This window comes from Helicoverpa zea, chromosome 24 (assembly GCF_022581195.2).
Source record: "Helicoverpa zea isolate HzStark_Cry1AcR chromosome 24, ilHelZeax1.1, whole genome shotgun sequence".
Taxonomy (NCBI): domain Eukaryota; kingdom Metazoa; phylum Arthropoda; class Insecta; order Lepidoptera; family Noctuidae; genus Helicoverpa; species Helicoverpa zea.
Window position 1 is genome coordinate 9,370,772 of NC_061475.1, and position 105,015 is coordinate 9,475,786.

A 105,015-nucleotide genomic window follows, 5' to 3' on the forward strand; every position below is an offset into this window, starting at 1 on the left:
TTTGCCTTTCTTGTGTTTGGAAGCTGAATGAGTCATTGGGACTAATTGATCATATCCTCCTAGCCGATTTTCGGCTACGGTGGCTGTTTTCATGTAAGGAGATCAGCCAACTGCGCAGGACATATTATATTTCTAGACCTCTCATAGCCTGTTGTTAAGAAAATATTCACAAAAATATGACTCAGAGCGTTGACTTCAGTAGAATGCGATTTCAGTAGGCACTTAATTAAAATTTTAAATAATTCTATCGTCTCGCTATTTTGAACTGGGGAATTACCTGATGATCTCACTGTGGTAGCAGCAGTCAGTGAGTATTAAAATTTTACTGAGTAAATCAACGCTTTTTTCTTTCTGAAGCCCTTTCTGTGCTAGGGCCGCAGTAACTCTTTCACGAGCACCGGTAGGTTCGGTGTCTGCCTAGCTTTTACTAAACTACACACAGGTCAGCATTAACAGTTTCAGTTTCAGTCAAATCAGATGCCTTCTTCTTATCCAGTGAGTTGAAGGTTTAATCAAGCAAGCTCTGGTGTCAGAATTTTCTCAAATTTTCCTGATGGCGTTGAACTGGACGTGGAATCGTAGCAACGACTGCTACTGAGTGCATTCGGGGTCTTACGTGTCCTCTCAGGCACGGGGGTGCAACTTTGTGTAAGTATCTAAAGCCCACTAAGCGATTTCGGCCCCGAAACCTCGTGCACAGCAGCAGCGCTTGGGACAGCTAGACCAACAAGGCAGTTTTACCTGACTACACACATGTCAGTAGAAATAATAAAGTACGCATAATAAAGGTACATATTTCCAAACCGTTTTGTGCTATTGGGTAGTATGTCCACTTCTAGACTTGCTGATCGAAGCGAAGGCCGGCTCCAATATTGTAGTAATAATATATTTACAAAGATAGATCCCACAGAAAAATTCTTCACTATCCCGTGCGTAGCCGAACCGAGAATATACACGCGACTCATTCTGAACGCCAAAAATCTGCGTCACGATTTTAAACGTCATCTGTGACCCACCGACACTATACGCGCGACACATGCGCCAAATGGGTGTGTCACGGCTATAAACGTCATTTCTGTAGGAGATCGTTGTCAGGAAGTAGTCAATTGTTTGCTTTTGCGCATATACGTCACGCCAATACGAGACCAGCACCACCGCTTATAAAATAAAGAGCGGAAAACCAAGAACAAACGTATCAATTTGAACGCTTGTCAATGTTACACCATAGTGAATTTAGACCTTTAGGTAATTGGTAGCATAACTTCATGCTATCGCTTTCTGTATAGACGTACCTTTACCGATGTCCTGTGACTGTCGGATGGGCTTCATATTATGTTCGATGAGTTCCGTAACAAAGGTAAATAAACGTACATAAACTTTATGCAGGTAAGTTTACCTTCCTCACTTTCCATTTGTCCGGCTGTCACCAGGCTGTCACGAAAACCGTGCTAGCTAGACAGTTGAAATATTCACAGAAGATGTTGTCACTGTTGTCTCTGTAACAATTATTGTACCCATACATCGAAATGGAACTCTTCATGCTTCTACTTCGCATTTTTTTATTGGATTCAGGAAACCCTATATGAGTCATACAAGGTTATCAGATAGATAGTCTGGATAGTCATACAGTTTGATTCCTTACTTACACTCTTTGAACAGAACGGCCGGCGACGCATCGGCAACGCTCGGCGGACTCAGCGGAGCATAATATGCTGTTCTGTGCTGTGTATATTACCAACTATTATATAATCTACGGCTGCGGCTGGAGCTGCGGCTGCATATCAGAAGCATCATTCATCTAAAAGAAAAAAAACTAAAACCTCAGAGTCTAGAATCTATTTAATTCTAATCTATGCCTACAAAGTTTGAAAGAGCCGTGAGCACAATTTCGTATACTATGTCTATTTAATATTTTTTGTCTGATCACTTATAAATCAATCGGGCAATGATTCCAGTTATTTAAATACATTGCTTTACAAATCAAAATACGTGCTTATTGAATTAAACGAGAATGCCATCTAGTGTGGAATAGTAAAACTAAACAAGGTGAGTTAGCAGATAGTACCGCAATGATCGGATAGATGTCGCTCTATACAACTTTCAAACAAGCATTTTTTTGTTCTATTTCCTATTAGGTATGATACGATGATACAAATAGTAGCCTGTAGCTGCATCACAATCTGAAATTGCGCAGGTCAGTAATAAAACTCATGATACTTCTATTTTTTCAAAAAGTGACGTAGACTAATAGCGTCAGTGACCTTGAGTCAAGGTCACAATTATTTTTTATCAATTTTTCAGTAACTCCTTCAATTAAAGCTCTGAAATACAAACTGAAATTTTGAAAATTACTGTAAAAGCTTGATTTTTGCAAATTGACCTTGGCCAAGGCCGCGTCCTCGACGCAAGGTCAGTTCGCAACGCAAGGTTGGTAGAAGGTCGACCTTGGCAGGATCGCCATTGAACTTGGCAAGGAACCTTGATGGCAAGGTTATTTGCCTGTGCGAATGATTTTAGCGGAAGCATCACATAATATTATATAAGTAGGTATATAACAAAGTAGGTAGGTATAGCTATTGATTTTAATTATTAACGTTGTTACATGACGGGATTTGTCTGTGACGGTAAAACTACGTAGGTAGGTATGTAATTGTTATATAGGTATATAGTAACCAATCAACGTTTGTCATTTTCAATAAGTTAAATATGTAATAATTACATAGTAATTACGCGCTTGCTATTTTATTGAGCTAATTATTTGAATCCACCATATCAGATGTTCAAATCTAAGAGAAGAACAAAACACACAAATAATAATGTTATACAAAGCTGCAGAGTTGTGTTCACGCTCTCTAGATGGCGTTGGGATCGAGTTAGAACGCGCTATGGTTTCGTTACACGCAATCACTCTTGTACTATCATGCCGCTGACAAGGTTTGTTCCTTAGTTGACGTAACATACTACGTTGCATTACGTAAATCATTTTTTGGCAAAGTCGCGCATTAAGTGTTGCGGCTTTGAATCATTCGTTAAAAGATTGTTTGATGCTGATAAATGATACCTGATACCTACGTAGGTAATTCCAATGATACGTAGTTACATATGCGTAATGTTAGGTACAAACTAATGATTAAAAACTATTTGTTAAATGAAAATGTCAGACTGATTTAAACCTCAGATAATATTGCACTATTTTCACAGAGCGATGCCGTCGGATATTCGTTACAGCAGGTATTATTCCAACCGAAGTAAAAATTGTCTCACTAATTATTAATTCTCTTAAAGAGAAAAACAAAACACAGCGAATGAGATTTCATGAAAATACTTTTTTCACAGGGAATTACGTTAGTTATATAGTTAGGTATATGGTAACAATTAATGTTACTTGTGAGATGACGGCAGATAGAAGAGTATGGAAGAAAAAAACATGCTGCGCCGAACCCAAATAAAATTGGGATATGGGCAGGAGGATGATGATGATGATGATGACTTTTTATAGTTACAAAACTACAGAGTTGTCTGCACACTCTACAGAGCTCTCTAGATGGCGTTGGGATCGAGTTAGAACGCGCTACGGTTTCGTTACACGCAATCATTCTTATTCTATCACGCCACTGTTTGTCGTATCATACCTAGAGGGATTATGAATGCTGGTTTAAATGGAATGGATATTTTTGGCTAAGTCGTGAAACAAGTTTTGCGACTTTCGATACTTACTTACAGTAGATGCTGATATGATACCTAAATCAATTGATTCGAAATAAGAAGGCATGTATTTGCATCTAGCAGGCAGGTCGCTACCTAATTGAAATAATCCGTAAGGTACATATTATGTAGTGCAAACTAATGATTAAAAAACAATTTAGTTGATCAAGAAAATTGTCAAGCTGCTCAATAATGTTGTTCTAAAAGCTGTCGAATATTACTAGGTACCTATTATTCCAACTAAATTAAAATGTTTAATAAATCCCCAAATAAGTTAAAAATGAAATAAACAGGACAACAGGTATGTCCTTAAGTTAATGACAACATATGTAAATATTTAAGTGTATTTTCATAACATAGAATAGAAGGGATTTCCTATAGTTTAGTTATTGTCAGCCATTAAATTCATTGTTGTATCTAACAAAATCGAAATAGATAAAAATTAAAATTAAAAGACCGGGAAGTGTGTCAAATTAAGATTCCAAGATTTTCTTACATACACAGTTACAAGTGAAGCTAAAGCGAGTTAAAAATAGGCATTAAAAATTTCACAATTCGTCGCCCCTTTTTGAATTTATAATTTATCAGAGCAAGAAAATTATTTATCAAATTTTTCCCAACCTGGCGCCCCTGGTGAAAATTGCCCGCTTTCTTGCAGGGGAATTATATCAATTAATTCGTCTTCTAGTTTATCTATTTTTTTTCAATTCAATCAGTAGGTGTACTTACAAAGATTACCAGAGCGCTTACAAGCATACATACTACACACAAGTATACAAACAAGTCTCAGCGTAGTATTTTCTACTACTTAAATAGAAGTTCTAATTTCATTACCTATAGTTCTTATAGTTGTTAGTATCTTCAATCAGGGTACTACATTATTCAATGGTTTCAATTAATTTAACAGCCGACGACTAGGGCTACCACCTCGAATTTCGCCGAACCCGGACAAACATTTAATAAAACCCGGACATTTGGCGTAAATCCCATTTTCTCCCTCAAAAAAGACCTCATCTTTAATCCATTTAATAATACTATTACCATATATGTAGGTACTTAAATCCAATGAGGTGCTTCCTTACATGAAAAGGGTCCGGGTTTTCCCGGACACTTCTTGAAACCCCGCCCGGACTGCCCCGGACGGCCTCCAAACGAGGACAAATCCGGGGAAACCCGGCCGGATGGCAGCCCTGCCGACGACTCAACCGTCACAAACCTAAAACAATAACGATGTTAAGTCATAATTCCGTCAATAAAATATTTTAATGAACTTTTGACAGTTTTAGTACAGTGTCGAATGTTAGACCACTTGTATTTCATTCAAAATTACTTACTAGTATAGCAATTAAAACAATGAATATGAACCAAGAGTTTGCTCCAGTTTTTACTGTGGATAAAGATGTTCAAACAATGCTGATGCCTTTAAATCTTATGCAAAATGTGTTCTTCAATAAAAAATATCGTATCAAAAACAACATAATACTGCCAAATAGTTTAACATCCAACGTTCTGTCATTCGTCGCTAGTCTAATATGCACATTTCCCTATAAATAAAAAGTAAATAAACAGATAAGAAAACAGATTATATAGTAAATGGGAGCCACCCATAAAAGACAGAAAGGAGATGGATGTAAGAAAGATACAGTATGAGGAATGGAAGTGCGAGAGGCATAAAAGCGAGAACTGGTATGAACGAGAACTAGATTCTAATAGGCGCCATCGACTGTAGATAGCGCGGAGCTAGAGCATTAAAAAAAAAAAAAAATCACATTGATATTCCTATATCGTGTGTACCTAATGAGTTCATTAGAAGATATTCGGTTTACATCTATCTTGTACTTGTCTTCATTCTTTGATTGCGTCTACTATTGTGTGGGATACGTAATCAACTTTGTAAGTGGGGTCATTTACACGAAGAAATCAATCGAGTTTGTGTTCATTTTCCAAAAAGTTCACAGGTTTATTGACAAGGAGACTGATTTTAGAACATTTGTTGCCAGTGGTTATGTGTTAATATTAATTTTTTCCTTGGGTTGGGTTTCCTTGCTTATTTTTGTGTATCTTTGATTTTAATATAGTTTATGCGATGCGACTAATCCAACTGTTAGGCGTCGCTCCCAATTAGGACGACGCCTTAAGGAGTAAACTAGTGCTATGGAACTTAGGGTAGGTTTTCCTATGATGAGAATTATCTTGAAAGACTGTTCCAGGCATATTTAGGCATATTGGACTGTTACGATATACTTGGAAAATGTTTTCAGCAATATGTGAGTATCAAGTTTGTAAGAAAGTTGCTATAGGTATGGAAACAAGGCAAGAAAATAAATGTTTTTAACCGACTTCCCAAAAAGGAGGAGGTTCTCAATTCGGCCGGTATGTTTTTTTTTTTTTTTTTTCTATGTATGTACATCGATTACGCCGAGGTTTATTGACCGATTTACGTGATTCTTTTTTTGTTCGACGCGGAATAGCTGCCAGATGGTCCCATAGTCATCAGGTCAGGATCTGATGATGGAAACCCTGAGAAATCGAGAGCAACCTTCCAAAGTCGTAGGCAAACATGGGGTCAAAAGTTGACACTCAGATGTATGCCTGAAAGCACTATTCAACAGTGAAGGTTTGAAGCTGACCTGATGATGGAGACCAGAGAGGGTCGAGGGAACTCGACAACTGAATATGTAAACTACCTCGTGTTTGGGCTTATAATATTTGTATTGACGAGATCTTTGCAACAGTGAAGGTTTGGAGCTGACCTGATGATGAAGACCAGAGAAGGTCGAGGGAACTCGACAACTGAATATGTAAAATACCTCGTATTTGGGCTTAAAATATTTGTATTGATGAGAACTTTTTACTTATACGGATAGTGACAGCTATTTGTATCACTGAAAAGCTGTAAATAAAAAACTTTTTTACAAAAAAAAATAACCGACTTCCCAAAACACTAAAAAGGCAAAAAATAACTAATTTTAGGTGCATCGGCCTAGAAGTCGGTGGCAAAATTAACTTTTAGGCACATCCTTGATTAGACACCGACTTCTAGGCCGATGCACCTAAAATTAGTTATTTTTTGCCTTTTTAGTGTTTTGGGAAGTCGGTTAATTTTTTTTGTAAAAAAGTTTTTTTTTTCTATGGTTTTAGGGATTGTTCACACCAAACGTATTGTCCGCCGCTTACTGTGAGTATACTCACTGTCTGCCCCAGTGTGAACGTCGACTCAATCTGCAGTAAGCGTACTCACCAAACCGATAATAAGCTATAGCGTACGATGCGCTACATGTATGAACAAAAGAATAGGCTCGTGTAGGTTCACACTAGATGCGTACGCTGAGCGGCTGACTATTCTACACATATATATAAGAGCTCAGTATTTGAACCCCCCAATCTTCATACATAACAGATGCTATGTCTTCCCAAGCGCATCTTCGTAAGTTTCTATCACTAGATTCTTCTGAATTCGCATTCCAAATACAGTCTCTAGAATGTACTTCTGCAATAAACTTTTCGGTGTCGAACATCGCGAGGTGTCACGTGTCACGTCTGTCCTCATTGAAGTTTGTTTCTCGAGCGGCGGAGCGGCGCTATTCGGCAACTGCGTCCGCGTAGCCAATCCGCGTCCGCCGTGCATAGTCGCGTAGTAAAATAATCGGCCACTGAGAGTCAGCGACAACAGACGACGTAATAGCGTATAGTCGGTTCGGTGTGAACGACAATTTCAATATATATGGAAAAGCAATAAACTGCGTAACGCGCGCTCACAGTCAGCGGCCGACAATACGTTTGGTCTGAACGATGCCTTATAGATACTGTACTACGTGGTAGAGACATTTATTCATTCGATGGTTTATATTCAAGTGATTATAGTATTATCCAGGGAGACAGACTTAGTAAGTTTATTAATTGTGCTAATTTATTTTGTTTTTGACTAAGCATGACATTTTTGTAACTTTTTTTGCAAGTTCTGTTGAACTTCCCACTCTGGCGCCCCATAGTTATTTTTTATTTTTAGCGCTCTATTTCATTTGTCTAACCTTTTTGCCTTTTGTTGCCCGGGTAACTGAGTTGAAGATCAGTCGCTCCTTGTAGAGCACTGGTACTCAGCTGCATAAGGTTAGACTGGAAGCCGACCACAAAATAGTTGTCTCAAGGAAAGTCTCAGAAAATGATGATGATGCTTTATTCTATTTGTGACTTGATTTCTTTTTAACCGACTTCCCAAAAAGGAGGAGTTTCTCAAATCAAATCAAATCAAATCATTTATTTCATGTAGGCCTTTACAAGCACTTATGAACGTCAAAATTATAAATAAGCTTGCTTCTAGTTGCCCATTCCAAAAGGCATCTCAATTCGGCCGGTATGTTTTTTTTTTTTTCTATGTATGTACATCGATTACTCCGAGGTTTATAGACCGATTTACTTGATTCTTTTTTTGTTCGACGTGGAATAGCTGCCAGTTGGTCCCATAGTCATCAGGTCACGGATCTGATGATGGAAACCCTGAGAAATCGAGGGCAAACTTCGAAAGTTGTAGGCATACATAGGGTAAAAACTTAACACTCAGGTGTATGCTTGAAAGCACTATTCAACAGTAAAGGTTTGGAGCTGACCTAATGATGGAGACCAGAGAGGGTCGAGGAAACTCGACAACTGAATATGTAAACTACCTCGTGTTTGAGCTTACATTATTTGTATTGACGAGACCTTTGCAACAGTGAAGGTTTGGAGCTGATCTGATGATGGAGACCAAAGAAGGTCGAGGAAACTCGACAACTGAATATGTAAAATACCTCGTATTTGGGCTTATATTCTTTGTATTGATGAGAACTTTCGACTTATATGGATAGTGACAACTATTCGTATCACTGAAAAGCTGTAAATAAAAAACTTTTTTACAAAAAAATTAAACCGACTTCCAAAAACACTAAAAATAAAATAAAAAACTAATTTTAGGTGCATCGGCCTAGAAGTCGGTGGCAAAATTAACTTAGCAACATCCATTAGACACCGACTTCTAGGCCGATGCACCTAAAATTAGTTCCAACACAAAAATAGGAGTGTTACTTTGACCGCTATGTGTGTTTGTTTATGATACCGTTGCTCTTAAACTGAAGACCGTTGTCCAGCAGTAGGTACTTCAAATTCAAAAGTTAAAGTCTAATCATTCATTTCATTTGGACCTTTACAAGCATTTAATCACTTATGAATGTAGAAAGTTGTTGGACATATTATTTCATCAAAATCGTCTCAGGTATTTTAAAATCACAAGCTTACACTTTCAGACAGGGATCTTAGACACTTTCATTTCTTTTCAATACATTTTTTTGAATACATTGAATATATTTTTTTGACAGAAGCAGAGACGCGTCTCTGCAAGAACGTGTGCCGCGTACACCGCGCTGGGTTCAGTAAGCTGCGTGTGTGCGGTTTGTTCTACGCAGGCGCGGCGCTGCAACTCAGTCTAATGGCGCTAGCTGACTATACCATCGTGTTACTGCAATTCGCTTATTTGTAAACCATGCTTCCATTAAGATGTCAGTTGTTCCCATGTAAGCAGATAAAGCCCAGAACAACTTATATTGCACAAGCATTTGCGCAGACACTCACTATTCCTCCATTCTCATAGCCTGATGGGACGGCAATCCGACCCGACCGGAGAGGTTTACGGGCTCTTCAGTCGGGTCGGATTGCACGAGTGTATCAATCACCAACTTCCAGGCTCGACTACTAGACCAACGAGGCAGTGGTTGACTGATTTCGATTTAAGTAAATAAAGATGACTCCAATAATTATGTCAGCTTGTGCCAATATTGCTCGCTGGTTGCTTGTTTGTGGTCGTCATGGTAACGTGACGTGACAACGTCGTCGATGGAACTAATCTTTAAAGAGTCTTGAAGATAAACCAAGTTCAAGTGGTGAGATGTTGCAAAATGTATTCCGTTTCCACTCGATTGATTGTAACCAATGTGATTATTGAAGTTCTGAAACGATAATAGACAATGAGAATGATCACTGTGGTATTATTTCAATTTCTGACAAGATGCAAGTGTATCAAAAGATTCTAACCACATCTGGTACTTTGTTAAATGTATTTTATTTTATTAGGGAAAACAAACAGTAGTATATCATTGGTACACAAAATGTTCTTAAAACTAAACTTAAAAAATATACTACCCACTACATTTTCCACAAATTACAAAAAAAAAGTGATACTAAATCTGTACGCAGACATTTGCTGTCAAATCGTTATAATCCTACTTATATCCTACTTCCTACTTATATTATCCTATTTCCTACTTATATTATCCTACTTCCTACTTATATTATAAATGTGAAAGTTTGTGAGAATGTATGGATGTATGTTTGTTATTCCATCACGCAAAAACGGCTAGACCGATTTGATTAAAATTTGGTATGTAGATAGGTGATACCCTGGATTAACACATAGGCTACTTTTTATCAACACACCACGCGGGCGAAGCCGCTGGCGGAAGCTAGTATAAAATATATATGTCGGAGACTGTCATTAGTACGGATACTAAACGTCAAGCAAGCGCGCCCTCTGGTGGCGTTTCCGGTGAAACAACATTTTGGCGCGCTTGGCAGAGTCGTGGTGGTCAGCGTGGCGTCCGCAGAGCTCAGTCTTGGTTCAGTCTTGATCGAGTCTTGGTCGAGGCTTCGTCGAGTCTTCGTGGAGCTGTCGCGTTACTGCCTTTCGTTACGTATAGTGTACCTAGTGTTATTGCCTAGCGTTGTAGTACCGTTGTAGATCCATATTGTAAAGGTTATTGTAATGGTTCTTCTAACCTAACAGACAGACATGTGTTGCTGGGGAGTTTGTTCCGCCACTTCTTCTCCCCAGCCAAAACACATAGGAAGTGGCGAAGGGCGGGCGTTTTGGGGGTTGTCTTTTGTTCTGACTAATTTGAATAAACGTTTGAGTTTTTGAGTTTGTTTGAGTTTTGAGTTTCTTTGAGTTATCTCTTTGCTTGATTACCCTAACTGATGTCGGACGATAGTGCCATCCTGATGACGCCTCCGACATCAGAAGTGGGATGTAATCCGAATGCCCACAGTGTCACGTGTTCAAAATGTGAACGTGTAAAAATTGTAGTGGTGAAAATTGTAACGCCTGATACGTTACTGCTATCACATTGAATCGATCTAGGCAAGCACTAGGAAGAATCCTGGGAGGTTATTCGGTGGAATGGTTATTTGGGTGTGCCTGTCAGACGCCGGATAGAGGTTGTCTTGAAGGGCAAGTCGACTATCAGACTCCGGATAGAGGATGTCTTGAGTCGTTGTTGTCAGACGCCAGATAAAGTTTGTCTTGAAATGGTGACTATCAGACTCCGGATAGAGGATGTCTTGAGTCATCGCTATCAGACGCCGGAGGGAGGTTGTCTTGAAGGAAATTGTTGAACTGAGCTTAGTTTTGGACTTTTGTTAGTAAGGTTTGCTATGTGAATTTTGCTAGTGTGTATTTAACGACGTAAGTGGACTTTGAATCATTTGGATAAAAAAAAAATGGAACGTTGATAATTTCAAATGGAGTTTGTAGTAGAAGATTTATTAAGAATTTCAGCGAAGGTAGAAGTATGGTGACCACGGTTATGGTAATGGTATCGGTTTCCATTGTTACATGTCAAGCTAGTTATTGAGGGTATGCTAGAAAATTAACCGAATCTGTCTTTTTTTTCATGTTTCAACAATGACGGTCGTTATTGTCCAATATGGCGACAAAATTACTGCGGAGCATCCCAGCTGCCAGTAGCCCAACGCACATCGTGAGGTCGGAGTGTTGGTGCTCGTGCATCTCCGTGGTGTGAAGCCTTGCTGTACTGCGTGCCATAGCGATGTGCGCATCGTCACGCACGTTGAATGGAAACCCGGTGAGACCGATCCATTTTTGGTTTATTTTTGTGGTTATTTCTCATGACATTTATAAACTTGAGAGGTAGTCTCGCTGATTAGTGTTGGTTATGAACTGCCTGGGTTCAAGGAGCATTCATTGCCACAAGCTTCCTTATAAAGCTGCTGTTAGGTTTGTTTTGATCCGAATGTGTCCAGGAGCTGACATAATGTTGACGTGACCTTCATGAATTGCATGGTTGGGAAAATCGACAATCAGTGAAATTAGATTTATGCCATGATAGTCATATTGTCATATTGTTATGAAAATGTTGTGATAAAATTAACCGATTTCCGATTTCTTTTGCATGTGATAATCCCGTGAGCCTCTCCTGCTTCGAGTGAAAGGAGTCTAGTCTGCTAGTTCGTCGCTGTGGCGTCCGCGAGCGCGACGCCTGGATTCTACTGCGCGCCGGATTTCAGCTTGAACATACACGAGACGCTATGCACAGAGATGTTACGACGCCTGAATGATAAACCTGGTGAGATCAATCCAATTTTATTGTGGCTTGTCATTGTACATTGTACTGTTTGACTGACTCGTTGGCCTAGTGGTCGCAAGCGTGACTGCTCTATACACGAGGTCTTGGGTTCGATTCCCGGGTCGGGACGAAATCGCTTTGAGTTTTAGAAACTTTCACAAAACAGTCTGGATGTTGATGAGGATGTTAGACCTTAAATTGAGAGATTAAAGATGCAAACGTAGTATGCAAGTGGCTCAGATCGCGTACATTTCGATGCTGTTCATGGTTATTGGCCTGAGTTTTGCCTAGCCAACGTCCAGCATGGTGATGTCGCCTACATCGCCAAAGGAAGAAGGTAGATTGGGTACCGGATGGAGGTCCCATAGTTGCCGGACAGAGGCAATGTGATATGTTGTGTGTGTTGAATTCGGGTACCGGATGGAGGTCCCGTTGGTTTTGCCGGATTGAGGCAATGAGTTGTTAGACGAGGTGGAGTTACGAACAGAGTACTGCATACTAAATTTGATCAAACGATTTTTAAGTTGGTTCGAATGTTGATTTTGTAATTTAAATGCTGAGATTCTTGTGTTATGACAATGTAAATGTGAATGAGAATAAATTTTGTTGTTTTCATTTTACGATTTCATTTCCCAACGTTTGGTCAGGAAGGCCGAACAAAGGACGTCTTACTTTCCGTGAATTCTTGTTCCAGATACCTATCTCACACGAGGACGTGTGAGTTGTCAAGATGGCCGTGTCGGAGACTGTCATTAGTACGGATACTAAACGTCAAGCAAGCGCGCCCTCTGGTGGCGTTTCCGGTGAAACAACATTTTGGCGCGCTTGGCAGAGTCGTGGTGGTCAGCGTGGCGTCCGCAGAGCTCAGTCTTGGTTCAGTCTTGATCGAGTCTTGGTCGAGGCTTCGTCGAGTCTTCGTGGAGCTGTCGCGTTACTGCCTTTCGTTACGTATAGTGTACCTAGTGTTATTGCCTAGCGTTGTAGTACCGTTGTAGATCCATATTGTAAAGGTTATTGTAATGGTTCTTCTAACCTAACAGACAGACATGTGTTGCTGGGGAGTTTGTTCCGCCACTTCTTCTCCCCAGCCAAAACACATAGGAAGTGGCGAAGGGCGGGCGTTTTGGGGGTTGTCTTTTGTTCTGACTAATTTGAATAAACGTTTGAGTTTTTGAGTTTGTTTGAGTTTTGAGTTTCTTTGAGTTATCTCTTTGCTTGATTACCCTAACTGATGTCGGACGATAGTGCCATCCTGATGACGCCTCCGACATATATTATACAATTAGGTATTAACTGTAGCTGCGTAAATATTAATGAAACGAAAGTAACAAATATCTTAATAGTAAAAAGAGCACTGCATCTAGACACACGGCAGTGTGTCCGCCAAGTTCGAGCAAAAAAGGCGACACACCGGCCGTGGGTTATATTACACGAACCATTTCGGGCCAAATTCGACCCCCCTGTAACTCAAAATCTATTTTATTTACGCATATCAAATTTCTAGTATCTGCTGAGACCCCCTCACTTATCTAAAATACAAAATTTCATTAATGTACCTATTGTAGGTTTTGAGATATTGACATCAGAAAATCGCTATTTTTACTATACACTCACTGACTGACTCACTCATCAAAAACCTAGACCACTTCCAATGGTCGTATTGACTTGAAATTTGGCATGGAGGTAGGTCTTTATGTCAAGGTAAAGGGAAAAATCTGAAAATGGCCAAGTGTGAGTCGGTTTCAAAATTATTCAGATTATACCCCTAAGAAACTAACTAAATGTATCTATATTTATATAATATATCTTCGAATGGTCGTACCGATCTGAAATTCGTTACAAAGGTTTGTATTTAGTCAAAGTAAAGTAAAAATCTGAAAACGGCCAAGTGTGAGTCGAAAATAACGAATGTGTAACTTTGATCCACTATAAGTATGGAGCGAAAATGAATAAATAATAAGTAATCTAGACACACGGCAGTGTGTCCGCCAAGTTCGAGCAAAAAAGGCGACACACCGGCCGTGGGTTATATTACACGAACCATTTCGGGCCAAATTCGACCCCCCTGTAACTCAAAATCTATTTTATTTACGCATATCAAATTTCTAGTATCTGTTGAGACCCCCTCACTTATCTAAAATACAAAATTTCATTAATATACCTATTGTAGGTCTTGAGATATTGACGTCAGAAAATCGCTATTTTTACTATACACTGATTCACTTATTCACTGACTCACTCATCAAAAACCTAGACCACTTCCAATGGTCGTATTGACTTGAAATTTGGCATGGAGGTAGGTCTTTATGTCAAGGTAAAGGGAAAAATCTGAAAATGGCCAAGTGTGAGTCGGTTTCAAAATAATGAAGGTGTTTTATACCCGGTGTAAATTTATACCCCTAAGGAACTAAAACGAACTAAATTTATCTATATTTATATAATATATCTTCGAATGGTACAAAGGTTTGTATTTAGTCAAAGTAACGTAAAAATCTGAAAACGGCCAAGTGTGAATCACTTTCGAAAATAACAAATGTGTAACTTTGATCCACGAACATAATATATGATAACATGTCATGTCAGTCAGTTGGTAAATCTAGTCATAGTTAATCTAGTTCATTTCTTTGTAAGAAACATAGTGCATATTAAAAAATCTAAAAAATAGTATAAATGAGACATTTCTTTAACTAACTTCATCATAAGAAAAAAATAAAATAAACAACCTTACAAAAATAAATGAAATCCCACCCAAAACAAAAATGTGAAAGACTGCCAAGTTCGATAATATGGGAATGCTTCGCCTATAAAAGAAGTGAGATCTGAATAAGTACCAAGTTCCATACACATACCTCAGTTAAAAATAGTTACTTTTTAATGATGATTACTTGGCAAGTTTTAATAGAAAATTAAATACTTGATTCATTGCGTTTAGTAGGTTTATAACAAGGTGTATGAAAACTTGCCAAGTAACATCATTAAAAAGTAACTATTTTTAACTGAGGTATGTGTATGGAACTTGGTACTTATTCAGATCTCACTTCTTTTATAGGCGAAGCATTCCCATATTATCGAACTTGGCAGTCTTTCACATTTTTGTTTTGGGTGGGATTATCTATACTAAAAGGAAAACTTTGTTTGTTTGTTTGGTTGTAATGGATAAACTCAAAAACTACTGGACCGATTTTAAATATTCTTTAACCATTAGAAAGCTATACATATTATCTGCGAGTAACATAGGCTATATTTTATGTGCGGTGCGGGCAGTAGCTCCCACGGGACGCGGGTGAAACCGCGGGAAAACGGCTACTTATTAATATAATAAAATGCCACATTACTATGCCTGGTGAATTCATACAAAATGTTATCTTAGATTCAACTATTGTAAGAGAAAAAAAAAACAATATAATAAAATCGAATGCATCTAACGCAGTCTACTGCCGATCCTTCAAAACGTTGACTATGCTTTTTTTGAAACTGAATCTGTTAAGATGAAATAAATATGTCGATTGAGCCAAACTGTTTATTGTATATGTATATTTTCTAAAGGAGTAATTATTCAAAATGTCCTAATGTTCCATAACATGTTAGATGGTTTTGTTTAAGAGATACCATCGCCTGCCAAACATACATAATTACACCTAAATGCCCATAAAAGAATAAATTGTGTTGATAAGGTACCTTTAAGTTATTGGATCGACTGATTACTTTTTGACCTACTTAGTATTGTTAAATATGTTAAGTGCAGTTAATTTGTATACGTTCACCATCGATTATGGGGTCATTTATTTGTTTGGAATCCGTTGTTTGTGATACAATATGAAGTTTTTTACCTTTGGACGCATGCACCAAACATATGATGTGTCTATTTCAAAAAATGTAGATAAAGATGTGCAAGCGATGCTTTTTCCTTTAAATTTAATGCAAAATGTTCTCTTTTGTCCTAAGTATCGCATCAAAAATAATATCATATCTCCTAACAGTGTTTTATCCAATGTCATTTCTCTCATTGCAACTATTGGCTATATCATTTTGTTCAGATTACGAAACTACATAGTTCAAAACTACTACATTGATGGTTCTGGCGGTTTAACCGCCAACCTGTATTTCGATATCTGCTTCTATATTATTGGTTTTGTCATGAATTTCGTTGTTGGAGTCAGTCAAACCCACAAGAGTATCAGGTTTGTCTTGACATTTCAAAAAGTCCATAGATTCCTCAAAAATGATCCCCATTTTGACAATTTAATCATCTGGAATTGGATTGTCGTAATAATAGCAGCCACTTTCTACAATTCTGCTTTTGTTTATTTTACTTATTACCTGGGTCTCCCTATGTATTTTATATATGTGTCGGGCATTCTGAGCGCCTTTGATTTCAATATTGTTTATGCTTATCGTCTTATGACTTGTTTGAGCCATAAATTAGAAGTATGGAATATTAAACTGTTAAGTTCTGGAGAAACAAACCATGACATATACAGCAAGAATATGTTTCGAGCCTACCTTGACATACTAGAGTGTTATGATATAGTCGAAGCCTGTTTTCAGCATTATGTAAGTATGTTTGCTTGAAAAAGCATTTATTAGTTTTTTTTATTTATAATTTTAGTTTTCTTTTGTTTTTCAGATACTTTTCTATATAGGGGAAGTATTTATTCATTATCTGGTATACACTCAATCATCACTCGATGCAGTAAAAATGGCTTGTCTGTCTGGAGAAATTGTAAGGTTTTTTAAAGATGAATTCATTATTTCTAGTATTGTTTTTGTTTAGTGCTTATTTTCATATAAACATTGTTTTAGGATCTGATGAGCATAGCAGGTATGGCAATATTTTCTACGGCAGTCTGGTTAATGAAAAATTTGGCGTGGCAGATCATGTTGAGTCAGCAATGTGAGAAATTCTATTCAACTGTGCAGTGCGCTCAAGATAATTGCATATTTGTGTTGAATTCGAATTGTTCAGGTAAGATATTATTTCTGCATACAAAGCAATATTATATTGTAACAAAATATTTATTGAACTACTAGTATTTACACTATATTTATACAAGGTTAAAATCACACAATCTTCCAAGACTTTCCCCAGCTAGATATGTTGGGGTCGGCTTCCAGTCTTCCAGTCCAGATGCAGCTGAGTTCCAGTGTGCCACAAGGAGCGATTGCCTATCTGACCTCCTCAACCCAGTTACCCGGGCAACCCCGTACCCTTTGGTTAGACTGTTGTCAGACTTACTGGCTCCCGACGACCCGTAACGACTGCCAAGGACGTTCAAGGACTGCCAAGGAAGCCGGGACCTACAGTTTAACGTGCCATCCGAAACACATTGGTGTCCGAGATATACTTAGGAAGTACATACAAACTTAGAAATGTTGCATTGGCACTTGCCTGACCTGGAATCGAAACCACGTACTCGTACTTGCCCCTCAAGTACGAATAACGTTGCGAATAAAAGCCTGTAAAAAAAGTCTTTTTACAGAATCCGTGCATCGTCTCTGCAAAAACGTGCGTCGCGTGCACGGCGCGCGGTTCAGTAAGCTGCGCGTGTGCGCACTGTTCCGCGCGGACGCGGGGCTGCAGCTCAGTCTGATGGCGCTGCTCACTGATTATATTGTCGTTGTACTGCAGTTCGCTTTCTTGTAGACAAAAGTCTGTTGATTTTATGAAATAAAGTAAAAAATGTTATATTAAAAAATGAGTTTTATTAGTTGCAATTTAATAAAGACAAACTAAAGGAAACTGTCTTTCAACGTAGTTATGATTGTGAAGCACAGTTGGTTGTCAAGATAGGGCTTTTCATAACTATAGGTCCGTCTTTTCATACCGCTCGGTTGTCGAAACAATCTTTAAATATCCATATTTACGGGTGTTTGAAGAGCAATTACTAAAGGATAGGAAGGACAATAAAACGTCAATTCTGTCAGTCACTCCAAAGTCGGCGCCATTTTGCTGTCTATTTTTCTGGCGCCCAATATTTTCTGCACTGCGATGTTCCCAGTCTGGCGCCTTCGATTGTTTTAGACTTCAATTCAAATAACTTTTTATTTTTACTACTTTTTATTTTTTATAAAAATGCAGCACGTAGCGAGAAAATTATCGTGATACTGGTAATTGTTTCAAACCTGGAAGAAGAAAGAAGCCTTTACCAAACATACATAATTCATCATCATCAACTCGTCACGCCTGATTGTCAACAAGACGAACGGCAACAAACATCATTAATAAGTCCAACTTTTCCATATACAATCCTTTTAGTTAATTTAATTAAACCCTTTAAAGCCAATCAAATAAATGTACTCGATAGCTTGTTTTTGTGTACCAGTGTTTATATATTCACACGAACGTTCGGTTAACTCTTTCTAGAAGAAATTCCGACTGAACAAGAAAGCCAATTTTAGGGATGATATGACTATAATAAATGATTCAAAGCATGGAGATATTTGTAAATTCAAGACAAATTAATTCAAACAATATAGTGGATAGTGATGTGCAGTCGATGTTATTGCCTTTAAACCTTCTACAAAATGCTTTTTTCTGCCCCAAATATCGAATCAAAAATAATTACATAACTCCAACAAACTTAATTTCCAATTTAATCTCATCGATTGCAACACTAGTATTTATCTTGTTATACGAGTACCGAAATTATTTGGTTCGTCTGTTTAAAATATCGCAATTGTCCACAGCCTGGAAATATACTTCATATTTTAACGGCTTTTGCTATTCTTTAGGTTTCATCATGAATTTAGTGATCGGCATCATTCAAAGCAAAAATTCGGTACAATTTGTCCTCACTTTCCAAAATGTGCACAGGTTTCTAAAAAATGAGAATGGTTTTAGAAGTTTTATTGTATGGAACTGGGTAGCTGTATGTCTAACATTGGTCTCTTATGTATTTTTTTTTATTGACCAGTGCACGAGTGGTACTATCGGTAAGATTCATGCATGTATTGGCTTCCTTCTGAGCTCTTTCGATTTTAATGTTGTTTATGCGACTCGATTACTTCGATTATTGGAATATCAATTAGTTTTATGGAACAATCGAATCTTCAAACTGCGAGAAACAAGTGACATTCGCGATAAGGATATTATTCAAAAACTTTTCAATGCTTACGCGAATATATTGGAGTGTTACGATATTATTAAAATTAGTTTTCAGCATTATGTGAGTTTCACTTTACAATATGTTTAAGTTGCATTATTTTTAGCTTATAAGTAAGAAGCTTTAACTGTAACTTTTCAGATACTGTACTACATCATAGAAGTACTTATCCATTCCATACTTTACATTCAAGTGACTATTGACTTATTGAAATGCGCAGCCAACAACGACTGTCAGGTATAACTTTATACATACATGACTTACAGTCAGAAAAACGTAATCTGAAAACAATTATTTTTAAGGATGTTTTCGTTTCAGAAAATAGGGATTAATGCTATTCGGGTATCAATATCTGTACTGTTTTGGTTGATAAAGAATTTGATGTGGCAAATGACATTCAGCCATCAATGTGAGAGACTGTACTTGGCCAATGAAAGAACTCTAGACCACTGTGCTTTTATTTTGACGTCAAATTGTTCTGGTATGTCAAAAAGTATTTAACAACACGGGTTGAATGAAAATATCTTGTGGGTGAACTTAGGGTGTGCCTACACGGTGCATGTAGCGGGATCAAGTTGACGTGCGCAAGTGACAAGTGACGCGGGTGGGTATTTTGCTTCGGTACATGCGCGAGTCGCTAGACCCGCACGTTTTAAAGATGCATGTAACCTGCACATGTGCCTCAACATACGCAAGTTACTTGCACCGTGTAGATGTACTCTTATGTTTTCCTGGCGCCCTGAGAAGAATGAATCATTTTTCTTCCAGGAACGGAGAAGCGTCTCTGCAAGAACGTGCTTCGAATGTCCCGCGCTGGGTTCAGTAAGCTGCGTGTGTGCGGTTTGTTCTACGCAGGCGCGGCGCTGCAACTCAGTCTAATTGCGCTGCTAGCTGACTATACCATCGTGTTACTGCAATTAGCTTTTCTGTAAACCATGTATTTAGTGCCCATGTATTACTTTTGACAAATAAAAGGTGCAAAGATATACTATCAGTTCCTTTCATTTCTGCATTTCTATTTTTCTGGCGCCCTACCTCTACTGGCTGACTTATTCTGGCGCCCTTGATTTTTATGCATTAATTACTGTACAAATACAATATACTTATAAGCATATATAATGATAAAATAATATGCAGTTATCGTGATCAATGTATAATTATGCCTTGTTTGAGAATTAAGGTCGATACTCGATAGAGTTAATATCGAAGAGAAAACCAATTTATGTAAGTTGTAAGACCACTTTAAGTTTATGAATTCTATCTTTAGAAATTACCTTAATATTTTATTAATACGTCACAAATGTGTACTGTAGCGACAGCTTTTAAGTCCTCTAAATACGAAAAAAAGCTCTTGACATTGGACGCTTACAAATATTAACGTGATGCCAGTTCCAAGCAATGAAGTGGACAAAGATGTGCAATCAATACTTTTCCCTCTGAATCTATTGCAATTTCTAACGTTTTGTCCAAAATATATAATCAAAAACAATGTTATATACCCTAATAGTTTAATTGCCATCTCAATTATTGTAATTGCAACATCAATATTTGTACTATCGTTTGTATACCGCACCTATTATATTCTTTCAGCAAATGTTTTACCATGGTTCAGTGACTTCAGTGTGTATTTCGACGTGATTTTTTATTCCATTGGTTTCATTATGAATTGCTTTTTTATCATCGTTCAATCGAAACAAAATGTCGAGTTTGTCCTGATATTTCAAAGGCTACATAGTTTTCTTAAAGAGACTAATTTGAAAAACCTCGTCACCTGGAATTGGGTTTTCGTAATCTTAGTTTTGTTGGTCTTCCACATTATTTGTATATATTTATTGGTTATTCTCAAATTGCCTTTCCATTTTCTTTACTACAGCATTATTTTGAATAGTTTCGATTTCCACATTGTTTATGCTTCCCGACTCATGAAAATGTTGGAACATAAATTAATAGTATGGAATATCCAAGTCTTGAGTTCTCAAGGAAACATTGACGAAAGCTATGGGAAAAGACTGTTCCAGGCTTATATAGATATGTTACAATGTTATGATCTTGTAAAAGTTTTTTTTCAACAATTTGTAAGTATACTCCAGATATATATTTAAGTAATTTTGTTTTGTGAGATGGGGGCAAACGTGTGATAGTAAAGTTATTTTTTTTTCTCTTACCATATACATTTTCCAGATATTATTCTACGCTATTGAAGTGCTTGTTCACTCTCTATTCTATATAAAAGCATCGCTTGATCTATTCATTATGACAGTGAAATTGGGACAAATGGTGAGTACCGATTCTAAGTTCGAAATTACCTAAATCAGCCTTAAAGTTGTCTTATGTTCTGTGTATATTATTAGTGTTTTGACAAGAATAGAAGTTTTATAGAACGACTTTTATTAAAAGTAATAACACAATGTATTAAATGGATACATAGGCGGTTTGAAAATAGATTTACTATATTTTTATCCTGTTTTAGCATTGGATCGCCATGGCAGCTATATACATATTTTCTATAGTAATTTGGCTGGTAAAAAACTTGCTATGGCAAATACAGCTTACCGTACGATGCGAGAGATTTTACTCCGTCATACTGCATTCTCAGGATACATGTGCGATTGTTTTGAATTCCAATGGCTCTGGTAAGTAGGTACTGGCAAATATTAGACGCACATAACTCTGAGTTAGGGTACTTCTACACGGTGCATGTAGCTGGAGCAAGTTAACATGCGCAAGTGACAAGAGCACGCGGGTGGGTATTTTGCTTTGGTACATGCGTGAGTCGCTGGGCCCAAACGTTTTGCGTTTCACGTGCCTTAACAGGCACAAGCTACTTGCACCGTGTAAATATACCTTTATGACAGTAGGAAGAAGCTAAAAATATATAAAATGTCTTTGACAGAAGCTGAGAAACGTCTCTGCAAGAACGTGCGTCGAGTAACACGCGCACGTTTCAGTAAGCTGCGGGTGTGCGCACTGTTCTACATAGACGCGTCACTACAGCTGAGTCTAATGGCACTGCTTACAGACTACATCGTCGTGCTACTACAATTTGCATTCCTGAACCCCTAAAAGTACCACCAAATAAGAAGGAGTGAATACAACATGATTAACTGGAACATTGCCTTGAAAGTGTACCTACAAACTTTTAAATAAATCACTAGTTTTAATAGTATATTTTTAGAGACCCATATTCTGGTGACATGTCCTGGTACTTCCGATTTTTGGCATTGCTTTGGCCCCCATTCTGTAGTGCCCTTGACCAGGCGTAAGACTAAAAGTCTCCCCCAAGGGTCGCTACATCGTCCTGGTACTTCAGATGTTTGGCTTTGCATTTGGCCCTAATCTGTAGGTCCACCTTAGCTAAAGACTAAATATCTCCCCCAAGGGTCGCATTACTCTCTCTTCGGTAAACCGCATCCACTGCTTTCTGGCAACCTTGGCTACATCATCCATCCATCCTCTACCTACACGGTAATATTAACATATTTTCTGGTGGTAGTATACCCGAAGGCCAACTTTAGAGAATAAAATTAAAAGTTAATATAATTTTGTTGTCTCTCGTGATTCAACTAATTTATTATGGCATAATTATATTGAGTTACACGTGAACTCGAAAATCGATAGATATTACTTATGGATATGAATGTGTTCGCTTTGCTACTTATTATAAACTTGACATTCTTTGTCTGTGACAACTGTGTGAATTACAAATAATATAATTTTTAAGTATATTGCTATCATACATTACCGTAATTATTTTACAGTCTGCTGTTATTAATTTCATTTTTTGCTTATCGTATAAATTGTTAGTTTGATCGGATCTTATTGTACAAATAGATTCCTTTTACATTTATTAATTTCGTTTCATTATTTTGGATGCATTTAGCCAAAGTTATGAGTTACAACCTAATAGACAAAGTTGTGCAATCAATGCTGTTACCCTTAAATCTGATGCAGTATATAGCATTCTGTCCAAAATATTGCATTAAAAACAATTTCATAAGTAAAAACAGTTTATTTTCCAATTTCATCTCATTCTGTGGATTGTTGATATTCTTATCGTCTTTTGTATACCGTAATACTTTAATAGAAATGTCTCTCGGTAATTCTTTGACAGTATTTATGTATATAACTGCTTATTTCGATTTCGTCTACTATTGCTGTGGTTACGTTATGAACTTCATAGTTGGGATCATGCAAACCAAGAATTCCGTCAATTTCGTTCTTACTTTTCAAAATGTTCACCGGTTTCTCAACAATGAGACTTATTCTAGAAACTTTAAGGTCTGGAATTGGATAATTGTTATCCTGGCTGTTGTGGTACAGACGGTTTTATTTGCTTATTTTAACATAACCGTAGGTTTGTCTCACTACTTCATTTATATCAGTTTTATTATAACAGTTTTTGATTTCAACATAATATACGCTACCAGACTATTAGGCATTATAGAAAATAAATTATTGTTATGGAGTAACAACGTTTTGGACTTGCGAGAAATCGGAGAAATACACGATGAAAATTACTGTAGAAATATGTATCAAGCTAACGTTGATATACTAAGATGCTATGATCTACACAAACTATGTTTTCAAGAATATGTAAGTCTGTACATAATTATGTTTTGAAACTAAATTAAAGTAAAACAACATTACTATAGTGAACCAATTTCGCTTTCCTTCGCAGATATGTTTTTACATAACAGAAACATTTCTACACTCTTTGATTTGCATTCAAGTTTCAATAGAAACGTGCAAGATGGCCGCGAGCACGGGGAATATAGTGAGTTAACAGTAGTTCTTCACTTGGCGCTCTTATATTTTTCTAGCGCCCCTGTACTTTTCTGGCGCCCTAGAATTTCAATTGTTTTTGCTGTAATTTAAGTAAATAAAGTCACGTTTATTATGCCAAAAAATACAGCTTGATACAGAAATTTTAAACAGAAGGTTTATATGAATTTAAAAATGTTATTTAGTTACATAATAATATTGTTACCTTAATTGTTTACCACTTTAACATTACAGAGTGCCATAGGTACAGCTATATTATCAACGATGTCTGTATTGCTCTGGATATTGAAGGATTTGTTTTGGCAATTACTGTTCTGTCGGCAGTGTGAGAAATTTTACTCAAGCATGGAAAATGTTCCTGATTATTGTACACTTATTTTGAAAACATCTTGCTCCGGTAAATATTGATGAACGTCGCTTTAGTACTGAAACTGTGTATAACGGATTGTATAATTAATATTTTTAAACCTGATGTCCTGGGTTTTAATAAGCCGTATCTGGTTTAATGATCCTGACGCCCGGATTCTGGAAGTTACACGACGCGCGTAAAGCCGGCGTCCCCGAATGCTACCCAGTAGCAGTTGTTGTTACAAGTATACGTCAGAGGCCGTCAGGCGAAGTTGAGAAAATTCTGACACCAGGGCTTGCTAGGTGATTAAAACCTAAAGGCTAAACCTGCAGCTCACTCGATAAGAAGAACTTCAAATATTTTATTTTTGTTGTGAAATTGTGTTAATGTATTTTTTTCCAGAGTCAGTGAAGCGTCTCTGCAAGAACGTGCGTCGCGTACACCGCGCGCGTTTCAGTAAGCTGCGCGTGTGCGCACTGTTCTACGCAGGCGCGGCGCTGCAGCTCAGTCTGATGGTGCTGCTTGCTGACTATACTATAGTGTTATTGCAGTTTGCTTTCCTATGAACTTTTGTTTGATACAGTAAAGCATTCAAAAAAGTTGTTGTCCTTACCTCATCATCCTCCTGACCTTATCCCTTTTTCATTCTTAAGTTTGCGCAGCGTGTCTCTCATGTAACATCTTTTCTTTGCTAGGTGTTTAAAAGTACATAAATGTGGGGGCCAAATGCTTTTTTTATTCATTAATAATAACAACGAGTATCATACTTTACGAGTTACTGTGGGAAAAAGCTAACCAGATGACATAATTCAGATGTAAGTATATGGCGAAGTATATCGGGTCGGGCGCCCCGATATTCTTCGGCACTAAATAGGGCGCTAGACAGGGACGCTACGTTGGGACATCATGCTGCTACCCTGATCGTCCTGATTCGCATGATGCAGAGAACACGCAGTATGAAAGGGGTTTAGGGGAGAACATTAACCAATGTTCATATAGTTGTAATACAAACAAAATCATGGACTTCATAGTTTTATTGGAATTAACATTAAAAAATTCAAAACAAGGACTCACAAAGTGGTAACTATAGTCTATTCTTATCTAATTATATTAATGTATCCATCATATTTACTCCATATAAATCCTAAAGTACTTATTGTCTTAGAATTAAAATGTGCGTGGTTGCGGCACCGTCAAGTTGAGCAAGCATAATAATTAAATATAGAAAGGTCCAAAATAATTCAAAATCGCTAAATTATTAAATGAACTGGTCCTTAAAACATGAAATTATTATGCTGTAGGCAACAATAAGTAAATAAAAGATTTACAATTACATTAAAATATGGCATATTAACTAAATTCTAACCTGGACTCGTCATTGGTTGAAATGGTAACAAGAAGGTCACAAATAATATGGTAACGAATATAACCTCCTCCTTTTTGGGAAGTCGGTTAAAAATAATAAATGAGCAATATAAAATTATCAAAAACAACATTTACAAATAAATTACATATTTAAAACTTAACCCTAAACATAAAATAATATCATTACATACGTCATATACAATTACACTTATTTAGACAAAACAATAATCGATAATATTGGGCACTTAACTTATATTAGAGGCAAGAAATTTAAGAGTATTTTATAAATGGCCGTTTTTTCCTCTAATTCCTACAAACTACATATACATATATACTATGTCATAATCACAATATCTTTATAAGCCTATAATAATTAAACGAGCAATTAGTTTTAAAGTACAGTATATCTCGTGTAAGCTGAAATAACGCGACCCCGCTACCGCATTTACATACAAGAACGAAAAACTGTAAGTGAAATGAGACCAAAATCCGGTATTGGGACGCGTCATTTCAGTTTTTAAAGGAGTTCTATTATAAAAATTTCACGTTGTACTAAAAAACGCCTCCAACGATTTTGATGAAATAGTATTTCTTTTAAATATTTTACAATATCTTTTCCCAACTTTATTTAAAAAAAACAAAGCCACAATTATGTCTTAACTTTTTCTAAATGAAACAGTCCCAGTCCGAAAGCCATCTGTGACCATATGTTCTGCTCTTGTAGTTGCTTGAACACTGTGTCCCTTGGTCAAACTGGGTATTAGCAACCTAGGACCACACTCTACCTATAATCTACTAATTTTTTTGTGGTGTTTTTCTCTCGTCTCCGTTCTAGAACACCTCCTTCCTGAAGCCGAAGCCGAACTGGTCGCACTTGAGGCGCAGCACTCGCGCGAGCTGCGGCGGCCCGCAGTAGAACACCGTCACCTTGCCCTTGTTCTGCTCTTGTAGCTGCTTGAACACTTTGTCCCAGTTAGGGCGGCCGGCGTTCGTGCGAGTTTTTAGGCCGGTTATTAGGTCGCGTTTTTCCTGGAAATTGGACAATTTTATGTAGTAAATGTTTATGTCCAGGGCGGAATTTCTGCTTATACCCAAATGTCTATGTGGGACGAATGCATCATTCCAACAGTAAAAGAATCTTCGCAACAAATCGATTCAACAGTTTTGGAGTCTTCGCGGTAAACACACAGACAAAAAAACCACCACCAAGCTTATACATAGCTATATTTATCCCATCGTGGGCAGTAGTTGCCAGTGGACGCGAGTGAAACTACGGAGACACAGCTAGTATTATACCTCTGAAGTTCGTACCTTCTCATGCAGCAAGTCCAGCGCCAGCTGCAGCCCCACAGCCTTCATGTCGCACTTCTGCAGCGCGCTGGTGATGTACATGTGCATCGTGAGGAACCGCTCGCTGTCTCCTCTCTCCGCCTGCTCCATCTCCAGCTGCGAGAGGAGGGACACGAACCACTCGAACGAACGCTGCTCGCGGTTTATCCAGAAGAAGTCCACCTGGAGTTGTAAATGACAAGAAAATAGTAGGAACTATAATATCGGAACGTCAATCAATTATAAAGAACAGAAATATTGACATCTGAATAATTGAACGTCAAAAATTGCTCAATCATCCTAATAAATCCGTAAATGCAGAAAGACTATCAAGTTAACATTTGTGGCTAATGTCACCAGGTACCGATAAGTTTGGGATAAACTTTTACAGCAATCCGAAGTTGAGCGATTAACTGGGTTGAGGCACTCAAATAAGCAGTGTTAGGAACAAGCGAATGTTTCACCGTCTTTATATATGAAAGATCATCATATGACCTCTTCCCTTTTGGTATCAGCCTGAGGGAATGTCAGTCTTTTCCTGTCTAAAACCCACCATGTCCCTAAGTCCTCACCTTCTTCAAGTTCATGCCATGTCTGGGCATGTCAGCAGGCCAGTCATGTCCGCATTTGGGACAGGTGTGCCGGGCAGCGCTGTGTCTCCTCGCCAGTGCCTGCAGGATGGACGCGAAGGGAGTCACGCCTATACCGGCAGCTACCAGGGCAGCGTGCTGGGCGAGGAAGATGTGGGATGATGCTGCGCCGTAGGGACCGTCGAGGTAGATCTGGAAGTTATGAATAAAATCATTGTGAACAGCCACCAAAGAAACCCGAAAAATTTCAGCGTTGTACGATATTTAAATTAGCGCTCTTCATTTTTTCTTCTATAAAAACTAAATTTTGCTGTGCTCAACAAGGTCAAGGTTGTACATTATCGAATAAGAATATTTGAATACTGAGGAAAAAAAACTGGCCTAGTGTGGTTTCCGTAGGTACCATCATCTATAGGGCCTCTTTAATCATCAACAGCAACTTTAGATTAGCTCCGTGACTTGAATTTGATTGAAATCTCATAACTGGTTGAAAATACGTAGCATAAGGAAATACAGATCCTTACCTCCAAAGGCTTCCCAATAGGATAGTTGAGTTCAAAATCATCAGTAGCTTCGGAACCATCGTTGTCGTCAACTGACGTCGGCTGACACTCCACGTCGCGGTCCGGAGACAAGCTCTTTGATAGGCGACGACGTGCTGTCAAATATATTTGTAAAATTATTAAGCTGGCATTCATTGAACCAAATTCGGAAGAAGTCAGTTTTTAAAGTAATCACACTACGACTTGAATTAACCGATATCAAGAAAATGTAGCTATGTATGTATGTGTAGTTCTGCAATAAATAAGTGCGGCAGTAAGCTATTTTCGAACAGTAGTAGTTGTTGATAGGCTCATATTTTAAATGAGAACGATTAAATACCATCACAATAGAAGTCTTCATAAATGTTTCTACTCAAATCTATTTATGTCACCATCAAACTAAAACTAAAAGCCAACTCACCAATAGTCAAAATACTATCATTGCTCCTCCTCCTCTCCTCAAAGCTGGGCGTCTTGAAGGCGATGATAGTCGGCTTAGTCCTCATGTATCTGAAGCTGTGCACCAAGGACTTGTTCTGCGGGATCTTGCTCGCCAGGCCGAAGGATTTACGAGCTGATACCAGTGCTTCCTCGTTCAGCTTGCTCTCTGATTCTGAGCGCATGAAGTCGCGGAGACTGGGGAGGTAAAATTACAAAATAAATAAATAAATAGGTGACTACTAAGTACAGGTATGTTACCACTACAAAATTCAGTATGAAAATGTGACCTAATCCCAGAAATCTAAACGGATATTGATGGGAATCGAATTCCGGATAAGGAGCCTGTTAGTTGATAACATAGTTTAGATTCCAGTCAGAACTGAGCGTAAATACGATACAGCCCCAATTTACAATGCCGAAGAAAGTAGATAGTATGTAGTTAAAATTGGTGTTTCGTGATGAACTCTAATAGTTTTCTTTTATTTGCAATGAAAATGATTCCATAGCCACTTAAGTTTTAGAAGATAATCTGTTACCAAATCCTTTTACAAAACAAATAAAGCCAATACTAACGCCATAAGCCGCTGTCGTTTCTTGACGTTTTTCTGTACGTCGGGCATCGAGCGAGACTTCTCCAGCGTGCGAGGCGGAGCCAGCAGTGAGGGCGCGTATCTTATCTTTGTTGGGGATGGAGCTGAAAGAAATAGTCATAAATATACAATTATGGTTTATAATTATGATAATTCATTTAGGAATTACATAAATGATATTGAATTTATTGTAAAAGCAGGTTTCTGTGGAGAGTAACGTGCAAGAAAGTCCATTGTGAACATTTTTAAAACAGTTGTAACAATATTATATACATGGAAGAAATGCATGTAGAGATCATATAGAACCACAGAGAGGTAATAAGAATAAATAAAATGCAAGAACATGTATTGGGACGGTGGCTACATTGCAGATAAGTAGTTTAATATAGGTAGTTTATAAAGAGTATATAAAGAGTTTTGAGAAAGTTATGCATATAAATGATAATCTGGAGGCAGAAATAAGGATGCGGGCGAAGTTGCTGGTTAAGAAAGCAAATAAATAGTATAAATCCTACCTTCATTAAGCTTGACATCACCATTCTCATCCCCGACAAAGGCATCATTAGTGAAGCACTTGGGAGAGAAGTCTACTGAGCGCTTGTTGGTGCTCGCGATGGAACCCTTGCGACTCTTCTTGCTCTGACTTGATATGGAGCGCGCTAGCTTCCTGGAAATACGGAATAATGCATTTTAAATAGACTATCAACAAAGAAAACTATGAAATATAGACATGGGTGCAAATATATAGATTGATAAAGCTAAAAGAATAGAGAAGTTGAATTTAGGCCAGAAAATTAAATATGTACTTATGTTTCGTAAAGTCGTGGTGGCCTAGTGGGTAAAGAACCAACCTCTCAAGTATGAGGGCGTAGGTTCAATTCCAGGTCAGGCAAGTACCAATGCAACTTTTCTAAGTTTGTGTGTACTTTCTAAGTATATCTTAGACACCAATGGCTGATAAAAAGGTGAAGGAAAACATCTTGCGGAAAGTCTGAAATCACCAACCAGCATTGAGCAAGCGTGGTAATTAATGCTCAATCCTTCTCCGTGTGAGAGGAGGCCTGTGCCCAGCAGTGGGACGAAAAAAGGCTGTAACAGAACATGTTTCGTATAAATCTGGATAAAAACGATGTAGGTGATAGATAGCTAAAATACATAATATCATCTATAGAATCTCATTGGAGACTCAAGCATTGCGATTCTGCAGATTGCGTGATGAAAGTGCAAAATCATGATAGCTAGAGATCAATAAAACAATAAATGATGGCTTGGAAAGGCTTGGAAAGGCTTGGAAAGAAGCGCGAGTAGTACCAATTTTTAAGGCTGGTGACAAGTCCGCTGCGAACAACTATAGGCCAGTGTCTATTTTGTCTATTTTTGGAAAGGTGTTCGAAGCTTTAGTATTTCCTATACTATCGTGGCATGTAAAACAAATATTGATGCCTGAACAACACGGTTTCATGAAGGGCCGCTCGACTGGAACCAATCTTGCGTGCTTTATTTCAGATTTAGTGGACGCCGTAGATCGTGGATCACCTGTAGACGTAATCTACACTGATTTTAGCAAGGCGTTTGACAGGGTGGATCACAAATTGTTAATCAACAAGTTACAAGCGATCGGAATTGCAGGAAAGTTGTTGCAATGGTGTGAGTCGTACCTTGTTAAACGCACGGCTAAAGTTGTGGTTAATGGTTATTCGTCGAACACGTATCTCACTCCATCAGGTGTACCCCAAGGCTCCCATTTGGGCCCGTTATTTTTCAATATATTCATAAACGACGTGGCGTCTTGTTTTGTACACTCGAAAATATACCTATACGCGGACGATCTAAAAATCATTAAACGAATAGATGGCACTCAAGATCATCATAAACTTCAGGAAGACTTAGATCGTTTTTCCATATGGTGTTTAGATAATAATATGATACTTAATGCCGAAAAATGTAATCACGTACACTTTTCGAGGAAAAAAGGACCGTACTTTTGTAGTTACAATATCAATGGCCAAATTATATGCGAGAAAGAAGTTATCCGTGATTTGGGTGTTTATATTGACAACAAGCTTCGCTTTAACGTTCATGTTGATAAAATTGCTACTAAAGGTTTTAAAATGTTGGGTTTTATACTTCGCAACTGCAAAAATTTCAAACGCGCCTCAACTAAAATTGCAATATTTAACTCAATAGTCAGGTCAGGCTTGGAATATTGCAGTATAGCTTGGACTCCATTCTACGAGATACATAAACAACGTTTAGAATCAGTGCAAAAAAGATTTCTTTGGCACTTGTCATATCACTGCAATATAGGCAGAAACAAATCTAGCTACGGTTCACGTTTGAAACACTTCAAACTTCTGAGTCTAGAAAATCGCCGTATAATCCTAGATCATCTGTTCCTGTATAAAATAATAAATACTCACATTGATTGTCCACGGTTACTGGATCAAATAAATATTAACGTGCCTTACAAAATCGCTCGAAAGTCTCGATATCGGTTGTTTAGCGCTAAGAACTTTAAGACCAATCTGGGCCATTTTTCTACTGTAAATAGAATGCAGGTACAATTTAGTCGTCTGTCAAGCTCACCCAACGTAGATATCGACATGTCTTACTCTTTACATAAATTCAAGTCTACCCTGCACGGGGCATTATCATAACGGTAAAATTGGTAAATTATTGTTATTGTTTTTTTTTTATTATTATTGTTGTTTTTTTATATAAGACTTTTTTTATATAAGACTTTGAAACTTATAAAATGTTTAGGTTTTGTTTTTCCTTTCTGTGATTAATTGTTGGATGGCACAAGTCAGCACAATATTCTTAGCTAGTAACATGGCAAATGATTTTTTTTATTGTTTTTTTTCTTACTCCTATGTTTAATGCATGCCGTGGCAGCCTTTAATTAAGGCTACACTACAAAATGTAATTATTATGTAAGTGCTATAACATGTTCTTTTCTGGTGTATGCTTTGTTGGTTGTCCTTAAATAAATAAATAAATAAATAAATAAATAAATAAAATAGTTGAAAGAATGCAGATTAACTTACTCGTGTCCATTCTCAATAGCAGGTACTTCTCCAGCGTGTAGTCGCGCCTGTTCCCGCTCGAAATACGAGTACAGACGGTTGGTCCACTGACCAACACCACGGATGTGTAGCCATAGGTAGTCTGCAGTGTAAAAGAATTTTATAATTACAGTGGTAGAGATAAAACGTCAAATGACAAGGGAGTGTTAACAAATAAACCTGTGGTCTCATATTGTTATAGTCAGAAGTCAGAAAAATCGAGAACCAGTCTTATCCAGGGGTACCTTAATTACTACTCGTCAAAATTGACGAAGCCAAAGTCATATATATGGTATCGCCGTCGAGTCATGTGAAACATTGGTACTCATAGCATAGGTAGGTAGCATATCTTTGGCCTAAAAGTTAACCGTAGTAAATAGTAATATGTATTTAGTAATCCGTGCCTGTGCCTATGCCCCAACATATATAGATGGAAAGAAATTTAGACAGATGACCTACCTTCCTGCTCAGGCGCACTACTGATGGTGAAGGGATGCCACTCATAAGTCGCGATGTTGGGGATGTTGACGAACACGTAGTCTCCCGCGTGGAAGTGGAACAGCGGGGGTCGCTTCACCACCAGGTGTGTCACGCGGGATGGGAGCAGGATGCCTGACGATATGTAGGTCTTGCCGCGTTCCGTTCTGGGGAAGAGAAAAAAATATTTCTGTTAGATAAAATAATTGTCTTGTAAATAAAAAGAAGGAAACGTGCCTAGAGTCTTTAGCGATGGAAACGTGTACTTGTTGCTTTAAAATTAAAGGGAAGAATTCGTATCTAAGTCACAGTTGCATGCACATAAGACAAACGGTCTATGTATAGACCATAGCTTTCATCTGAAAAATAAGTGGCCAATTCAAGCAGAAAATATGATAATCTTTGCAAAAGACTTGCTTCGAAGGCAACTGGATTGTGAAGGTCATAAAAACAACTGGCACATAAAAAAAAAACTGGTGCTTAGCAATAGTCGTTTAGACTCAAAAACTGACCTCATCCAAGCAAGTCTCATGATCCTCTCGGAGAGGTAGACAGTGCCGGGCAGCACGAACCACTTCCAGAAGTTGGGCGCGTGCAGCAGCAGCAGGATCCAGAACGGCACGTATAGAAGGTGCGTCCAGTAGAATATCTGGAAGATTAGAGGTGAAGAGACATGAAAAAAAACATTGGAGCCATTTGGTAATAATTGTAATGTCGGCACATTGAACTGAGCAAGTGGCGATTAATAGAAGCAATATAGCAGAGACGGCAGGCGGATCTACGTATCGGTTTTTATAGTGCGGTCTTGATCCGTAATGTTATGGACCATAGAAAAACTATTGCTACAGCCTATTTTTCTTGCTTCGTCTGTTGTGCTGCATACAGAATTACGGACACTTATATGAGGATTATATCAACTGTCAAACCCAGCCCAGGCCGTCAGCTACTTTCACAGCAGTCATTGTCCCTATTCCATGACAGATGAGATCAAGATCTGACATAACTGCTCCTAAACCATGCCAGCTTCATGATTAAAAAGAGAGGCCTTATAGGTAAATAACTGACCTCAAAGCTCCCCCCTCGTCTGATGAAAGGCTGGCTGCACACGAACATGACGAGCAGTATGACGGCTAAAGCGACGCCGGTGGGGTTGGCACAGCCCGGCACCAGCCCGAACAGACCTGGCTTCTGCGTCAGCAGCCAGTCCGAGAGCGTGTAGTTGTTCTTGTTCAGGACTGGGTCGTGCATTACTATTAGACCTGGAAAGAAGAGCAGGATAAAGGATACATTTAATAATACACAATATACATAACATAAACCTTTTTTTTTAGAAGTCTTTTGTTTTTATTTTAAACTGGTGGAAGTTAAATTAAATACAATATTATTATCTCATGTTTTTCTTTCAGTTCCTACTGATATCTGAACCTAGGACAAAACATCATATAAGTACTAACTGAGTATTCTTCAATGAGGCACAGGTATTCTTGTTAAAACTTGTATTATAGGATTCAATAAATGGATTTACAAAAATTGTGTATAATGTGGCGACACGACGTCTTGTAGCGATGCGTTCGTAGCGTAAAAGGAAAGTGTCATGGCGGCGCACTCGCCGCTCGCTGTACTCCCCGGCGCGGACACCGGGCCTTTGGCACGGCACTTGCGTTAACAAGCTGGCCCCCTTGGAGCAGGAGCAGCATCCTGGTCCAACGTAATTGGTAGTGGGCAGAGTCTATTCCAAGCTCTGCGTAAAGTTCCTGAAGTTGTTGCTACATCTGCCACCCGGTTGACACCATCAGCGCCAGGGTAGACGGTGGTGACACGGCCCAGCAGCCATCTGTTGGGAGGCAGGCGGTCGTCCTTGATGAGGACCATATCTCCTGGCTGCGGTTGTCCCTTATCTGTGCGCCATTTATTTCGGATCTGCAATTCTGAAACGTACTCCTTGTAATATCTATTCCAGAAATGTGTTTTTAAATACTGTAGCCTTCTGTATCTGGTAAGCGTGTGAAGTGGAGCCTGGTCAACCTGGGGAGCAGGTGGCATAGTTAATGTCCGTCCAATTAAAAAATGCGCTGGTGTGAGTGGAATTAAATCTGATGGATCAGATGAAATTGGAGTGAGAGGTCTAGAATTCAGTATTGCCTCAATCTGAACCAATACAGTGTTCATTTCTTCGTAATCTAGATGAGCCATTGACAAGATGTGATTTAAATGTTTTTTAATTGACTTAACCGACCCTTCTGCTACGCCGTTAAAATGTGGGCTATAGGCCGGGCTAAATTTGAAACTGATTTCATTATCAGCAGCATATGAAGTAATATCTTTAGATTGATTTTTTAGAAACTTAGCTATTTCGTTGCAAGCGCCCACAAAATTAGTTCCATTATCTGAATATATTGTCGCTGGCTTACCTCTGCGAGCAACAAACCGATTTAAGGCTGCAATAAAGCCTTCAGAACTCAAATCGGTTACGAGTTCTATGTGCACTGCTCTCACTGCTAGACAAACAAAAACAGCTATGTATGCTTTCTTTAACTGACAGCCACGACCCTTTCTGTTCGCTATCATGATGGGACCAGCATAATCGACAGCTGTATTACTGAAGGGATAGTCTGCTTGCAATCTTTGTATAGGTAGATTGCCCATGATAGGTTGGTAAGTTTTCCCTGCAAATCTAAGGCAAGATATGCAATCTCGAGTTGTTTTTCTACAAAGATTGCGACCATTAACTATCCAGTATTTATGACGTAATGTTGATAACAACAGCTGTGGTCCAGCATGTAATAGTATTTTGTGATAGTGTGCAACTAATATTTTAGTTATGTGATGTGATGCGTCAAGTAAGATAGGGTGCTTTGTGTTATAGTCGTAGTGTGAGTTTGATAATCTGCCTCCTACTCTTATAACATCTGCCTGATCAATAAATGGATTAAATTTTAAGAGTTTGTCCTTAGGAGACAATGGGCGTTTCTGAAGCAATTGTAAGTATTGTTTGCAATATGAATCACGTTGTACTTGCTTGCATAATACTTGTAAAGCTGAATTGAGCTCTTTGACGGTCAATGGACCTGTCATTTTATTGCTAGTATGTTGACAATTAAAAATGAATCTTTTGGCGTAAGCTACAGTTCTTTGTAATTTACCGAAATCAGAAAAATTCATGAAATAGTTAACGTCATGACCGTGTGATTCATCTGTGGACAAATGACATTGATGTTTAATTTCTGGCAAACTAGTGATGTTTAGATTTTTTGGTTGTGTAGGCAACTGCATGTTTGTTTGGTGTAGGAAGTGGGGACCTCCCCACCACAAAAGTGAAGATTGTAATTGTGATGCATTGAGCCCGCGTGAACCTATGTCCGCCGGGTTCATTTCTGTGGGAATATAATTCCATGAATTAGGATCAGAATTATTAGTAATCTCATGAATTCTATTATAGATAAATTGTTTTAAGTTTAATTTGCATGATTTAAGCCAGCCCAGCACAATAGTTGAGTCACACCAATAAAATTTTGAGTCAATTTTTAAACGTAATGAATTAACTACCTTATCCATTAACCTCGCAGCTAGAAGGGCGCCGCAAAGCTCTAACCTAGGCATAGTAAGCTTATGTTTTAGTGGCGCCACCCTGCTCTTTGAAAGTAGCAGTTGAACTTGTACATTCCCAGTATCGGAGACTGTACGTACATATACACAGGCAGAGTAGGCCTTAATGGAGGCATCGGAAAATGCGTGTAATTCGACCTTAATGTATGAATCACACAACACTCTACGAGGTATTTCAATTTTAGTAATTTCTGGTAAGTGTTCAATAAAATCATGCCATTGTGACTCAACTTCTGCGGGTAACTGGTCATCCCATGTGATGTTTTTAGCCCACAGTGTTTGTAGAATGAGTTTTGCCTGTAACATGCAAGGATTAATTAAACCAAGCGGATCGAACACTTGGGCAATAGTGGATAGAATTGTGCGTTTGTTTATGTGTTTATTTTTTGAAGTATTATTTACTGAGAATAGTAATGTGTCTTTCTTACAGGTCCAGAGTAAACCTAATGTTTTTGCACGATCAACCTTGTTTAGGTTTGCTACATCATCTGGTTTAGTGATTTCACTAGAGGTAATTTCATCAACAATAGACGGTTTATTAGACCGCCATTTGCGTAAATGGAAATGAGCGCCCTCTAACACTTGAATGACGCCTTTACATCTTTGTATTAATGTGTTTTCATCGTCATGGCCCGCGACATAGTCGTCTACGTAAAAGTCGTGTAAAATTGATTCACGTACATCTTTATCAGTGCATTCTTGGCCCAACTGAACTAGGCATCTAGTTGCTAAATACGGGGCTGACGCCATTCCGTATGTGATAGTATTTAACTTGTATTGTTTGATTGGCTGGCTAGAATCTGATCGCCAAAATATTTGTTGTAAACATCTTTGAGTATTATTTACATAGGCCTGCCGAAACATCTTCTCTATGTCTGACGTCACTACAAACTTATACTGTCGGAACCGAATTAATATGCTAAGTAAATCGTCTTGTACAGTTGGCCCAATATGCTGAATGTCGTTCAATGACTTGCCCGTGCTTGTCACGGCTGAACAGTCAAAGACGGTGCGTAATTTTGTGGTGGAACTATCCTCCCGCAGCACACCGTGGTGTGGCATGAAGTATGAAATGCTATCGCTATGTGGAGTTGTGTTTTCTGACATGTGACCTAGAGCTAAATATTCATCAAGAAATTGTGTGTATTTTTCTTTGAACTCTGGATTGCGTTTGAATTTACGTTCCAAAGCTTGAAACCGTATTAAAGCTTGCTGCTTGGAGTCGCCTAAAGATTCAGGTGATTCCTTGAATGGTATTGTGACAATGAATTTGCCATCTGGGTGGCGCTTCGTAGTTGTTTTAAATATTTGTTCACACTCACTCTCACCCTTAGTATGGACTTGTTGAGTAGTGGGAACTGATTCTGTTTCAAAAAACTTGTCTAATTTCTCTTCGATATTGTTTAAAAAGTGGCAATGGACTGTATGTGATTGGTTGATATTATTGTTAGATTTATTTGATTGTACTGAGCCTGTGACGAGCCACCCTAATGTTGTTTCAATCAAGGTTGGCTTGTTTTTACCCAGGGAAATGTGATTATTTAGGAGGACATCCCAAAAGATGTCCGCTCCAAGCAACATCTGCACCTCTGACGGGGTTGAGAAATTTGGATCCGCGAGGTGGATGCGAGGGGGAATGGTAAAGGAATTGCAATTAATTTGTGATGTAGGTATCAACTGGGTGATATGTGGCACAACGAAACAATTGATGTCAGTTGTGTAACCACTGGTTGTGAGTGACGATATAGTGACGTCACATCTTTGTGTAATTTCTGAGGATTGATTGTTCAATCCTTGTACTAATAGAGAAGTGGAATAACTGGGTATCCCTAATTGAACTCGCAATGTTTCTGTGATGAAACTAGATGTGCTTCCATTGTCAAGTAGCGCACGAACCTTGTATGTGTGACCATGCAAATCTTGTATATTAATCACTGCAGTGGATAAGAGTACTTGACAGTGGTGTATTGATGAGAGTGTGACACTGCTTGATTGTGTTTGTGTTTGTTCCTGTACTGTGGGTAAAACTACACAACCTTCTGATGAAGTTGAAGCCGTAGGAACAGTAGTATTATTGTGTAACATTGTGTTATGACGCTGCGTACAGAGCCTGCAGGAACTAAGCTTACAACGCTGCTCATCATGTCCTGAACGCAAGCAATTTGTGCATAAATTTAATTGTTTGACTTGTTCAATGCGTGTCTCAATCGGCATTGATTTGAACTTTGTACATTGGTAAATAGTGTGATGACCCTTGCACACAGGACACTTAAAGTGCGCTTGCCTTTGTGTTTGGCTAACTAGGAATGTCTTAGGACGATTGTGAGTGATATCGCCTTGTCTACGCTGTGTCTGTTGCTGTTTTTTGTGTGTAGTTGATTCTTCCACGGTTTCTAGTATGTCAGCACGATTTTTTAGAAATGTATTGAAATCATGTAAAGTGGGTAGGTGTGTAATGTTGTTACGTTCCTTTTCCCAATCACGTATTGTAGATGGATCTAACTTACTAGTCACCATGTGTATAATAATCATGTCCCAATGTTCAGTAGGTAACTTTAATGTTTTTAAAGCCCTCAAGTTTTTATTGACTGAATCTATTGTGTTTCTTAAGGCCCTTGAAGATTCTTCAACTACTGGTTGTATATTAAATAATTCTTGTATGTGATTGTTAATTAAAATTCGATCGTTGTGATATCTATTGCATAGTAATTCCCATGCAACATCATAGTTATCCGCAGAGAATTCTAATGATTTAATAATTAAAGCTGCATTATCCTTTAACGAATTTCGCAAATAATGAAATTTATGAATTTTGGGTATAGTTGTGTTGTCGTGTATAAGTGATTTGTAAGTGTCGTGGAATTCTAGCCACTCCTGATAGCGTCCAGAGAAGATCGGCAATTTGATAGTAGGTAATTTAATGTTTGGCCCACCCGGCTTTCCAGCGCTGTCACTAGAACCCGTCACCGATCCGGTCTCCTGCTCTGCAGAGGCAGCACTCAACAGCTCCTGTGCAACAGCCACGCAGCCGAAGTAGCTTGTTTCAAATATCTCCCGTTCCTTGTGCTCTTCACCTGGAATTTCCACAAGACTTTCAATGTCCGTTTGATTAGCATCAAACTCACTGTATAATTCCATTATTTTGTTTAGACGAGCTGTTGTTTCGAGAACTTGTACTTTATTTATAAGTTTATTAGGCAAAAATGATTCTATGTATGATTTAAATATGGTAAGCTTTGCTTTATGACTAGCTCTGGTTTTCTTTAACGATTTAAGATCCATTGTGCAAACAAGTCAATAAGTGCAATGAAACCAGTCTCAAACAGCCCAGCTGAAAGCAAATGATCATAACCCGCGATGAATTGAGTATAGTGAAAGAATAATGTTGTGCAATACTTAAATTTTTGATATAGCAGGCAAGAAAGTGTTTGCAGGCAAGCAGCGGCAGAAACTGTGCGAAGCAGAGAGGGTGGGTATGTATGACGCGTGCGTCGCGAGTCACGTAGGCCGCGCGCTGTGGACTTGACCGCCCTCCGATCCGCTGGAATGTTGAAAACTGTTAGAAATTTACAATGGCTTGCACTGCATTGGCACAAACTGACACAACACAGTAAATCAGACCTCTGAAAAGGAAATTCACTAGCACATGATTGCGATGTATGGAAATTGTCTACGTGAAATTTTTTGGAAATGAAATGTTCTTGGAAATAAGTCGGCACACTATTACAATTAAATCAGTGCATGTGCACCGTTTACATTCATCTAGGTTATACTAGATGACGCAATATTGGACGTGGATATTTCTCTGTTGAGAAAGTGGAAATGGTTTTTGCCAGTACCAGGCATTAATTGACAGCGCTATTTTAAATGATTGGAACGGACTCACTTATACCACACAGCAAACCCTTCCTGGCTTTTTTTTTCTCGATTCATCCTTGGAAACTCTTCAAGGGTTCTTAGTTGAATACAGCAGAACAGCACAGCGATTTTCTCAATTGTGTCCCAGCTAGCACCAGATGAGTCTCGCCTTGTTCGTGATGCGCCACGTGTCAACCTGTGCCCGTGGAACTCCTCGTTAACCCTCCGCCTTGTCTTGCAATGTCGTAATAATTTCCCAAAGCGGCAAGGATCCGGCTCGAAACTTGAGTATTCTTCAATGAGGCACAGGTATTCTTGTTAAAACTTGTATTATAGGATTCAATAAATGGATTTACAAAAATTGTGTATAATGTGGCGACACGACGTCTTGTAGCGATGCGTTCGTAGCGTAAAAGGAAAGTGTCATGGCGGCGCACTCGCCGCTCGCTGTACTCCCCGGCGCGGACACCGGGCCTTTGGCACGGCACTTGCGTTAACACTAACTCATATGTTCAATAGTTATATTCAATAGGTATCAATAGTTGATTGATGAAAAACAAGTATATCTGTGTTTTAGAAGACATATCACTTGTAAAACCTATAACATAGTCGAGATAAGGCTAGGCAGATGATAATACTCGTTGGTCATTTTGTTACAAGATAACCGACTGATAATTTCGCCTCGTCCCACACAGCCGAAATAGCTCAGTTGGGAGAGCGTTAGACTGAAGATCTAAAGGTCCCCGGTTCAATCCCGGGTTTCGGCAGGCCTTTCTTTTTGCATATTTTTTTTCATTTTATAACACAAGTATTCAAGAATATAGGAATTTTAATAACTTCTACGAAATTATTTACCCAAGTTGTACGAGTAACTCGTTTTAATTGAATCATTCGCCGTGAGTTGCAGAAAGATCCATCTTTTTTTTTATTTAAACTTTAACTTTAACTTTAATGGATCTTTCTACATCTGTCTGCGATTTTCACAGGAAGGTATTGTTGTTAAAGTCTCCACAAAACACACTTACTAAAATTACACAAATGCATGAGCGTGTGCACGACGCTATACAGCACAATGAGAACCCCAGTCAGCTTATGCAGATAGATGTGCTGGTCTAGAGGCAGCACGGAGCTGCACCCTCGCACGCGGAGCTCCGTGATGCACTGCCGCAGCATCAGGACCAGCACCCAGGCGCACGTGAAGTTTAGGCATTGACCTGGAAGAGTTGGTAGTTAGTTAAAGAGGGTTGAGTCACAGATTGTGAGGGTGAGGAATTCTTGCTAACTATCCAAAGAAAGTAAGAAAGACAAAATATTTTATTGGCACAGTGCAAAATCAAATTAAAATTACAACAAGAAAGGACACAGATAATAAAATAACTGACAAAATTTTGGTAACAAGGTCACAGTACTGTGTACAGCATATAGTCAAGTGACCAGATTGTACTGGCCTTCTGACGCTAGTTTTCAGCTACAACCCACGAGTGGCAAATTCGCTCAAAATTATAAAAAAATATTACTGCTACCGTTAGAAATAAACTTCTTTTACAAAGTGGTTATTATTTACCAAGGATATCGTCCATTTGGGTCCAAAATCAAAAATACCGGTCAACAAAAAAATGCCGTTTTCTGATAGAACACGTCCCCACGTCCAAAATTAAAAAACACATAAAATCCAACTCACCACAAGCCCTAGCGAAGATCACGAACCCATTAGCGTTTCTATACTCCACACATCTCGCGAGGAACAGCCCCACATTGACAAGAGTGAAGAGTGCCAGGTATGTGAGGAAGACATAGTTATTCCGCAGGTACGGGAGAGAGAGCTGGTAGGGCTTCAGCTTGCGGAGACGCTGGTGGAAGGAGAGGGGACGAGGGTCTTGCTTCGGAGGGACCAGCCAGCGGTCTATACTGTGGAAAGTAATAAGCATCGATTAAGATAATTGTGACTACCTATGACTTGAAAACAATTTTGTAAAAGAGGTAGATCAATAGATGTGCAATGAGAAATTATACAAATAGATATGTGTTAGATCTTCCATGTCATGTTTTTTGGTCTTCATTAGTTTATTATGACTGTTATCTGTCTCTTGAGGTTTTACAAACTTGTGATTTATCATACAACACATAGTGAAATGGTCTTGAACCTTAGCATGATGTTAACACAACACTAGAGCTATTTAAAACGTATTTAAGTAGGTACGTAAAATTGTGTTACTTCCCTTTGTTGATTGATGCTCCAACAACTCTCCATTTATGTCAAAATGTTTCTTAATAAAAAAATAAAAAAATAAAATAATCTGCGCCCGATACCGCGTCTTACCTTATCGACAAATTCTCAAGTAACCCCTCATGATTCTCCAGCTGCTTCTTCAGCGCCTCATAAGTGATGGCTCCTCGTTTCTCCGTGTCAGCGTCCTCGAACATGGCAGTGGTGAGGTCGAGGAGTTGGGAGTCGCTGAACTGCATGCCGTTCTCCTCCATGCAGGCGCGCATCACGTGCTGGAGTTCACGGTGCTGGATGAGGCCGTCACCTGGAGTGATGGAAGATTTCTTTTATGTACATTCGTTCGGTAAATAAATTAGGTGTATGATGTTGTATGTACAATTAGAAGAAATGTAGATTCTTTGCGTAACTTAGGGCTCTTATTGTTTTGTCGTATAAAAAAAAACAATGTAATTTTAACATTATTGTAATGACTGAATACTGTTTATATATCATGTTATGGTTAAATACTAAACAAATTCAAATTTTGTAATACCATTCATGTAACTGTATTCTTGTGCAATAAATTCTTTGGCCTTTGCGTCCTATTGACCTTGTTATATTCATCTTTATGAATTTAATTATCCACATAAGAGAACTATGTACCTGATAACTTGCTTTACTTAATTAAAGTTGCAGTAATTACATTCAACTGCAGTAACAGTGGTTTAGTGTTTTAAACACAAGCGTCTCAACGAGTATCCAGTAGTACGTACGAGTATCCAGATTCAATTCTAGGTCGGGAGAAAGGTGAAGGAAAAATCTTGATGAAACCTAGATTTAAATATAAAACCACTAATCCATATTGAGAAACGCGAAACATTAATTAAAATTCATTTCTTTATAAGAAGTCTTTACCCTGCAATGGCAGAACCAAGAGGCTATGCCTAAAGTAAAACGTACCATCCAAATCGTACACCTTGAACAAGAATCGTATCTTGTCCTCCGGCGTCTGCCCTGCGAAGCGATGCACGGCGGCGATGAACTCGTGCAGCGAGATGGCGCCCGAGTCATCCTCGTCAAAGATTTGGAATACCCGCTCTGTGAAGAATGGCTGGAAACCAGTAGTTACTTATTAGTAACATTTGATACAAAGGTGAAGGAATGAGCAGTTATAATGAAAGACAAAATAAATAAGTCTGAGTTTGATGATATCATGAGATATAAATAATGTGTTCAAATCGCGAAAGTTTAAAAACCTTGAAGAAAAATACTAGAAAATATATAAAAACTTATTGGCATAAAAAGTTAGTATACCTATTTAACTCATAGGCACAGGCAAGTTGGTTGAAAGATGACGAGGTAAATAAAAATCACTGCAGCAGAAAGCGAGTTAATATATCGCACAGTGGGTTACTTATCTCGGTCCTGACAGTTTTTAGCTTAATATAAAAAACATATCCTAACAAAGTTGAGAACCTCGTGTCTTTGAAGTCGGTTAAAGAACTGGCATCAGTTAACCCTTCATGTTACAATAATACTCACGTTCTTAGAGACAACAATCTTCTGGAACTGTTCCCTGGTGATCTCCTTCTCATTGCCGACTGTCTGACGGAACAACTCCTCTAGCCGGTCCACGCTGTGTTTGTCGAAGCCCACTCGTGGTCTGAAACGAAAATAAACATTTAAAATACACAAAGACCAGTAATATATGTACAAACTTCTTGGTCATATCACATTTCTTATTTTTAATGTCAAATAAAATCTGCCACGACGGGTTTCGGTTTTGTTTCTGTCTGTCAAAATATTCTTCTCGCACGCGGTCCTTCGCGCGATATAAAAAACTTAAAAAATCTCTCGCTCGTGCCGGCCGCTAGTGCCCGTATCACCCAAACCCGAGGAAAGGCTCTACCGAAGAAAGTGCGGAGGAAGTTTCCCGCTGTCCGGCAGATCCTTCCCCGTCCACTTCCCAGGTAAGTTTGTCTTTTTTACTCATTTAGAGAGATTGCAGCAACTTCTACAGCGAGAACTGTTTACTATAAGCTGTGCATTGACCGGGAAACTGGTTTGAGGAGGTCAGATAGGCAGTCGCTCCATATAAAACACTGGTACACAGCTGTATGCGGTAACACTAGAAGTCGACCCCAACATAGTTGGGAAAAGGCTCGGTAGATGATGATGTTGCATGGCTTGCCAATTAACTTAGGAAATCTTACAAACCAACGCATTAAGTCATAGAATAAAATAACGAAAGTTAGTAAAATAGATACCTGCTACTGGTAACTGTAGACAAGAACTCCATGATTTCGTCAGCAGTCGCGTACCCATCACCATCCGTGTCCACTACTTTGAATAACTTGTTCGTCACCTAAAAATATTATTTGTACAAACCACTTTATCACAAGACTTCAAGAATAATAACAGTGGAATATCGAGGGTGGATCATAGTTTCTTAATTCTCAAAATAAAAGTGGGTAACCTTATAGAACACATATTTATAAAACAACGCCCTCTTGTGAGGAGTTATGTAAATGTATTGAATGGTATGGGGACGCTAGTCGTTACTAGATGGCGCTGCAATCAACTTTGTTATACTTACAACTTTATTTTTCAAGATAATCTGAAATGTGTCTAATGTTATTACTCCATTGCCGCATAAAACATAAGCCACACTTTCCACTTGTTCCACGAAGTCTATCTGTTTGTCATCTCTGAAAAAATCAATACAACGTTAGTCATCAATGGCCTTTTCCATCTATAAAAAATGATTTAAGCTGCATTCGTGTCAAGTTCTTTGGTTTTAGCACTTATAGTAATACTATTCGACGCTAGATGGCGCTGAACACTGAATGCCATATTATTTTTTATTTTTTAATGCAATATTTATAACATCTTCAGTAATTCTAAAACTTTTAATAATAAACTTACGTGAGTCTTTCCTTCAAGTATTCGAGCCAGTCATCTTGTACTAAGTGATTCGTAGCATCCGCGTCGAACAGTCGAAATATTCGCTCCAACAGATCCTGTAACAAATGAACAATCCATTGTAGGTAGATTACATTTTAGAGTAAAGAATAAAACTCAAGGGTCACTGGAACTCGCAAGTAGAAATTATTCTTAAATTGTAAAGTTTTACAATAGCCTTGGCTATGTAATACATGCCTAACATGTTAACCTTTCATTATTTTGATAACAATACATTTTTATACAGAAACGCGTCTAATCATTTTATATTTTCGTGACGGAAAAATAAGTGAAATATCATCCGAATTCAGAACCTCCTCCTCCTTTTTGCAGGTCGGTTATAAAAACCTACTTATAAAATTTTAACAACCATTTCTTTTATTACTATTATCTATCTAGCCACGTTAAAATGGCGATGACTGGTTTTATAAGACATCTTTACCTAGTAGGTTCAAGAAATCATAAACCATATTTTTTTTCTTTATCTACTAATAAATAAAATACCAACAGGTGTCCAGTGTGCAGTCCTCCTTCATCATCGCGTCAACGGCTTATTCGATTTGCTTCCAATTAAGATGATTGCAATCGATTTGAATCGATTCGATGTGACGTGCCCGTGTCGAGCGCTCGATAAGTTCAGCGATCAAATTATATGAATCGAGTTGTGAGTTTAAATCATAATTAGTGTCAGTTAGTGCGTACGGCTTTCTTGCTTCGAGTTATGCAATTATTTGGAACCTTATAGAAAACTATATTATTTGGAATTGTACACATAACGATCAACCTGCTTTTATAGAAATAATATCTAGACATTTTTGTGAACTTATTTCTTGAAGAGCATGCAATGAGAGATTTGTAGAAAGTTTCACAGATTACTCCAAATTGTAAAAATTAGAGAAGCAGCCCGTTTGAAAATTGGTTATTGATGAATGCCATCCTGTAGGACTATAATAGTGAGGTAATAGAGAGTGCACTTGTGTCCGCCTTATAATAACATTGTCCTGCGCAGCTGGCCGATCTCGATAGAGAGGACAGTCGCAGGGCCGACAAGCGGTCTAGTCTAGACGTCCAACAAGAGAAGAACGACTATCTTACGCACTTTGTAATGTAATTCCTTGAATCAAATTTGTATTGGTACTACTATTTATTTACTAGTATATTTGTATTGATTCAAGAAATTGGTACCAACAGTTAATCAACAGTCTTACTGCACCAAATGCCTACCTACTACGTAAGCCCAACATACACATAAACTTGTCAGCCCAACCCTACATGAAAGGCCGTGGGTGTTATATTAGGCATATTTAAGCCTATTAAACTATCTAATGCCACGATTATGCCGTCTCCAACAAGATAAGCTTGTCTATGGTCACGGAGCGAGGGGGCGTCACTAAGACGTCAGTTTGACAGTGAGACGGCGGTCAGAGTTGACAGTGAAGCGGTAATTAACGCCTTTAATGGTTTATTAAGTTGTTTGTTGTGTGTTTTTGAAATTGGTTATAGGTCAAAGTAAACAAAAAATATTGCAGAAAAGATGCATGTAAAATTCAAAGAAATCCTTTTATAATTAAGATGTTTCATTTTGGCCTCGTGAAACTGTGTAGGTATAAAAACTATGGTCCAAGTCATAAGAAATCTTGCCAGATTTTAGTATCCAAAATGTAATATAACTCTGACTGTCAATGAACGTAGCAGGAAGATTTAATGCGGATTTAAAACCTTAACTTTAATATAAAGCAATTAATTAATTGAAAGAATGAATTAATTCGTAAATAGCATTATTTCAGTGCGTTCGTACAGACCTTATAATAATGTTCCCACATGAGAATGAGGCGATAAATAGACTACTACATGTACACACCCAGCAGTAACTGCTTAGAAGTCACGACTTCGAAGTATTACAAGTTCGATACCACTTTACCTACAGCCATTTCATGTCAAATTATCAAAAGCTTTTTTAGAGGACATAGCCGCGGGTCGATCGATCATCACAACGCTTGGCACGGTTGATCAGTGAATAGGTGACCATTTTAACATGACGAATTCCTTCGTGACTAATTGGTGAGTCTCAGCTGTCATTTTAAAATCTTTGGTAGTTGTTACGGATAGTCAGAAGCCAGAAAGTCTGAACGTCAAATGGATACGCATGACTTCAGAAAGGCTAAGTTATTAGGCAAGAACTTTTCGACACCCTCGCAGATACCTATAAGATGAATTTCTATGGATACCCTTAAGCGTAGAGCGTGATGTATCAAAGCATTATGATCACACGTTGTTTATCAGTAGCCCATTAATCTCCGCCAATATATCACGTAATATATCTCCCGTATGTGACCTAGTCACGAACGTGACAGAGTTAATGGCGGTTTGCTTCAGAGGTTACAGGATGTTTAGGTTGATATATAAACTTCAATGTTAGATTTCTGCGTCGGAAAATATCGGGTAGTTTCCAGAGAACTGTCCAAGGGTCTTTTGGAACCGATTGGAGGCGCATTGCAGTAGGCAAGTAGTGACGACAAAATCCCTCGCTTGCGAGATCGCTTCTAGGTAATAGACCAGGTAAGCTTTATGTCAGAGGCTATTAGGAAGATTAAGTGGGTAACAATTTGTAAGGTTACTAGATAAAATAACCACGATGTAGCTTCTTTCTTCTTATTACAGAGAGATTTGTGTTTTGTCACTCAACAGTATGTGTCAGAGTTTTCTCAAATCTGCGTTTGAAGTGGAATATTCTGAGCAATAGTTGAGACAGGCTTTGCGTGTTCTCCGAAATTACCAGACTCCGGACCGATTTGTCAAAGTTTCTGAAACCTTCAGGGCAGGTTAATAAGGCTACGTACCTACCTATGTATCTAATAATATGTGTAGTATAAGGTAGATACTAAACAATGACCAACATAACGGATCAAGGCGAGCCAACAATACTTAGTAATTAAACTGTTTACCCTTCAACAACAGCGTGATATCTTAAATATGTGTTTACACTAAGTTGTCCCAATTACGTGTCGTTACATTATAGAAATTGATGCTATTAACATAATCGCTTTTAGCCGTTACACTTACGAAAGCTGCCTCGGGCTTTGTGACACACGGACTTGTAGGATACACAATACAGAGAGATACAGAGCTTTTTGATACGGTTTTTTAAGAGCTTGATGTTATTTTGCTTGTATAGAATCGAGTACCTATTTTATTCCCGCCTTTCAAATTAATAAAGAAAACAAAATCAACGCTCTGCGACTGCTTACATTTAAATAATTTATAGAGCCTGCATAAATACTTCGAAATAATGCTTTGGCTCTTGAACCTTTTCCCAATCATTTAATTTTTTCAGGACGTTTTCAGTATTAAATACATTATTACAACTATGTAGTGGGCGGTTACATCGCTAAGAACGATCGCTTCCAGACAACTTTTTGATAACTGAGATAAGAAGGCACACGCTATCTTCCCGAGCAAGTTATACTCCCTTCACGCTCGTATGTACCTAGTGTCTCATGTCAGTACGTTTATTGTAATTGCACAACTAGTGTTTAGGGCGTGAGAATTGAACCAGTACATCATCGACGCGTGACGTCACCACATCACGCCACGCCATCAGATATATCAAGTATTGATAAATGTGTTAAAGATATGAAAATACAGGTACATACATACAGCTGCTCTGAAGATAGCTTACTAGAGACTGAAAAAGTCATTCAGTAGTTCCTTAGATGTTCGGGTGAAACTGCAGTTCTTAGAATGAAAAAAATCTGCCTAGTCTTTTCCCAATTATGTTGCAGCCGGCTTCCAATCTACCCAGGTTCAGCTGAGAAACAGTGTTTTTATGGAAGCTATTATAACAGCCATTGCTGTAAAAATAGAGGTTAAGAAAATGTAATAATTATGTCTAATCTGCAAGACTCATTAAACAATATAGGCGGTTTAATTATTATAAGTGCAGGAGATTATGAACTTCATTTGCTTAAGGCCAATGACATAATCATAAATGTTAATAATGTTGATCATAAAGGGGGCGCAGGTAGATCCAGGAAAAGTTATAAAATTGGTGCTGAATAAATATTTTCATGTGTTGAATAATTGGATCGACCTCACAACGCACACTGTAAATTTTCAGTTGGTCGATAGTTAGATCTGGCTCATAAATATGTAGTACGAAGGTAGTACGCACTTTACAACGATCAGGTGTCGGCTAACAGACTGAGGATTTTGATCAAATAAAGTCAACAAGTCTTTAAATAATTTTCCAAAAACTGCAGTGACGTAAATAAATTAATCAAAATTGCCTCAACCTTTGACAAGTTAAAAGGCTAAGCAATAATTATTAATTATTATTCATATAGAAACACTACATGAGTAATAGCACACGTCTACCGGATATGTTGATATAGTAAATGTATGTAATCTGACATTTAGTTTCCGTTGTATGTATCTTACTTAGATAAATATGTGTATATGTATGTTATGTATCTTGTAATGGAAAGCGTAATATCCGCAGATTACTCGACTTATTTAGTGTTTTTAATGTTTATTGAATTATTATTATTACTAAGTTAATTAGAATTTATGGTCATGGGTTATATTTATGTGAAGTCTGCAATAGTCGCATTTGAGAATATGAGTTTCTTATTTATTGAGGAGAGGTAAACATTGAGGTGTATAGATACTATTGTTATTCTTTACTACAAAATAATTTTATAAGAAATTGCTCCTTAATACCTCCTGAAGCACTAAAACCGTTGGCGAAAGCCGTATATATCTGTGCAGTAGATTTCTATTTTACGGACGACGTACAGATAGGCAGACTTCGTGTAATAATATAATGACAAAAACCTGTACCTAATATTCTTCAATTGACGTTACAAACTAGTGATTTCATGTCTTTCGCTGCAAGAATTAACTACTTCGTCTCATCATCGTCATCATCATCATCTCAGCCATAGGACGTCCACTGCTGAACATAGGCCTCCCCCTTAGATCTCCACATATACCTGTTCGACGACCGAGGAGACGACCTGCATCCAACTTCTTCCGGCGACTAGGTACCTACTCGTCTATCTTTTACTTAATTCTTCACATCTATAACAGCTTTATCATCAAGATCGCGTCTCAAGGCGTGAATGAGTGCCGACACTGCCGACCTCACTGCGTATCACTTGCGACATAGCGTGATACACAAACAGACAGTCGTGACATAGCGATTATATTGTGTGAGTCGTTCTGAGACATGTCATATAGACCATTTATATTGTTGCCAATTGTTTTGATTGAGCTTGTGATCGGCTTTTGTTTCAATGGTACAAACGTTAGTAGTAGGTAATCTTTTTAACCACATTCTGGTGTTTGACAAAATATATGTATAGCTACACTAAGCGTTTCCTGCGCTTCTACTCGTGTCCCGTAAAAACGATTTCCCGTTCTAGATGAAATGATGAAAAAGTGTTCCCAAAATTGAAAGTTCTTAAAATTCGTTCAGTAAGTATTTCCGGAGTCTTTAGGATTAACATCCTAGCGGGTGTTATTACTACATATAGCTCAGAGGAATTTGACACAAATTACATACATTCATATCGCAAGTTCGCATCAAGCTACATACAAGCTTGCATTTAGGGTGCATCGCACATGCAAGTACAACAACTCAAAGACGCCATTAATAATGCAAATGATCAAATAAATCACTCAACCAAATTATCTATAATGCCCAATCCTATAATAAATTATTCTACTTGTAACTGACAGTTTATTCAATCGGACACAATCTACAGTGCTATATGTAACGCCCAATCGCTCAGCCTGATTACACCCATAGACAAGACAATACCTATGAAATTATTCAATCATAGACAATAAGATTTTTGAGACAGATTGCAACAGGTTTGGGACGTGAAAGGTGACATTTGAGATGAGGTATTGAATTGATATTACAGTTTACTTTTTTTACAGTTTTGAATTATTTCATGGAAGGAGTCTTATTTCTGCTCAAAGTGGAGTAACTTCGTTCACCAATAATTTGCTGGTTTTGAGCTGCTCTTACTTAAATCCTTTAAACCCGGATTCGGGAATCGAAGAATGAAGGGCGTTCACCACAGTATTTTTTGGGTCCCGTACAAAAAGTTTTGAACCTTTATCTGACGCTGCCTTAGGTAGTCAAATTGTGAAGATTATGTCAATTTGGTAGTTTTGTCTATAAACTACTATGTCCTAAATGGATTGATACGTAAAAAATACCAGTAGTTGAATCAATTACCCCATTGTAATGGTTAACTATAACTGTTTTGGAGTTTCAAATACTGGTGTTACACTGGTTGTATACTGGTATACTGGTAATGGTGAGTAACTTACGGATCTATCGGTAGATTCACCAGGACTATTTCTCAGCAACATTCCCTCCACATCTTTGCACCATCACACAGCTATGATATACAACCAGAGCTGCTAATATCTTAGTCAGTCTCCGTCCTCCCATACGTTACTGCTATACCCCGCACGGCAAGTGTCGTGGGTATAGGAATGTGCGCTTAACGCTTCCATCACGACTGGGCTGGAGGTAGGCTGTAGCCATATGTGTTTGGGAATGTTGCTTTATATTGGTAGGGGGACCATGCTATTGGGTTGAGGGTAAAAAAGTAAAAAAATTGTGTAACATTAATCTTTCAGTGCCCTGAGGAATCACTGAATTTTATTAATATAGCTTCGCACTGAAATGGGATAGTTGTTTTATTCAGTAAATAAAGTTCTAGTACTCTGGGGTAGTCTCCTGTTTCAGTAATTTTTCAAACTGCAAAAGACCAATATAAAAATCTTAGCAGTAGGACGTCTGTGTCCCCATATACTTCCAATAGATTGCCGTAGTCTAATAGAAGCAAAAAATCATAGTGACCCCACAATATCACACTATAGATCATAGATCGATACTAGATCATTAGGGCGGCGTGATCGATACGCGGCGCGCGCTGCTCACGCGCATACATTATTCATAACTCCGCGACTTATACGACTCGTGCGCGTTGGAGAGAGACAAAAAATAATTCAATTGAGTAGTGTAACGTTGATCGACTGACGTCTGTCTAGAAATAGTGGTTCAACAAAAACTGATCGTTAAAATCGTTCGCTAATTAATAAAGAAGTTTAATGCGTTGCTATGACAACCATTGTGTTTATGAAGGTTTATTGCAATGTTTGATGCCGTAGAAGTAGCCAAGTGAATAAAGTCTGCGTCTTTAGGACAAATGCACAGGGTACAAGACTGGTGCATTAGGTACTAAAATGTTGAAGAAATTCATTCCAAGAAGACTTATCTGTATTAAGGCCTAAATAAAAAGGAGCATGATTTTTGGGTTTTAATACTTCAGATTTCTAAAACCTGTTTATTTGTGTTCTTACTCTTCTTACTATAGTTCGGCCATTCAGAGAATGCGTTCCTGACACGTCGCGATTGAACTGACGACGTAATAACATTCATTGATTATTGATATAATAATGTTGTTTTAATGCTCCTCAATTGTTAAAACGGTAAACAACCAGCAAAAATATTTTTATCGTAACTGCAACGCCATTGCAAAGTTACGTCGTCAGTTTTTTTTTTATTTTTTTTTTATAGAGATAGAATTTGACATGAACACCATATGAGTAATATCAAATTCTTATTGAGATGACTAAACAATCTTTCTGCTTAAAAATTCGTACGGCCCTTTTAGGCTACAGGATCCAGAAGAACATGCGATAAGTTTTAGTAAAAATCTCTCAAATTTTCTTCCACCCAACAGTGAATACAGATTTTGCATTTGAAGCCTAGATTGCATATCGAATGAGGTGTATGTTGCTCTAAATATAACTACGAAATTATCTGAACCTATACCTATAAGCTAAGATCTAAAGACAAATAGTTTCCTAGTCTCAAGTGTCAATAAAGATTTTTATAGACTCAATGTCTAGGTACAGCACGACAAGAACTAGGTCATTGAGAAGCGTGTCCATTGGCTTATGTCTTAGAACTTCTAGCCAATAGTAAACCTATGATGTGTTGTCAGTTCTAAGGTCTTAGGTAATCGCCTACATTCTAGGTATTGCTGCTGACGTGATGGTAATTAGGTGTTGGCAAATTGAGTTTCATCAGATGAGTGATTTGTGATTACTGACTGGTGTTATTTAGATTTTTCGGAGCTTGTTAGCACCTGGTTAATTTTTATAGAGTAGCTTTTTAAAATGTGTAGAATTTTAGCACATCTGACTTTCTCTATTAAGGCTAAGACATTATCCGTCTTACCACAAAAACTTTTAAACGTCAGTTTGAAGACTTGTCTAAAAAATTGTCATATTATGACGTTGAAATAAGGACCATTTTGCAGCCACACTTTTTTTAGACAAGTCTTAGACACATGTTTAAGTTTTTGTAGTAAGACCATAAACTTTTTATGGGAATTTTGGTATTTTGGAAAAGTTTTGATAAAGATGATTGTAGAATTTTGATTAATTTTAATCTAAAATATCTCCCAATAAACATGAAGTGAATACGGGAAATGAATCGTTCAGGCGCCTTGGTTCTCCAATTAATTTCTTCTTCTGATAAGTATACCTTCATTTTTTAGGAACGAGCTAAGCTAAGATCATCTATAAGAACATTTAATTTTAGATAACCATATAAGTATCATATCCTGTTAGTATGCTCACCCAACATACCTTTAACCAGCAAGTTTGAATTTATTATTTCCCTTTATTAAAGCCCGAAGCCTACTTAATCTATTTAGCCCGGTCAAAATAGACATAAAAGTAGTGGTCAAATAACAAAAATTCCCACAGAGCTGATTTTTGGTGGAGAGCTAGATTTGATCATTATAAATAAAATACTAAAAGTCCCCATCGATCCCATGTGTGCGTCAAAAGTTATTCGAGGTCAAATGTCAAAATTTTTGGTTTTTTGTGTTTTTTTCGAAAACGGTAAGTTTTATCAAAAAAATACATCAGACTAAAATTGTAGATTATACAATTTTATACAAAAATGGCATTAGCAGTTTTCTCCTAAATGTTACCATTCCTGAGATATCGCGCTTCAAAGTATATTCCATACATGACATGCACACATTTCCACGCCACCTGTGAGGTAGTATACTCGGCGCGTTTTTTTTATCGTGGTTTCCCCTGTAGACCTACTCCACTAACTGTCATGACAATTTTAGGATAGTTTAAGGGAATAATTGCCGTCAAGTTCTAATATGATGTCATTATTGATATTAACTATTGGGTTAACTATTATTGTGATTGTTTTAGATTTATCAGATTCATACAAAAACTCGTGGTGGCCTAGTGGGTAAAGAACCAACCTCTCAAGTATGAGTGGGTTCGATTCCAGGTCAGACAAGTACCAATGAAACTTTTCTAAGTTTGTATGTACTTCCTAAGCATATCTTGGACACCAATGACTGTGTTTCTGATGGCACGTTAAACTGTAGGTTCTGGCTGTCATTGAACATTCTTGGCAGTCGTTATGGGTAGTCAGAAGCCAGTAAGTCTGACACCAGTCTAACCAAGGGGTATTGGGTTGCCCGGGTAACTGGGTTAAGGGGGTCAGATAGGGCAGTCGCTCCTTGTAAAGGACTACTTAGCTACATCCGGTTAAACTGGAAGCCGACCTCAAAATAGTTGGGAAAAGGGCTTGGAGGATGATTTGATACTACAATCATTTTTGCAATTGCAAAAAATAATGTCAGGAGTTTTTCTGGAGCAGGTGGGAGTAAAGTTTTAATAGGGTCCAGATATTATGTATCAATTTCCAACCCCAGTCTTCTGGATAAAAATGGAAATGTCGAAGGAAAATTAGCATGCGATAATTTTTTACACTTTAAAGCGGATTGTGCGCGACTTCAGCGGTTGAAAAAATTTTGTTCTGTGTTTAGTAATGCAGAACCATGCCTTAGGACTGCAGTACGCTGATATTTATGATTTAAAAGTGGGCAATCTAGCCTTAGCGACAAGCCACGTGAAGGTAATTCAAAACCCCATATGACCCAAGATAATATCGAGGCTATGCGGCAGTTAATTGTCGCAGACCAACATGTAACATACCGTGACATGGATCCGTGGGCATTACGATTGTTTTACATTCCCCAAAATTAAGTAAAGTCTTCGTGGTAAACGTTTCAGCACACCTGAAAAAGCTGTTGACTCATACAAATCGGCCAATTTGACTACCCCCACTTCAGAATGGAATAAATATTTCAAGAACTGGGTTTAATGCATGCAAAAGTGCATTAAATATTGCGGAGAATTCTCTGAAAAACAATAAATGGTATTAACCTATTAGATTGTCTATACTTATTTCAAACGACAAAACTTAAAGGCAGCCGTCGTACATACGTGGCTTGTATGTGCATATCATGTGTAGTGTGACTTTTTGAATCGCGATATCTCAGGAATGGTAAGATTTATGAGAAAACTGTTAATGCCATTCTTGTAGAAAATTTAAAGATCTACAACTTTGGTCTGGTGTCTTTTTTTGATAAAACTTACCGTTTTCGAAAAAAACACAAAAAACCAAAAATTTTGACATTTGACCTCGAATAACTTTTGACGCACACATGGGATCGATGGGGACTTTTAGTATTTTATTTATAATGATCAAATCTAGCTCTCCACCAAAAACCAGCTTTGTGGGAATTTTTGTTATTTCAAATGTCTATTTTGACCGGGCTAATTTGGCTGTATAAGGCAACGAGAGCATGTTAGCTGCCAGCTCACTGCGACACACGTGTGTTTAAGCGACAGCACAGTGGTGAGCGCGTGACGTTAATTATGTGAGTGAACAAGTCCTACCTACGTATGTGGATGTTGCGGTTGATCGCATCGGGCTGGTGGCGACCGAAAACTGGAGCTAACCTAGTACGAATTCTTACTAGTAGCTACGCTTTCAAGTTAAAATGGCTGAACCGTTTGAGATGAAATTTTGTACGGAGATATCTGGTATCCTGGAGTTAGGATGTAGTTCCCTCAAGAAGCTGACTAAGTCGCGAACGAATCGAGTATTTTTATAATCACGTTCCAAGACCTGTGTAGAAACACTTAAAGACCCTTATGAATTCACTAAATGGTACAAAATAGCGATGAGCGCGCATCCTGCAGCAATCGGCAAATACATGGAGTGCCAATCGGTACAATTACTGACACTACAAATTATCTCTACGTGACACCAGTTCGATAATAACGGGTTATTAGTACGTATTTTCTATTTCTAAAATTTGCAGTGGTTCAATGAAAATGTTCTAGTTTAATATGTGTTATGAGTTCGAATACGTTGTGTTGGTTTTTAACTAAAATAATATGTGAGAATATGGGAAGGTTTAAACATTTGGCTGTTTTTATTAAAATGCATGTCTGGTATTTGGGAGCTGATTGTTTTTAAAGCAATGATTACACCCTGAAAGGGCCGGAATCCCTCTGAATTTGATTTGGATTTTGTCAACAGCATCTTATAAACATTTGTTTTTCTTAGATGAAAAACTATTTATCATATCTTCCCCTCGTCATCTCGTCGTCCACTTTCATTGCAAAACATCACACTTGGAAGCACATCTTCTTTAGACATACATTTACATAAACACAGCATACCCCGTTACAACACACGACAACCTCTCACGTACCGACGGCTCAACAAAAACTCTAAATAGTTGTTCCCGTGAATATCGCAATCAGATGCCTCTATATGCAGTGTGTTGTCTGCAATTAGTGCTAATACGGACAGGTGTAATGGGAGACCTGTCTATGTTAATACTGAGGAATTAACATACAGGATACACTTACTTATAGGAATAAGGGAGTATTCTGAGGTGAAGAAGAGCTTGTGGCTATGTCAGAGATTGAATTGAACATCATGTCATAGCGAGTTCTTCCCTATTTCGGAAGGCACGATAAACTATAGGCCGCGGGCTGTCATTTGAACATTTTTGGCAGTTGTTAAGGGTGGGTAGAAGCCAGCAAGTCTCTTAGCCAGTTTTGCCAAGGGGTATCAGGTAGCCCGTGTAACTGAGTTGAGAAGGTTAGATGGGCAGTCGCTCCTTGTAAAACACTGGTATTCAGCTGCATCTGGTTAGACTGGAAGCCGACCCCAACATAGTTGGGAAAGGATCAGGAGATGATGAGTGGTTCCCGTGAATATCGTAATCAGATGCGTGTATATGCAGCGTCTTACCTGCAATTAGTGCTAATACGGAGAGGTGACATCGTCGGTGTAATGGCAGACCTATCTATGTAAATAGCAAGGAATTAACATACAGGATACACTTAGAGGAATAAAGGAGTATGCCTGTTTGAGCTGTCGGTAATTTGTTCCTGGAGTGAAATTCTGGTAGCCTGGTCTAGGCAAACGCCGTGGCTTTTTATGGTATTTTGAAACTTATGTGTTGGGAAGACTTCAAACTTTTGACTTTGATCAAAACCTTCTTGGAGCCTACAATGACTCGCAATCTTAAAACTTAATAAAGCCGTAAAATTCGGTAACATTTTTATTTTACGACCATTATATTTATTTGATGAAGTAACTCCGCCTGACGTCTGTCAAATCAATTCAATCGTGACCACAAGTGCGTGTCAATTAAAACTAGAAAATCTACACAGAATACATTTTTATTACACTGATTGGCCATGTTGGGTAATACAAGAATGTACTGTTAAAAACATTATTAGTAGCTGTTCCCCGTGGTCTAACTACTTACGTCCCGCAAGCGGATAAAAAGTACTGTATGTGTTTCTCAGGCTTTGGAATATCTGTGTCATTTTTGTCGTGAAATCCAGACATACAAACGGACTTAGTTACTTTTGTATTTATAATATTACTAATGATTTTTTAAATAAATTAAATAATGTTTGCAGAAGCTAGTAAACCAACAGTCTCACTAACACTCAATAAAAAGAACCAGATATGAATGACTCTAATACGAAACAATTTCTCGTTGATAGATATGATTTACGGTAAAAACATTACCGTTAGCGTATCATAAGTTAGTGTATCGGTAATTCGGTACATGTGTTCCGCAATGAAGATATTCATTAGTCCTTGTTGAGCTGGCCGGGGACGTGACGATGCTGCTAATGTACGATAGATTCAAGATAGCTCAGGGCTGGCTCCATGGTGAAAAAGTAAGAAAATTAATAACTACTTACAATTTATTTGGTAAAAGAAATCAAAAGAATGACGGCTGGAAAAATGTGCAATCGATGTAACTCCATATTTATCATCATCTGCCCAGCCTTTTCTATTAATTTTGGGGACTGGTTTCCAATATCAAAGGATGCAGCTGAGTACCAATTTTTCATGTTTCCAATGTTTCTCGTACGTTTTGTTATTGTGGACTGACGATAAACACAGTAAAGACCACGAGCCACATACATGATTGTCGACTAAGAAAGGTCTCTTATTAGATACAAAAAGTTTATACCTAGAAAGTAAGTTAATTAGCAGGAAAATAGATCGCTTACAAAGTATGCCTGTGAAAATAAATACACTGGGCTTTACTGTGATTTCGTTATGAAGAGAGAAATATGAAATATTTTCTTTATTAAATATTAAGTATCTTTTAATCATAGATTATGCTTGTCAGCCCTACACGGCACAGACGCGCGACGCTCCGCGTTTCGCGCACACCTCGGCGACTTTTTTGCCGCACGCCACACATTCCCGCTGTCTAACCGGAAACCATAATTAGTGCCTTTTTAGACGAGCGACAAAAAGTCGCCCGCGTTTTGTATATGGTCGCGTAATTGGCATCCATTTTAGATGAAAAAGTGGTCGGTGTGCGCGGTATGTGTGGGGGACACTTAGCCAACTGGTGGGTGGTGCATTGTACAAATGTGCATGTTCTATATGTGTTGTGGGTGGTTGTGCATTTGCCTTTTTTTTTGCTAGTGAATATGATGTTTAGTCTTGTCGTAAAGGTACTACTACATAGAAAGTTTTCTTTTGTGCATGTTTGGAAGGATAGCAATAAGCTAGATCTAAAGGCATTAAATCATATCTACTTTATGAAAGGTCTCTCAATTTTGTCGATCAATGAAAGTTTAGCTTCTAGCTAGCAAGACAAAATTATCACTTTTCTATTTTTTTTGAACATAACAATCTCAAAAGTTCGACACGCACAACATCAAAAAAACTTCACATCCATACTTTTAATAATCCATCAATGTTAACAAAAACTCGAACACAACCGGTAGCCGAATAAAATTCCGAATTGACACACAACCGCAGTCAGCGGTCGAACCCATCATCTCGATCCAGACAACCAATCGATCATATCGGAGCACCGAGTGATATAATTATCTCGAGCGAGTCACGAACTTATGATCGATTGAAACTCGATACTTTAATGTTTTGAACTCTAATCGATTCGATCGTTATCGAATAATTGAGTATTTATTTATTTATCTGTTGCTAAATATCGTGTGTGGAAATATTAATGATGGTTTGTAAGTTGTTTGTAGGGCTTGGAGACCTTTGCCATGGTTAAAGTAATCAATCTCAAAGGTTTACAGTTAATTTCCTAATGGACAGTTTCTGAGCACTTTTTTTGGCGATTTATCAACTCGATATTAAGGGAAAATTTATAAAAAAACCGTTGAAAAAGGTAATATCAGAAACAGGCAATTACTCAAAAGTACGTGTATACTTACACCACCAGTAATAAGCCCCCTTTTTAATCCAGGTTTAAGTCCAAACACTAACGTTTAAAATATTTATAAGATAGCCAGTTAGTAGCCATGATAACCATATCCCGCTGTGGAGCCATTAGCCGACGCAAAGATGGCCGCTAATCGATCCAGATATACCTAATCGATTACAACGAATTACTAATCGCTTCCCGCTCCAACACTAAAGGCTAGTCCTAGGTTTAATGAGGGGGAGATAATCTGTGGTTAGGTAAAAAAATATGGAAGAACGTAATTGTTTGCAGGAGAAGGATCCAAGATACCGTACTGAAGAGCTTTTAGGTGACTTCATTTCCTCAGGATATTATTTAGTTACATCCAAATCAGTCTGTCCTCGTACGCTCGCAATTTACTCGAATACTAGTTGCAATTTTATGCGATTTTCATCGATAGAAAAAGGTTTTAGTAGGTCCATCCATACCTTCGCAAAACCGGATCTGATCCTGTTATTATAGAAATTGTAAAAATTGCCACACATGGCTGAATGTAATAAAGCAAAAAATGTCTCAACGGAGTTTCTTATCTCTTTCAGTTTTCGATGTCGGATATATTTTTTTCCTCCCATCCTAGCCACCCGTACTTTCTAGAAGCCATGTCATGCCAAATTAATGAAATCTCCTAAAACCCACAGAGGCGACACCCACGACAAGTGATAGACAAATATTTCATCGTGTCGTCCATCAGAGCATAATGAGTCGTGTCCTACTGTCGATGACTCACCTGTTACCGGCCTTACACTGGGCACTTATTTATTTTTTATTAAATAGTTTTTGCACATTGTACAACGGCGGCCTTAAAGACTTAGGCGGTTTCAGCCAGTCCTTTGGGTGGTGCAGAAATAGCAGCCTTAACCGATAGTTTGCTGCTAAAGAATGAGATTGATGTCAAAAATACTTTGGGGAAGGGAGAGTTAAATGGTTTCCCCGTTGTTAAAAAGGGTTTTCTCTAGGCATCTACATGGTTAAATAGGGACTTTCTAGAGGCCATGTCAAATTAATGAGTTCTCCTAAAGCCCACATAGGCTTTACAAAAGCGACGCCCACGACAAGTGATAGACAAATATTTCATCGTGTCGTCCATCATGAGTCGAATCGTGTTCCGCTTGGCACCGCTATTAACTAACACCAGCAGTCAGAATGACAGATGGTCACCTGTTACCTTACAAAAGTTACTTTGCTGACAGGTTGACTGATTTCAATCTGATGTCAAAATTTCCTTCAAAGGGGGAGATTAGGAAGGTTTTCCTAAGTAGGTCTTACAAAATAAAATATTGTTCGTACAAGGCGGAAATGAAATCAATGATAAAAGCTACGTTCTTGATATAGAGAAGTGAAGTACTTAAGAGCTTCAATCCAAAGTCCAGAATCCAGAGATCCAAAGTCCAGCTTTAAATTTATGATACTTTTAACTTAGTGTACCAGGGAGAGCATGTTGTTACACTATAATTCTAAATCCGAGGCCGTCAGGTGGATTTGAGAAAACTCTGACACTATCAAGCCCGAGTTTGAAAGGGAATTACAACAGAAAAATGGTTAAATATTAGAATGCATCTAAAGTAGTTTAAAATGATCTCAAAACATTTATAGAATATCTCCAGTCACAAATAAAATTATCATCACTAACCACCGATTCGCATCTATCGTGATTCTAATATCTTAATTCGTACCGAGTAGAGTGTGCACACGCACCTCGGCCCACATCATAAGTGTAAACAGCTATCTAATGTGCGCCGCATTAACATAAGCCGACGACTTTAATGTCGTAATTCTTACGGCCAGCGCATAGGTACCGAAAGAAGGACCAATAATTTGCGTTTTGTTTGGAAGACTTTGCAAATTCCTTATGAAGGTTCAATTTCGACCCTGGGGTTGATTATTATTTTTCAATAAAATTCCATTAATTTCACCCCAAAAAGTTCATCCTTTACCTCAGGATTTAGACCTGCTATTTTACTAAAATTATCAGTAATGCTCCTGCTCCATCTGCGTCTTAACGCGTAAAATGTTGGCATTACACAGATGTGGCCAACGTTTTAATGGCATTTTACACAAATGGCATTATTAATAGCATTAAACGTTAAGCGATAACTCGGGTGTCGGTTTTTTGGACACATCAAAGGGTTTTAGTGCGTAGTTTAGCGCGCTAAGTTATGTTGGCTACATTAATGCCATCTCACTCATAGGACGCAAGGACGAGCGTTGATACTTTGTTTAAGCGGTAACTGCATTTTACGAGCACGATAATGGAATGGTCAAATTAGAAAGCTTTAATTTTTATAATTATTTTGTGTGTCTGAGTTTAACCTCTTTAATGTGTGTTAACGCGTGACTTCATGAGGTATTAACTCTTTGCGGAATTGTAACCTAAGTGTAGCCAACACGCATATTTAATGCCCTCGTGTAGTTGGCCATTGACATTAACGTTAACGCTAACGCAGATGGAGCAGTAGCATAATATTGATATCTGCTTTTATTGAGAGATATAAATTCTATAATTTTTTTTTATTTCAGAAATTATAATTTAGTTTCGAAATAGACCGTCTTGAACAACAAAAGAAACAAACAGTCGCACATAGGGGTATTTTGCATTTTTAGCCGGGCGAAACTATTAGTGCGGGTTTTTCTGCTGTAAAGTAGATAGGACTTACTAATATTTACAGAAAACCATTGAAAAGGCCTTAATCCTAAAGTGAGTATTATGGGCTGATACGATGATAAAATAAAGTAATATTCATGATTTGGAGAAGGTTTTATTGACTAACTAATTAGATAAAAATCATATTGAACAGGTATTCTCTACTTAAATGTTTGTAGTTAGAGCTCCCTGGTATGCCTAAAACAATAAATAAGCGTGTTAAAAAGAAAACATTTAATAATTTGCTTGAAAATAATGGTTAATTGTTTTTAGTTTACACCAGCAGTAACGTCTTAGTTCTGTCAAAAGTAGCAAAAAGTAGCACCTAATGTGTGTAATATCTATCATCTGACAATGTTTGTAATACGTTACAACAGAAATCATTAGCCGGAAGCACTCGGAAGATAACTATATTCACTGTGGAAAGTACAATATTCATTAAAAAACGGTTAAAACATTTTGAACTTTAAGAATTGATTTTGAACCTTAAAAAATACACATAAACATTATTAAATCCTAACAAATAAAACTGTTCTTACCTGTATTATGATAATCCATAGTAGTTTTGGTTAAATAGCTCACAATAAAACAGTTCTGAGGTTTCAAACACGGTACGTTTTTAATGTAGCCAGAAACTGACGCGAGTGCATGTCACAATGATCAAGTTCCGAGAGGTTTGTGGCTGGATGGCGCGGGAGTAGGAGCCTGAAAATGGTCGGATTTTATTCAGTAGTTACCTGGCTTTCTAACAAGCATTAAATTTTTCTTTTCTGTTGAAGTTTGTTTTTCTAGTTTCGCCCGGCTAGAAATGCAAAATACCCCTATGTGAGTCGTGTAAAAAGTTACACTGAAATAACTGCAATACAAGTTTGACCTTCTGTACGCGAATGTGTTGTGCAGCACTCATTACTTATGTAATTACATATCGATATGTTTTCTAATTAAAACGATCTCTGCATTAATGGTCGGCAGATCTCGTCGATTGCTCTGATCTTAAGGTGTGGTTCTCATGTACGAGTAAATAGGTAATCAGTTGAGTTTTTAATTGATTTCCCGAAAAAGTAGCTGGTGCTCAATTTTTACATAAGATTTTAAATGTTTTAGTTAGGTACATTGTTTTTGAAATAAATAAGACTCTAAAGTTTTTTTATTGATATAAGTCATTATCAACTAATGATTAATTATCTTTCTTCATTTAAAAATCCTTTAAGAATAAAAAGTTTTTAACCTTCTTGCCTTTATTAATCTAATTAAAACGATGCATAAATGCATCAGAAACATAAACACCTACAATATAATACTTAATCTATACATATAATAAATCTGTAGAAAAGTAATTTTTGTACATTGAAGAAATTGACAAAAAAAATAGCCAGCATGTTAAAGGATAACTAACAGAACCCATTTCCATCATTTTTGACATTTTTGTCTGTTTGTCTGTTTATCTGTTTGTTTGTTCGCGATTCACGCAAAATCTACGAATTAAATGCAGACAATGCTTATATACAAAAACTCTACGTAACTTGGGGTATTACTTAGTTTTTGTTTCATCGAAATTGATTCACTCTATCAAAAGATATGATTAATTTTGTGAATTCAAGATGTAAAATATTACGACACGCAATCTATTTGTCAAAACTGTACATTTGAATGTTGTACTTATATTAGTTGATCGGCCTATTATTAATCTTTACACAGAAAATCACACCTTTATATGTAACTTCGGAAGAAAAAAAGAATGAAAATTTTGTTTAGCCAAGGTTAAAGTAGCTCCATCTGTGGTAAATAAAATACATCATCAATTTGTCAAAGGAGCGAGGTGGTAAATGACAATATTACCATACATTCTTTATAGAGGATTATTATTTCAACAGATGGAGTTGTGTATTTTCCGTAATTCACCATATTTTAACACGAAGTGTAATTTTTCGATAGACATTTCAACAGTGTTTGTCAGTTTGCCGTGCCACATCAAAATCCAACTATAATTATTACCTCGATGAAAGGAAAATTAATAGTTCTCGGCCAAATTTAAAACGGTGCCATCTAAATTATTTTTTGAACATTATGTCAAAAATGATGACTTTAGTGGAACAATTACTTATCATTTAAAGTTACAGATGGAGTTCATATCAGGATTTTTTCATAAACATAGTTTAGCTTATCTTCCACTAATGTGGCCTTAAAACAAATTACTTTGAGTGAGTAGTATTAAGTAGACCTTAATTATTTTTTCTGATGCAAAATATGTAAACTTAATCCTAGAAGAAATGAGGATCTATCTCTCGCAGGCGCTGCTAAGCGTGAGGTAGGTAATGTAGGATTCTGTAGCTTTAAAAACAAGCCCAGATACAAAGTGTAGATAAGAAATGGGAGCTTTCTCGATTTAATACCATACACACGTCAAATGCTTTATGCGTCTGAAAACGTACAAATTACGCGCCGCATACCAGAGACAAGTTTACTTTCAACTTCTGATCGCAAATACACTGTTCACGATTACGAACAGTCTCAGTAAAACCCGAGCCAAGTCTAAAAAAACACCTTTTATATAAAACTACGTTTGATGTCATTTAATCACAAAGACAGAATTGTTCTCTGTTGCAAATCCTATCCACCTATATCCTATCCTAATCCAGAATGCATTGCAGGTGTGCATTGCACAAAAACCAATGGTATCCTATTCGAGAAGTCAAAAGACTTGACCTGCTAACGTCAGCTTCTGCGCTAAGCAAGTGTTCTTAATAGTACCATCAGAATTACATTCATCGTTGAATGAGGTGATTAAATTTTCAGAAACCACAATAACAGTAGGAGCCAAAGCGTATGATCGCTTCATAGAGCTCTGATTGGCCCCAGGTGACCAAGTCAGGTCTGATTTGTTTGTTCATCAGATCTTTGAAAGTGTTTCGGTGGATACTTACTGTCGTCCTGTTTACGTGTGACACAAAATATGGTATATAAACGTCTTCCGCAAGAGCGAAATTTTCCCGGTGTGCGGTAGTGACGCACAATATACAACACTTATGTTTCTTTTGATTTGCTGGCTCCACCAAGAAATGACAAATTGCGAGCGTACATTTTGAAAATCATGGCAAAACTGCAGGTTTCAAGTACGAACACATGAAGTGGACTCTCACAGATACGTACATTTTGCCTATTCGTGAACTAATGCAAACATTTCGGTGGAGTCCCGGCTTAGGCCTCCCCCACATTAGGCGTGCGCGATCCTCGGGCGTGAGAGTAGCGCGGGCGCCGCGCGTGCGTCGCGAGCGCGTTGCGTGAGCGTCGCGTTTTGCTGCCCTGCTTCATTTACAGCGCGCTCGCGGCGCGCACGCGCCGCTCTCCTTGACGTTTAACTGCTAAGGCGTTTAGCGGGCGGCGCGGCGGGGATAGCGGGCGAAGGGGTAAGAACGCAACTCGAGCGCCGCGTGCACGCCGCGAGCGCGTCGCTTGCACTCTTCACACATGCCGCAGGGCAGCAAAACGCGACGTTCACGCAGCGCGCTCGCGACGCCCGCGCTACTCACACGCCCGAGGATCGCGCACGCCTAATGTGGGGTCAGCCTTACCATAGTGAGTAAGTGAAACTATCCAACCCTATGCGCCTGCTGATGATGATGACTCATTTTATCATCCATCCAGCTATTCCCCAACTATGTTGGTGTTGGCTTCCAGTCACCGAATCTGTTTGAGTACCAATATTTTGCTTGGAGCGACTACCTATCTACCTATCTTCAATCCAGTCAACTACACAAGACGATATCCATGGTAAGACTGACAGACTTTCTGGCTTCTGATTAGTCGCAGCAGCTGCAGAAAATGTACAAATGACAGCTTTGGCAGACTCAAAGCATATAGACATAGATTATAGCTGTTTCCTGTGAAAATTACTTACGCACCATACGTAATAATTTTCCAAATTGGCTGACTAGATCCAGAGATATTCACAACGTCACAAACTTGACTTCTTTTGTTTAGATAATGGACATCCACAACACAACCTTGATCAATGAATCTATGCGACTGCTAAGTGCTAATCCTAATTATACTGTCACGTGAAAGAATGCACCTACGGGATAAGTAGTATTTTGACTATTCTATATTGCCCACGCAGACGAAGTTGCGGGCAACAGCTAGTACGTAATAATTTTCCAAATTGGCTGACTAGATCCAGAGATATTCACAACGTCACAAACTTGACTTCTTTTGTTTAGATAATGGACATCCACAACACAACCTTGATCAATGAATCTATGCGACTGCTAAGTGCTAATCCTAATTATACTGTCACGTGAAAGAATGCACCTACGGGATAAGTAGTATTTTGACTATTCTATATTGCCCACGCAGACGAAGTTGCGGGCAACAGCTAGTTAGATTAATAAAAACGATAAGCAAGTCAGTATTAATTAACGAAACATAACGTTCCGAGACCGCACCTTAGCCGTCACATTAGTCACACATTACGAACGATTCTCGATTTAAATCGATACAGTTTATCGATCTACTTTCGATTTCATTACGATTATTTCGGGGCCGCACATTTATAATTATTATGAGTACAACACGAGGCGGTGTAAAAGTTACCTCAATGACAGAGTGTGGGTGTTGTCATATGAATTCATTTGTAGTACTGTAAACAGTTAAAACTACCACGTACTTACTTGTAAATAAAACAGTAACAAGTAACTTTCCACGTTTAAAAGTTCAGTATCTTATCAACATTTTACCCATGTTTTGCCAGTAGTTAATCTCGAAACATTAAAAGCGTATCTTGAGATACAAATCTACATTTACTCTTGGAGTACTCACACACATTTACTTGGCTTTTAATTTTATAGCAAAAATTTTTTCGGATATTTTTTTGTCAGTTAACAAATTGGCACCACTACTTAAATTACACTATTAAAATATTCTCATATAAAAACAAATAGTCCGTCTGTACTAAGACCCTGTTTCAGTATTTTACATTGAAAGTTATGCTTAATTACATATCACACTCATTTGTCAAACTGACAGTCCGAATGACACATCTATTTCATGTCGCACTTTTACATAACGCGGATTATTCGCGGCTCCAAGGCTTGTTTATTTTAATGTCCATTACTTCAATACAAATTAAATTTATTAATTTAAGTAATAGTGAAGGTTGGCCGACATGCTGTTGAGTAATTTAACGAGATTACCAATAAGCTTGGAGTGATTTATCTGAGAACAGTCACGATGTTAGCGAGTGACGGATTAATTGAGATACGAGTGCTAATTACTTTGAGAACAAGTGTAGTTGAATGTGTAGTTTGCCAAAAATACTTGTACAAAATTAATCTTTTTATTTTAGTGGCAGCTATCAGGTAGATATCCAAAAGTGAAAAGATGGAAAGGATTTGAGCGCGAACGGTCTAACAGCGTTGGCGAAGTTTTATGATTTCATGCATAGTTTTTGACTTTCGAATATAGGATAATAGTCCAATGTTAGACATTAGGTTCCTTCTTAGTGGCACACTTTCAAACATTAAAATCCTATTTATTGTATAACTTTTGAATAAACGCCTCTAGTTATAGGAAAGCATGATCATTGATTTTTATGCACGCAGTTGGTGATATAGAGGATTAAACTTAGTTACTTTTGACACATTTTCCATGTAATAGCCAAACCCAAGATACACTTAATGATAGGACTGCTATATTACATCGGCTTTCAAAACGATTCTCAAACAATTTTGGCGCAAGAGCGAATCACACAGGAGAACTTTTTAGCAAGGATGTCAAACTCTGCTACTTACATTCTTGATCCCGTTAATTGGCTGATTATGTATATAGATCATTGATCCGCAGTTAACGATCGATATAGATCACGGCTGATAAGCGCCAACTAACAACGAACAAGTTACCTTAAGTAGTGCTCGTAATAAGCTCGGCTATAAATCACTGGCTGCGGCTAACTGATATACTTGAACCAGTTTATGAGGGAGCTAGTGGATGTATACTAACCCCATATAATGGGTTTAGTAACTTTGAAATGGGACTCATGGCTCAGACAGCCTTTGAAGAACAATCAAAGGTTTTCATTCCAAATAGACAAGTGACAGCTTCTTATAAAACGGTCCAAAAAGTTAAGTATTGTCATAGGAAAAAAATTGCCAGATTGACTTATGCCATATTTTGCCCAAGTGTGCGAAGTTCCCTTAGAACGAAGGCGAAACTACGAGATATAGATAGTATATTTTTTAATACCGGACCTTTAGTTAAATAAAACTGCTTTGGGGTTAGCAGTTTTCGGCCTAACCTAAAGATACAGTGTGCTCGTTCTGCGTGAATCGGATTGTCAATAATCAAAAAAATTTGGGTAGCTGTGTGTAACTAAAATATCAAGACGACCAACACCTTAGCTTTCCCGTGACCACGGATAAACCGAAACGTCGGGATTGAACAATAGGTATTAATATAACCGCGATAAAATCCGTAAAAGTAGTTTTATTTAAATGTCTAATATTCGCGTAAGTGTCAGAAATCTTAACATTTATTTTCACAAATGTAGAGATTTGGTAAGATTAGCTGTACCTAGGTTCTGTGTTTCAGTGTCAATCTTCATTTGTTTCGTTTAAATTCATGTCATTGCAAAACTTAATTGTTATGTGTGTGTATGTGAGCGTGTATATAATCGTCAGAATTTACATTTAATAATACATATGAAGAGTTATTGGGCCTGCCTTAGTTAATAGGCTTGGTTATCCACCGGACAGACGGTAAGTGAACACTAAATTATAATTATACTACTACGAGTTCTCGATCGGTGAGGTGAGTTCGAGATAGTTCAAAAATAGGTGGCAACTGGTATCGAGCATAGAGACCAAGGTACCAGTGGTTAGGGCTTTAGAGACTGAAACCCTCTCACAATATGCACCTTTTCAAGGAGTACAGCCTTCTGAATCAGTCCTTATAATCTTAGGCCATGCCAATTCGCACTACTTCGTGATCAGAGGAAAGAGTAATTTGGTGAAATCTCAACAGCTCATTCAAGATAATACACTCAATCCTAACGGGGCTTCGGGATTGTTGATCGAAAGAGTTATTACATGCCTTGCACATAAAGGACTTTAAAAGGAACATGGTGGGTTCTATTTCCCATACTCTTATAACGTAGATCTTCTTTTTACGACACCTTTTAACGAGATACTTTCAAACCAACGTGACATTAGAATGAGAACCGCTAGTACCTCACAGGTCTACCTCAGTAATTTAGACTGATCTATCAGGACAGCGAGATTGGCCAACTATTTCTCTATGTAAACACTGCAGAGTTTTATCATAAGTCTGCGGCCTGTCGGCTATATATCAGCGCTCATTTACATCTGTCTGTATGTATGTGTAGTAAGTGTTTTATGTTGGTTAAGCCAAGTGGGAGTTGTTGAGCCTACTTTTTTGACGTCAATTTGGGTTTGGAGCCCTGAATTCAGCTCCTTTTAAACTTTTTAATGGCGTTTTGCTTAGGATACAGCTTATTACGTATATAACAGTGTACACAACTGAAAAAGTGTACACCATTTTCTTTTAAGATGGGGTCTTAAGAGCTTGATGTAGGTTTTTTATTACTTACTGATTTGGGGAATAAGACGGAACTTTCATAGTTTATCAGGTTTTCAATGGGATCAACGATAGAAGATAATATTTGTAGGTGTACCTATACAATGCAGATATACAAGGATTTAAAAGTGTTATGTATTATTATATCAACATAAAAAATTTACATATTGAGTTTTATCCTCCTTTCTACTGACTTACGCAAACGATACCTTTCAATACCCAAATCAAAACCACCCAATTCTTTCGCAATAATTCTTAGAAAAAAAATCCGTCACTCTGATTGGTCGTTACAATTTCATCTAGTCGCACTACACACAACTTGCGCTACGCTTGTGACCAATAGTATCATAAATGTGAACGCAAGGTCGACATATGTGAAGGGATAGCAATTGTCTCTAGTAATTGTCTGCATGACGTCATCAGGCACCTTCTAGGCTTTGTGAAGGCAACGTATGTAGATCGTGGGCCATGGTGGAAGGTCAGGATCCTAGGTATTATAGCCTGTAAGTCATATGTCAAGTTTATTATGAACATTCAATGTCATAAAGGCTTGTTGAGCACTTTGTGGCTGAAATATAATGAAGTTGAAGTAGGTTGATTAGGATATATATGGGAGAAATTATTTTCAGATTTTGGGGTGATTTCAACAATGTAAGTACCTATTTTAAAACTGATATCAAGCAGCCATTTGAATCCTTTTGTCTGTGAGAGGAGGCCTCTAAACTGCAGTGGGACGATAAAAAAGGCAGAATGAGGCTGACATTAACTGAGGACTAAAATTCTGCTTTGTAGAAGGCAAGCTGGCAAATCGAGTAGTGGAAACAAGAATTCATATCTTATGTGCAAAAGTGCAGCGTTTAAAATCTGAGGTTAAAGTATATCATGTAGGCAGTTGACCTGCCCTGTCAGCTGTCGACCTATGATTGGTCAATTAATTACGCGCGGTCACTCCATTGGCTGCAATCACTAGGAGGGAGCTAGCCATCACCAGTGAAGGTTGAATGACGTTTATGTACAACTATAGATAAGATTTAACGTTTAGTCTTAGATTCTGTGGGCATTACAACTTTGTTAGACTATGTAGGGTATCCATAATTTTCGCTTTTAAATCCGGGACCATTGCACAGTTCCATTTTCAGTATTCCCGGCCAGAGATACCTTACGTTCTTTCTTAGGCTCTATACTATCTGTGTGCCAAACATTTAAATCAGTACATTAGATTTGTCATAAAATTGTGACAGATAGACGGAAAAAGTTACGTACTTTCGCATTTTTTATGTTTGTAGGTAAAGTACCAAAGGGATCAGTATAGTGCCAAAGTTAGATAGACATTATCTCCACGAAAAATACTGGTTCTGGTAAATCCTGGCTGATATGTAGTATATGGTTAATCTAGCCATGCCTATATCCAGTCGCAGTGCCTCACATATCGCGATAAACCTGAAGGTTTCTCACTATCATAAGTCTTCAGAGAATGTACAATGTGCATACATACATACATAGGTTATACCTACATGGATTTACGTAAGCTTTGGTCTGTTTGGATACGTTTGCAAGTAAAACCCCTACATTTATTAAAATGAAAATAAGATTTCGAGGACTGTTTTTTTTGCGATTTCCGATTAATAAGTTTGATTGACTGTCAGCCAATTATCGCATCAATTTATTCTACCTACAATACTACTTCAATACGTCCGGAGATCGTACCTGGCATTAATCACTAATTTCCCGATTCCGGGCTTCTGTCTAAAGCTTCTAAAACTTAGAAACTCGAGACCGTGGACAACAATCGGCCTGTAAGACTAGGTACACCACAAGCCAGTCTAATATAAACGCATCAAAAAAATATTCGCAATTCTTCACGCTTACGAGTATGTCTTCAGGGCATATTACTCAAGCAGTAGCCGGCAGCCGACAGCAGCTGTGAGCTGATGAAGTATTGCACCTGATACCATCGCCCACTTTCCAAAGCAATTACTGTTCCGACTTGTGCGTGCCCGCGGCGTTGCTTGTGCGTTGGGCTTTGTAATTCAATGTGGTGTTTGGATGGGTTTTTGACGTAATGGTGCAAAGGCTAAGAGGGATTTTAGAGTAGGATGAAGGGAGTTTTGGTTTTCTTTCTTTAATATTTTCATGACCATCGATATATTTAAGTTTTATTGACCCTGTGGCTGTTATTTAGCCACGGGCCCCTTCTTCTAAACTTCGCTTATACTGGTATGTCTTCAGGGCATATTACTCAGGCAGTGAGTGCAGCAGTAGCTGGCAGCCGACAGCAACCGACTAGTGAGTGCCCGCGGCGTTGCTTGTGTTTTAGATTACAATAATGAAGAGTTTTTGGGTGAGGATTTTTTTGCGGAATGGAGCAAAGAATGTATGCCGGAGCGCAGATATACATGAGACACAGATAAAAGTAGTTATCCCCTTCCTTGTGAGAAAGGAGAGTTGTGCCCATCAGTGGGATAGTAATATGGCTGATGAAGATGGTGCAATGGCCAAGAGATTCGTATTACTTAAAGCTAGATGAAAAAAAAAATGTCTAGTTTGTCTTGATAGTTTATAAATAGTTTATAAATAAGATGGAGTGTTCGGTTTTTCTTCAATGTTTTCAGACGTCGTTTAGCTTTTGTAAAATGTTTTTCTTGTATAAGTAAAAGCAGCTGAAATTCCTCCTTATGTTTAACATGGGTTGTGTTAATTTTGCAGCTATCTTTATTTCAGTTTTTTCTTTTTTAGTGTCTTTGAACAAACTTTGTAAGCACAAATAAAAGTTCTCCTTTTACATAACAAACAGACAATTTATCTACATTACTACACACACGCGGTGCGCAGGCGCGGCGGCCATTTGTCAAAATAGCCATTCATATGATAATGACGTATGCTGATCGATGACATTGCGCAAGTGATCCAGTTCATTACGTTTTTGTGTTGCAATAGTTTTTGTTGAAGGTTTGCGGGTATTGGGGATGATAGACTGCCTACTTTTTACTACCTAATCATTAAGGTAAACGCGGGTGAAGTCGTCATGCCCCAATAGTCGTCAATTAATCTAAAAACTTTTATTTATTATTTCTACTGAACTTAAAATGGCCCGGTTTATATGTCAACATATTGTTGATAATATATTGCACAATTGAAATTACAATACGGGGTTTTAACATTCATGGCGTCTGAGATATGTTATTCGAAAAGTGTGTGCCCTAAGAAAATAGTTTTTTCATGAAGTTCAGCTGTCAAAAGTGAAACTCAGCACGTGGTTTTGTGCTTTGATTTACATAACTCCAGTGGGGTCTGTGGTATGTTTCTTTGTTTAATTAGATAGTTAAGTTTATTTGCTAACGATGTAATATGCAATTTTCAATACTTTTAACATAGAAGATGTATTTTTTTAATGTGACATCTATTGGTACTTTAAAACTCCTATTTGACCCAAAACCCGTCAATTTTAGAATTATTATGACGACTACTGGGACGTGCTCAAAAGTTGCACCTAAACTCGTCATAATGAGGATATTTTGTGTTTTACAGTACAAAATGCGAATAAATAGCTAATATCGGGATTTTTACAAAATTGTTATCTCTCTAGAACAAACATATTTAAGGTTTAGACTACATTTGTTGATAAAACTGCGTTTCTTTAAAGCTTTTTCTTAGGGGTACATTTTACTCTCCTGGTTCTAGATGCACGTACACAGTCCTGTTATTCGATTCAATTAATATGTTTCTTAATGGTTAAATCCCCTGTTTCCTATAAGTATGCATTTTCTACGAGTGTTTTTTTTAGGTATATATTGGCCGCTGTAGGCCTCCGCCATTCGATTAAGGACACACGATACATATCTACCGCTTTGGGTACAACTACCACTAGCCTTTGTTTCTACTACGCTTGGATTACAATTTGTGGCAAGCAAAAATTGACTGTTCTTACACTATGCTTTTTGTTTGAAATAACTGCATGTCGTCACGCGTATTGTACCGCGTCTCCCTAACTTGCTTTAATAGCGTCTGTATAAAAATTATGTCATTCAACTAGTTTTGACGCAAAAAATATTAAAATCAGTTTTAAAACTAAGATGACATAGCTTCCATCGCTGTCACTGCTTTGCTTGTCGTATTCGATATTAATGGGTAAAGAGTAATCTTATAGTTATCGGCACGAATCTTGAGCTCTGTCTGTCTGAAAACTAATACAGTGCATCAAAAAATTGTTCCTCATCGCTGTCACTGGGTAATGTACCCAAAAGGCTGGCAGAATTGCCACGTTGGATGGCAATGCTCAACCTCTGTGCGAAATAAAAGCCAGCCTTTGGGTCCCGTGAAGTGTCAACCAGGCGCTGGGAAATATCCTTGGCAAGAAGGCGGGCTCTTGGACCCCACGGCCCAAGAGTTTCAACCCCAAACGGCTTGAACATGTACTTGAATATAAGGTTACTATATTTGCGCCGCTTGAAGTTCTCTGCTTGTGCAGCGGCGGGGCCAGCACAACATGCAGTTCCGGGATGGGAGAGTTCCGGGAGATGGCGCAAGAGTGTCGATGCATGTCGCGTCCCACACTAAAGTCCTACCCAACTTCCACGGAAATAGCGACATGCCGTCTGGTCTCTTGCCATTGTCGCGTACCAAGCCATTTGGTTCGAGTACGGCTGGTACGCCGACGGCAACAAGAGCGTGACGGATCACGTCGTTGATGTTAGCATGTCGTGGTATGCGGCCGGCACTGCGGCTGCACGACTTTCCAAGCATTTAAAGCCTCGGTCAGACATGGCACCTCAAAATTGACCAGCGTGGTGGTCTCACAGACTTTCATATTTACAAAAATAATAAAGGGGGAAATATTAAAACTAAGTATCAAAAAATTCATCCGCATCGCTGTCAGCGGGGATCGTGCCCAAAAGGCTGGCTGCATTGCCACGCTGGATGGCAATGCATATCCTTTGGCCGAAGTATAGGCCAGCCTTTTGGTCACGAGTGGACTCCACATTTTCATGTCATTTATGCTGGCGTGTCGTGCCATGTGACCAGCACTTTTGCCACAGGAAAGACCATGGTGCCCAAGGCAGTCCACAGATTCGCCACACTGACAGCGATGCGGAGCCCCAGTGGGAGCGCCGAGGCGTAGGCATGTAGCGAGCCGGAATGTTGTGTCACTCAGCATGGTCCCAACGCTGGGTGACGGCAGTGCGTGAAGCCATAGCCTGACTCCCACTCTCCCACAGCCAGTAGCACGCTCAGCAGTATTGACAGATGTTTCAATTAGTCTCGTCAATCTGCAGAGCGGCTCGTCCCACTGTCTCTGGGAAGCCGGGTTGTCAGGGAAGGCTGTATTTGGGTAAGCCACTTTCCAGGCGTTCATACCATGCACCTCAGAATCGACCAGTGAAGGGGCTAAAATTTTGCTGGTCAACTCCTTAGTGCCGCAGACCGAGGATAGGAACGCCGGTAGACTTAAACTGGAAATTTTGCGGACGCCGAGGCCACCGAATCTGATCGGAAGGGTGGCTTCGCGCCCGTGTCGACGGCGCGCGTTGTTCCACGCGCTCCTCAAAGAGATGTCAGCAACCCCAGCGGGGCCCAGCAGGGCCAAGGCCTGCCAGGGCTGCGGGTTGTTCGAAAGAGATACCGCGGCCCTGGTACATAAAATGCCTATGACGGAACACGACGGTTTTTAGTCAGTAAGAGTCTGACACTCCCTCACCGCTGCTAACCCACAGCGGGAGGGGTCATTTAATGATTTTTGACGTCGTTAAAAAAAAAAGGGTGGCTTGAAGCCACGCTCGGTCGTCCAAGGCCAAATTAAAAAGAGATGAAGGATAGTACGGATAATTTGGTCAATTCTGTCTAAAAGATGTGGCTGCTTCCATAAGGGAGAGGAGCGAAGGTTGTATATAAATTTTGGGAAAACACAATATTGGTTTTCCAATTTAAATATTTTAATAGTAATAATTTTACTCGTGCTACATATGCACATGACTGCATGGTTATATGATTGATTACGAAATATAACATATATTTTATAGACTTATTTTGTGATTCCCAGCGTTTGATAGATAGGAATATAAATTAAAATGTAATATAATATAATCTATTTTATTGAATACTTGCTCTTGTAACAGATTATGACCTGCTATTCTAAATAGGGATTTGGTTTTCTATCTATCTACCTAATGTTTCAAAGGCACAAGTATGCTTAACAAATCAAGCACAACAAAAATGTACATAACTTGAACTTTATGTTCAAGAGCAGAGAGTTCACATTAGCATTAAAAGTTGACGAGTACTGGGAATATTTGACGAGTATCCGTACAAATCAGACGACTATTGGTACAAATCGCCCTTTTTTTACTTTTGCCTTAATAAGTACATAAACCCATGAAAATGATTAAAAAAACATTAATTACTTAGAATAACGAATAAATACTCTATCACGTCATGCAAAAATTTTCATTTTATATTGAATATTTAACACACAGTAACGCTTCAAAGTCGGTGATTTCCGAAATCCGACGAGTATTGGTACGTTTACCTTACATTGAATCGGATTTTAACGAGCTTATAAAGCTATGTATTCACTTGTAACTATGTATGTAAGAAAATCTCGAAATCTAATTGCACCCACTTCCCGGTCTTCGATTACGATGAATTTTTAACACGCTCTGAGTTCTGATGACAATACATGACTAGCGTGGTTTTTTTTAGTTTTTTTACACCAATAATTTTATTTTCTAGGAATCTCATTGGTCTAATGGTCCTAAACTTTAAGCATAGGTATCACATTTCCAACACTAATTCTTCCATCCGCTAGAATAAAAAAAGGTAAGGACAAATTAAGACTGGTTGAACAAGGGAATCAAAGCTTATGTAGGTACCTACATTATATTCTCATGAAAATACTCTTATATTGCTACACAAATGAAGTCATTTAGTAAGTACCTAGTCGATAGACTTGCAACACGGTAAATTGAGGCAATTTATCTAATTGTTAACTACAAACATTGTAAGTGGTGAAACCTGCAATAACTTAGTAGAGCTAACATTTACTTAGTTCAGTACTCGGGAACGAGATCTTTGAGGCTATAAATTATTGAATTTAATTTAATCATCAGATGATGAAGACGACTAACTAAGTATGTCCCGTAGGTGCACCCGTGTCTTGAATCCGAGTAAGTGTATATTCCTTATTACGAAATCAGAGGAGTACCTACACAGTATATCTAGACACACGGCAGTGTGTCCGCCAAGTTCGAGCAAAAAAGGCGACACACCGGCCGTGGGTTATATTACACGAACCATTTCGGGCCAAATTCGACCCCCCTGTAACTCAAAATCTATTTTATTTACGCATATCAAATTTCTAGTATCTGTTGAGACCCCCTCACTTATCTAAAATACAAAATTTCATTAATATACCTATTGTAGGTCTTGAGATATTGACGTCAGAAAATCGCTATTTTTACTATACACTGATTCACTGATTCACTTATTCACTTATTCACTTATTCACTGACTCACTCATCAAAAACCTAGACCACTTCCAATGGTCGTATTGACTTGAAATTTGGCATGGAGGTAGGTCTTTATGTCAAGGTAAAGGGAAAAATCTGAAAATGGCCAAGTGTGAGTCGGTTTCAAAATAATGAAGGTGTTTTATACCCGGTGTAAATTAATACCCCTAAGGAACTAAAACGAACTAAATGTATCTATATTTATATAATATATCTTCGAATGGTACAAAGGTTTGTATTTAGTCAAAGTAAAGTAAAAATCTGAAAACGGCCAAGTGTGAATCACTTTCGAAAATAACGAATGTGTAACTTTGATCCACGAACATAATATATGATAACATGTCATGTCAGTCAGTTGGTAAATCTAGTCATAGTTAATCTAGTTCATTTCTTTGTAAGAAACATAGTGCATATTAAAAAATCTAAAAGATAGTATAAATGAGACATTTCTTTAACTAACTTCATCATAAGAAAAAAATAAAATAAACAACCTTACAAAAATAAATGAAATCCCACCCAAAACAAAAATGTGAAAGACTGCCAAGTTCGATAATATGGGAATGCTTCGCCTATAAAAGAAGTGAGATCTGAATAAGTACCAAGTTCCATACACATACCTCAGTTAAAAATAGTTACTTTTTAATGATGATTACTTGGCAAGTTTTAATAGAAAATTAAATACTTGATTCATTGCGTTTAGTAGGTTTATAACAAGGTGTATGAAAACTTGCCAAGTAACATCATTAAAAAGTAACTATTTTTAACTGAGGTATGTGTATGGAACTTGGTACTTATTCAGATCTCACTTCTTTTATAGGCGAAGCATTCCCATATTATCGAACTTGGCAGTCTTTCACATTTTTGTTTTGGGTGGGTTTTATGATTACCAACTTTTATCAAAAAGCGAAAGGGAAACTGTAACAACTGTTTGTTGACGCCAGCTATTATTGCGAAAAATTAATAAAACAAACTTGATTTCAAGATTGTTATGATAAAATTAACACATTTGTTATTACGTGAAAGTAATGGCGGAATATTTTGTAAATCTTAATCACACTAGGTTAGAAATATAAAACCAATTAAACTTTGCAGTTAACAAACTTAGTGAACACTCTTAATGAGACGATAAAAGGTTGCAATTCCAATAAAAAACACTTTCATGACAGCAAATAAACAGTTTGATTACCAAACTTAATATTACAGTTGTGAAAAAAAAAAACATAAATAACTTTTATTGCAAGGATGTAGAGATTATAATCGCATGTATATCGTGTTATAAAGAAGCAATATATAAAATTGTTTTTATTAAAAGCACAGAATTACGAAAAAACCAGATGGGGCTATTGAAATAAAATTTTATGACGCATTCATGTAACAAGTACATTTGTGTAATGTTTCTGTGTTAGTGTGAGTGTGGGGCCACAGAGACGCGATTAAGTATAGAATTTGTGTTTTTCATTTGACTAACAATAACCTATGAAAGAAATTGACACCGTTTAACACCGTTTTAAGTTAATAGTCTCAATATATGCATAATATAATTACATAGCAATATTTTATTGATCCTTAAATAAACGATTTACAAAGTAAACTGTGTATGTATGCTTATGTAAGGTGAACTTGACTCGTCTCACGGAAGCCTGCGGTCAAATGTTTGATGTCTTGCGGTTATTTGCTTAAAAAATGCCACACCTGGCATTGACATTATAAACACAACATATAATTATGTAGTAGTAGGTAAAGTATTTACTTTTGTAGGGACTCAAGCGGCGTACTAAAAAAACACTTTAGAAAATATCACGAAAAGCTTTCCTCTTGCCACTGCAAGCCCTATTCCCTTAGACTACCCACACACTGCAGACGAAACAGTCGGCCGACGGTTGGCAATTTTTTTAAAGAAAATTCGGTTTTCTTTTTAAAAATCTATGGAGCTACCATTACATATCTTTCTACTGATTTATGAGCATAAACAAACAGTCTACTAAAAGTTTGAACTGTGAGGGTACTCTAAGCCAGATATTCAGTCACACATTTACACAGAGACTTGAATAATAAATAAACTATTTAAAATCGCTGATTTGATAGCTCAACAGTGGATCCTCGATCGTCGCTCGGAGCTTTCAAACTCGCGAGCTTTAAGGTCACGACGCGTGCGTGCAAAATCTGCACAATTTCGTACTTTAACGAGCTTTTAATTCGTGTGTAATGATCTCACGGACTTGTGGTAGACGAATCACAGAAGTTTAACTACGGGAATGACATGGTATATAGATATCATGTAAATAAAAAGATATAGAGAGTTAAGAGATAATGGTGCGTCCGCTGGAAGAAATGTAGACATAAGTCTAACATGTGCACAATATTTTTTCATATTTCTCCTTCTGAATTAATTATTGACAAATCAGTCAAGAATTATTCTATTTATGGCCTTGAAAAGGTAACTTTTCAAGCTACTTATTTCACTGTAGATATCAAGAACTGAATTTTGTTGAATACATGCGTGTATTCTTTTAGTTACAAAATAAAAGTAGGCCTTCTGCACAAACCCATTGTAGTGATGTGACCTTGCGCGAAATACGATACGATGAGCAAAATCGAAAGCTAAGGTATAATGGTGTTGGGTAAGTTTAATGGTGTTAGCTCACTTGAACTCAATGCTGACCGGCTGCCTTAATTCGATTATTAGTGGCGAGAATATCCGCACACTGACGACAAAACTGTCGGCCAACAGTTGACCTAATGTTTGGTAATATTTTTTTAAAGAATACCTTTAGTCCTGTCAAAGTTTCAAGTCGGTCTGATACCGGCTAAATACCTGATCTTTTAATGTGTTCACTACCATTCATCTTTATACTGTTTTATGTGCCCAAACAAACTATCGGCCGACTAAAAGTTTACAGTGTGTGGGAACTCTTAATTCAATTATTAGAGGCAAAGGTTCTTCTTTTATTTATGTACTTGTTATTTTTTACCAATCATTGAAAGTATCGACTTGATTGAGTACAACTCTTGAGTAACTAAAAAAAAATCTTATATAATTTGGATGTTAGATGTTAGAGCGTCTGACTAGTATTTTTATTTGGAATTAATTATGCTCTTTTCTTGTATTAAGTAATAGAAAAAATTGAGAATAGGAAGCTTGACTTGAGTCATAGATGCTTGAACTTTTGAGAATACACGCTAATGTCAGTTTACTTATATTTTGCTGTTCCCAATATTTGATCGATAACAATCGATATAAAAATATAGGAAAATAAATATGTATAACTGATGCTTTACCAACTAGCAAACTTATCTTTTTCACTGTATTTATCCACGTAATATATAAGTAGGTACGCATATGGTTATGTAAATACTTAAATAAAAAATATATCCTAGAAACTTACCTCATCCTGAAAGGTCCTATGCAAGCTCTCCTTGGTATACTTCTGGTCACCTTGCTTCAGTATAGCAGAACATTGCTTCAGAAGAGCCAATCTCATCCGTTCCTTAGCACATTCCACCTCCATGATAGATGGCCGGTGCCCCGTCCGAGGCACTCCGAGGCAATTGCCCTCGTATTGCCCATTCTTGACCATAAGTTGCCCGTTCTTGCCATTGTCTTCATATTGCCCATTATTGACCATAAGTTGCCCGTTCTTGCCATTGTCTTCGGACTTTCTATCCAAATCTATGGTTTCGAAGTCAGTGATGATCTCTGGCGGTTGGCCGTTGGATGCCATGTCTGTTTGTTAGTGAGTCTGTGGCATTTTTTTGTATCACATTATTATGTCACTGTTTTGGTTTTTTCACTTTTTTTTTTGAGTAATTTGTTAATGGTTTGTGATGTGATTAATCTTTAGTGTTGATGAGGAAAATGAGTTATTGTAGCACTTTTGTAGTGGCAAAAGTCCTTCTATAGTACAAGAAAAAAATATTTTTTAGAGAATGTGAAGAACACAATAATTGTTTTGAATTATCTTTATTTATGTTAACAATATACGTATGCAGTTATGCAAGTCGGGGTCTGCATGCATCCGGCTGCATCTCCCTTCACTTTGACTCGAAAACATACTATTAAATGTTATCTTATAGCAAACCCAATTAATACTTGTCTGCTTAATTAATTACGAGAATTTATCTAGGTATACCAATATTATAAAGGAAGTGTCTTTGGTTGGTTCTACTGAATCGATTAAATAGATAATTCTTTTACCAATAGAAAGCAAAAATTAATGTTCAATATTACATAAATTATTTTTTCAACACTTGAATCCGAAAATTGTTATTTTAATCATCAAATTTAAAATGTTGTAAAAAGTTGTCAAGTTAGTCACCCATCCAAAAAAAAAACCGCGACAACGGCAGCTTGACTTCACATACCCGGAGGGCTTAGCCATCAAACTAAGCCTTAATTAACATAGCCTTCATTACATGAACACCTGTTCTTCTATGTAACATTTTAATTCGCAACAATCGATTAATCTTAGCTGCGAAATCGATATAAGTGTATCGAGTGACTCGATTGTCCGATTCATTGGTACTGTCAGCGACAAAAGTAGCTGAACAAATTAACATTTTTAAAAGTGCTTAAAATCTTAACGGGATATAATTTCTTAACTATTATTAGTTTTAGACAGTAGGTAAAGACATTAGTTTTAAGTATAAATATATTATCAGTAATTAAGGCACATTTATTGCTTTGGATTAACCTGTAATATGTGTATATAAAGCCATAATGTACTTAACATCCTAAACTTAAAAATAAATACATAAATAATCTGATAAGTTGCAACGACGAGGTGATTAGCAGTTTTATATCTTTTGATATACTTTTGAAGCTGACTGTACAATCGTCTCGTGATTGATACATTGCCGAGCGAGCGGGTACTGTGGGCAGACGGACTAATTGAATTTATTCTGTTGGTTTTACGTTGGTAGTTCCGTAGGTCGAATTAAATTAAGGTTGGGCCAATTGGTCTGGAGTTTTACGATATAATTGTATTACACAGATTGCTGAAGGGAAAATATCACAACGTACTCAGGTTGTTTTCAAAGACCACGAGTAAGGGGTAAACCGATTAGTTCCTGAAGAACATAGGTACCTAAGTTTATTACCTATTATCTATGCCAAAATCAAAATTGTGGAAATCGTACATTGATTAGGTAGTTAATAAGTGATATCCTAATAGGTAAAATGAAAAAAGATTTTACTTTTAGCAGCAACGAATACTTAAACCTGAAAGTTTTTATATGGTCAGACTTAAAAAGCCACGATAGTACCCATCGAACTCTTTTTAAAATCTGTAACAAATCACAATGTATTAAGTCAGCTGCGGAACCCTAATCAAGCAAGTCGTCAGAGCAATAAATTTGAATTAATCAAGTTTGCGAATTTAGTGAAAGTTTCGCCACTCCCTACGGTTTATACATTTTTTATCATGTTCTAGATATTTTTGATATTTCCGTTTGTTAAAGTGATCTACATAATAATAACATTACATGTTACGAAATATATTATGTGGTTTTATCCTAATATTAATTTTTAAGATATCGTCAGATCGTTGGCACATTGCTGACTTTTCTCTCCACAGCTTTATTTTTTTAACCTGAACTGAACTATTTACGCTACCATATCAATGTAGCCGATCTCGTATTTATCTCTGTTATAAATCTGTATCGACAGTTTATAATTTTAGAATTGATTAAATCTATATAAATACTAAAAAGTGTTAATTTATGAATTTAAATCTCAGTTGTGTCATACAAAATAATTTTGAGAATATTATACTTAATGAATTGTGTTTTATTTGAAACTTTAGGCAGACATGACATTTGTGTAGGTTCCTGCCCATCTACCAAAGTTACATTAAAAAATGAATAGCAAAAACAAAGAAAACCCATCAATAGCAACACAAACAAAACTGTACATTTTTGAAATTAAGGTCTGAAAAAAAAAAAATAAACGTAAATTATGTATCCCAGAATATTCTATCGATACTTATCGATAACCTTTACCCCATCACTATAGTTCGGCCGTTCAGAGAATGCGTTCCTGACACCTATCAGTTAGTCACGACTAGTGATGGGCACAACATAACACTGAGTTCGTTACCGTTCCTTCAAAATGAACCGCCGCATTATTTTAAGATTATTTTCGTTTTAAATTGGCGGAATCATTTGTTTTATATTTTAGTTATTTAAGTGGAAACCAAAAAAAGGTAATATTCATATAATAAAATTGTTTTATTTATTCTTTGTTACAAGTACATTGAATTGAATGTGCGAACAGAATATTAATCAGACTCCGATTTGCTTGAGGAGGTGGTGTCTTCATCATCATCTTCGCCTACATGTATAATTATATTATTATCAATAACAGAATCAATCCTGATATCTCGGTCTAACAAAAGCCGGGTAATCAAATAAAAACAGATCGAAAACACTTGAAAAACGTGGTCTATGCGCACGAAACGACAACGGACGACTGTTTTAGCGTCACAAAATGGCGGCCCATAACGCCATTTGGGGTTACCATTTTTAATCTAAGTATAAAAATGCGGTTTGGTCATAGTTTTATTTTTATATTTCATAAACGTTATAATTAAGTCTTATAGTCCATTATTTTCCAATTCTTAAAAAGAAAATCAAAACGTATTATTTTATATTATAACTGTATAAGAACAGATTACGATACTTGCCTGTTATTTTTAGCACAGCACTACAAAATATAAACCGCTGACATAACCTTGTAATAGCGCAGTATAGATTTAGAAAAATATTGTTTACCAAGTTATTTGACACTCAGTTTGGCACAAAATTATAACATTCATTGATTATTGATATAATAATGTTGTTTTAATGCTCCTCAATTGTTAAAACGGTAAACAACCAGCAAAAATATTTTTATCGTAACTGCAACGCCATTGCAAAGTTACGTCGTCAGTTCAATCGCGACGTGTCAGGAACGCATTCTCTGAATGGCCGAACTATAGTCACCAGTTCGCGCCATTGAGTTTCGCGCGCTTGACAGAAGCTTTGGCGCGTAATTTGTCAGCCATGTTTGTCACTCTGACAGTTGAGGAGGCAGAACTCATTAATTGATTTGCCTAAGCCTCACGCTTGCTTACTCTAATGCGATGAATAGAGAAAGCGTAAATAACTGGTAGATATTGTAGGTAGGCAAGTTTTTTTCCTCATTTAGTTTAGTTGCAAAGTTTGAAGCTTAAAGTCCAGTGATAAAGTTCAGTTGACAAATCAAACTATCAAAATCAAAAGTCATTTATTCAAATTAGGCTGTCAAAACAGCACTTTTCGAACGTCAGAAATCTAAAAAAGACAGCCCCCAAAGCGCCCACCCTTCACCACTTCCTAAGTGTTTTTGCTGGGAAGAAGAAGTGGCGCAACAAACTCCCCAGCAACACATGTCATTTCGCTACTACTAGGGATGTCTTTGGCTTTCTAATGTCTTAGCCTTGCAATTTCCTCAGTGTGACCTGCATGTATGTAAGATTGTTTGTTGCAATTATCTCACTGAACTGATTTTAATGTACTTTCAGCATAGCATATGTCAGACTTAGCAGAAGTAATTTGGATTTTTTATACTTTTTTGTTGAGTTGATGATCACTCAGTCAAAAAAAGACGATATTGTCTTAAAAATATATCCATATATCACTTTTAATAGTAGTTATTATATGTACAACCATTAAAAGGTATGAATAATTAATGATATTTGTCGATAATCATTATCGAAGTTCCAGGTGCTTTATGATATCTCGTTATGCTAATTGAGTTCAAATGGTCATAAACTATGGTCAGATGGCACCGTGACCTTAACCATAGATTGGGATCTATATGTTTAATCTGTTATTTCAGTTAGATAATACTAGTATAAATATAAAATTTTGTCGAACTTTTTAATCGACTTAAAAAAGGGGTTCCCAGTTCGACATGTACATATGTTTACCTCACGTTTGGCTGAACCGATTTTGGTCCAGTTTGCAGATCATTTATCTGACTAGTGAGAAGGTTTAGGTTGACATATTATTGAAGTCGGTTTAATTCTTTTGTATAAAAATTTTATCATGCATGCATGACTGACAGCTAAAATGCCAACAATTATAAAAAAAAACTCTCTACACCGGTTCTGTATTAAAGTTCGAAGATTAAAAGTATCCAATTAATCATTCAATGAAAAATCGCAATCATTTGTTAAATAATTGATAACATAAATTCACGTCAAATGATCATCAACTTGAAACATCAATACAATACTTTAAACACACTTACACAAATCAATCAATCAAGCATCAAAGCAACCGATAAACGTTTAGAAAAACAAGTTAAACAACGGTTAACTAAATGATGGTTCAACCTGTCTATCTAACAGCAAATAGTGTAAAAAAAATATATATATTGTGTTATGCTAATTTGACACCTTAAGCTGGCTTAAATTAGAATCCAAACTGGTTTGACAAATTGAATTGATGATTTAACTTACCTGTCTAAAAATAGGGATTTAGCCGGACGTTCGAACCTTACCGTGTTGTTTGCGAAAACCGGTTAGAATTAATAAATAAAATATTTCAATAAAATTTAAATAAATTAAAAAACTCAAAAGTTCAGAATAATTTTGGTTCAACAGCCACATCTCCACACTTTTGTTTTATTTGACTGTATTTTTTTTATAATTAATTTCGGATTAATTGTTATAGTAACTTTTATTTGACCTATGAATTGCTCTGGAGGTGAGCAACATCAATCAATAACCGTAACTACATATTTATTAAATGATCAATGATGTCAGCTTTATTACCAACTTGAAAGACCAAGTCAAATGCTGTCAGGTAGATTTGGGAAAACTAAAAGTAACGCTAGTTGCATGAAGAAAGTACTAGTAGTAGAGACAGAGATATGATGTTAAAAAATCCATTAAACATAGAGACTGGTGTCTCATATCGGTTTTAACCTGTGTTACAGAACACCAGGTTTATCCGCCGAAACAACAACCTTAAAAGATGAAAACAATTAAACGACCTGAATATACATATACTTAACTAGAAGAAATCGCATTAAAATGACTACACACGTAATTAGTCAGTCGTCATTAGTTATTTTTAAGTTACAATATTATGACCTAAATAAGTGACAGGACACAATTACCCATTAGCTTAGATCACGAAACTAACAGGACGCGTCGTTCATCACAACCCGCCTGAGGTAACTTGCAATAACATGCACATTATTAATAATTAACTAGCTACAGCCCGCGGCGTTGTTTCGTCTGCTAGGTAGAGCAAATTGGTACCTGTGTGCTAAGGTTAAGTAGTTATGATTAAGTGTTTAAGGAGGTTAAATTGATTTGATAATTTGTTTAGGATTAAGCAAGCTATGAAAAAATTACCATTTCAGAAGAAATATCGATATATTACACAATATACGCTGTATAAATTCCATCCCTACATTTTTAAAAATGTAAATATGTACCTAATTAAAAATAAATATTTTTTGATTTTGAATATTTTGAAAAGGCGCGTTTTTTTATGAATGTCTCATATTCAAACTACACATTTTTATTTGAATATCTAAAATTTATTAAATAATTTTGAAAGATTTTACTGAACTTAATAGTTCAGGAGCTGACATGCCAATCAGTCGGTCGAGCGGTTGCAAGTTTGGTAGGTGAGTAGTTCAACTTTTTACTGCTTTCGTTATATCGATCACTCTTTCAAAAAGTTTCAAACGCTTTTGATTTAAAGTGATAATTATATTGCCACAATAACTCATTTTCCAGAAAAGAATCCTAAATTCCAAATTACGCAAAATCGCAAACGCCACTATTTACCACTTTATCGATAAACCACTGCCCATCACTAAAAAACTATCAAACTGTCAAAATTTCGGATTTTTTTGCTTGATGTTTATTTTCACTATCACTTTTAACACGTGAATGATCTAAGGTGATAGATCGTGCGCGCGCGAGCCCCGGCGTGTTCTGTCGCACTACCACACTGCTGAGGGGGGCGCATCTAAACGAGCCTTCGACGAAAGCTCTTAGGCCTCTGTAGTGTGATCTCTTTACATTGACTACGAATTTTGAGATTTACAACGCTTAAAGCATAGTTAAATCATATATTGTAGTTAAAAGGGGCTGATCTTCATCATCATACTGAAGGGTGCAGAATTCCCGATTGCCGATTTTCAAAATTGTATTTCTAAAGCCTAATTGATAGCTCATTTATCCCTTAACTAAATATATAAGTGGAAAGCCCAACTTGAACACAATAATACGTTCGTCAGAACAGCCTAATATCAAGATTCTTACTATGTCCCAAATTAAGAAAATTACTGCAAGCTTTAAGTTTCGAGCCTTTTAGTTCCGAAAGCATTGTTGTTCGTCAATGCATCTTTTCACTGCAAGACACAGACTTTCTTTTCACATAAGTTCGATAATAATAACACGCATTAGTAAATACCTTATCAATTCAAAACCTCAAAAGCACCACATACCTACTAAAACAATGAAAAATATAAAAAATAATAATTCCAAACAGCAGCAATCAAGTCTTCGAAATGACGACAAGCAGTCGCACCAAGTGCTGATGATAATAGTGACGACAAACGTCAATAAATTGTTGACGACTCACCGAGATGCTGGTACAACGGAGAACAAAATAACTAACGGAGGTGCCATAACGGAAAATCACCTAAGAAAGTAGCGCGCCAAAATGCGGGGACGAGGAAGGTTACTGTTACCGATCTTATACGCCTTATTTGGACCCGATCATTTTTTGTAGTTCTAAAAATCGTTGACAGATGTCTCAAACAACATAAATGCCTCGTTAGTTCACTCGTTACTGGCCGTCTGGTTGTGTAGACCGTACGAATTTATCTTAGAAGAAGGTGCCCGACCTACTTGTATTTCGGCACCTCCGCTCATCTTTCCTTGCTCGGTGCTCGGTACAAATACTTTCACTTTAGTTTAGCTCGAAGCTTCTGTTGTCTTGTGTGGGCAGCTTGTTTGAGCTTGCTGTAAAGTTACACTTTGCTAGTGCAAGCATTAGTATGATACAACTGTTTTTATGGGATTAACCAGAAGGATGAATCCCACCTTTGCTAGCTTTGTATGAGTTGGCTACATGGTTACAAGGACTGTTGTTGGACAAATATTATATCAACGAATCAGCAACAACTTTATGATCATAGGAATTCAAAACAGAGGCGTATTAATGGAGTAGTCTAAGGTGTCCATGGAGTTTCTTGCTGGTTTTTCTCCACAGGTGTTCAGATTACGGTCCTTTACCACAATCCAATACCATTTACCGCAGTGTTAATGATGATGAAGTGATAATTTTAAATGCATATTTCTTCATCACCTTATTCGGAGGAGAGACGATGTCTGAACGTCAAAATCAGTCGTATATAAGTCAGGATTTATTCGTGTTATATCGAAGCGTCAGTACAAAAAGGGAACAGCTATATACTTCAATTTTATTGTTTTAAATCAACCTCTTACGTAAAAGCAATCAAAGGAGAGTGTAATTAAAGCATATTTTATCTGTGGTTCGGCCCAGTTTATGAAACAAATTGTTTTTTGTCCATATTCGTTTGTTATTTATTATTATTTACTGTCGATTTCAATTCGATTGTAAGTTATTCCTTATTTCTGTTGTGTAAGTTATTTTTATCAAAAGTGAGCGTCTTTCAATTGATACTTACCAATTTTGTGTTGTGCTGGTGATAACGTAAAATTATTATTTTTCGATATTGCGGTTTGGATGCAATATTCAGCAATTTGGGTGATATGGAATTATATCGAACAGATTTTCTTGCATGTGTATTTTATTCATAATTTTACTTTTTTTTTATATCTTTGTTTGAATATACATGGCCCGTGTTTCATGCATCTGCTCTAGATTAAATCTCACAGAATTTTGAAAAAAAAAAACATTACACTTACCAACAGCCAACTAAATATTCACAAAATTACATAATTTTAACCTATCGAGAATTTAAATTAAACTGTAAAGTAGTCACAAATTACAGTTAAATTAAAATAATTCCTCGTCTGAGCTGATGCGAACAGATTAACAAATTACTCGCCACGTTGACATCTCGAGATGTGACAGCAACACTAGCGATACCAACATCGGTAACGTAGTGATGGGATATCTATTTATCGATATTGATAATCGATATAAACATATTTTGAAACGAGGAACTATTTTAACTGTAAGTAATTAACATTACTTACTTTATTTAAGCTAAGTCTCAGTGGGTTCTATAATTGAGATTGTATTATATTGAGATGTGCAAACGCTTGAATGGTGCGAAATAAGGTGGGGTTTCGGGGAACCTGTCTTCTTATGATGTTGTGATGAATATTTTGTTTTACGTTGCTTAATGTCTTCGTATGTTGTTAAGATTGTAAAATATTTGATCTTGCTATAAACAAAATTGATTGTAGGTGTAGTTATAGGCACAAATCTTGAGCTCTGGACTCTGCGCTGCTCTGCCCTGCGGGACAAAAGGGACCCAATAAATTACTTCTGCGCAGGTGAAGGTCAGAGCTCAAGATTCGTGCCGATAACTATATAGGCGTCTGTGTTTTATTTATACAAAATTACTAAACAAAAAATCATCGATAAAAACAGTTGTCGTACCACTAACTCTGCAGCTCAAGCGCGGCGCCATTGATCCTAATACGGTAGTGATGTGACATTATCGGTAAATCTCAATCCGCGGCCGGAAAGATTTAATTTGAATAACATCGAGATTATCTGCGGTCACGTTGACAGCTCGAGCTCAGGCAAGTTTCAATATTTAAATGCGATGTTGCTTGCAGTTAATCTACGCGTAGAATATAAGAAAAAATACTTGCAAGTTAAGAGAATGGGGTTAGAATTTGAAAAGGTTGAAAATATAATTTGTTAAACCTCTTAATTATTCTGTTCTGGACCTTCAGTTGCTTGAAGCAGGGTTCAAGAAGTAATGTCTTCATCATTTGCGTTTGATACCTAAGTATTTTTCTCTTATCATTTGTGACCAACAGCAACCGCGAAAAGGGGTATGAAATTCTTCGAAATTAACTGACGATAGTTAAATCGCAAAACACTTACAGACTACCAAAAATAATTTAGTACCTAATTTGAAGTTTCAAAAGTTGACTAGGCTATTGGACCAGTTCCAGCGTATCTAAACTGAATGCTTATAAAATACCATTTGATAGTGAAACAATGTTATCAGCTGAATTATATTGGTCTCGCTTTCAATTCGTTAGATCAGCCTCATATATGGACCATTATAGAGTTTATCTGATAGTCATGATTTGTGCTCGCTGTCAGAAATACCCATTGTATGCTAAGTCTTACAATGATACTGTAAAATAAATCAGTAGAATTGGTATTTAAATAATAACTAAAACTCGTCAAAAAAACAAAAAAGTTCAGACAGTACAAAGTCTACACCATATAACTACAATTCTGTCAGCCAGTCCTAACCCCTAATATACCATGATGTTCAGTGAATTAGGTCACAGTAATATCCGATCCTACAATTTACAGCCTGTCCTGTCAAAACCTCAGCTATAAGCGAAAATCAAAGAAAAATTAAAACTAAACTAAAAAAAAATACTGCATTAACAAAGTCGTGCCCAGCCTAGGGACAAATCCAGGTTTATCTAGACACACGGCAGTGTGTCCGCCAAGTTCGAGCAAAAAAAGCGACACACCGGCCGTGGGTTATATTACACGAACCATTTCGGGCCAAATTCGACCCCCCTGTTACTCAAAATCCATTTTATTTACGCATATCAAATTTCTAGTATCTATTGAGACCCCCTCACTTATCTAAAATACAAAATTTCATTAATATACCTATTGTAGGTCTTGAGATATTGACGTCAGAAAATCGCTATTTTTACTATACACTCACTGACTGACTGATTCACTGACTCACTCATCAAAAACCTAGACCACTTCCAATGGTCGTATTGACTTGAAATTTGGCATGGAGGTAGGTCTTTATGTCAAGGTAAAGGGAAAAATCTGAAAATGGCCAAGTGTGAGTCGGTTTCAAAATAATGAAGGTGTTTTATACCCGGTGTAAATTTATACCCCTAAGGAACTAAAACGAACTAAATTTATCTATATTTATATAATATATCTTCGAATGGTTTGTATTTAGTTTAGTTAGAAGTAAAATAGTGTAGTTAGAAGTAAAATAAAAATCTGAAAACGGCCAAGTGTGAATCACTTTCGAAAATAACGAATGTGTAACTTTGATCCACGAACATAATATATGATAACATGTCATGTCAATCAGTTGGTAAATCTAGTCCATTTAGTTAATCTAGTTCATTTCTTTGTAAGAAACATAGTGCATATTAAAAAGTCTAAAAGATAGTATAAATGAGACATTCCTTTAACTAACTTCATCATAAGAAAAAAATAAAATAAACAACCTTACAAAAATAAATGAAATCCCACCCAAAACAAAAATGTGAAAGACTGCCAAGTTCGATAATGTGGGAATGCTTCGCCTATAAAAGAAGTGAGATCTGAATAAGTACCAAGTTCCATACACATACCTCAGTTAAAAATAGTTACTTTTTAATGATGTTACTTGGCAAGTTTTAATAGAAAATTAAATACTTGATTCATTGCGTTTAATAGGTTTATAACAAGGTGTATGAAAACTTTCCAAGTAACATCATTAAAAAGTAACTATTTTTAACTGAGGTATGTGTATGGAACTTGCTACTTATTCAGATCTCACTTCTTTTATAGGCGAAGCATTCCCATATTATCGAACTTGGCAGTCTTTCACATTTTTGTTTTGGATGGGTCTAGATTATCCTAATAGTGTCCATTCCTTATACGCCGAGCACGTTGTACCCCAGCGGGGGACATTCGTGCGCGTGAGTTGATCTCGCTAAACTATGTTTATTGATGCTTAGGTGTGCCGCTCAAATAGTCTGCTTGAAAAATGACTACAGACTTGTGGTATGGTTAATGAGTGGTTTAAGAATCCAATGTAATCTTATGTTATAAGTTAGTCATCTGCATCCCGAATCTTACAATCTGTATGAAGAATTTACAGATAGGCGCAGGATGAAAAACCATCTTAGGGCTATTATAATCATCTGTAGATGGCTGATGATGTGTATTGATTTTCAATATCTAGTTTCACTTAGGTACTTACTGCGTAGAATAACAAAACAGTGGGCTCTTTTTGACCACTATCGCATCGGTTGAGCAAGCATTATAATCATATGATCAAGCCGTCTTTCTATGCAAAACTCGGTCTTGTGGTAAAATACAAACGCATATTTTGTTAGAAATTGATGCTCAGTTTAATCTTTACTTATTAGCCAATGAAACTAAAATCGAACCTGAACTTTCCTAGCTACCCAGCAATCCACTAGACCAACGGGCGTTCTCTAACTAAATACAATAATGTCAATCAAGGGATACCTCCTACTTGGATATGCATAACATCGCCATTAGAGCCGTTTGTACCAGGAACCCAGCGGCGCCCGTTACACATTAATTATAAATCATTAAGACTGTCCTATGCCGGTGAATGTCGTCAGATATGTTCATAAATGTTGCAAGCTAAGAGATACGTAGATGTGCGCACTGCTAAAGTTGGGTATCGGTATTGATCAGTAATTGGGTAGAAGATGCTTCTGTGAAATATGTTTAGATTGGATGTATACAAGATTCTTTTGAAAGGATATGTTTAGATCTGCCGGCTGCGGGGTGGTTCCAGCAAGTTATAGCGGCCCTGGTACACATAAGACTCTAGAGGGAGCAAAGGTGGTTTTATGTTTCTAAAAGTGTAACCCCTGGTTGCTATGATAGGGGTCATCTGATGATTTTCACGTCAAACAAACGTTCAAAAGATTCCTCCATTCTCTATGGAGTTTCTTGCTGGTTCTTCTCCATGAGACCCACTCTTTGGAACCGTGCAACTAGCTTGATGTTTCGAAAGAGCTGTCAAAGGCCTATTTGAAATAGAAAAATGACTTTAACTTTGAAAGGTTTGGTAACAAAATATGAAGAAAACACAAACTTTCACATTTATAACGCGAATATTAAAATCTATTATAATTGCTAATAGTCTCCCACTATAATTACGGATAATTACCCGTGTCTACACAACACTAGATAAATGATTAATTACAAACTTGTGAGAGCGTTTACACCTGACAGGATCGTGACCTATGATGTCATGTGCTTAGCGATTAGATACGGTCATTCAGTGGGTTAGGAGTCTAGAATCATAAGATTCTTCGACTAATTTTGGACGAATTTTGTATTCTTTCGAGTCGGATGTAAAGAATATGCGTGGATTAATTAATTCACTTGCTACAAAAAAAAATTAAGAAAATCAAAAACTCTAAAGTAGTATTCAAAACAGATCAAGAACCGCATTTGAGCCTCTTGGCCAAATGTTATTTTCATAATATTAGTTTATCGTGTTGTCACATAAATCGGTTTAGCCATATTACATTACAAAATTACAAAGTGTTACCTACAAAAAAACAGGCACGCTTTCGCGTTGGGTACAACAATAAAGAATTTTCCAATCTAAGTTCAATACTTACAAATGCACACTTTAGCACTAAGGCTAAAGCTCATAATTAATTATCCTATTTTTTACAATCTAGTGCAACCCAGTCCATGTCTAATTAATTAAAACAGCACCATTGCCCATTGAACCATTCCCTATTGATCACTATTCACACACCGCGTACGGCGATACCCTTCTTAGACTAAGCTTATAATTATCTACTTTCAATTTTAATTAAGTTTTTCACAACACCGTTTGCAATGTATACGAGGACCGAAGAGCATTGAAACAACAGGAGCAACCAACACAAACATACACACACATCCTTTTTCCCAACTATGTTGGGGTCGGCTTCCAGTCTAACCGGATGTAGCTGAGTACCAGTGCTTTACAAGGAGCGACTGCCCTATCTGACCTCCTCAACCCAGTTACCCGGGCAGCCCTTGGTTAGACTGGTGTCAGGCTTCTGACTATCCGTAAGGACTGCCAAGGATGTTCACACACACACACTTCCAATTGTCAAACAAAAACATATCGTCGTGGTGTCATAATGGTTAAAGCATCAAGCTCTCAAGTATGAGTGCACGGGTTTGATGCCAGGTCAGGGAAGTATCAATGCCGTTGTTAGTTATACGTAGGTACTTTCTAAGCACATCTTTGACGCCAGTGGCTAATTAGGGTCCAAAATATTCTTTGCGTTTTAAAGGTGAAACCTGGGGCCTATGCTTACCCGTGGGACGATAAAAACACTGATAATGACGATCGTGAAGCACACAAGGACCTATCTTTGTGAGTTGACGATTGCGTATCCGGTTGGTTTCATTGTCTAAGATGAAGACGGTGTAATGAGAGCGCGCAGCTTGCATAATTTAACAGCGACATATAAAAAGCCCAATCACAGTCGGTTCAGTAAAAACTGGACACATATTTTAACTTTATTCGCTTAATTAATTGCAATTAGTAACAAAAGCAGCATCTTCATATTTTAATTATACAGTTTTAAATATTTTACATTTATCACTCCATTTTTCATTAAGGTAAGTGAAGTTTTGGGTGGTATAAATACCAAGCAGGAATTTAAAATGATCGGGCAGGTATAATTACTGATTTTAAGAAAACATTTTAAAGGAACTTCGCCGATAGCTTTGTTGAAATATAATGGCTATTCTACCTCGTTCAGTTACCATTAATTGCATTAAATACAGTTGGAAGTTATCCCAATAAAATAACTCTAAAATCTAAAATTCCAATGGACAAAAACTGGACCTAGTTCAACATTTCGCCGACAGAGGCGCTGCTATCCCATCTAGTTACCATCAGTCAGTTATTAACCACATCATGTCTTTTTCGTATAAAATACAAATAAAATTACAATTTATTACTACGAGTACAGAAAAGGGAATTATAGATAACATCTAGAAACGTTAAAATTACATTAAGTTTTTATAAGAATAGTACGGCTATTGCATGATAGATGGCGTTGATTTAAATTTTCCTGTTTTTAGTTACTTTGTTTTTTAAAGTATTTTTTGCAGCATATGCGGTAATTCTTAAACTATAAATACCAGCACTTAAGTTTAATATCATTGTGTCTGGATGAGAGAGATAGATGTGGAGAGAAAACTCCCAAAAAATACCTAACATCACGCTCCTTCAGGCGCATTTTTAATGCTATGATAAATAAATTCACTAGCTCAGGATACTGACAGTTCCTAATAAACCAGCTATCCCGTCTCGAATATCGCTATAAACCATCTATAAACCAGAGTGCCAATACATCATATTCCTCCATTACCTAGGTTTTATTCATAGAAACAACAGATGTTGGAATAAAACCTCTTTGCGATGTAAAAGGCAATAAAAGTAACGTAATAGGTACTCTGTATAATGTAATGTGTGTGTGGTCCGAGCTGACTTATTGATGACCTGACATTAGGTTTTTTGCTTTAAACCCATTTGTATCTGATATTGGCTTAGCCCGTGTGTCGCCATTTCAACTAATTATATTACACCTTATAATAATTAGAAAATATGGTAAAAAAGCATTGAGCGCGCGAGGTGATTAATGCTCAATCCTTCTCCGTGTGAGAGGAGGCCGCAGCCCAGCAGTGGGACGATAGAAAGGCAGTAACAGTAACAATGATAAAAGATATTCAGTAATGAGGCAGGGAAAAGGTAAGGAAATCAGTCAGCAGGTAAATAAAAGATTAAATACGTTTTGCTTTTGATTTTAATAAGCAGTCTTTATTTAATACTACTTTTACTTAACGTTACATAGGTATATTTAATTATAACAACTATAAAAATACTGTAAACTTCTACAATAATATCCAAAATACTATTTTTATATTCATAATTATTGATTATTATACGATATGCTAAACTACTTTTATTCTTCCAGCTATTTAATTTTAACCTTATACAATAACAATACAATTTAAATGGATATATAACAAATCATAATACTTTTAAATCTCTGCCGATATATTCAAGTAAGATAAAAATAAAAAAAAATCGCGTAAGATTCTCCCAAAAGCCAGCGTCACAAGAGGGTTTAATAAAAAACCTCATGCAAGGCTGACGATTAGCACCAGTTATTGAGAACTTACACGAATACAAAGCTTAATTAATTAATTAACTCCTAGTCAAATAATCATTAGCAATTTCCTTCCAGTCAGTGGGGTCGGTCTCTTCCGTTGCCTTGGATTTGCGGATCTTCTTCAAGATCTCCCAACCCTTGGCCTTCTCTGTCGAAGTGACGTAGGTGTTGTTGGGGTCCTGTTCCAGGGTGTAGGCTCCGAGGATCAGACTCTGGACTAGGCGGGCTGAGACCAGGGTCTGAGAAAACAGAAAAAAATCCATACATGACAGGTAAACAGACTACTAGTGGCATCTATGGTCACAAAATTTAAATTTGTTTAACAACGCCATCTGTTAGCAAATTATCAAACTATCAGAAGACCTAGCTCGCTGGCACCTAATACCGCCATCTGTTATCGAGTAGACACAACATTAAACTTCATACCTTCAATAGCCTGTACTCTTCATCGGGCAGACGCCTGTTGACGGTGTACCCAGCGAGGACGTATCCTCCGACGCGAGGGTCTCCGGTGATCAGCATCATGTAGGTCATGGTGATGGCCAGCTCGAACACGTAGTACGAGTACTGGATGTCACCGAAATCTATGATGCCGGTGATGCGATAGTCGGTTTTGCTGTGGAGATGAAAATTTTAGAAACTTAAAGTAGCCGTTTGTGGCCTGAGACTTAAATATGTGTGTTTAGCAGAGACAAATATTAATCTGTATTTTGTTGAAAAAAAAAAAGAGAAATGTAATTACATATTTCATTACACAGTTATTTTTACAATAAAATATATTAGTAGTTCTCTAAAAATGTAAATAGCTCCACACTTATGTTTCTTAAACCCCCAAAAATACCTCCAACCTAATATAAACATGTACATACAGAATACATATAAAATCATGCATAGCAATACCTACAACCAAAGAGCATTAAAATAGAAAAAAATAACGGTGTGTGTTAAACATAATTCAGAATGTATTCCGTTCCCATTGTCCCATCAGTTCTGAAGTTGAAGGAAGCCGCATAAGTTAGATAATGATTACCACTTTTGAAGCCAAATTGTATACAAACACGTAGGTACTTGGCTCACCTCAGCAAGATTCCATTAAGAATCTGAGTGCATACCTTCAATACTGATGGGTTCAGGGGCCTAGATTAATGAATAAATCATTTTTAGTAAATAATTTCACCAATGACTGTGTTTCGGATGGCACGTTAAACTGTAGGTCCCGGCTGGCATTGAACATCCTTGGCAGTCGTTACGGGTAGTCAGAAGCCAGTAAGTCTGACACCAGTCTAACCAAGGGGTATCGGGTTGCCCGGGTAACTGGGTTGAGGAGGTCAGATAGGCAGTCGCTTCTTGTAAAGCACTGGTACTCAGCTACATCCGGTTAGACTGGAAGCCGACCCCAACATAGTTGGGAAAAAGGCTCGGAGGATAGATAGTATTTTTAGTAAATAATTTCCAACGGTACTAATATTCAGCGAGGGATACTAGTAGATGCCTAAAGTTATAAATGTTGTGGGTGTCGCCATCTGTTGTCGAGTAGATGAACTAAAGCTAGCAACTTTTCTAACTGATATTTTTATATTGCAATGTTATTTTATCCAATAATACATATTGTGTGTAAGTGTAAATACACCGCTATCTCGATGGTCTTTCATCATTTCAATCTCGCGATAAGATATTGCGGGATGCCTCCATTATCTTCGTAAATGTTATGAAGAGTAAACATCGACGCGATATCGCAGCGTTTGTGGAAGATTTTCGTATTAAAATTTGATGAAAAATAAATATATTCTTACTTTGATGATGATGGGAAACACACAGGTACCTAAGAAGTTCATGAAACTTAAGGTTGACTAAGAATATAAAATTGGACTCTCTAACAATAGTATATCTATAGGAAAGAGACAATACATAGGTAGGTACAGTAAAACCTAGGTACCTTAATTAGTACAGTTGTTGTATTGACCAAGGACTCCAGAAAATATTCATTTTTATCAGCGATTACTTAGTTCGTAACTATTCTATTTCAGACGGAATGTTTGCTTGTCTAACGGCCAGTTTCTTCATCAGAAGTAAAAGTCAAAGTAATATCTAAAGTAAAAGTAACGGTCAAATTCGTTGTTTCAAGGCTATAGTGACAGCAAAACTAATAGAAAAAATGAATTTGACCGTTACTTTTACTTTAGACATTACTTTGACTTTTACTTTGGCTTTTACTTTTGATGAAGAAACTGGCTGTTAGTAGGTCCTAGGTCCTTCAGAACGCAGGAAAGTGTTATATTTAGTGTTACCTGCCACCCGGCTTGAGTCCCACAAGGATGTTCATCTCGTTCACATCTCCGTGGATAACGCCCTTCTCCAGCTCATCCAGCCGGGGCACCACCGCGTACTTGAACTCCTCAATTACCTGCAATAAAATCATCACGTCATTGTACCTACTTATTACCTAGTATGTATCTAAATTACCCATTACCTTGGCTTTATAGAGGTACCTATACAAACTTACATGAGTAAACCCCCCAAGAATATAGTCGTGTTTGATTCGTCAAGTAGATACCTATTCTTTACAATTATGACATATTGTCACAAGATTGGAATGAGGTAATCGTTTATTAGACAATAGTATCTTATTGAAATCTATTTATTAAGCTCAAGACGATCGATAGTCGTCCAATGATACATTAATTCGTAAAGAGCAAGCTTATTGTAAGCTGTCAATCAGTACACTTTTGATTTCTTTTATTATCGAAAGAGATAAAAATTACCAAATGGATGTGCTAATACCATTAGCCGGCCTTGATAACAGATAAACATAACATTTAATAGATGTTATTACGACCCATAGGTAACTATATAATGGCCGGTACAATGACAATAGGTTGACTGCATGTAATGCTAGTTAACTTTTATGTAATACCTATTACATGCTACATAGGTACATGTTTCCTTAATAGATCTCAGACTGCCGGGTAAACTTGACACATACGTGATCCCTTTATGATAATATGTTATCATTTTCTACGCTAGTATATCTAATTAAAAGCTATTATTAAATTACAACAATAGCTTTGAAACCAGATCGAGGTTTTAACCCAAGGAAGGAAATCATTCTCACTATTGAGTTATTGCCAAAGTAATCATTACAAAATTATGCACCCACTAATATTAGGTTAAGCTTCATACTCAAGTAGTTTTGATTTATATTAGTAATCCTTGCCAAGGAGTGTAGTACTAATCGATGGCGATAACAGAATTGTGGACGTCGCAGTAGATAACACGGTGATACTCGGATTACATACATACATTGAAAGCTATCCCTATGTTTCGGAAAAGCCAAGGCAGATGATGAATGGTATATACAGTTGTTATGACTTACCTCCTCAGCCAGGTCGAGTTTCTCAGCATCCTTGATGACGTACTTGAACTTGTCCAGCTCGGGCACCTTGGTCAGCATCCACATGTGCTCGCGGGACACCAGACCCGAGTGGTTGAAGTTCTATAGGAGAGAGACAGTTGTTAGTACAAGATATAATGCCCTCTTAGTTTAGTCCTAGGATTATCGGCTACCGCAGCTGTTCTCATAAAAGGAGATGATACAAGATATACTGGTCTTATGATTATTGGCTTGGGGTATTAGAGAATGTACTTGATGCTTGTAGCTATTGAACCTATAATAAGGCATACTGATGTTATTTCAGACCATATTACTATATCACATTAAACGCCTTCCTCTCTTCTAACTATTTTGCTGTGCCCATCAGGGTCCATAATTGTGACTACCTCTATTATTTTATATTTTCCACTAACATTATGGAATGCAATAAATGATATGATGATATGATATGATATTAATTTGATTTTGAGAAAATCAACATTCAATTCATTCAGTCTTTCTAAGTCCAACTGGGGACCGTAAAATCGGACGTATGTTATTTTTAAACCCGATAGGCATATGTAGTTACACTGTAGTAACGTTGTGTGTAATGTAATAACCGAGAGCATGTAGAATCATTACACGACAATCAGTCAACGAGCATACAATGCTAACTAAAACCTTGGGCTGTCTAACTGTGACTGTGGCGTGGTCTACTAGTAGCCATTGTGTAGGCAATTGTTCGTCAAATATGCGTGTAACTGGGAAATCTATCTCGAATATGGGTTCTTTAAATAATACTTTACGTTGACTCGCTATTTTATATCCAAAATATCGATACCGAGGAAGTGAGAAACTAATTGCCTTAAAGACACGAATAAAGAATATTGTACCGACTACAAATAACTTGAAAACAGAGTAACAAGAAGAACGCGAATGAAAATAATAGAAAATTCTATACAGACTTGAACCCCAGTATAATTATTGTAGTTGCCATGTCAACAAAGTTGAAATCAGTAACAAAATCAGTTTGGAATGTCAAGAGACTTCTGGTTGATCTTAAACTACTCACTCAATCGTTCACTCCCAGACAGTTTATCCAATCGATCTTCCGAGATAAGATATAGAACTCAAAATAAATCCTAATCAGCTAGCAGATAGTACCTCATGACCTTGCTGTGACAAAGGATGAGAAAAATGCATCGCGAGATAACAGCAGCCAATGACCTGATGATGTTGATTCTTACTTATCAAACAGACAAATGTCGCAAAAATATTCCATATCATCTTTTTTATTACATTGGAACTGATCATTCTATATTTAGTTATCTGACGGATGCATCTGTCGCTTTCATTCAATTGCAGGGTTTATAATTACCGCGACCACAACAACGAAACAATTGACAGGACTCGACATGATAGAGTCCTGTTGACTGTTTAACAAATTGCCAAAACGTTTTTGTGCTATTGGCCCACAAATCTGTCTCACTTTCGCGGAGCTCAAAGAATAATACATTTCCTAACGCTAAAGAGAAGTAAAACAGCGAAAAGATTCCGTCAGTTTCGTAAAATAGAACTTTTAGAACCCTTCAGATTTTAGAGCTACGTACGAGCTATGTAGCATGAGTTTGATAGCACAGAAGATATAGAACACTCGTCCACTATCTCACCTGCAACTTATTATCCAGATTAGCAACGAACTCTCCCAGCTGGTAGAACAGGGCTTCAGAATGGGGCACTCCCTTCAGCAGGTCTCCTGGTACGTACTCCAGCAGTCGGACGGCGTGGCGCTTGCCTCCGATCGTCTCGATGGAGTGGAGGTGGCCGTATACGTTGCGGATCGGTTTAGGGCAGGTAATGTTGCGGGTACCTGAGGTTTAGGAGAGATGGCGAGTTAGTATTTGGGATGAGGTAAGCATAAAATTGGGTGATATAGAACACGATGGACTCAGTAAATAAATATTTCGAAAATGGAAAAAGAATTCGATATGACGCTTGTTTAATGCTCTGCTGGTGCATGTAATACTGTTTTAACATCGAAGATCTGTACCATCCTCACGAGACATGTCCCCAGTTTAGGTAAGCCTGTTACAATTGCTTTACAGGATAACACTGTGTGAGATGATGAATGTTTGAAGGAAACAAGACTGTTAATGGTTTTATCACTACTTATACCAAATCTATGAACAGCAGATTATCATAGTGTGAAAATCTCACTTAAATACACAAGTAACTCACCCAAGAAATTCATAATCTCATTCTGAGCCTCAACGACGCCCACATCCTGAGAGTCCATGGAGTTCATGATCTTCAGCACATACCCGTGTTCACTATGAGAAGTGATCAACGGGTTCTTCACATTAGGGTCTTCGGCAATCTTGTAGTTCTTATCATCATACCCGTTGAGTTCAGTTAGTTCTAAGACTGAGATGCCGTAGAGACGTTCTACAAGCAGCTTGACGCCTTCGTGGTCTATTATGGGGCGGATCACCGCGCCTGGTTCGAGGGTGTTTGCCATTGTTTCTGGAAAATAGAAGGAGGGATTTAAACACAAGACTTTTAAACCAGTTTGACGTCATCACGTTAGCATCGTTTGCTGTTGAAAATTAGCATTGGGACACGGTCTTGGACAGGGTCGTAGCATTATACCGAGTTTATTCATTAATTACTAAATGTTTGCCACGAATCATCGCCAATACAAGACTTAGGGAGTTAACTAGCCATTAGACAAGGAGATCCTAAAGATAAGTTTGGTCCATGAGGAGACCAGACAAGCATCTTACAACAACAGGAATCATCATTATTATTTTTCAATACCCTTCATTTACAGAATGATAACAATCAATACTGGGTTATGGCAGCTCGTAATATTACTACGATTCATTGCACATGAGCACAGGTTAACGACTTAGTTCTAGGCTACGCACACATACACATATGTAGACCCAGTGTCTGTGTGTTAGTTCTGCATTGTTATAAGATGAATGATGCTGAAAGATTGCCGGCAGCCTCGTAAACTGATTTCAATGAAATTCAGTTATATTCACGGCATATTTATTATTGAATTCATTTAGCTGTTTTGTTTGTTTACTCTTTACGGTAACTAAGCAACAAATTCTTACAAAGTATTGCCATTTTAGCCGTAGTAGTTAAGTTACTTTGCATTTACAAGAGTGCTTGTTACTTTGCACTTTAGATACTACTGACTACATATTTTTCAGAAACCTTTCAGTTACACAGTAGGAAAAAATCATATCGTTCGATGCACTAGCAAATAGGATTTGAATAGGTTTTTTTATTAACAAACAAAGCATTAATATTAACTTAACGAGTCATAAGAAACATAGTAACATAGACGTCGTGTAATATTGGTTGAGCTATAAATATGAGCGCGACGGTGGCGCCCCTAGCGGTCGCGGGCCTCAACTAACGTCACATGATGCCGGTACGTTTAGGAAAAGTTTCGGTTTAAGATTATTTACAATAAATATAGTAATTTATTGATTACTTATTAAGCAATAAGTCGTGGAAATATTAAGTTAGATAGGTAACAAATGGCACAGGTTAACATTTACTTACAATGGAAAAAAATTGTCCTGAAAAAGATTAGTTTTCAAAGCATTTAATATATAATTGTTGCACCTTTTTAGCATGTTTTCATTAAAACTGTTTCTTTAACATTATAATAAAACTTTTTCATTATCTGGTAATTTATGAAGACGTGTTGGTAAACTTTGTAAAGACTTTCAGAAATTGTGGAAATAAGGACCGCCTATAATTTTCCTCTGAAATAAATGTTTGTTCAATCAATAAAATGACCGCTGACAGAGAAAAGGGATAGTATGAAATTTTAAATTTTATTATATTTTAATCATGGTAATGGGGAAACGCACTGAGGGTTAACAAAATTATTTAATAAATATAACAATTTCCTTCCAATTAGATAGCAACGAAGTTGCATACCATCTAACTTCTAATGGGGTAGGTAATTATTAAAGATTCCAAAACATACAACAGTTAAGATGAACACAGTTTTAAATCAACACCAGCAAAATTAAATTATTTCCAAATTTAATACCTACCTTAGAGAAAACAAACTGCAATTTAAAAAAATACACCGATACAAAAAAAAAATAAGTAAAAAATCTCACCTTATAAAAAATCAACACGATTTTTTTAAAGTGTACAATATTCCTTGGTCACGAGTTCACTAGTGGTCAGCAGCAACAACTGTCAACAACTGGTACAAGATGAGCAGACAATGTACCACTAGTTATACTGATAACGAGATCTGTACACATTACGTGTCGCACTCGCTATTGCTATCGTTATAGATATTAGCTTGTTTTCTAAGGAGGAGGGAACGTGAAAACTAAGTACTTGTACGAATGAATGTATAAAAAAACATGAAAATTATTTAGTGAAAGAGTAGGTACCTATAGCTTGTGTAGGATTTTAGGGCTTATATTCGGGAATAGTGTTGACGTTATCAATAATTTGAATGTTTGTTTCGACTAAAAACTTAATCAACATTCCCCTAGTTATAAAAGCCCAAAATCATAATTACAAATTAATCTTTATTTCATACCAAAGCATATTAGTTATTTGTTATACAAGAGTGCAAAGTTGCTTTTTAACCGCGGGCTCAATTTTGATGACCGAGCAAGCGAAGGATTACGAGGAACGATAGCGAGGGAATCAAAAGAGCACAAGGTGAA

At 37.4% G+C, this 105,015-nt stretch overlaps 3 protein-coding genes, 2 long non-coding RNA genes and 1 other non-coding gene across 7 annotated transcripts; 2 read left to right on the plus strand and 4 right to left on the minus strand.

The window, feature by feature from the left end:
• Positions 1-15,995: 15,995 nt before the first annotated feature.
• LOC124642396 lies at positions 15,996-17,611 on the plus strand. Its single transcript, XR_006985761.1, has 3 exons — positions 15,996-16,818; positions 16,899-17,061; positions 17,576-17,611. It is a non-coding gene; the product is annotated as an uncharacterized LOC124642396 (long non-coding RNA).
• A 7,737-nt stretch (positions 17,612-25,348) lies between these two features.
• LOC124642364 (NADPH oxidase 5) lies at positions 25,349-87,718 on the minus strand. Of its 2 annotated transcripts, XM_047180760.1 has the most exons (21): positions 87,598-87,718; positions 81,160-81,668; positions 45,324-45,418; positions 44,995-45,106; positions 44,666-44,763; positions 43,941-44,061; positions 43,359-43,509; positions 42,513-42,723; positions 41,874-42,100; positions 41,218-41,406; positions 33,794-33,987; positions 33,241-33,377; positions 32,711-32,895; positions 32,234-32,354; positions 29,702-29,853; positions 29,170-29,290; positions 28,577-28,791; positions 28,138-28,271; positions 27,596-27,805; positions 27,006-27,206; positions 25,349-26,723 (listed from the first exon to the last, which is right to left on the minus strand). In XM_047180760.1, the coding sequence occupies exons 2-21, from the start codon at positions 81,493-81,495 to the stop codon at positions 26,526-26,528; spliced, it is 3,408 nt and encodes a 1,135-aa protein (XP_047036716.1). In that variant the 5' UTR covers positions 81,496-81,668; positions 87,598-87,718; the 3' UTR covers positions 25,349-26,525. The 2 variants fall into 2 exon arrangements, with proteins under 2 accessions (XP_047036716.1, XP_047036717.1); XM_047180761.1 differs by lacking the exon at positions 87,598-87,718 and having other exon boundaries at positions 81,160-81,720.
• LOC124642365 lies at positions 34,210-40,664 on the minus strand. The gene is made up of 2 exons (XM_047180763.1): positions 39,268-40,664; positions 34,210-34,656 (listed from the first exon to the last, which is right to left on the minus strand). The coding sequence occupies exons 1-2, from the start codon at positions 39,614-39,616 to the stop codon at positions 34,391-34,393; spliced, it is 615 nt and encodes a 204-aa protein (XP_047036719.1). The 5' UTR covers positions 39,617-40,664; the 3' UTR covers positions 34,210-34,390.
• Positions 40,887-40,959, plus strand: Trnaf-gaa. The gene has a single exon. It is a non-coding gene; the product is annotated as a tRNA-Phe (tRNA).
• On the minus strand, positions 62,780-63,272 carry LOC124642366. The gene is made up of 2 exons (XR_006985759.1): positions 63,224-63,272; positions 62,780-62,882 (listed from the first exon to the last, which is right to left on the minus strand). It is a non-coding gene; the product is annotated as an uncharacterized LOC124642366 (long non-coding RNA).
• An 8,822-nt stretch (positions 87,719-96,540) lies between the features above and the next one.
• LOC124642436 (hydroxylysine kinase) lies at positions 96,541-104,583 on the minus strand. Its single transcript, XM_047180851.1, has 7 exons — positions 104,449-104,583; positions 102,536-102,820; positions 101,968-102,167; positions 100,301-100,420; positions 99,216-99,331; positions 97,354-97,543; positions 96,541-97,166 (listed from the first exon to the last, which is right to left on the minus strand). Exons 2-7 carry the CDS (start codon positions 102,813-102,815, stop codon positions 96,963-96,965), a joined length of 1,110 nt encoding a protein of 369 aa, XP_047036807.1. The 5' UTR covers positions 102,816-102,820; positions 104,449-104,583; the 3' UTR covers positions 96,541-96,962.
• Between the last annotated feature and the right edge of the window lie 432 nt (positions 104,584-105,015).

Bases quoted from the DNA above. Each gene is read 5' to 3' on its own strand.
- LOC124642365 (XM_047180763.1), bottom strand. From the start codon at position 39,616: ATGGATCTTAAATCGTTAAAGAAAACCAGAGCTAGTCATAAAGCAAAG. The intron at 34,657-39,267 runs GTGGGCCAAACA...AGTACGTTTCAG, and splicing joins TGACAGCGCTGGAAAGCCGG to AATTGCAGATCCGAAATAAA.
- LOC124642436 (XM_047180851.1), bottom strand. From the start codon at position 102,815: ATGGCAAACACCCTCGAACCAGGCGCGGTGATCCGCCCCATAATAGAC. The intron at 100,421-101,967 runs GTGAGATAGTGG...TCTCTCCTATAG, and splicing joins ATCTGGATAATAAGTTGCAG to AACTTCAACCACTCGGGTCT. The intron at 97,544-99,215 runs GTAACACTAAAT...TCATCTCCACAG, and splicing joins GGACTCAAGCCGGGTGGCAG to CAAAACCGACTATCGCATCA.
- LOC124642364 (XM_047180760.1), bottom strand. From the start codon at position 81,495: ATGGCATCCAACGGCCAACCGCCAGAGATCATCACTGACTTCGAAACC. The intron at 32,355-32,710 runs GTAGGTCATCTG...TTTACACTGCAG, and splicing joins TAGTGCGCCTGAGCAGGAAG to ACTACCTATGGCTACACATC. The intron at 29,854-32,233 runs GTAAGTTAATCT...CCGTATTTCCAG, and splicing joins GCTATTGAGAATGGACACGA to GAAGCTAGCGCGCTCCATAT.